Source organism: Nelusetta ayraudi, unplaced genomic scaffold, assembly GCF_046127955.1.
Source record: "Nelusetta ayraudi isolate G7.1 ecotype Tasmania unplaced genomic scaffold, CSIRO-AGI_Nayr_v1 ptg000017l, whole genome shotgun sequence".
In the NCBI taxonomy this organism is placed as follows: Eukaryota; Metazoa; Chordata; class Actinopteri; order Tetraodontiformes; family Monacanthidae; genus Nelusetta; species Nelusetta ayraudi.
Genome location: NW_027466067.1, coordinates 4,222,991 through 4,353,684, shown reverse-complemented (window position 1 = coordinate 4,353,684; position 130,694 = coordinate 4,222,991). Strand labels below are relative to the sequence as shown.

Genomic DNA, 130,694 nt, shown 5'->3' with positions numbered 1-130,694 from the left:
CAATCAAGGGAGGATGGGCGCATAAAATGACCTCCACAACCCCCAAACCACAATGCAACTGGGACCTCTCGCACGGTACGAACGGTGTTGGTTATTATTGTAATTATGCCGTTGCGCCGGGATCCTCCACAGATAGGACCCGAGCCGAGTGGAGCAGCCTGCTCGATGCAATCGTCCTCATGAAAATTAACATCACAACACGCAAAGCGGTCGAGAGCGGCGCGGCAAGGTTCATGCAAATGGAGCGGCTGGTGGAAGGAGACCGTCGGCCCAATCAAGCTGTCGCATAACACGGGATAATAACAAGCGAAGCCCATTAAAACCTCTCGCTCTGAACCATTCCACCTCGCCGTGCAAAGAATAGAAGTGAGAGGCCCCTCGTATGCTTCGTTTTGCCTAAACAGCCGCAAATAAACCACAATTTTTGGTTTTGTTTTTTTTTTCCTCTCCACCTCACACCCCTCATCTCCAACATCATAATGATACATTCATCAAAAGCAGGCTGGCACCCGAAAACAATTATCCACTCCCCACCCCCGCCCCCATTTGTTAGACTTTTCCTCGCTGCTGCTGCTGCTGTCCACTGAGCCTTTTTTATTCTTCCTAAAAGTTTAAGTTTAAAGCAGGTGCACTTTCTTTTCAGGTGAGACTGACAGCTGGCGAAGGCTTTGATAAGCTGCTCCCGTGCTTGTTTGAAATCGTGGAAGCCCGAGACAGTTTAATTTCCTGACGACAAGCATGACGGCAACGCCGTCGTGTGCCTCGTGATTGTATACCGGGTGACATTTTCCTTCATTATCGTAAACACCGCCACTTTATTTCCTTTGTGCATCCTGCTTCTTGCTGCTGGAAACATTCACCATGCACCACTTGTGTATTGTCCCTTAACTGGCAACAACATGTCTCCCAAAAGTATTGCATACTTTGTTTTAAAGGAAAATATAAATAAATGTTAATTACCTGTCTTTGGCTTGGTGTCAGAAGCCCTCAGCCGCCATAAAGCAAGAACAGAGATTGGATTGTTCCCATTTGTGTCGACATAATTCACAATTCACTATAAAGAAAATGTACTGATACAGGAGACCCTGGTGAAATTTTGCAATCAATGTAACCATTCTAGAGTTTCACAGACAGAATTTCACCCAACACCATTGTGTTTGGAACTCACATACTTGCCACCCGAGGCGAAGTCCACATTCAGACTACCAGCCAAAATTCTATTCTTAGCCCATCCAGATTGAAACCAGATGACTCTTGTGTGTCACAAATCACATGAAATCAGATTTTTGCAAAACGGATTGAAACCACCTTCGGGAGGTAGTTTCAAATCGCATTTGGACAGGTGCGTCTCAGTCTGAACAGCTCCAAACACACTGATGGGTTTTGACTGTCCGTGATGACGCTCCGACGTCACTGCTACAGCAACCTGTCAGATGGGTCAATAATGTGGCCCAGTCTGAACAGAGCCTGATCCCATTTGGACACTTGCTAAAAACAGTTTGGACAGTCAGCCCTAAAATTGGACTTGAGAAGGAATCTGATTTGAATCCAATTTGCCTGCAGTCTGAACGCAGCCTAACATACTTCTGTTCTGTTCACTTACCCATGTCCTCTGGACACTCGGGGGTCTTCTTTTTTTTGTTTTTCTTTTCACATTGGAGTATATGGCTACCATAAGCTTCCACACTATTGGCATGCGGTGGAATTTTTTTCTCGACAGACATCTCCACATTCTCTCCACGTATCCTCAACAGTTATGTCGAAATGTTCCTCTGCTGACCGTAGTGATGAGTAGAAACGGGTGACATCAGTTTTTGTTGGACTAACCCAGTGGTTCTCCAACTTTCTCTGTCACGCCCCACCTTGGAGGAAGAAAATTGTTCATGATTCTGGCTTTTTTGCTCGGCTCGCGCATTAGAAAGAAAATAGACCAGACGCCTCTGAAACGATGGCTGCGTGGCGCGAGCCGGCCGCGGAGGTGCACCCCGCTTCAAGTCTGGAGTGAATGACACCATCGTTCCGCAGCTACTCGCGGCACGATTCTACCATAGATATATATAAACACTAGATGACTTGAGGCGGAGTCAGCGACGTAGCTAAACGACGGCCATCTTACTTCAGACAACATTTCTGCTAGGCGCCATAGTAAACAGTGGAAGGTGAGTGATCTGCACCTACAAAACAATATTAACTCGCTGAAATGATGTCAGATTTATAAACGTTCTACACTATAACAGACGAACATTAACATCTTTTTGAAGTTTCATTTTTCTCCCAAATCGTTTACTTTGTTGTAGAAACGCTGCCACATGATTCATTTTTTGCACCAAAAAAGACTGCATGCTCAAGTGGATAATGCCTGAATTTTAATCGTAGATTAACAAGACTCACGCAGCTAGTGTTTGCTTAATTAGATATGGTTGTAAAAACCAGTCACAGCAGTTGCTCTGCCAATTTTGAGATAACAACAACTGAATGGGGAGCAAACAGGAAAAAGCGCAGTCGTCGTGGCATATGAATCGATTGCGACAATACTTATTGGTGTCAAATTATCAGCACGAGCAGTCATGTGGTGAACGTGTCACATGATCCTGCACTCTTAAAAGATTCCAGATCAGAGGAGCTGCTGTCTACAAACTTTGCTCAGAGGCACTATTAAAACTTGTGTCAAAGGTTTAATCACCATTGTTGCCCAATTAGTTTGGGATCTTTGAGTTTGATTAATTCAAATTTTTCATCACTCTCAAGGGCAGCGGCAACCAACGTTCCCGTTCACTGATACTAAACCAATTAATTTCCACGTTCAACAACGGCTTCTTGATTCGCCCGGATTAGAAATGAATTATTTCACTCACACAAATCAATCTAAAGTCACGCTTCCGAGTGTTGCAAGGCACCACATACATCAGCCAATGAACCAACACTGAAAGCTTTTCATGGCTGTGTGGGGATTGTTGACTTTCAGCAAGTTTGTTTTTATTATTTGGGTAACGCTTCAATGCGATTTCAATTTCCCAATTTTTTAAATAACATTTTGTTTCTGTGTTTACACAGAAATGTGAACTTTGAAATAAATTTATTCCCTTACATTTTGATTACAATTTTGAATGCTCGCTTTGTTGCATCAGTTATTGGTCCAAAACATGGCTTGATAGTCATGTACTGTTGCTACAATTATATTAGTGTATGGACGGGGGGAGTAATTGCCTAGGTTAAGAGTTTCAATAAGGCCATTAAATCCCTAATGCACAACCGTGATAGGTAACTCCCTCCTGTCATTATAAAGAGATTGTATTATCTGCAAATGTTCACATGGATATGCTTGATATAGGGATACTGTTTTCTAATTGATGTGTTCGCACTTAGCAAAATAAATGCAGGAAAAGATGGAGATCACAAATCTCAGTCCTGCATATGAAGATAAAAACTTAAGTGTGGTGGAAATTAACCTTTACTCCAAGCATCTAAAACAAGGTTGTGTCCTTTTTTGTGGCGTGTTGTGAGTGGGTCATTAGAGAAGCAATATAACCTTATGAATGTCTGCAGCCGATGGCGGCAATGTTTTGCAATTTTTCCAAAATTTTAATATAATTGTTTTTCCAAAAATCTGACGTTCTGCAATCAGCTGACTTCTCTGATCTCTCTATGTGGCATATTCCGCGAGTTTATTACTCTCAGTGCCAAGGAGTATTTGGCAAGATGCGGCATCCCGTAGCAGGAAGAGGAGGAGGCGCACAGCGTGAATCAGTTGTGTGTGAATGAGATATGCAAACCATCAGTCATGCATTTTTATCAGCTGACATTTGCTGACATTTGGTGCCTTCCTGTTTATTCAAGTGCTTATGGTGCAGCAAATCAATACTGTAAATATTGAGTGAAATGAAGCTGACACGGAATAACAGAGTAGTTTAGAAGTAATGGAGAATTGTTACTCATCAGAGATTTCACACCGCTATTACTGTGGCTAAGCAACACATAGGTTAATAAATTAAATATCTATCCATCTATCTATCCATCTATCCTTCTCGTTGCTTAAATTAAATTACCTTCAGGAGTTTGAGCAGGAAATCATTTTCCCTTTATTTAACAACTCATTTCATAGTGTTTGGAAATGTCTGCAGTGCGTATCAGATGGCTGCAGGGCATGCTTCAAAGCAATATATCACTATTTGACACAGCTGATTGCAGGAAGCTGCTGTGCCTCATCCTGTTGTCAATTATTGTTCGTATAATTGATCCACCTTTAAAGTTGTTTTGTCATTTTTTAAATCTGGTAGCCAGAAGAAAGTTTGCAGTTAATTAAGACTAGATTAACATTTTCATTAAATTGAACTGAACCTACAGTATATATTTATACTGTAAAATATTATAATTAATAATTCAATATAAAATTAATTTCAAAAGAGTCTTCCCTAGATTTCTCTATTGTATATATTCTGTATTGTTTGTGTTTTCCAGTGGTTTGCCTGCTGATTTTACATTTTGGGTTTAGGCTCAGTTTGTGAGTTCCTTGCCCTGAGCTCCCGCTGGCTGCAGCAGGAGCTTGGCCGTACCCCTGTTCCTGGGGGTCGCTCCCTTTGCGAACAGGTGGATTGTGAACAGCTTGCTCAGCATTTCCCCCTCCACCCCACAGAGAAGAAGCCTCACTCAGCGCCATATTGCCATGCTCACCTGCCGACTGCACATTACAGTCCAGCGCACGCATGCAAAAAAAAAGCTCTCCGAGTTGCAAGTTAGTTCACTGGATTCTTGTGTATTTAAGGTGAACATCAACTCTCCTGTATTTTAAGTCAAAAAGATAATCCCATCACTTCCAAGAGAACTTCTATATTTGATCCAACATCACTCCCTTTTATTTAGAGAAAAAAAAAAGTGGGGGGTGGGGTGTCGGGGGGGGGGGGGGGGAATTTAGATGTGCTTAACCTTCTTCAGTGGGATTCATTTTCATCTGGTTTATTGGATAAAAGCAATTTGCCACTCCACATAAATTGGAATTTTCCCGTCAGAGGAAAATACTCCACGAGTAAATATTCAGCAGGAATAGACAGCAGCATTCCCCGAGGTACCAAATTAATGTGGGGAGGAATCTGAAATTGAGTTTTTAACACATCCACTTCATGGAGAGAGTCGGAGTGGTGAAAAAAGGGAAGCGGAGGTGGTCCGCCGTGGAGCCGGACGATAACACAAAGAAAGCGGCGTTCAGTTCCAACCGCCGGCTCAACGCCGTTTCCGAGCTCAGCCTCTTCAGGGCCTCTCACGCTCCATCTCTTTAAACCTCGGCACAAACAACAGAGATTACGGTTTAATTTCCAGCGCTGAAACGCAGCCTGGAACCTTAAATGGCAGGAGGATTTTACAACGCCGTCTTGAAATGGCTCCTGATGAGCACAAGAACACGCACACACACACGCACACACACACGCACGCACACACACACGCACGCACACACGCACGCACACACGCACGCACGCACACACATCGGACACTGGCTCAGGAGAACAGCCGGCTCTGATTAGATCTCGGCAGGTTTCCTCTCACTTTCTGCCATGTTATTGGATTCTCTCATACGACAGGGCGGTGGATGTCCGCGCTCTCGATGGATAGAGCTTTGTGCGCATTATCCACCTTAGGGAAAGTACTATTTGCACAGTGGCTGATCAAATAAAAAAGGCAGCAACACAGATTTATTAGCAAATGTTAAATATCAAATATTAACATGATAAGAAATGAATAAAATACGATGGAGAATGGAGGAAGATAACAGTAGCTCAAAGGGTGCAGTTTTGACAGGTGTAGAATGTGTATTATTGGGAATGGCCTGGAAAGGAGAGAAATAAAGGTTGGCTGCTTCAAGACAGAAAACGTATGTGAATGAGAGAGTCTCAAGTGGAATGATAAATGTTGCATGGAGGAGAGACAAAGAAGGTGGAGGAATCTTGACGACCAGAGCAAGTGAAAGTGAGGAAACAAGGTGAAGAGCGTGGCGAGAGCAACAATGTTGTCTGGTTTATAGAGAAGATAAGAGGAAGAGTCAGAGGTTAGTGGAGATGAAAATGTTGAGCTTCTCTTTGGGAGTGAGCAGAATGAACAGGATCCGGATTGAGAGCATCAGAGGGACAGTGAATGTGAGGTCGCAGAGGCCAGAACGAGGTGGTTTGGACGTGTCCACAGGATGGGATGGCGAGGCAGAGCCTGCAGATCTTTCCACCGCTGAAGCACTGACAGAAAAGACCTGGCAGGCGGGAGGCCTGGGGGAAGCCCGAAGAAGAGATTTTGTGGATGGAGCGAAAGAGGACATGAGTGTGAGAAAAGAGGATGGGGTCAAAAAGAAGTGGGTGATTGGCTGTGCAGACGCCTGAAGGGAAGAGCTGGAGGAAGAAGAGGAGGGTGAATGGGGAATAACACAGGAAGGGACCTGGAAAAACATGGACTTGGACATAAAAGTTTCTCTTCACTTCCACAAAACTACAAACTAAAAACATGTTGTTGTTTTTTTATTTGTTGCACTTGATGTGCACCTTGAAAAATGCACCTGAATGCACTGGATGAACCTCGACAATAAAAACCCTTCTAATGAGGCCTGCATTGACCGTAACATCATCACTCCGTCACTCATAGACCACTTTTCTTGTGTGTGTGTGTGTGTGTGTATGTGTGATTTACTGCTCTCTTCACTGGAGTCAAACCAACAGAACACACACACACATGCCGGCGAGCGCGTGTCAATTTCAGCACCACGGACAGCTGCACTCAGTCATCTTCCTCCGCGCCGCGTTTTTGAAATTGCCGTCCGAAGCAATCACAGAAGTTCTGATGAGTATATATAAGCGTGTGTGTCTCTGTGTGTGTGTGTGTGTGTGTGTCTGTGTGTCTGTGTGTGTGTGTGTGTGTGTGTGTGTGTGTGTGTCTGAAAGTTCTGATATGACACACTCACCCGCAGAACGCTCGAGGAAACAAACACACCTGAGGCGGGAGCCTTATTTTCTCTCGGAATCAAATAATTACTGCTCTGACAGGCCCCGTCCGGTCCCCATTTCACCCAGCCGCCCCCGCGCTCTCTTATCAGGCCTGACACACAAATAAGGCGGCGCCGTGCGCACGTTTTCCTGTGCTGGCTTCTTTCCCGCCGTCACGGGCGGGGAGAGACGACGACACCCGTCCGCCACGCTCCAGCCGCGAGGCCCCTAATAAAACGTGGCTCTTGCACCTGCAACGGCCGAGGATGTGCAATATCGACCGGATCTGTGTCCCACGTCCCGGAATTGATGAATGAATCATTTCTTCTCATCTTCCTCCCTCCCAAACACACACGTCTTCCACCGATAAAAAAAAAAAAAAAAAAGGCGCGATGGTGGAGGACATCAAATGCAGACAGGGGCCGTGAAGGGAGGAGAGCAGAGACGCAGCCACTGTCATGAATATATGAGAAGCCTCTTCTGGGAGAAACACGGTGAGGGGAGGAGGAGAAGAGCGTATTTATGACGGAGCTCTTCAAAGACGCGTTTCCTTGTGACTGATGCAAGGCTGCTGGCGTCATCCGGAGAAATATGACAAGTCAAGTTTGCAGCAGCTCTTCGGCTGCTCTTCCCTTCTTCGGTTCCTCTTCTCGTGGTTTGTCATTTTATTGGAATTTAACAAAGCGCATGTAAATCAGCAACAGGTATCAGGCAGCTCGTCCTTTACCTCTTGAGGAGATCAAGTAGAAGTCCGATCGATGCATCACACCCTCATTTTTGTCCCACTCCCGCCTTGCCAGCTTTGCTTTCCTCATGAACCAGATTGTCTTCCCTTGGCAGTGAAACGGTCTCCTCAGATACTGTGGCTCCTCCACTGTTGCTGGGGGGTGGGAGGGAGGAGGGTAGTTTCTGCCTTGAAAGGCAGTCCTGCTTCCTTTGTGCTGTAAAGCATGTCTGTTTTTGTTTGTTTTTATCAGGGAAAATGGAAAATGTATTGATGTAAAACAAAAACTAAACCAAACTTTGCAAGGCAGCTGGATTTGTGGAGACTTCAGGTGTAAAATCTTGATGGCTGCGCGTAACAAGATCATTCATTTTCACCCAGCTAGAGTGGGAATGAACCTATCAGTGTCCTTTGAGGAGAAAGAGGTTAGGTTTTGGTCATGAGAAGGTTTTGCCAATTCATTCCATCTAGTGAGTCTGATCAGTACAAAGTAGCTCCAACTTCCCCCTCAAAATTCCTGCCTTAATCCTGCTTAAGTGATAAACTGATGAAATGCTGATGTGGCATCATACAGTTAGTTGTGTTTAAATGTCATCTGTTGAAATGAAGAAAAAATACCACCAGACTCACAGAATCCTGTCCTCGTTCTCCTTTTTGAAGATAAAGTCGCCTTTAAAACAAACGCTGTACAAAGCACAACCCCACTCCCCACTGAGCTTTGTGTTTTGCACATAAGTTAAAGTTTTCCTTTCTGTTTTACATGTAAGAGTTGGCATTTCAAACTATGCTTCAGCCTACACTTCTTTGGTCTACAAGTTAAGCTGCATTACAATGTATTTTAATGTATTCAGCATTTGGTTTGATCATGTTGTTGAATACATTGTAATATCTTCTACATGGATACAGCCCAAAATAAACAACTTAATGTATCTATCCACACTTCAAACAAAGACAATACGCCTGCTTCGACATGGCACACACGCTCCAGTCGGTGAATCTGCAATTAGCATAGGATTACAAGTCTTAATCGCAGGATTCCACATCCTGGCTGGCTGTATCTCCGGCGAATCCACATTCATATTCACCCACCTAAACGATGATCAACTTCTGCCGCTGTATTTTCTCCCACAATAGCCTCCACGAGGCGGATAATCCCAGGTTTTTCCCCCCCGCTAAGACGGTCCGACACATTATCAAAGGTTGAGCTGCCGCTCGGAGACAGAGGGGAGCCTGCGGAATTCAAATTCCAACCCAACTTGTGTGAACGGGGGCTAATGAGAACAAGGGGGATTATTAGTGTTATTGGCCATGCTCAGGTCAATTGGGAAGTAGTCGAGCTTCAGGAGGAGTTGAGCCGCGCCATGTCTGCGAAGGGTGTGAAGGGAGGAGGAAAGCACGGAGGCAGGAGCCATCCGGACTCTGTCGCCAACAAGCTGACAAACTCCGGGGTCATGCCGAGTGGTAATTCCTTCAAAGGTCACGCGAGATGACACCTAGCGGTGCTAAGCCTGGCCCCGCACCCGCTCCTTCCTCAGACCTTTAATCTGTCAGCTTCTTCTTCTTCTTCTTTTTTCTCCGAAGCGCCACTGGTGTCATCCCTTTGTGCCGCTCCCCACCCTCCTAATGCCACCGCTGACAAGCGGGAGGGCAAGAAAGGGCAACTTCTGTCACATTCCTCACACGTAATGTTTCTGCATCGACAGGCGAGCGAAAATGCGGCGGGTACGCCGGCGCTCCCGCCGCCGCCGGCAAAATCAATAAAAATGTATTTCACGGTGATCGTGTGTAACTTTCCATTATTTTTTTTATTACCTGAGGAGGGACAGTTTGTCAAGGATTTATTGGGGTGTTAGCATCACAATGCACAGGCAATTTGGTCAAGTCCAGCAGTAAATTGGCTTGTCACGAGAGATAGTATTAGCAAGATGAACGCTGGAGGGAGACGGAGGGGGGAATGCCACCGCGCACGTGAAATTATGAATGATGGGAATTTTATTAACATTTAAATGAGAGCCGTGCTCGAGTGCATCTCCAAGTTTCCCGGCTCGTGCTGCGCCCAAATGAATTCCAGTGTAAGAACATGTGCAGGGCTGTTTATCACACAACATTTAAAGGTCTCGTATTTTCTCTCAGACTCCAGCAGAGCAGACGCACATGATGAGTTATCTAAGACAGGGGAAAAAATTACAATTGGACCTCTGTTTTCAGCCTCCCCCAAAGATGCTTTAGTTGTTACAGCTTCCTGATAAAACGGCTGCCTTTGTTAAACCTCCACTGTTTAGCAAGGGGATGAAAAATAAGGCAGTCGTGAGGTGGCTTCAGCCCGTTTCACCCTGTTGTTACTAACCTGGGAGAGGTCTCGGTGCCTTTTGTGACATCACCGGGGGCTATTTTTTGAAGTGTTTATGCCCATTTTTTCTACAAAGTGGAGCGAGCAGCAACAAAGGAAGACATGCACTTTCCTCGTCGGTGGGTAGGATGCTGGCCAGCGGCAAGCAGCATTCGTTAAAACGTTACCGTTCAACAGCTTCCCAATGAAAATAATGCACTCACTCATTTTCTTATTTTTTTTTATTTTTTATTCATGAACAACTGACTGGAGTTTCAGCTGTAGGGGGCAAAATGAAGGGAAAGAGCCGAGCAGCATCAGAGTGACTCGGTAAGCTTGCATTCGTGTTCACTCCACCGGAATGAGCTAACGTTGTCAACCTGCGCGCGGTTCTCTGACGTTGCGCCTCCTGATCCCCACCTATTGTAGCTCCAGCAGGCTATAAGCAATCACAGCAAAACATGTCCGGGGTGGCGCGGAGGGTGGTGGTGGTGGTGGTGGTGGAGTGGAGGAAAATGAGAGCGGCGGGTATAGGCAATGACCTTTTGCAGACTCCAAGCATGATAAATGTCAAAGGTTTTCAGTTTTTAATTTGTCAGAGTTTCCAGAGAAGCCTGACCTATGCCTACCTTCAGCCACGGCGCTCCCATCACAGCGGTCGCTGAAGCGGCACCTCGAAACCCATTACTTCCCGCCTCTGCTGCGGCCGCCGCTGTCAGCGCTGCAAATTAGCCCATTTGCAACCTTTCATAATGCACTGTTGCAAGGAACAGCTTGTTTTTCTCGGGCAGGCCTGATGCCAAGCGATGTAAAGTGCTGCAAATGTGACATATTGCAGACAAAAACTGAGAGGGTGGGGGGACATACGTCTCAAATGGCAGGTGTCACTTTCCTGCCAGTTTGCAGTCCATTAATGGTTGGAAAGACTGCAGGGAGGCACAACGCAGCTTTGAAATTCCCGTCACGTTATTTATCGGCGTAAATTTGTGGCCACGTCTCACACGGCCCGCACATGCAAAATGTACGAGGGCGAATACACAATGCTGCTTGTTCTCTAAAATGTGTTTTATTTGTCTCTGCCCTCTTTATTCCATGGAGAAAAGATGATTCTAAAATGGTTTCTGTTTTAGCTCTCTTTTCTTAATTTTTTAAAGACAAAAACAAATTTGTAACAACGGCAGGTTAAACATAGGAAACACAACTCGAACTGAATTCATTTTACTTTTTACTTATTTTGTCATACAATTGGATAGTTTGCAGTACTGTATCTTTTGGGAGGGGGGAAGGGGGGTTAAATGATTGGTGGTTATGTGTATCTCAACTGGAGGTATGAAAAGTCATATTGTGTCATCGCTATATATTTGTTTTCAGCCTATTTTCACCTGTAATGTGTCATATTTTTTTCACAAGCCCAAATTTGACGTGCGTGCGTCTTTGGGGATCCTAATGAACCTGCAAGTGGTCCCATTTATGCAACTTGATCAAGTAGCACAAGTTGCAGAACTGAATGAACAGTGTGCCCACCTCATCCTCAGAGATCCAGTAAAGATTCCGCCGACATTTTCTAATCCACGTAACCATTCACAGAGGGAACCAATTCCACCCAATATCAATGCAGTGGCCCAGGGGATCCGTGTGCTGTCACAGCTGTCAACATGTCCCCATGTTGCCTCGTGTGCTGTCATCCACGCGAAGCAGCAGCACAGTGCGACTTGAGTCATCTCCATTCTGAGACAAATTGAACTGCCTTGACTACTGGACACTTGAATGACTTCACACTACCTCTCTGAGGACATGTGTTGTTGTTTTTATGCTAGAATACATGGCCACAGCGGGATTCTTCTGTGCTGACTGGAATTTGTTCCCTCTTTGAAAGTCCAGAACACTAACACGGTGAAATAGAGGAAACTGGTGGAATTTCAGTTTTGGGGTTTTGTCTCAAATCAGGACCTAAACGGACCACATGTGACTTCGACCCTCGACGTGCCCTCACCACTCATGACTCATCTACAAAAATCGCCTCGATTAGGCAGCTCCGAGAATTTCTCTTTACTGGATGCTGGTAAATTTCGTTAACGGCCTCTCAGCGTCAGACGTTTTCAGTTCAAACCAGTCTTGAAGAGTCGTAAGGCCCGATTGATCAGACTTTGACTTTTCTCTTTTTCTTTTTTCAAACAAAGAACAAACATCTGACTCCAAAAAGCTGGATTAGATTTGCGGAGACGGGGCGGGATGAGGGAGTTTGTCACCCTCAAAGCGCTCTTTGTTCCCGTCTCCGAGTGCTTGATCAATGAACAGCCAGCCGTCATTAAAGGAGCCCGTGGTCGATTTCCGCATTAGTCCATCTCCCTTATTAATGGGCTCCTCTTCTTCTCCTCCTCCTTCCCCACGCCCACTCTGTCATTCACGAGAGCACGTCTGCATCTTCAGACTCAAAGGGTCAGCGAGCGGCGGTCTTGATTTACAGTCTGGACGTGGGAGTGTCCCGGGAGAGAACAACTCAACGGGCTGCGCCACAACACTTCTGACCGCGTCCGATAAACATCATCCCTAACCTGAGGCCTGAACCCGTGGCTGACGGCGTGACGGCTGAATGTTTAACCGGTCACGGCAAGGGAGTTTATTTAGAGGTCACTTTTCCATTTTGAAACGAGGAGGTGAAAACATGCCTGTCACATCACGCTGTGAGCCTGCAGCACGCCAACCTTCATCCTTCGACCCAAACCTTTTCTCGCTCTACGGAGACCCGATGCGCTGCTGGCTTGGCTGTTTTTCCAAGGTCTGGTGGAGGGCTTCGGCCCTGTGGGGAGGAGGAGAGGTCAGACGGCTGGTGCCTTCTGCTGTTAGCAAGAACATCTTGAAGGAAAATGAAAGGTGTAGAGGCAGGATTCCAAGGTGGAAGGGTCTCGCACTATGTCCCTAAATGCCAACCTGGCACACCAGATCAAACGCCCAAGGTCCTTTGTAACCATCTCACGTATCCATGTGGTACCAAGCTCATAGAAAACCGAAGCAAGGACTGGGAAATGTTTCTTATTGGAATGTAAGAATGTCGTCCATTTCTGATTAAAAAAAAATAAAAAAAATTGTGCACACGACATAAACCTCAACTGCTTTGCAGGCAGTCACTTCTTTGAATTCTTTTTCGCCTTCCTCTGCGGTTTTTGTGGGGGGGCTTGCAGCAGTAACTTCCTGCTTTCATCATTCTGATTAGTTCCTCGAAACTAAGACCAACAGAAACTCTCGTCGTTGGAGTGTTGTCTTCTTTTGAAGCTAAAAGGTTATTTCTGTTTTTTATAAAAGCGCTGGATGAGCGACAACTCCGAATTGAAATCTCCGCTGTTGAGCAAGGTGACCCAAACGGACCTGATGTGTATCAATAAAGAGACGTTGCCACGGAAGGAGCTTTCTATTACAAAGGTGTCTGTCTTGACAGTCGCACATGAGTGGCCTAATTCAAATTTCATAAACGCATGTCACCGCTGTGTTTATCCGTTCCCGTTTTCTTGGTTAATCAGTTTCGGTGACGCCAGGCAGGCAGACTGCTGACACCTGCCGCGGCAGTCAGGCATCATTCGCGGGAGCTCTGCAGCGAGGTGCACCCTGTTTGCTCGCGGCTTCTATCCCCCCCCCCCCCCCCCCCCAAATGTGAGTTGTGCACACACCGATGGCAGAAGGAACCATGCGAAGGTTCCACCTGTTCATCGTGAGCAATAACCACTCAGACGAACACACACACATGGGTCACGGCTCAACGGCTCCCTCGTGCAGCCTGCCGGGGTGCGAGCCTCAGTGTTTCTTTTTCTCCGCCAGTCGAGAGTAGTTTTCACCTGTTTGCACTAAAAACATCCTGGACTTCCATGCACGTCGTAACTCATACCTACAAACCTCAGCTCGGAAACTTTATCTTTTACTGTTTTCAAAATAGAATAAAATAACATTAGCTTTCACAAGTCCATATATAATCCACCTAAAGGGCTATGTAACGCGGAAGCAGGTGGGTCTCTGCCTGGCGGATCTATAATGACTTGTCTGGCAGAGCTGCTGTGTCATTGATTGTCCGTCTTACTGTGGCACTCCTCCATACAAACGGCTCCATGTACTATTCAGCGTACTGACATTCACGTTAAACCTGAGAGAACCAACAGCCCCTGCTACCGACTGACAAAATGTCAAAATAAACATAAGGGCAGAGACTCACTTGTGTTCATTTTCTAATGGTCTTTTTCAATGCATGAAAGAATCGGTCAAATATCCTTGTGTGTTTGTTTTTTATAGCAATGTTTCAGTCAGGCCCGTCTCAGTTCAGGATGGTGAGGTTCTCTATGATGAGCAGAGGCTATAGACATAGTGCTTCTTTTCATGCTGCTTTATCAATATGCTGCCGCGTGGTTGTCTATGTCTAGAAGCGGAAATAGAAAATGGATGGATGGATGGATGGATGATGGATGGATGGATGGATGATGGATGGATGGATGGATGGATGGATGGATGGATGGGCGATTTGATTTGATTGCACTGGCCACATTTAAAATCCACATCCAAACAGAGGAAAAACAGCAAACACATCCCATACACCACCTCACACTCCTGGTGGCCGTTGCCCCAGTGTTGTAATACCACGGACAATCAACAGGTGGCACTCTCTCCTCCCCCATTTCCAAACGCCTGAAGACACAGCCTGTGTTTTTGTTTTTCTCCTCACCAAATTCATCCCTCTGCAGCAACTTTGACTCCATCGATGACCCCTGTTCACAGACAGCGTCTCAAGCAGCCAGCTGAACAGTGAGACCCTGCACAGCCTGCTGCTCAGAATTGTGATGGGTTGGAAAGGCGTGAGGTTAACGACCCCAGCAGACCTGAGGAATCTAAACCTCGGCCCTGAGGCCGGCATGATGCTGGTATGAAGGCAGATAAGGCTGCATCGTCAGTTGGAGTTCCAACTCTGGTGTCTTTTGTAATTACCCTGACGGCGGCGGCAGCGGCGGAGTGACACGGAGGATCCATCAGATCTATTATTCAGCTCTAAGTGGGTGGAGTGACACCACTTATTCTGAAAAAAAGCACAAGAAATTTTTTCAATTTTTTATTTATTTTTATTTTTTTTCATGGCGGCGCCTGCTCCTTATCTTCGCACGCCAACAACGTCCCACTCTGGGCTGTTTGTCAACTCATTCACATCCCATTAAAAAACGTGGGACTGAGCGGCATTTTGAGCTCGACGAGGCACAATGTTCCCGCGCCATCCTGCACTTCTCTCACCTGGGCTAAATGGCGGCCCGCGAAGAACGCAAAGCTGTTATGTCGGCACATGCCCCTCGTTGTATAACGCTGCGAGGTCTGTTGCTGTGAGGCACACAGATAACAATCAACCGCTGTTCGACAGAGCCGCTTGTTAAGCGTCTCTGGCTTCTGAAACGACCTGCTGCTTTAATTGGGTTGGAGTTTATTTGGGGTAGATTTTTTTTTTTTTTTCTTGATTTTGGTTGTCAAAAATGTTGCCAAAGCCTGGGACTGACTTCGTCCTGGAGGAAAACATCATGACGAAAATATCCTCTGGAGTTCATGAGCGGTACAACAGGGCATATTTAAAAAAAAAAAAAAAAAAAAAAACATAGTGCCTGCCGATGGCTGAGCTTTCTGCTCTTGCTCTGACGCTCGGCAGAGTCCTCACGGTGATGAACAGGCGACACTGGCGGCATCGGTTACCGCACGGCAGGGGCCAGGCTTTACAGTCACAGTTTAACAAAGGCCCCCAAAGGGAGATTTTTGAGGAGCTGGACATGTTGTGCACAAGCCGGGAACGTCAACACACCGTCAGTGCCGAGATACGGCGCTCTGCAGGCTTGCTCCATCTTGTCTGCATTCCTCAGCCTGCAACAGGGGGAAGTGACTTGTGGAAAATTCCACCTTTGCGCCATTCAGGATTGATGAAGGCAGAGATAAAGGGCGGGTACCAAGCAACAGTGTGGAATTGGCAATAAAAAAAAAAAAGGACTTTATGTTACTTTCGATTAAAGGTCATTGAGGTGACGTGATGAGTGAACAAAGGAGGAAAGCGCTTGGAAATATACAAGGGTGCCTGATTTTCATTCAATTTTATTCATCAATATGTCTGATCTATATTCAAAACAAGTGTTTCTGCAGAATCCTATAAATATTTTGGTGAAAACTCTTTTGACTTGCAAGTTGCAAAACAACCTCATTGTGTTGCTTTGGAAGTTAGTTTATTCTGAAGTGTGAATATGAAGACAGTTCCTCACCGTCGCGACTAAGCAGCTCTTCAAAATATCTGCCTTCCGTTCATTTGGAAAAGTTCTGTGTTAGAGGCAGGTTCTCCTTCTCACACAACTTTTGGTATGAAATCCAAAGTGTAAAATCACTTCATCATTTGGTTTAATATCTGTCGTTAACACAGCTACGGTTGATGTATCTTCCTATCCAGGAGCTGCTCTCTTCATCTTCAACACCAAGCTGAGGGTTAAACTCCTCAAGCATGCAATGCAGAAACAACTGGCATTGCAAAAATGCATGTAAAACGTGCAGACATTCCTCATTTGAGCTGTTTAGCGGAGACCTGATTCGATGCAACATTTATTCATATTTTATTCACAATTTAGAGAAGCAACCATGGTGCTATGCAGGACCTTAAATGTTGTCTTGGGAGTTGAGTTCAACTTTTAGACCTCAATCTCGAAGCCCGACATCTTTTAAACTGCACTCGTTTTATGAGATTAATATCTGGGCCCTGGGTTTATGCATTCAGACAGCAATACAGCATGAATCCCTCTTGGGAATACTGGATTGGCTCATCAAAGGCTAAATCTCTGCAAACTGACATTCCAGTGAAGCCCATTCCTCCCCGACACACGTTTATTTCTCTCTTGAAATCTCCCTCTCTCTCTCTCTCTCTCTCTCTCTCTCTCTCTCTCCACCCCCCCCTCCCTCTTTCAAGAAAATGAGACTACCTGAGTAAAGATCAAATAAAAAACAAGCTCTCCCTGGAGGAATAAATTATCAGTCACATATTTAGAGAAGACATTGCACATACTAATGTGCGGTTCACATCAGTGCAGTTTTGAGCCTTTACCTCGAACTACTATGACTCCCATCTCCCTGATGAATATCAATATTCAGTTGTTTCGCTCTTCTTTCAAATGGCATTTATGCTGCCTAGTTATGCAGATTCCCTTCTTTCTCTGTCGGCGCTCAATAAAAGCCCAACCTTTCCTCCCCTCCTCCACCACTTCCTCCTTTTCTTTAGCACTTTGCTGGCTGGGCACTTTGAATGTCTTTCAAGTCTCAGCACCTTACCTCAGAGCGCGGTTGTGGCAAGCAAGTTGCCCCCTGGGGCCAGGGAGTCTTTCAACCCCACCTCCACTCCACCTTCCTGGGTCCATGTCCTCACTAATGTACTTAAAATGGGTGTCGTCTGTTTCTTACAGCTGCCATCTCATCAGTGAGACACTTACTGTTTGAGCTCATTTTAACATAAAAAAAAAGGGGGGGGCGGGGGGGATCTCTCAAGTCTGTCGACGACGTGGGGGGGGGGGGGCTCCCCGAAATATACGGGACAGATACGGGACAACCCTATCTAGACCACAGATGGAAATTAAATGAGGTTTTGTCATTTTCCCTAAAAATTGGGACAAATTGTGTCTCGGGAGAGATTTTATTTTTCCTGGGACAGGTGGTGAAAAAAGAGAACAATTCTGGGGAAAACGGGACGGGTGGCAACCCTACTTGATACAAAGACAGGGAAACGGCTCGCTAACTCAGCCCTCTCATGCTAGCTGTAGTAGCATCAATCTCAACGAACCACATTTAGGGTTTCATCTCAGGGAGTCAAAATAGTTGTTAGTTTAATGAAAGAGCTGGCACGCGCTCAGGACATAATCTGCTTAAGTCTTATACGGGGAGGAAAAGCTAGAAGTTAATAGTAGAACACCTTAGTCTTCTAATGTGCATGCTTTACAGCAACATCCTTAATCAATATGAAATTAGTTTGCCCAGGCTGAGTCCGAACAGGGCGAACCTCGACCTAAACTCTGCCGCACCATCTCACTGCTGCTGGGCTGCATTCCAGGCAAGCTGAGACACGACGCGTCTGTTTGTTCTGTCTCAGGGAATCTGTTCAACTTGGTGGATGCACAGAAATGGGTCGCACGCTTACTGTAGAACTCCGTGACTCAAGGAGCAGCATGAATCACAGGCCAGTGTCACAAAGAGCATTGCTTTTATTTTTATTTATATTTTATTTTGCTCTCAAGAAAGCTCTGAAAACCACTTAAATGAAAGCTTTTGTGTAATTTGCTGGGGTTTTTTTCTCTTTACAGCAGAACTGCACTTGAAAGAATTATGAATTGAGTAGATCTTCTGATAAGTGCCATTCTTCTGAAGCATTCTACCACTTTGCTCACACAGGGAATAAACCCTCCAAACAACACACCTTGAAAAACATTGTTTGAAAGGAGAGCAGTGACGCGATCGTCAAGCACAATGAAAGGAGCCTTATTATATCTGTCATCTCTGTAAAGTTGTGGGTTTGGAAAAAATCTGCATGATATGTTTCATACAAGTGAAGCTCCAAAAGTCCTTAGATGGTCTGATCATTTAGACTGATTACAGATTTTGCCAAATTGTGCCTGTTTGGTTCACAAACACTAATCTTTCACCATTATCATGCTCACAGCCAGTGTTTGCCATGTTGCCCAAGCCGGATCAGTTTAGGCAGCAGAAGTGATTGCAGCGAGTTGTCAGGACTCGCGGCGCTTGTGTAATTAAAAAAAAAGAAAGAAAAAAAAAAAAAAGAAGCTTTTCAGGGTTAGGGTTAGGGGGGGTAGGAGAGGCCTTTAGCTTACCAAAGGGCAGATTAGGGTGTGGACTTGCTTCCATGTAGGAGGAAAGTGGGCGGAGTTTCCCCTTGCTGCCGCGACACCATTGGTGGACACGGGGGACAAAAATGCCTGTACCTGGTGCAGGTAAACACTCTGACATCTGGCTCTGCAGGAGCAGATAACCGGACGGTGTGTAGCGCTGACCTCCACCGCTTCACTTTAACCTCGCCGAGCTCTGGACCGGTTGACATTTTGCCCAGGTGTGTTTCCACGCAGGTTTGTGTTTTGTGTACGCTTTTGTGACTATGGGCAGCGAAAGAAAAGAAAGAACAGAGGAGTTTTCTTTGTGCTTGTTTTTCTTTAGTGAGCTCAGGTTGTGGCGCGTTGCTCTTTCGTCAGTTTCCTTTTAAATACCGTTCCTTTACTGCTCAGTTAAAAAAAAAAAAATCAGAGGGGGGTGGGGGTGCAATGAGTGAAGTTGTTTGACAGGTTTGTACAGCGGGTTTTGCAGTCACAGTGGGTGTCATTTGTGTGGGTTTGAACCGTTTGTGTTAAATGACGCTGGGCTTTGACTGGACTACATAGAATCCAGGAGGATGGAACACAGTCCAAACAGGTCCAGTCTTGTGCAGGGAGAGGCCTGGCACACCCTTCACACACACACACACACACACACACACACACACACACACACACACACACACACACGCACGCACGCACGCATGCATGCACACACCAAGAAAACCTGTTTTTTGCCGTGCGTTTGCTCCTTTTAACTTTTTGTCCACACTCTCAACCCAACAGAAAGAGAAAGAAGCGCCGAAGGGTGTCGCCGACGCGTCAGCCCGCTGATTCCTCACCGCCGGTGCCAGCGGCGCGTTCAGTGCTCTAATGAAACCGTCCGTGTGTTCTATCCTTCATTCCACCGGAGTCTGTTTAAAGTGCCAGTCAGATTTCAGTGGTTTGAAGAGTAAGACGCACGGAATTTCGTCGTCTGGCGGGAGCTTCTCCGGGAAAAAAAAAAAAAAAAAAAAACCTGGGCGGAGGGGGGCCACTTTCAACCGTTTTAACTCTTGCAATAAAAGGCAATGAACCCTACTGTGTGGCCTCTGGTGTCGACTGTTGTGCACAAGCACGGGGAGGCGGCTCTGTCCGTCCGTCCTGCCCGCTTCCCCCCACCCCCACACCACCCTCACCCATCCACCGACAGACCCTCTGATTGCGCTTCAGGCTTGTAGATCACAGGATGCTGGCAGCCTCACTTCATGTCTTTTGCACTGTCACTCACACACAGAGGTTGCTATGTCCTTGCGCTGCCTCTGCGCCGTTGCTCCTCCAAAGACATTACAATTACATAATTACTCCTACAGCCCCCACTTTCCCGCACCCACAGCAAACGTGTGTCAGCCTTTTCGTACAGGTGTAGCTGCACAGGACCGGTACACAATTGTTTGCTACCCCGCTATTGTATCAGGTGACTAATGAGCATCTTTGTAATCACTCCTTTTTCCCTCTGAAGAACACAGTTTCCCCCACAGGGTTCCAAAGCATATCTCTCTCTGGGACAATTAACCTGCCTCATTAAGACTGAACATTTCCCAGCTTCCATTCAAAGCCTTAATTATGGCTAAATGGACATTTGGAACTCATTTGACAGTTACTGAGTCACCCGGCTGTAATTTCCCCCATCCAATTAAGACGGGGATAATGTAACGACATAAACAAACTCCAACAGCACAGAATTGGACCAGCAGGGACTCAGCCAGACTTCTGTTTATTCACACATTCATGGTAACATTATTTTTTTTATTATTACTATTATTATTATTGTTATTCATACCATTGAGCATATTTTCAAATGTTTTTCTGAATCACAAATCCAAAACATTTAATACATATGGGGGGGGGGGGGGAATGGTGTTATTTAGCATTGAGATACTACAGATGCAGGAAGAGCTTGAGACATTATTACCTGATACCGACGAAGAGCCAATGACCCATTTGCGACCCGGTTGCTGCCCTACCAGAGATGAGCTCTCTTCGCTGGCCTCATGCTGTACACAGACTTGTTGCTTTCTCCTCAATAGGCTTCTCCTGGACGATGCACTTCAGGCGGCCATTCACCTTCCTGTTGGAGACGATGATGATCACGGGGCTCAGCGCCGCGTACAGCGAGGAGAAGAATATGCGCAGGTCAGAGATCAGCGGGGATCGCATGGTCTTTCTCACTGTGAGAGTGTAAACCCAGAGCCCATTGTCCACCCCGTAGAGGACCACGTACAAGGTCACGAGTGCGACCACGGCTTTGGCAGCGCGCTGCTTGCTTCTGTTTCCGCGGAGACCCTTCACTTGCCGACTGTGCTTGTAAAGGAAGACCAGGATGATCACGCTGCAGAGGGTCATGAGCGCCATTGGCACCACGTCTCTGCTAACCTGGGCTGCCCCGTTGGCTTCTTTGGAGAGCTTAGACGGGAAGTGGACGTAACAGAACTGCACGTTGATGCTGTGGGTCGTTTGGCTTGAGTCGTTTTTGGCGCCAAAGGAGAAGAGCACAGCGGCGGAGCTCATGCATGTGTTGATGAGCCAGAGGCAGAGGAACACGACACCAAAATAGTGGGCCACCACTGTGCGGAAGGAAGCCCAGCGCGAGCCGGGGGGAGCAATGCTCAGGCACTGGTAGGCGCTCAGGACGAAGGTGAGCCAGATGGACAGGGAGCGGGACGTCCGGTAGACGAAGATCACCGCCTTGCAGCCCACATCACTGAAGATGTTGGCCAGACGGAAGGAAGCCAGGGTCTCCAGCAGACTGCGGACGCCGACGACCAGCAGGTTGACAGAGGCCAGGTGCAGGACGATGGCGTCGGCCGGGAGGAGCTGCTTCTCCTGATAGAGGAGGAGGAGGAACGCCAGGATAATGGCAGTGTTACCTGGGACCCCCACCACAGTGAGGAACAGATAGAGCATCCCCCGGGCAAACAGGTCCGACTGCATCCCTGCAGGGACACAAATGAGTTCAAAGCAAAAGAGAACACTTAACATTTAAGTCTACATGTACATGTACATTTTCATGATTTACAACCTTTAGACTCACTGCATACTAGACAATGCTAAGTTCCATACAGAGCTCAAGGATTGGGCAACTAACTTCAAATGGTAAATATTCAAACAATATTGATATTAGGATTACATGTCAGTCTGCTATAGAATAGCCAATGAGAGGGAGCAGACAAGGAAACCATTGCACCCCCTAATCAACATCATTAGACACTGTGTGGCCAGCTGAGAATGATTTCCACAAACAGCCCATTTTGTTTCAGATTTGTCGCCAGACAGGACAAAGATGCCACAATGGAATGCTTAAAGTGTGTCTTATGATCAATCCAGACTTGTGTGTGTGTGTGCGTGCGTGCGTGCGTGCGTGTGTGTGTGCGTGCGTGCGAGTGTGTGTGTGTGTGTGTGCGTGCGTGCGTGCGTGTGTGTGTGCGTGCGTGCGAGTGTGCGAGTGTGCGTGTGTGTGCGTGCGCGCGCAGCCTTACCCGACATCAGTGGCTGGAAGTGGAGTGGACGTGGTCTATGATCGTCTCCACACATGTAGACAAGGTGTTTGTGTTCTTATACCTTCAGACAGGTGGCTGCTGTTGGATCTGATTTTCATGCTCCACTGGCTTCTCTTCCCTCTGACTCCAATTACTTGAGATCAATTCAGATGACTGCGCCTGTCCCCTCAAAGGCTTTCAAACAGACAGAATAACAGGAAGAAGAAGATGAGAAGCTGCATTTGGATACATTTGCTAGCTACAAAGTTCAAACCAATGGCCATGAAACGGTGCTAATGAGAGGCTCACAGCTCTGATGTCTAGTGTTTGCACTTAAAAACAGGAAAGACTTTATCAGTGCTGCTCTTTTAGAAAGTGTAGACTACTGGGCACTTTTTTTCTCTAATTACCGCTCCTATATTTAGATTTTCTTATATTACCTTTCACACCACTTTTGTATTTTTAATTTAAGCGATCAATTTTAAAAGCCAAGGCTCATTAAGGGGGCCTTCCTGTGTGGGCTGGTGTGAACCAACACCACAGTGTCCTCCAGTGGAGAACACCGAAACACAGAGATGTACTCCTGTCTGCGTGATTGAACAACCACACTGTGTGCTAATGTTTTCATCAGTGGTTTTGTAATTCACTCAAAATAATAAAAGTCTTCAAAATGGAAATAGTGTTTCTAGCTAATAACGTGCATGTCTGTCCTGTCGATACTTATTTAACTGTTGATGGGGGAACTACAGTGTTGTCGTGAGCCTAGTGTCTAACTACCAAGTCGGCATATATTGTGGGATATTTAATTTTTGGCCATTGTACACTTTTTAAAGCACAGCAATTTTTTTATTTTAATTTAATACAACCTTTTTTGGCCACATTCAGCTACCTTGAGTTTCATACATTTAATGTACATTTAATAAATGTAACCATTTATTCAGAGGTCTTTAGTCCAAATAATTTATAGATTCATATCCCGTTAATTACACTTTTTTTTTTAAGTCTCCCAGACATTTGTCTTGTTGCCAGGAGGTGTAGTCACACACCAACAAACTTGTGCACAACATGATTAATAGCAATTAAATGGAATAATTCCAGCAGATACATGCAATCTCAGACTGGTGCTGAGAAACTTGTTAATGTCCTCCAGATCCGGGGGTCACGGAGTTGTTGTGATTCTCCTATTGTGCCAGTAAAAGCGTCATACTCGCGTTAACGGGGGTGTAAATAAATACAGATGACACACAAGCTCATATTTGAGGTCGCTGAAGGTTGACTGCACTCTCGGCTTTTAAAATCCAGAAGGGTCCATCGATATGAGACAGGAGGCTGCTGAGCCAAAATCCTTTTAAAGCACATTTCAGCTGTGGGACAGATTAGCTGACACTGTGAGGGATGTGCTGCATATTCCAAACTCAACCAGCCAAATCTCATGGCCTCACTAGCATGCTTGAGGTACGAAAGGTAAAAAGGGAGGGAGGTTGGGGGGAGAAAGAGAAAAAGTGACATATCCCTGAACTGTCTTGGGTTGTGCGCAAGCAGCCAACTAAGATGGCTGGGACGTGACCTGATTTAAGAGCATATGGTGATGCAAGAAAGGCCGTCGGCAAATAAATTATGCATTGCAAGAGATTGTTTTCATTTGGACTGATATCATCGACAGCCTGAGAATGTTTAAGTGACCTTCCAGCATGGGTCTGAGTGACGTCTTTTACCGGACATGTGAGATCAATAGCAGTTAGCATTTTATCCATAATCACTTTACCCATTTAAAGTGGGTTTTCTAATGAGCTAACAGGAGGAGGGGGAAAAAATCCAATGTTAACCAAGGACAAAAATAAAAGCTTGAATTTTGAAACTGGCAGTTTAGACTGGATGATGCAGTCCCCTGAGAGAGACGTGCTTGAACTTGCCATTTTAATTAGCTCTCTGAACTTGCAAGCATGTAAAAACAACACAGACACACAATCACGCAGACACTAAAGGGAAATAACAAATCTGCTGGTGTTTCATCCCAAGACCCAATCCCAGGAGAAACAGCTTTTCAAACATCTCACTCGCAGCCCAGTTTGAAACTGAAGGAAACAACAGAGCAGCAGGTTGGACTGTGCGGAGTGTGAAACATATTAATAGCGGCCGACTACTTAAAAGGGAATAACAAACTCCTACTGTAGCACAAGGCAGCACGGTGGAGTAAATGAATAATGCCTGATTGTCCCTGCGCCCCCAATTAGTACAAACATGTGTTGTTACACAGCTAATTGTCTCGCTCCTATGTGTCTTTTAACATGCTCCCAGGACATGAGGGCGGGAAGGAGTGGAAGGAAAAAAGCAGCAGCTGTGCCCAAGAAATCCTCCTGACGGCTCATTGAGGGCATCATCAGGCGACGGCTGTACCAGCCGTAACCGCGCGCTGTGCTCTCACCTGCTGACTCTATTTTGTTTTTTAATCCAAAGGGAGATCTTTAACGAAGTGTCAGAAGACTTGCTTTCAGTGTTTTTTCAGTGTTTCAGTGCATATCAACCGTCATGGCAAAATTGACTGGCATTAAACCAGTCAATTTCCAGTATGAGCTCACATATCAAACATCCCAAAGTGGGATTTTATGATTTTCCCAACATTACAGGCCCCCTCCAGAATACTGTGAGGATGTTCAGCCTGGGGCATCTGCATTCATCTTGAACAGAAAAGGACGGATTTGTAACATTAGTGAAAAGATAAATATCATGTTTGTGCTTTCATGTCTTATTCCAACCCAGAAATGTTCTTTTTGGAGGTGGTTGGAAAGTCATATTGAAGCTCAAGGAACTTAATAACATATTCATATTTGCAAGTGTCTGAATCAATTTTACTTTGCACGATCGTGGCTTGAATGCATATTTTTTTTAAAGACATATAACAGATGTGATCTGGAGTTAACATATTTTTTCAGCAGCCAGTCTTAGCTGAGAATTTTCAATGCCCCCTTCGTATAAGATGGAGCAAAGTATTGACACACGTCCAGAGTAACAAAGCCTGAAGGAAAAGCAAGAAACTTTTTCATGTGGAGCCATGACAGTCAGTGTTCAGTTCCAGCTTGGGCCCTTTGGTGCCTGTCACTCCCTGCTCTCTATTCCTGTCGACTTCCTGTCACTCTTTTGCTGCCTCTGTCAACTGAAGGACAGCAGTGAAATGTAGCTTTTGTCCTTCTTTCACTTTCAAATTGAAACATGTCAGGAAGCTCAATACAGTTTGAGCAGAAAATCAGGCAAGCAATGCTCATTTTGTTACTTTATGTCTGAAAGAACATGGTACAGGTTAAAAAAAAAAAGAGAAAAGAAAAAAAAAGATTTAACCTTGTTGGTCTGCCCATTTCGAAATGTTAATTCAGTATTTCATGTTTTCTTCTTGAAAGCGCATACATTTGGTTAAGGAGAATTATCTTAAACCCACTCCGAGACAGCTAGGATAGACTCCCGCAACCCCCACAGCCTTGAGCACAGCAGAGGTAGTGACAGAAAACAGATGGATGGATGGATGGAACACATATTAGTATTGCCCATGTAAGGCATTGCACAGATAAGTGCTAATCAATATCCCAGTTGCCAGTTGGTCGGTTAGGTTGATTAATTAGTACATGGTCACATTATTCCACTCAGTCATAGTAAACAGATCCTTCATTGTGATAGTAATTTGTTAGTCTATTTAGTATAATAGTTAGGTCTGCTGTCTGGGTACGGTTAGCTAGCTGCTTTAAGCTAACCTGTGTATTTTCTCTTCTTCTACTGCTGTTGAAAGTGGTGAACTATCGCCATTCAAACACCAGTCTGCCAGGTAAGTAAAGGAATAGGCTGGCTCACTTATGTAAAGCGGACTCTTTGAATGTGGATGCAGTTCATACGACAAATGTAGTTCATACATCATTTCCTAACACATTATCTAACAAGTACCACACACTCTAATTCTCTTGTCCTGACTTTCTTTTACAAAAAGAAATACTTTGAAGCATTGCTAATCCTGTGTGGGGAGTGTGGTCCCTTTGCATCAGCAGCCCCATGAGACCATTTGATTCACACAGTTCACTGATTGTTTCCCTAAACTGTAGGCTGAACCCTGCCATTTTTGCATTGATCCCAGGGGCATTGGAGGATATAAATGATAATTACTACAGGTAATTAAACTGTTGAAGCATAACACACTTCGCTATCAGGTTAGTATCTGATCATCTCTTAGAACACCCAGTAGAAGCTGTTATTCATCATGCTTTGAATTTCTGATTCTGATTTTTCCCCTCTTCTGCATATTTTATAACAGAGTTCATTCTCTGTCTTGTTTTGCAACATGTGATGTGATGCAGGTCTTGGCGGTGGTGTTGGTGGGGGCATTCATGGATCTGTGTGTGACTATCAAAGGGGTCTCCTTCCTCTTGCAAACAGGCATGGGTATCCTGGGGAACACCGTGGTGCTCCTGGCTTACGGTCACATAATTTTCACCGAGACCAAGCTCCTTCCGGTGGACATGATCCTGTGCCACCTAGCTTTCACCAACCTGATGCTGCTACTGACTCGCTGCGTCCCCCAGACAATGACTGTGTTTGGGCTGAGGGATTTGTTGAACGATGCGGGCTGTAAGGTGGTCATCTACGCCTACCGCATCAGCAGGGCTCTGTCCGTCTGCATCACCTGCATGCTCAGCGCATTTCAGGCTGTGACCATCGCCCCGGCCGGGCCACGTTTGTCGAGGTTGAAGCCCGCACTGCCCTCCCTGGTCCTGCCCACCTTCGCCGGGCTCTGGCTTCTCAACATGGCCATATGCATCGCAGCCCCTTTCTTCTCCATGGCTCCACGGAATGGCACTGTACCTGCCTTCACTCTCAACCTGGGCTTCTGTCACGTGGACTTCAGGGACAGCCTGTCTTATGTGATCAATGGGGTGGCCGTCTCGGGCAGGGACTTTGCCTTTGTCGCTCTGATGGTGGGTTCGAGTGCTTACATTCTGCTGCTCCTACACCGCCACAGCCGCCAGGTGAGGGGAATACGGCGCTCCCAGGGTGGTGGTGCAGAGACGCGGGCAGCTAAAACAGTTATCACCCTGGTGGTTTTGTATGTGGTTTTCTTTGGCATTGATAATGTGATCTGGATCTACATGCTGACGGTGGCTAAGGTGTCACCGGTGGTGGCTGATATGAGGGTGTTCTTCTCATCCTGCTATGCATCTCTCAGCCCGTATTTTATCGTTTCTTCCAACAAAAAGGTCAAGGCGAAGATTATTTGTGCAGCCGAGCAAGACCAGCCGACAGTGGACAATTCAGAGTCGAGTGACAAATGACTCCTTTCCCCAGACATTCTGTCAAATAAGTTGCCCTCCTAGACCTTGTCATTGTAAGCTGTGCACTACAAATGACTGTAATTTAGCCGAGCAATGGGCCCAAGAGTAATAGTCCGCTACGCTGTTGACTTTCAGGTGTGTTTCTTATCAAAGCTGTAAATATTAGAGGGTGAACAGTGTAGGGTTGTGATGATTTTGTGTCAGTGTAAATAAATAGTACATCATATAGAATAATGTACCGTTTAGAGCTTAAACTAAGCTCAAATTCATCGATCTTGTCTCTTATTAATCAATTTTCATTTGTTCAAGTCATATTGCCAATTGTTCCAATGGGCTTGCCTCTCAGTGGTCACATGTTATAATTGTATCTGTCTTTTGTGATGATGTAATAATTATATTTGATGAGGGAGTTCAGAGTAACACTGAATATGAAAAGTAACTTTGTCATTTGTTGCCACGACAGTCACTTCCAGCTTGGCCCCCTTGGTGCCTGTCACTCTCTGCTCTCTAGTCCTGTCACTTTCCTGTCACTCTTTGAATGCCTCTGTCAAGTAAAAGGACAGAAGTGAAAGGTAGCTTTTGTCCTTTCCCCCCCCCCCCTTTCATTGAAACATGTCAAAAGGCTTGATACAGCCAATCTGAGCGGGACGCCAATTAAGCACAGCTTTATCGTTCTGATCCTCACTATTGTCTTAAATTGCACGTACCACTGAAGAAATTCAAAGTGTATGTCAAACCTGTTTGGGAAGTGTTCCTCTTGCATCGGCTACTCTTTAAGACCATTCAATGCATGCAGTTCACTGATTACAATCTTAAACTGTAGGAAGAACTCTGCCTATTTGGTACTGATCTCCATGGCCATTGCATTTACCAAACCCAATTAAACAGTGTAACAGTAAAAGGTTACACTGTTATAACCTTATCTGTGTCACTTTGGTCTGCTGCTATGTTTGAATGTTTCTTATGTGCAGTTTATTTACAAAGTGGTTCAATTTTCTCTCTTGTTTTGCAATCTGTGGTGATGCAGATTTTGTGACCCCTTCCACAACCAAAGCAGAGACCCGGGAAGCCAAAACAGTTCTGAAACTGGTGGTTTTCTGTGTTGTTTCCTTTGGATCGAAAATCTGATCTTGACCTATGCTAGGTAGCTCGGGTGTCATAGAGGTGTTCTTCTTCTCTTGCAACACATCTCTCAGCCCAACAAGAAGGTCAAGGTGCAGATTGTTTGTGTGGCCAAGCAAGACCAGCTGTCCGTAGACAATCCAGAGTCCAGTGACTAACGACTCCTTTTCCCAGACAGGCTGTCAATCAAGTTGTTCTCTCAGACCTTGTCATTTTAAACCCTGTACTGGAAATGACTGTTATTTAGCCGAGCAAGGGGCCCAAGAGTAATGGTCAACAATGTCAGTTAAAACAAATAGTACATCTTTTTTTTTTTTTTTTTTTTTTTCTTAAAGGGGGGATTGTTCTAAAAAAAAAAAAAAAAAGAAAGAAAGAAAGAAAGAAAAAAACTGTATAAAATTTAGATTTAGATTTAGATTTTACATTTAAAATGTGCGATGAACAATTAATGGATTATGAAAATATTAAATTACAAGTTTCCTGAATCCGACCTTTGTTTGCTTATGATGTTAATTTAGTTTATGTTGTTTATGCTTATGATGATTATTATTTGCATGAATACATATAACAACATCCAAAATGCTGTATTACGAGATTAAAGGTCGGTCTCACATTTGCTTGCTGTTCCATGGATTTTCTGTGTTGTTATTTCTCGATTTACTATAGTTTGCCTCATTGGCTAAATTTTTTTTCCAAACATGTTCAGGAAATGTGCCTTGGACATATTCACTTCCCGTGCTTTGTCTTGCAGGCAAAACTAAAAAGACCTCGAAGTCCATGACATTTCCCCCCGATAAAATATTTACATGATTTGATTTCCAGACTTTATTTTTAGACTGATAATGAAGATTAATATCACATTTTGCCGCAACATTGAGAAAGTTAGCTTCAGGAAAGTCCACGCGCAAGTGGAGCCTCGAAGGCAAAACACCGGGTTACTGACTAACAATGTGGATGCAAAAAAAAAAAAAAAAAAAAAAAAAGAATCCCGGAAATAAAAGTATAGCGGAAAGACTGAGTCAAATAATAAACAAGAAACGGTACAGACAAGTGTATCAAAATTGAAGGCTCTTGCTAAGACGTAAGGGAGCAAGTAGGAGGCAGCTTTTTTTTGGCATAACAAACATCTTAATGTTTTTATTCGCGTGTAATGTGTCAGTTGACGGACGCCGTATTGCTTAGCTCGTTAGCTTCAAGTTTGCTCTGGCACCAAAGGGTTGCGACGCCCCTGAAATGTAAGATAACCCAAAAGTAAACAATGTAATATTATGTCAATATATGCTGCAGTTTGTGCCAAATCGAACCTTGCGGTTTTAACTTGAGGTAAGTGATGAGTACACTCCCACATTTACTCAGAGCTAACGTTGGTTAGCTTTTACTTTGTTGCAGAATTTTTCCACACATCAACAACAACACACCCCTTGGCAAACGTTTGCATTGTTGATCGAACCTTTTGTGTGTAGTGGGACAATCTGGAATCCTCCCGAACTCTTGCTCTCTCATTCCCGAGCCGTTTGTGCAATGACCTGACTTCAACTCCACTGCTTACTGTAACTGAGGACAATGGCCAGAATTGCCTGGTATCAGGAGAAGGTAGGGGAGAAACATTCTTCTGAAAGAAGGCTTGTTTTCATTGCATTAATCAATTGTAGACAGCTACATTTAATGTAAACTTAAAAGTAACGAAAACTGTGTTTTGGCACATTTTCCTTTCTTCTTTTTTTTTTTTTTTGCAATGGCCAGGGGGCAACAAATCTTACACAATCGTACACAATTATTTTTATTCTTACAATTATTATTGGACCTGTTTGTTTCACTATTAAATGGTTCCACATTTGCAAGGATCGTGCCTTAGTGGGATGGCCTGCCCAGCAGATTTGATTGTGTGCCGACAGGGTAAACATCTTTAAGTGGAGGGACTGAGATGGTGTGGGGCGCTATCTCCCTCACTGGAAAAATGAGATTTTCCACGATTGAAGAAATGCAAGGCAGATATGCTGCAAGGAGATTCCTCAACCAGCAGTATTCCACACAGAGCAGTTTATTTTATGACACTACCTCGTGTGGAACGTGGAAATGGACAAGGTGTAATGGGCTTGTGGGATCAGCTTGGAGTGACCGTCAAAACCATGGTGGCTGTTTTTGGACAAATGATGTTTGAGGAATGAGAAGTTAGAACCTCAACAGTTTGTGAGCAACATCAGTAAGTGGTATCAGGCTATTTGGTTAGATTAATTACCAATATGTCTTCCTTCTTCAGACTTCAACCACTCAATCCACCACAACAAGAGTCAGTGATAGGATAAGTGGCTTGCATTGACTGAGAATAGTTGCTCGGCTCTAAAAATGCATTTTCCGTAATAACGTGGCATTATTTAAGCGTGAACTAAACAGGTTTTCCAACAGTATTAGATTTATTGTCAAGATTCTGTTTTATTAAACAACTCAAATTATAAGATTGCAACAAACAATAATAATGATTATTTAAGTGTATTTTCCCAAACGAGTGATTTATATTCTAACATAAGCTGCGTTTCCATGACAGTTTTTTGCAAAATACAATCAATATTTCAAAAATTTCGACAAAGTTCATTTGCAATTTGCAGGTGTTTCCATCGAATGGTGTGAAGCGCACAAGCCGTAATTCTTGTAAATTCTCACTGGGCGGGACCCCACTTTGGGGAGGTACAAAACATTTTGCGTTTTGGGGGCAGCTATTTCAGTTGTATTATTACTACTGTTGCCGCTGTTATCATCAGGAGACTAAAGTATTCCGTCTCCTCCTCCATCCCAACATAACACACCATTTTCACTTGAAGTGAGCTGGTTACGTGACCCCGTACCTCACGTCTGGTGAGGGGTAAATGTACAAAACAGTGTTTCCATGACACTTTTGCCATATACCTCTATATCGATGCGTCTGAAAAACCACCTCACGAAAGCGTCAAAACCTTTTAGCCATATTTGAGAGGTTTTTCAAAGTTTAGGTGTTTCCATGACCAACTTTTTATTGCGATATTTAGATTTTGCGCAATTCTAGGGGTAATGGAAACGCAGCTAGAGTCAGTTCTCTTTTTCTTCAGAAAAACTGATACTGATCAGCAGTTTTTTCTGGTTTGCATCAATTAGCCTTTGTTTTCTGTTTTTTGTGTTGACATGCCAGGAAAGCAGGGGATGATGAAGCCGATAAGCCACAATGATTACATGTTACTTCAAACTTCAAGTGAAACTGAAGAATGGCTTCATTTTGAACTAAATGGACATTGAAACATGTTTGTTCTGTTTTTAACTAATCTCTAAATTCATTGGTTGCATCTTGCCCAATTCAAACACATCATGACAAAAATCTGTATTACAGCGTGTCAGGTCTTAAATGCAGCCTGATACCCAACTAAGTAACTGTTTATTTTTTTATTTATTGTAACAAATGACAAAAAGTGCAAAATCTTTGAATTTATGATATTGCCTTTTCTTCCTCACAGATCGGAGCCTATGATCAACAAGTCTGGGAGAAATCCCTGGAGCCGGCAGACCTAAATGTAAGACACAAACAAATCATAGTCTTGGAATTTTGTTCAGTGTTCCCACTTCATTATCAATGTTTCATCCAGGGTTTGGACAGCAAGCCAAAGAAGACAGGTTATATCAAGCCAGACCTCATTGACGTTGACTTAGTGAGAGGTGAGGCTCAGTGAAACCAAAGCAGAAAAAATGGGGGAACAAGATAACAAAAAGCACAAACAAAGAGTATTAATAAGTACACTACACTCCTTCTGTCATCATAACGCTGTCATTTTGTGATTGCTCCACTCAGGATCAACATTCAGCAAAGCCAAACCAGAGAGTCCTTGGACAGCGTTGACCCGTAAAGGTCTGGTCCGCGTGCTGTTCTTCCCGTTCTTCTTTAGGTGGTGGATCCAGGTGACCTCCAGTTCTGTTTCGTCATGTATCCTCATCCTGTACTTCATGCAAGGTAAGTTCACCATTTTAATCTTTTTTCTAATCAGAAAGAGCAACCTTGTACAGATTTCGTAGTTGTCTGTAGTGGGTTTTTAAATCCCCCAGCCGTTCGTGTTATCTAATCTGAAAGGTATCCACAAATTCACCTGATTACACGTCAGGATGAACAAATTTTGCTATGTAGAGAACTTGTAGTGCCGCAATATCAGAAACGGGAAGTGACGACACTCACCCTGAGTATGTGCGTGTGTGAGTTGTTCTCTAGCTGTTTGTTTACTGGCAGGACTTTCATGCATGCAAATCTCCTTTTCCTCCCCGCCTTCAGGACTGCGTCCCCCACTTCCTCTCCAACACAATGTCAGTAAACAACCAAAAACAGAAAAGCAGAGACAGGACACTGCTCGACACTAATAATAACACAGCCTGCTGAAATGCTTTTAGTTTGCTGCGTTGGCCATGTATTTCACAACTACGCCATCTAGTGGTGATTTGCTTTCTTGCACGGCTCCTTTAAGTTTTGCTGATAATTGCGTTTCACTGCCGCACATCATCAAGAGTTGCATCAGTCTTGAGTCTTTAATGTGCTAACTTGCTCACGACTTGCTCTAAGTCACTGTTTTAAACATTCCCTCTATACCCTTTGCAGAAGTGAAACAGCAGAGAATTTCTTTCTTAATCCCTACATTAAGTATCTACCTCAGTCACGTCCTACATTCGGCCAGGTGCAGTCTTGAAAACATGTTTCCGAGCATACCTGCACGAAACGCAGGGCCCTCATTAGTAAGCGAGACGCCTGCTCTAATTGTTACCCAGAGGGACTGCTTTATTTGCTGTTTCCAAATGTCTCCTTGCTCCTCAGTGGCGGCAGTCCTGCTGTACTGCGAGGTCCCCGGGGCGAGTGCCAGCGAGGTGTTTGGGCCCATGTGTCTGATGCTGCTGCTGGGCACCGTGCACTGCCAGATTGTGTCGACCGAATCCAGCCGGTGGCCCTCGGGCAGTCCGGCTTCCAGCTGCACCACCAGCCCTGCGCGCAGGAGGAGGTGCTTCCCTCATTGTTAGGCACCGCACACTTATTAGCCCTCAGCAGAACACCGCTACAACTTGGCGCCAAGCCTCAAGCGCGTGTAAACACTGACACATTGCACATGCAAATGGACCTAAAGACCTCTAATCAACCTCAAATTATTCAACACGCTGATCCTGCCTGAGCGCCTCTCCTGAGGCTAAAACCCTGCTGCGTTTATTATTCTCGGGCGCTGAATTTCATTTTTGTGTCACGCAGGCCGAGGAAGGGCAGAGGACCTAAGAAACCAGAGGAGAATGACAGCGGAACCACGGAGCAGCAGGGTAGCTGGCAGTCCCAAGAACACCAGTGTTTATACAGCAACGAGGAGATGGTAAAGTCACTCATCTGAGCAGTCAGGGTCGGTGCTGTCATACCGATCAAACTCAGCGGATAGATGATATTTTTGATTTAAAAAGGAATTGCGATCAGTGATTGCATGTCTCTCCCCCTTTGCCTGCTTGCTGTCATGCACTATATCTGCATTGGCTACTGAGGCTGGTTATACAACCATGAAGTTAAAGTTCAGCCAACAAATTTAGTCTCCCGATCGAGAAAATGTCATGAAAAAGAATATAATTTTGAAATGAATTTTCCAAATGAAATGACTGTTTGTCTGATTGTCTCTAAGGAATGACTGTGTTGCGTTATCCTCTTTCAGAACATCAGAAAGTCGGGGTTTGGCGCATCCGACGAGCTTTCCAGTGAGGAAGAGGAGGGCTCACCGCCAGAGGAAATTCCCCATCTAGTGTCTCTTCAAGAGCGGCACCCTGTCGCAACATGGCCAGCGTCTTCACCGAGCTCTTCTGTCCGAAAGAGAAACCTCAAGCCGAACCACAAACCCTCGTTGCGACCCCAGGTCAGTTTTGTTCTTTCGGCAGCCGCAGGTCCATGCAATGACCGAATGGACGAATGAATGAATGAATTTTATTATTGTCATGTCCAAATAGGACCCATCTGTTTTGGGACTATAAGAAACAACAAAAACTGTGTTAAATTATTACGTTCATTACCTGTAAATGGTGCCACAATTCACCGTAGGTTAAGACATAAATAAAAGAGTAAATAAAATAAAAGACCAACTGACTTAATGTCTGGCCTAAATGTACTTTTTTTTCCTTAGCCCAGGCTTTCTCTAAATATTCGGCAAGGAGAAATACCTTGTAATCAAAAATCCATTTTAGTCCACATCAAATCAACAGTTTTACACCAAGCAAACAACTTCTGACGCAAGTCATGGTACAAAGTGCAATAAAACACAAAGTGGAACTCATTTTCAACATCGATGTCACAGTAGTCACAGATTCTTTCTTCTTCTGGGACTCCCATGCAACTGCAGGTCCAGGATGGACACGTACTGACTTTACAGGGTAAAAAGTCTGAAAGCACTCTCTGTACACAGGAAGTGAGCGCCACCTTCAGCAAAGCAAAGCCCCGAGAGGTGGAGCGCCTCATGCCGGGCGCCGGGTCCCGTCCGGCCTCTGACACCGATGACGCAATGTGGGAGGAGCTCCTCCAGGGGCCTGACTCCGCCTCCTCCGAGAGCAGCGACAGCGAATCCAACGGGCGCTACGCCGGTGGCATCACGCTCCCGCAAGCCACCAGTCTGAGCACCGATGACGAGAGTCTCCAGCAGGATTTCACGGGAGTAAGGCAGCTTACACATGTTCTAGATAAAGAACAATGACGTTGTTCATCAGTGGATGCGTTGTGGCATTCTGTAGAAATGGGAGCGATAAATGAACAGTGTCCTTTTATACACCTTGCAGTGTGTCCTATTCCAACCATCAGCTGATGTTTGTTGTTGCCTATAAAACCACTGCTTTTTCTCTGAAAATGACTTCAAATCATTATAGCTTTTATTGCAGAAATTTGCTTACCTAACTAGATATAACCAAGTAATGATTTTTTTTTTTCTTTCCAAATACCTGTAAACCAATGCTGTTATCATGTTCCGTCGTCCCATCAAAGTCACAGAAAGGTCTTTTTTTTCCAGAACCAGCTGTCATGGCTGCAGGCATGTCACCCATCCAAGGACCGCGTCAGTGCCATAATATGGGAACAGGGCGAATGCAAGAAGGCCGACATGTCAGTGCTGGAGATCAGTGGCATCATCCTCACACGGGTAAACATGCTGCTCTTTCCAAATGCTCGTGAAAACTCCATTACAAACAGCAGGTCCAGCGTAGAACGGCTGTTTAAAGATGCAACTGAGCCCTTGTTAAGATGTGCCATGTCCTTGTTTTAAACAATTCGCTAGGCCTATCACACTGCTTTTTATAAGTTGGTTGCCGTACTTCTAAGATGAGGTATCGACACTAATTAAAAAAAAAAAAGAAGAAAAAAAACGCCAGATAAAGATTATAATTAACTTTTGAAATGGGTACCGCGATGACAAAGTGTGATAGTTTCACTGTGTCGAACACTGAGCCGTCTGACAAACTTAATCCTTTGCCAGGCTGCGTGCGCGTCGTGTCATCTCAGGGGTCGTGTGATAAGATGAAAAGACGCCTCTCCTCTGTTTTTTGGTGTGCGCAGGTGAAGTTGGTGGAGCAGGGTTTGGGCTACCTGATGTTTGGCGGCCTGATGACCGCCACGCTGGCGGTACTGCCGTTCTGTTTCCGCTTGTCCCAGCGTCTGGACGCCTCCAACCTCACCTCTCTGTCCCCGTCTGAGGTGGTGGCCATGGCGGTGGGGCCTCCCAATGCCAAGGCCTACGCATTCTTCTTCATCACCGCCGTGCAGAGAGTCTGCCTCACGGGGCTGTTTTTCTTCATGATGTGCGTAGCCGAAAGGACATACAAACAGGTGATCTCCATTTATATATTGAAGTTGTTTCTTTTCCCTGTATTTAGTTATGCGCTTTTTTCCCTTTCTCATGTTCTAATTCAGTGGTTCTCAAACTTTCTCTGTCACGCCCCACCTTGGAGGAAGAAAATGTTTCACGCCCCCCCCCCCAGCCTCTCCGAGAGTCTGGCCCAGGGGCCTCTGTATTCCTAATCCAGCCCTGCCTGATGTGAGGCAACGTTGATGTTCAGGCAGCCCACAGTTTAGCCACCCTACAACACTTTCTCTCTAAGCTGGTCTGCCCTCCAGTGGCGGTTCTGGGGTACTATCAACAGACAACGCGGGGAAGCACTGCCACCTGCTGGCTGCCTTTTCAATGACGAACTGTGTCGCGTTGGCGCTTTCATCTCAGACTGCACGATCGTGTTTTCTCCCCCTCAGAGACTGGTATTCGCCAAGTTCTTCAGCCATCTGACTTCTGCGCGCAAAGCCAAGAAGTCCGAGATCCCACATTTCAGGCTGAAGAAAGTGCAGAATATAAAGATGTGGCTGTCGCTGCGCTCCTTCCTCAGGGTTTGTTTTTCTGACCCTCCAACACCAGAGATGTTATTTCCCCCCAGACCAGTGGTGGTCTGCAGTGCGTGACTCACCGATATGCTTGTTGTTCCCGCAGAGACGAGGGCCGCAGCGCTCCGTTGACGTCATTGTCTCCACCATCTTCCTGTTGGCGCTTTCCATTTCATTCATTATTTGTGCACAGGTCAGTCATATCCGCGAGAACAAAATCTGATCCGCTGCCAGAAAACAGACTTAATAACCCTATTTTAATATTGTCCTGTCTGGTAAAATTACCTGAAGGTTGTGAAAACCTCAGTACCTTCTGATCATATTACCTGAGTGGAGATAATCTTGCAGCCCTTAGATAAAAGATGTTGGAGAAATTGCTCTGTTTTGCCAGTACAGTGATTATAAATAAAGTTGTGTTTGCTTTCCCCCCCCCCCCCCTTCTGCTCAGCTCCTGCACAGCCACAAAACATTTCTGGAGTCTCTGACAAACTGGGAGCTGATGGTGTGGGCCTCGTCCCTCATCCTCTTCCTGTTGCGGCTGGCGACGCTCGGCTCGGAGACGAACTGCAAGTACAGCAACTCCTCAGTGCTGCTCACTGAGCAGGTAAAAGACGTTGGAGCATCAGCTAGCTCACAGTGTCTTCAGTTCAGGTATAAATGGGTTTTTCGCTGTAATATACAATAACGGCTCTCTGTCGCAGATCAATTTATACCTGAAGATGGAGAAGAAGCCAAATAAAAAAGACTCCCTCAGTATAGTCAACAATGTTTTGAAGTTGGCAACCAAACTGATGAAGGTGAGTCCTGTTGTGATGCCATGGAATCAGTTTTTATTTCACTTGCAGAAGCAGTCAATAAATGTACATTTGAAGGGTTCATTTCAGCCAAAGTATAAAATGAAAAGTTTATTTAAATTCTGCACACAACTTGAGCCAAGCTTGTGTTGTGTTATGTATTCCTGTATTATTCAAGGCTTATCCAGCAGTTTGTTCCAAGCTTTTGATTGGACACTGGAGTGTCTACCTGCCTCCCTGAATGCTGATTTAGGTTGCGATGGCACCGGGACTGCGTACCTTACACACCACTCTGCGTCACCAGTCTTCTAATCAGTTTCACAGCACCAAATCCCACGGCAGTGCACTGAAACCCGAGCGGCCTCTGCTGAGCCAGCCTCAGTCAGTTGATAATGTTCAGGTTGCATTACTGCCTGCCACACAGAACCAATCCAAACCAAACACTGCAGTCCGCCATACGTTATCCTGAAGAAGTAAATTAACCTCCCGTTGGCCGTGGAGAAAATGTTACTGTGAGTTTACATTATTGAATCATTAATATTTAAGACTGAAGCCCTTGGTGTGTTCCTGGAATCAGACACTCGCCAGAAACTCCAGTAAAGAGTCTTGTCTTCTGTAACGTCAGCCTTCTCTCTACTGGCTCCATCTAATGTTCAATAAGTGAATCATCCTCTTCACGTCATGTCACTGCAGATGTCTTCAAGACCTCGCTAAAGGTTTTGGCCTCTGAATTACGCAACAGATATCTTTGAATAGTGATTATTATGTGATCTTACTGCCCTTGGAGCTCAAAACAGTTGATTGGCTCAAGTAACACGTCCGCCCGCGCTCTTACCTGCTCCAGGAGCTGGATACTCCGTTTCGACTGCTGGGTCTGACTGTGAACCCTCTGATCTACAACATCACTCGGGTCGTCATCCTGTCCGCCGTGTCTGCTGTGGTCAGCGACCTGCTGGGCTTCAACATCAGGGTGAGACTCTTTAAACCACAATTTAAAATAAATAAATAAATAAACAACTGAGAGTGAACTGAGTGAATCCACTTACTGCAATTATAGTTCGAGAAGGCTAAAACAACAGAGATGGAATTGAAAGGTCAAGAGCATTGATTGTCTTCTGCTTGTCTGGAGGGGCTTTCTGCTCTTCAGATCTGTGATTTTATTTGAATTTTCTGCTGCTTGTGACTTTTGTAATCTTCGCCAACATTCTGCTGTTTCAGTGCAGTTGAAACCTGTGGTGGCCAGTTTCACTTGTTTGAGTTTGTATACTCGCTCTCAAGAGCTCAAATGAACATTGCTGTTTATGGTCAAATTGCACACAAGTATTGTGGAAACATGTATTTCTTTGGTTTTGTTTTTTCAACATGGTTACCATTGGCCTCTATTGTATTGGCATTAGGTGCTTTTTTGCTTGTATTTTAGATTTAGAAATTGTTACCGTAGCCTTCTTTGATTAAGTAGTGAGTCAATTTTGGGCTCTTCAACTTTAGCCTTTTGCCTCCGAAACTCTTCATAAACCCATAGTGTGGCCTCTCAAAGACATTTTTAAATTGAGATTTTCTCTCTCTCTCTCTCTCTCTCTCTCATTTTCTTCCAATCCCAGCTGTGGAAAATAAAACCTTAATGTGAAAACGACCAACCACTAACATACATTCAGACACTGGACACCTGAGACTTCCCTTCCCATCTTCGGCAGACGCCCTCTTCGTCTCTTCCGGAGGAGGGGAAATGTGCTAATCTACTGACAGTACGGTCATTGTCTGTGCCTTTTCCGAGTGAAGCATGTATCCCGCTGACTTTATATGTGACAATCGCTCGCACGGCAGTAGCGGCGCCTTGGCCGCGGCGAGGAGACTTTCCATCAGCTGTGCCACTGACCCAGTGTCTGTCCTCTCACCGCTGAATGTTGCTAAATGTGTGGTTAAACATAGCAGTGGTCTGAGGTCATCTCGGGCTTCTTTGGCATCCAACATTTCCGAACGTGTCTTGCACAGAGTTGCTAATGTACATAAGTGTGAAGGGTTAAAAATATATAGACATATATATATATATATATTCTGTATATATACAATATTTTGTCTTATTGATCAAATTCAACATGGGAACATAACTGGTTGCGTTGAACGAACTGCTCATGAACTTGACTTCAAACCTTTTGTACTATTTAAAGTGGAAACAGTGATTGTATGGGCGGGGCTTTATTTATTTGTGGTGGGGGTGGAGGCGCTTAAACTTCCCATGGTACGCAGGCCTTGACTCTGTGACTGTGACCGTGTTATAAGCATAAAAGCATACAAGAGGCATAGGGGGCTGTCATTGAATTTAAACAACAAAAATCTATGCACCATTTCTATTGTCATTCCTTTGAATAAAATGTTTGATACGGCTGGAAGTGTTTTTTTTGTTGTTGTTGTTATATATAATTATTTTTTTTGTACCCGAACTGAGCACTTCGACACGTATTATCAGCATTACGGTAAAGGGGCGTAAAATGACGTAGAAACACACCTCCGGCTTGGAAGGACACCAGCGCACCAGCGGGCCGGAGAGAGACAGCGCGGCACTGAGGACAGGCCGAGGGACCGTCTCCTTAAGCCGGCCGTGTCGTCTGGCGAAGCGGCGTCCTGCGCCTGCCGAGGGGGGTTTGCAGCCGCCGGAACACGCACGAATCATCGAGCAGGTAAATGTGAACCAATGGAGGCAGATAACTAGGCTCACCGCACGGACGTCTTTTCTGCGTTGTGTCAAAAAAAAAAAAAAAAAATCGGATAAGGCTGCTATTCATCGGGTGTCGCATAAACTCAGTCACCCCGGTCGGTCGGAGCGCGGCTTCGCTCAGCCTGGATGATGTGGCAGCGGTTCCCATCCTCACCCCCACTGTCCCGACATCCGCACTTTGATTGACGTTTAAATGAAATAAAATCACGGCTCGTCGTCGGCTCATTCTTTGCGTCCGTGTTGCAGAGCAGAGTCGTTTCGTCGGATCGCCAAGTCTGAAGGCAGCAAGCAGCGGGGGGAGAGAGAGAGAGAGAGAGAGAGAGAGGAGCACGCTCCCAACATGTCATGCAGTCAGATGGACAATGGCTCTGCAAACTCAGCAGAGGCAAAGAAAACGGATCTGAGAGTGAACGAGAAGAAATGCTGTAAGTAGAGAATTCTTCCTAGGCCGCCTCTTCTGCATGACTGCTCTGGCTGCATACAGGTGCATCATGCTGGTCACTGGCAGAGCGACTGAAGGCGTTAGCGTGTCTGCAAGTGACGGTAACAGGCGCTGAAACTACCCTTCTTTTTGGCCTGTTGTGTGGTTTTTAGTTGGTAATTATTTCCAATGTTGATGTAAATGTTGGGAAATGGTCAGGTGGGGGCAAAACTTGATGAAACTCTTGATTATTTTTTATTTTATTTATTTATTTTTAAAGCACTACATTTTAGTAGACTGAAAACATTGGCAAAGAATTACAGAAATGCCTTTTCTGTTTAGCTTGACTGAGTGAGATGTGTGCAAACCAGTTTAGCCAAGCTACCGATGCTTCTCCTTAAAGATAAAGGTTAGAATGGAGTACGGAAAGACTTGCCACACTGGCCTCCATTCCTGTTAAATTCAGCTTCATCTGTCTGTGAAGCAAATGGGCTGGTTCTATTATGCCATGCTCCTGCAGCTGACCTCTGCCTCTTCTTTTTTTTTAATGTTTATTTTTTATTTTTTTGTGTAATCCACACATAATCCAGTTAACAGGCTGCCTGAATGCTCCAAAAAATACTGGGGGAATGAGTTTTCAGTAGTCGGTTAGTCTTTTAATTCAGTAAGTTGTGATAAGAAGTTTAGCACGTCTTTCTAATTTATTCATCATCCTTTCATTTTACCACTCTGTCAATTTAGTAGTGATAGACACAATTCTGTCCCAGTGTTGTGTAGGATTTCTAACTGTTCCTGGCCTTTACCTTGTGCAGCATGGGCTTCCTATATGACCAACTCTCCTACCGTGATTGTAATGATTGGCCTGCCTGCCAGGGGGAAGACATACATGTCAAAGAAACTCACACGTTACCTCAACTGGATTGGAGTCCCAACCAAAGGTAACACAACTGGGATGGTGTCTTTAATGTGTTTACTGAAATATCATTCGGGATTCCTGTGAGAAAGTTAATTAAACATACAAAAAGGGGATCACGGGATGAACTTTCCGTCTGTTACTTTGAAAGTGTACACGCTTTTTTACTAGCTTTTTTAGCCAGCCATAATGGACTGCTTTCTATTGGCATGAGCAACTGACTTTAGCCACAAGTCACAGCCCTGCAGCTTGCTAACTAGTAATGCTATGCAATATGTGGCCTAACTTGTGCCACAGTCAGCCAAGAGTAAAGCCAAAATATATTTCCCACAAAAAGTCCTTCTGTGTTGTTCTGTATCATGCTTTTAATGTGAAACCACACCAAGTGTAGCATCCGTATCAATCCTATTAGCATTAGCCACAATTCATAAGCTTGCTGTCTCTTTGTATTCATATTCTTTTTATCATCATCGTGTGTGATTTCAAGAGGAGTTTGCAGCAACTAAACCAACTCAAGCTAACTAAAAGCATGGTTGATCAATATTAAGACTCTATGCTAATTGCACTTTTCTCACTTGAACCCCATTATTGTTAGTTCAACATACAACACTGCAAGATTATAGCATGTCCTAGTCTTGCCTCGCAACCCTTTTGCATCTTTTCCTCAAGTAGTCAACATATCGAAAGTTTTACCCAGATTTCTTTTAGCACTGTGAGGTTTTAAACAGGTAGTCAATTGTTTTAATTGCGGCTATTTCTGAGAAGAATAATTGAAAGAATTTCATACTTTAATGATCAATCAATAATGATTAAATGTGAACGAATCCAGTCCAAATTGACAAAGCTGTAACATTATCTCAGGTGTAACATCATCTGTTCATTTTGCAGTGTTTAACTTGGGTGTGTACCGCAGAGAGGCCGTCAGAGCCTACAAGTCCTATGATTTCTTCCGCCACGACAATGAGGAGGCCATGAAAATAAGGAAGTAAGCTGCATTTTCTGCATCATTTACTATCTATCTATCTATCTATCTATCTATCTATCTATGGGGGTCATTATTTTTTTTTTGCACAATGAAACATTTTTGTTCTTAATTACGGATTTTAATCCCTTGTGCCATTCATGTCTACTGTCAGTCCAGTCACTCAGTGGCTCACCAGCATTGACTCGACAGCTCAAGTTTCCCAGTGGAACATTAAAGGCAACAGTTCTTCTCACCTCCCGTGACACTGTACGCAACAATCATGTTTCACTTGCAGTTACTCTGCTCATACAGTTCAGGCCCTGAGTGACGAAGCAGTTTTTGCTCGAGAGTATAAATATCAGCACCCACCCTCACCGAGGAGCGCAACAAAGAATCAAGCTGTCTGTACCTCCACAGTCCCGTCCATCACTAATAACTGAAATGGGGTTTGCGGTTCATGGCTGTCTTGAGAATGTTGACAGAATCCCACTGCTGAATTGTGACCTAAATATTAAACAAGCTGCTGCTGTCACTCTGAAGCTGCTATCAGCGCCCCTGGGTGTTACATGGGTGGTAGACCTGGGTCAGACCGCTGCTGTAAATAATGCTGAGGCTACTTTTCGCTATCGTTGGTGTGAGTCTGAGGAAAATGTTCAGAATGTCATCACTGTAGTTAAAGCCGTCATCAAGTATTAAATCAATCATTTGGGCTGCCATTCTGCACTGATTACGTTTTTATAATCAGCCCGCTCAGTTTAGGAGAATTGTACTATTATTATTTTTATCAACAGATTATTGACAGATTTTATTGTAAATATTTAAAGTAATAGCAGTAACTTATTTCTATGGCGGTGGGGAGTACAGGATATTTACGGTTCTAAATGTACATTCTGTGTAAATGTCAGTGATTGTTGATTCTGTCATTTTGTCTCCATCTCCCGAAGACGGTGTGCTCTGGTGGCTCTGCAGGATGTGAAGGCTTATCTGACGGAGGAGGGAGGTCAGATTGCTGTGAGTCCTCGCTACCTCATATCCAGAAGATCTAAACCATCCAGTGCAGATGAAAACCATTCCCGTATTTTTCCCTCTTTTCACAGGTGTTTGATGCAACAAACACAACAAGAGAACGACGAGACCTTATTCTAGCTTTTGTGAAGGAGAATGCATTTAAGGTAAATGTAATATGTAATATATTTCCAAGTAAAAGTCTTTTCTTTTCTTTTTTTAAATCCTTTCAGCTAAGATAACATGGACAAACTACATAGCCCACGCATGCTATGTTGGCCACTGCAGCTTCAAGTATTTAAAAATCTCATGGCACATTAATTTAGACCTTTTATCTTGAGAGATTATTTTGAGTCGGTGGCTTTAATTACAGAAAGGATGTCGCGGAAGCACAGATATAGAAGCTCTTGCTCGAGCTTTAAAACAGGCCACTCTTAATCCTCTGCTTTGTATGTATTTGGCTTCTATGTTTTCATCATTTTCCAACCTCATAAGTGAGGTTGCATAACTGCAGAAAATGCTTTTTGTTGCTGTAAATCAATAGAAATGTTGTGCTGCATATCAGAAAAAGATAAAGATAAAACTAAACAAAGCAGGTTCCAGCTGAGAGTGCAGTGCCCCTCAACGAACAGACGCTGCTATGCTTTTAATTGGCTTTTTTTTGGAGGCATTTACACTGGCTGTCTGAGTCACTCTATTTCCAACAGGTGTTCTTTGTGGAGTCTGTCTGTGACGACCCAGAGGTCATTGCCGCTAATATTCTGGTATGTACCAATGTCCTTAACCAGGCTGAGTGCTTGAGTACGACCTCATTTGTGGGAGGTCGAACCCATAATCTATTAATATTTGTGTTATCTACATTGTTATGCAAGAGGCAGTGGCCAGCTAGCTCACCTTGTTTGAATGTGCTGAATGTCTTTGGCAGGAAGTGAAAGTGTCCAGTCCGGACTACCCGGAGAGACACAGGGAGAGGGTCATGGATGACTTTCTCAAACGAATCGAGTGCTACAAGGTGACATACCAACCTTTGGATCCTGACGATTACGACAAGTGAGAAGCCGTCGAGCTCTTTTCTCCGACCTTGTTGTTTTACCACTGTAAATTTAATGCCAAATTCAGTGAGTTTAGAACTTGTGTCTGTGTGGAATCACTATTGAAACACGTCACTCATCCACTGGCTCTCCTGCAGGAGCCTATCGTTCATCAAGGTGATGAACGTGGGCCGCCGCTTCCTGGTCAACAGGGTGCAGGACTACATCCAGAGCAAGATTGTGTACTATCTAATGAACATCCACGTGCACTCGCACTCCATCTACCTCTGCCGCCATGGAGAGAGCGACCACAACGTTGAGGGTCGCATCGGAGGAGACTCTGAACTTTCTCCCCAAGGGAAACGGGTACGATTGCCATGGCTCAGTTTCATTACCCTCACACTATTGAATGCAAACAGATTAGGGAAGTTCTTTGAAGGGTATTGTTATCTAATATTCAGAGCGCGAGGAATGACTCCAATTTAGCGATCTGCTGCTGATTGATTGTTCTTGGTGGCTGTACAGAAGGTTGAAAGGTGAAATACCAATGAATAAAAACAAAAATGTGTGTGTGTCTCTCATCCCAGTTTGCCCACGCCCTGAAAGACTTCATCAACGAGCACAATCTGTCCGATCTGAAGGTGTGGACGAGCCAACTGAGAAGGACGATCCAGACAGCGGAGGAACTTGGAGTCCCCTACGAGCAGTGGAAGATCCTCAACGAGATCGATGCTGTCAGTGTCCTGCCCTCTGAAATTGACCAGCATTCTGACAGGTTCACTGAGTTGGGGTCAGAAGGTCAGGCAGCAGAAATGGAGAGAAAGAAGGACCAAAAGTTCCAACTTGCAGAAAATGTTGACTAAAATTTATTTTGGGGCAGTCAATTTATATAGTTTTTGTGGTCTCTTTTGGTGTGAAACTAAATTGAACTGAATTTTTGCTTCAGCATTTCGCGCCATCACTGCCAGTTGAGTTCGATGCCCATCCGGGGCTTTTCTGTTTTTAGTTTGCAAGTTCTCCCTGCATCTGCATGGGTTCTCTCCAACTACTTTGGCTTCCCCCCAACATTCCAAAAACATGCACATTGGGCTGGTTGGCAACTCTAAATTGTCCTTAAGTGTTTGTCTACATGTGATGAACTGGGCACTTGTCCAGGTTAACTCCATCTTCACTCTAAAGACAACTGGGATAGACTCCGGCACTCCACGACCCTTAGTGCAAGAGAAGAATTGATAGAAGATGGATGGAGGGATTTTTACCAATTTTCTTCACTTCCTGTCACCTTACATCAAACCCTTTTGCTGTCTTCGCACAGGGCGTGTGTGAAGAAATGACTTATGAGATGATCCAGAAGACATCCCCAGAGGAGTTTGCAATGAGGGACCAGGACAAGTACCACTATCGCTACCCCGGAGGAGAGGTGACCTCAATAATGACAGAAGCCTCCTTTTTGGTCAAATCATTGATTCACCTCTTTTAACAGGAGTGTAGTCCTGACACGGAGCTACTCTTAGGCAAACTTGGTGGTCTTAGGGGTTTAATCATCCAAATAGTTATTGTTCATTATTGTATTTCATGATGAGCCCCTTTACATCATAACTTGAGGCAAAAAATAATTATATACTTTTATTTACCTAAGAATTACCTTGAGCACCAGATATCTTGATGGTAGCTGATCACGATGGGGTTTTTGACAGAAATTTGATGATGGAACCATGAGCCACAAGTTTCACTGCTTATAGGCCCCAATTTTCTCAGTGAGGGAGAAGAAAAGCGTGATTTAAGTGCCCCATTTCAGCGATCTGACAATTGTTTTTCTGCGCAGTCCTACCAAGACCTTGTCCAGCGTCTAGAGCCGGTCATCATGGAACTGGAGCGGCAGGGCAACGTGTTGGTCATCTGCCACCAGGCAGTAATGCGTTGTCTGCTGGCCTATTTCCTGGATAAGGGTGCAGGTCAGGGAAAAAAAAATGTGCGAGTGGAGAAATGATGGCACCAGCAGCACATTGGGAAGATGTTTATGAGTCGATCACATCTTGTCTTCATCCCACAGAAGATCTACCCTACATGAAATGTCCCCTCCACACGGTTCTCAAGCTCACTCCCGTTGCGTACGGTAACGTTTCACTCACGACAAATCTCTCTAGACCTCAAGAATTGAAAGTGTCACATGTTTGATTTTCTTTTTCCAATATCTTGTATGCCTTTTTTTTGGTTCTAGGTTGTAAAGTGGAAATGTTTTATCTCGATGTGGAGGCGGTAAACACGCATCGAGATCGGCCCCTTGTAAGTCAGCGAGTTCACGCTCTAAGACATTCAACACTGTTTGACACCAAAGCCTCAAATGTGGCGACTTGAGAAAGAATGAGAAATGAGAAAAATAAGATTTCGCGTTTTTTCACAAAGCAGCAGTATCAAACATTTTAGCAATTCACAGCTTCAATCCTCTCATGTTCGTTGCATCTGCCAGTTGAATGCGATCACTCACTCTCTTCTGTGCGAGACTTCCTGCTTCCCAGACTCCTTCCTTATATCCTTCCTTTTTTTTTTACGTCTCCTTATATCTTTAACCCTCAATTTAGCCCTGTGGCTTGAGCTTTGAGATAATGAATTTTATTCATTGAGTGTCATTCACTGATGGACCAATGGTACTGCATTGCTCGGCTGATCTCACACTTTTTCTGGTTGCACTTGTTGCTCTTGTTTTCCTTATCAAGGACTGCTGACTTTCTGCTGTTTGGCATACCTTTATCGAGGAAGCTGTTGCGTAGTTTTGCTTGTGCCTTAAAGGAGCTATATGCAAAATTATGTTTCTGTGAATATTGGTTTTGCTCAATTTAAAAAAAAAAATAGTGGGGTAAATCTTGTCAATAAACCTCCGGTTGCTAGATAAGACTAAATTGTAAAAAAAAAAAAAAAAAAATCTCTCACACTCTACTAAACAGTGATGTTAATGCGCCAGTTTGTTCTGGTGTCACAACGATGCCATCTACCGAAGAACTGATTTTTTTTGTGTAGCTCCTTTCAGGGATATAGTGTTGAAATCCATGTGTGCCACGGGTGGATTGAGGGCTAATCTTTCCCTGTTGCCATTGGCCCTCTCTTGAGGTGGGGCATCCATGTCCGCTTGGCAGGACCTGGTCCTATGGTAACACCTGCGGTGTCTCATCTCCTACCAGGGTAAAATCCCGAGGGACTCTGCTCTCATACACCGACGGAATAGTTACACTCCCCTGTGCAGTCACGACCAGGTCAAGCGTCCCCGACTCTACAGCGCAGGCAACCAGCCCTGGCTACCGCTCGCTCCCACCCCGTCAGCACTGATGCCGGAGGGACAGCAAAGCCAAGTTAGTGCAAGAGCTCGCAGGGTTCCCCCTCCAAATCGGCTGCAATCGATCACCTCCCACCACGATTGCAGCCCTGTGTTTGACATTCCGTCTCCGCGTTCGATTCCCCTCGCACAAATTGCCTTGTCTGTGGTGAAATAGCGTACACGCCGCCCGTGTCCCTGTCTGTCCGTCCGTCCATCTGTCTTTGTGAGGACATGTTTTGGATCCTGAATGAGTCGCTCTCCTCTCTTAGTGTAGTACCTTCCAAGCGCTGGTATTTGTCTTGCATGACCGCAACTGCACCTCTGTTCTGTCTGCTGCAGAAGTGCATGTTTGCATTTCATTAGCAACACATACATCACACTTACAGATCCATATAACTGGGTTACACATGAACCAATTTGTCAGAAAAGAGCGTTTGTTTTTTTTCAGATCATTTGAAAGCTTAGTTTCAAAAACGTAACAGTTGACGACTTAAGAAAAGAAAAAAAAACCCTGTACATATGTGTTTGTCCCTGCCGTCTGTATGTCGTCTTGCTTTGTGAGTACTGTGCAACAGCCCTTCTCCACATTTCTATCTCCCTCTCTTTCTTCACTGTCTCCAACTCTGTCCAACAGCCTCGGATAGGAAGCGGCTGTCTGTGAGTATTTTGGAGAGTCACTACATGAAACCAGCCATTCATTCCCATTATTCGACTCCTGCCATGTAACTCGCACCAGTATGTTTGCAACAGTGATTTAGTTTTTTTCCTCATGGGCTAGAAGCCCCAAATTTGACGTGGCTGTGTCTTGAGGGATCCCGATGAACCTGCGAGTGGCCCCGTGTCTCTAGGACAAAGTTGACTTTTGACCCCATAGACTTGCATGGCATTAGGGCAGTGATTCTCAAACTTTCTCTGTCACGCCCCACCTTGGAGGAAGAACGTTTTACATGCCCTGCCGCCCGGTGTTTAGCGCCCCCCCCAAAAAGAAAATGCTGCTGGATCATCATTTAGCATAAACTAAATGTGGAGTGAGAATATGAGAAGAAGAGAGTCCCCTAATGTAATTATTTTTTACCAGAAAAGACAGTGACCTAAATTTTAAATAGAAACTTCCCAGAGATTCCCAGGCCCTCAGGAAATCAATTTGTCTCTCTTGATTGGGATTTGCTGCTGCAAGGTATTCATTTGTCTCCTCTTTGTGTTGAAGGAATCCCTGTGCGAAGGAATCGACTTTGACTGCCCCGAAGAGTCTAGTGGCTGTGTTCGCTTTTGAGTGAGGACATCACAGACTGTCTGAATGGCACAGAAAGGGTCTGTAACAGTGCAGCCTCGATTCATTTCAAGTGGGGGTGAAGATAAGTAGCACAAAGTAACACCTTTGGCTGCTAACTTTGCCAACTTTTCAGCTTCTCTTATCTGTAGATGCAAAGGCTTTGAGCTGGAAGCCTCATCAGCGGCTTCAGAAATGTACTCCTCTGCTTGTGTATCATGATCAGTCAATCAAAGAGGCACACCGCATTGCAAAACTGGCAAGAACATTATTGTAAGCATTAGAATGCCTTCCCTATAAAAAAAAATAAAAAATACTTAGCCTGTCTGCTCAACTGAATGTGAGAAGAACAAGTTTTTGTTTCTTCTTAGAAACAAAAATAATCGCTAAATACACTCATGTCACCTTTCACCGTTCCACACTTCCAGTTAAAAGAAAACCATAAACAATGCAGTATGAATGATAGAGCGCCGCAGTCTTGTTTTGCCTTGATTCAGTTTGTTATTTTCAACATAGGTAATACATGCCATTTAGGAATGGACACAGTATGCACCAGCAGAAGACAGATAAACCCATTTTTGTCAATAGTTCTAAAATCTATCATTGAATGTTCTTCAGTCTGCGAAATTTTCTATACTGGTCAATACAAATGCCAAATTTAGCTGGTTGAATGCAAAAGTATTTTATTGACCATTGTGTTATGCTATTATACTGGTAAAACACTTCCCTCGCCAGTACATTGTGACAGGCTGATTTTCTTTCGAATCCAACGTTTTTATAGACATGACTTTGTTCTCATTATGTTTGAATGTTGTTGGGTTTTTGTTTGTTTTTTTAGCTCAAAAGTGGCAAATGTGTGCCTTTGTTGGGAAGAATAAAGTTCATTTTGAGGTTATATGCCTTTTGGTTTTTCATTAATCCTTAAGAATATTGTGAAAGAGGATTAGAACCAAATGTTTTTGTTTTCATTTTGATTAGAAAATAAATGAGTTTGTTCAAAGAACTCTCAAAAGAAAGTCAGAATATTGGCTTTAATCTCAGAATTCTAAATTAAATTGACACGTTCAGCCAAACTTTGTTCAGAGACTTAAGTCTGACTTTGGTTAAGTCTATGTTAATCCTAATTGTTGATGATGTGTATTTTTTTTAATTGAGCGTGTACCTTTTTTTTCCTCCCTCGATCTATTTAGTGTTTTTGTGTGTCAGAATTGTACCAAAGCGATTTTATTTTTTCAAAATGTGGCCCAGATTCTCTTCTGCAGGTAAAACAGGTGATAAAATATTAATAATGAGAAATTTGAATAACTATTTGCTGTATTTATTAAGTAGACCATGGGTTGTAGCCTGCATACAGGTAAGGTCTTATGGGAAATTTACTGCAACCAAAAATTCTGATGTAATTTGATCAATTTTCTGACATTGACATCTAAAATGCTGACCTTAACTTGGACACAGAATGTGCGTGAGCTTCATCCATGTCACTCATTTGCCAGATCGACGTTAACGTTCTTCACGCTGACCAATTTATGTATTCCAGACTTTACGGTAAAATATTGAATCGTGTAAGCGAATTGTTGCAGGACACGCCTCCTACAATGTGAATATATAGACATATGTTATTAAATGCATTTAATCGGGGAGTGCGCGGTAAATTTAAGTGTGCGAGTGCGTGTGAGTGCAACCAGCTTGTTCTCTTTCTGGAATGTCACAATTTGATCCCCCCCCCCCCCCCCCCCCCCAATCCCTCGAGACCCTGAATATAAAATACTCGCTGATAGAAAACAGAGGAACAGATGGATATAAGGGGCACAAGTGGAAGAGCGTCCTTTTTAATGTGCGTATCGCTGACGCCGTATTGCAGCGGTCAGACAGGAAGAAGAATTCAGAGCTGAAACAGTCTGCAATCAAATTTTGAGATTTATGAATTTGGCATTATTTGACACGCAGAGTCATGATTTAATGTGTGTCATGTTTGCGAACTAGGTTTTGTTCTTAAACAGAAATAATGTTTTTTATAACTTTAATAGTAAATTCATACAGAAATTGTATCTTCTTCTCATTATTATTACTATTATTATTGAAAGTAACATTGGTCGACGGAACTGATGTGCCTCAAAGTTATACATTAAAACACGTTGAGATTAAGAACATTGACAAAAACATATCACGGTAGTCCTATCATACTACTACTCTGCTGTTTTTAAAGAGCGGGTTAAATCCAACTCACAGTTATCATGTTCACTGGTGTTAAAATGGAGCCAGAAGGAAATAAATCAGATGACCCTAAAAAGTAAGGGTTTTTTTATATTTATATATTTATTATATTTATAACGCCGTATCATTGGCGGGACTTGGTCGATTCACTATGACGCATGCGCAGACGCATCCCCAGCGCACATCAGACCAACCAGCTCGCTGCCTACATTTCTATAGCTTTGGTAACCACCAGTCACTGGATGTTTATTTTTTGAAACAGGGCCGCAGTCAACAGCAGGTAAAAACAGCAAGCAAATCTCCTTGTCATACTCTGTGCCGTGCTCTGTTGCGCGCAGTCGCGGAAGTTTAGAAGTTTGGGACCTTGTTTTTGAGTTGTGTCGAACGGAAATCGGTAGTAAAGCCCGGCAAGCTAGCGCCAAGTCAGTGGGCAGATTACCGTGCTAAAGTTAGCTGACGGTGCAGCGCTAGCCGCCGTTGACATTTGTCGGGAGTCCGCGTCAAACTTGGCTTGTTTATCCCGCGTATCTTCGCCGTTCGAATGAAGCGAACTTGGGTGTTTGTTCAGGTATTTGACCGCCGAAGACTCGCCGTTCTGCATTCCATTTGCTCGGCACAGCACTTGCGCGCTAGCCAGTTGTGTAATTTTACTCTGGCTTTAACTCATCAACGGAAATTGACAGGACAAAGAAAACCAAAACAAAGCGAAGCCGCTGCCGTTTATTTGACTGCTGCCGCGGCCGCTGTTCGTCAGCACTTTGATTGTTACACGGCGTCATGTGGCCAGGCTTTGCTGCCGTGGGATCCTGTTCTTTTGCGATTTTGAAAACAAAAACGGGTCTTTATTTCGCGCGTGCCGAGCTCCGATACAACCAGACCCCGGTGCTAATTACCATCCCTGTAATGAGTTGTGACGAAACCCTGTTTGGGTTTCAAGACGTGCTTTAGCATTTAATGCAACTTAACAACTCTCCCACACGGCTTCAACAACACTTATCGCTTACATTTCCAAGGCTGCTTCTCGCTTACTAAACTTACGCTGTTCAGTAATTCTTGTCACTTGTTTCGTGAATCGTGGTGGCGGTGCACTGGTCCTGTGTGTCTAATGCTCCGCAGTTCTCTCACTGTTTATATATAAAAAAATATATATATATATGTTTTTTTTTGTTTTTGTTTTTGTTTTTTGTACAAGCTAAAGTTTTGTTTTGAATTATACAAAATGTCTTTTGACTGTTAGGACTTTATGGCACTGTTTATGCTGATAACTCAGGGGAAAATTAGTCAAAATTTGACTGTTTCATAACATTGTATTGACTTTATGAAACAGGCTTTCACATAGACATCAGTCTGATTTCTGTAATACCAGTCTTCAGGGTTCCCCCCCCAACACACACACACACACACACACACACACACACACACACACACACACACACACACACACACTCTCTCTGGATGATGGGGCGCAGGTGCCTGATCCAGCCATGTTGGGGCAAAAAGACAGGGAACGCTCTGGACGAGTCAATAGGTTGTCATAGAACCCGCACGGAAACAAATAAACCTCTACTCTCACACTTCCAACACTTGAGTTACCAGTTAGGCTATCCTGCGTTTTTCTTGGATGATGGCAGAATGTCAAAGTATTTATCATCTGTGCCAACGTGAAACGAACCCATGTTGGCATAAATAGAATCGCAGGCTCCAGGCAGAAAGGTCCAGTTTGGAATCAAACGTGTAACGTTAGCCGCAACGAGCCGACGGCACACAAAAAACACACATTGATCGCAGATGTAACTTGATAATTCGTTGTTGTTGTTTTTTTGCAGGCAAGATGTTGCAGCTTCGCTGTAAGACCAAAAATGGGAGCCACATAATGCAGGGCCTGACTCACCAGTCCTGCGTGCAGGAGCTGAAGAAGAAGGTGGAGGAGCTGACCGGAATCCCCTGCGATGTGCAGAAAATTATGGTCGGCTATCCGCCTTCCAGTCTGGACCTCCGGAATGGGGACGCACACCTCAAAGACTATCCCATCAAGTCCGGTATGTTGTCAGGCATCACGCATGGCGCAGTTACAATGTATTAGGCCGTATTAGGCGTCTTTCAGAATTACCAACCTCATATCCATGTTGATACATATTAATATGAAATATTGAATTATCGTAATGTATGCATATTCAGAAAAATAGAAAGTATATTTAGATAGTATATAAGCCAAACTGATATTGTTTAGATTGGAGATTGGCAGAAGCTGTTTTATAAGGTGTCACTACCCTCTTGTCCATTCATGAAACATTTAAATAAGGCGTTCAATTAAGATGTGTAAATGTTTCATGGAAAGTCCTTGTTTTTCCCTAGCTGTGCTTTGCAGGAGAGAGTCTCTCTCTGTCTAGCGCGCACTGGTTGGGTCACATCTTGTTGAGAAGAGAAGGGTCGGGTTGCTACATGTGTGTGTATGTATATAAGATCAGCGTAGTCAGCATAAGGGCTCAATCCTTGTTTTTATTATTCAAAATGCATGTTTGCACCTGAAGGTAAAACTTTTTTCTTTTTTAATTATGTAAAATGCTTTCAAAAGAAACAAATGACTCAACTGCTTACAGAGGTCATGGTGTGATGGATTGTGTGGGTAAACCAAGACGTGTTAGTTTTTCATTCATGAAGGCTCAGAAGGCTTTGGCAGACATTTCAAAAAAGACCCTAAACCTTTTTTCCCTGTCAAGTGAATTAGATTGCTGGCCAAATCAAATCATTTTGGTATCTAATATTCAACGCTAAAAGCTGCCTGCCTGTGTTGCCCTGTCGACAGGCGACACGCTCATCGTGGAGGAGGAGAAAAGCAAACCGAAGCCTCAGGACCCCCCGGCCGTGACCAAAGTGCCGCGCCTGGACGCCTCGCCCGTGCTGGCGCGCCGAGTCGTCCCGGCCGACAACTCCTGCCTCTTCACCAGCGTCTACTACGTGGTGGAGGGCGGCGTCTACGACCAGGCCTGCGCGCCCGACATGCGCAGCCTCATCGCGCAGATCGTGTCGGGCGACCCCGCCGCCTACTCGGAGGCCGTGCTGGGCAAGACCAACGGCGAGTACTGCTCGTGGATCAAGCGCAGCGACACCTGGGGGGGCGCCATCGAGCTGTCCATCCTCTCCAAGTTCTACCACTGCGAGATCTGCGTGGTGGACACGCAGACGGTGCGCGTGGACCGCTTCGGCGAGGACGCCGGCTACCACAACCGCGTGCTGCTCATCTACGACGGCATCCACTACGACCCGCTGCAGAAGGAGGCGCCCGGCGCCGACGCGCCGCCCCAGACTGTCTTCTCCACCTCGGACGACGTCATCCTGGCCCAGGCGCTGGAGCTGGCGGACGACGCCCGGCGCAAGCGGCAGTTCACGGACGTTAACCGCTTCTCGCTGCGCTGCATGGTGTGCCAGACCGGCCTGGTGGGACAGAAGGAGGCACGCAAGCACGCCAAGGAGACGGGCCACACCAACTTTGGCGAAGTGTGAGTGGGCGTTTTCTTTTGGTTTTGTTTGTTTTGTTTTTAGTTCTCGTCCTCCCCCCCCCCCCCCCCCCCCCCCACCGCCCACTCACCAGTGCAAACCACCACCCACCGACCCCTCATGTCTGGCACCGTTTGGTCCGTCTGTCACTCTGCTTCTGTGATCCTCTACCTCACGTTGTCTGGCGGCATTTCGGGGGGGGGGGACTCCCCAACACCAATTCAAGCATCGTTTTCAGTCGACCCGGCTCGGCGTCCGGCTCGCTTCGATAGGTCAAAATGATATATGCAAACACTTCTTAGACAAGTGGAGAGTTTTGCCTCGGCCCGGCTCGGATGGATAACTCGCCGCAGAGCTGGTGCGTCTGTCACTTCCTCCAAGCTGGCAACACTGAAGTGTGTGTGTGTGTGTGTGTGTGTGTGTGTGTGTGTGTGTGTGTGTGTGTGTGTGTGTGTGTGTGTGTGTGTGTGTGTGTGTGTGTGTGTGTGTGTGTGTGTGTGTGTGTGTGTGTAAGCACTCTGGTAAGAATTAAGAACGGCCACTAAGAATCCTTTGCTCTCTTTGAGGTCATACTTTTTCACTGTTGTCTTAAACGCAGCACACAAACGTTGACTGTTAATCATCATGTTGTTTATTTATGGAACACGTTTTTGTTTTTTTTTGGTCCTTTTTTTCTTTTGTTTTTTAAAGCTGAAAAAAGTGTCGTTTTCGTCTGACTGAGGGACCCTACCTAAGCTGAAAGTCTGGCGACATGAGTACTATATCGTTGCGCGAGCATTATTTTTTCTTTTTTAACTATCAGGGTTTTAGGTTGAGGTGGAGAATATTGAGATGTGACATGTTGCCAAGTTAAGGTCCAAAAGCAGCCGACTTTTCTTTTTTATTCGTTTGAGAGGTCGACACAAACAATCGATGGTGCTGAAAAAAAAAAAACATTTTTTCAACGCGTGTAGCTGTTTGCTTGATTATATTATATATATCACGAACGCGAGTTTGTCAGGAGTGTGGTTTTTAATTCTAGCATGTTTCTTTAAATTGTCGTCCTGCTGTAAGGATTTTCTTTCTCTCTTCTTCTTTTTTTTATCGGTGGCTTCAGGTTTTGCAGAAACACCTTGGGTATTTTCCTTGATCAGTGCTTTTCATGATTTTCAAACACACACACACACAAAAAAAAATCCCAGCTAGAAGAAGGTGGTGTGTTGACTTGAAATCTGCAATGATTGTAAGACTTGCTGTACAGTACGCAACTCCTGTCGAAGTCCACCTTACCTGCCGTTTCCTCAGCTGATCAATTCTGGACTTTGAACAATTTAGCATTTTCAGCTCACAACCACCGAGTCAGGGGGCCTGTGAACCACAGAGGACATCCCTGTTGCTCTAATGTTCGGTGCATGCCGACAGAAGCGGACAGGCCGCTGTGTGGTTCCGAGAAGAAATTGGGAATATTGTTGCATTTACTTCCTCCTGGAATATGTTCACCTTCTCGGAATCCCACATTATCTCGTCCGGTGTTCTGCTGAACTTTCTTCAACTGCGACTCCTTTGAGACCGCAGTCCCTGGACCGCCGCTGGCGACATCTGTATACGCAGTGTTGCTTCAGTCTTGAAGCATGCAACCTTTTACAATGGAGAGGATTGTAGAAACATTTTTGCCCCCAAACGTTGGAACTCAGTTTATTGATTTTCTCTCATGTAGAACACAGTGTTAGGAATTGAAAGGTCTGAACGGACATTCACACTTTGCTGTTGCCTCAAGTCTGAGAATGGAGAACGTTTTGGCCTCCAAGCTTCTTTTTTTTTTTCGGATTAAGGCAACATTTTTAACTGTTTTTGTTTGATTGTGAATATTTTTTGGTTTTGTTTTCCTTTTCTGTCACTTAAGCTAGTTTATTTTCATCATGCATTAATAGGCTCGCCTAACAGTGAAACTATGAAACAGCTTTATCGTATTTTGTGTTTACCAAGTTCTCATGACTAAAATGACATAAACCATGAATGTTGCACACGCCACGCTACAAAACAACTGGATTTACTTGATTTTTTTCTCAGTGTTGTCACAAATAAAGGTTAAAGCTGACTTTGTCTGTTACTTTTTTTTTTTCTTTTCTTTTTTTGGTTATGTTATTTACTGTTTTTTTCCCCCCCACAGTAGCACTGATAAAAATCTGTTTTGTTTTACTAAAAAGACAAAGAAGCCCCAATCGTATCTTCCAAGACCATCACGTCTGGTTTTAATTAGATAAGTGATGTATGTATTTAATTTAGTCAAATATTTGCCTCCATCTAGTGGCATATTGCCAGCATCGATGGAGCAAAATTCATCCAAACAAAAAACAGAGTAGCTACCCCATTAGGGTCTCCACCTGGTTACGCAGGCGGCTGGATCCCGACTGAAACTAAAGTTTATCCACAATGAGATCTGTATAATTTTCTCCTTGTTAACACTCTTATCAGTGACAAATTGCATTTTCATAAGTGTGTTGAATCTGTTCTTCACACCTGGTGGAGGCTTCAGAGAGTGATAGCAATTTGCAAATACAATAAAAAAAAAAAAGAAAATTTGCAAGAGCATTTTTTTTTTTTAAATTAGAAAACGTCATTTTTACTTTTGGATACTTCAGTACAAATAATGTATTGAATAATTTAAGTGACATATGTGTACACATACAAATCACAAGTCAAAACAGCGCTGAATTATCAAATAAAATGAAGAGTGGGAGTCGAACGAGCCGCCTCTTCTTGGTGAGCTGAGCCAAATGATGTTGGCTCACAAATAGGGAGCGCAGTTCTCACCACTGATCTCTGGGAAGGAAGAATCATGCTATGACCTCGATGGTGTCCAGCTGTGGAGAGTGCTCCTCCGCATTGTGCTGTGCTTTTCCAGGGCTGTAAACCTGCTGGTAGTCTTTCAGTAGTTTCACCACGTCGTCGTGCTCAAACTGCAAGGCATCATCCACCGGCAGGTTGCCCCATCTGCACAGGAGTGAGGAACACACAGAGCAAAATGACACACTGGTAGGGGGTGATTGTAGTCCTGGACAATACGGATCAAAACATGAAACGACGAGGAATGTGATTGGCGAGATGTGAAAGTGAAATGATTTTTAGCATCCAAATAATATTCCATTACTTTAAAGCAGTGGTTCTCAAACCCCAGACGTGACTCTGCAGGCCCCCCCCCCCAAGGGGGGGCACGCCACCCACTTTGAGAAACGCTGCTTTAAAGCAATGCAGCACATACTTGCAACACAATAACTCACATTACAGTCTGGTAGCCGGGTATATGTAAAATGTATTTACAATTAATTGCAGGTTATAAATGTACACATCTGATTGTATCTACAGTAATCCCGCTGCAATGTGGAACCCTTGTTAAAAAAAACAAAATAAAACAGGATTTTTACACATTTGAATAACAAATATAATCTCAGTCAAACACAAATCATCAAGTAATCGAGACTCAGCAAAAGAGGTTTGACAAACAGTAATATATCAGTGACACTAACAAATCTTACCTGTCTTTCACAAATGGATCAAGATTGCAGCTTTCTGTCAGGAATCTCACGACCTGAGCGTGACCTGAGAGCAGATAGAAAAAGACTGTCTGTACCCTCGTTCCTCATGCAAAAGCCTCATAAAAACAAGTGTTACATAGTTTCTCATTAAATACTGCAATGTTTTACATCATTTTACACCGTACTACTGGACCAGCTCATGATAGTCGCAAATGCTGCGACTACCGTGGAGGGCAATTCACGGGCCAGCTGGTGCTCTGTTGGAGAGTGCGGCCTGATTCATTAACCACAAGCATCTGTTTCATTTGAGCCAAAGGTAAAGTGCATCTCTTTAGTTAATCACAAAAGCAGGCAAAGTGAAAAAAATAATAATAATTTGCTTTAAATACTGCTGTGTGTCTGTTGAAACAAATCACTGCGCAAATCTTAATGACTTCATTTTGAATATAGTGCATAGGCATATAAGGAAAGTGGGAGTTTTGGGACTGAAATGGCCATGAATTACAGCATCCATGGAAAAGGAGGGTTTTTTTTTTTTCTTTCGCACACAGACAAAATGGTCATACGGCGCTCACCCTCTGCTGCAGCGATATGCAGTGCTGATCGAGAGTCATAATCCTTCAGGCCCATGTCCATGGATGAGAGAGCAAACCTGAACAGGCAGAAAAAAAAGTTAATCATCGAGGATTAAAAAAGAAAATGTCACGATTGGCCAGTACATTATCAGTCATATTGATAGATAGATAGATCTGCTAAAACACCTTCTCAGCGCAGACACGTCTCCACTGTAAGCAGCAAACATCAAGCTGAAAATGGATTTGTCCTGCAAAGGGGGGGGGGGATTTTGAAAAGGCATGTCTGTTATTTTGTCGCTCTTGCAGACAAGGTGGACAGACAGTGCAAAATGCAACAAACCCGCTCGTCTCTCTCCTGCCTGCGAGGGTCCTGCTTCTTCACAAAGTGCCTCAAATTGTCGTAATTGTGGAAATTGAAGAGCGACACAAGCTTCTGTAGAGGGTATTACACACAACATTGGTTGGTAAGAACGACACAAAAAATGTGTGACTTGTCATCATTTGGACTACAATATGAAAATCTAAAAGTTGTTTTTCTTAGTTTTGTTTTACAAATTTTGTAAAGTTGTCCGCTGAACTGGAGTATTTATCCTCCCCTTGTATGTTTTTCCCCACATAGCAACACGGCCGAGCAACTTTCATTTCACTGCAAGTTTCGCTACCCAACGTTTCTGCACACCAACAACCTTCAACCTTCCTTTGTTCACATTCACATTTAAAAGAGAATCCTCGCCTCGCAGAACTGTATCCCCCTGACGCTGTTCCCAACTTTGTCCAGCGGCGGCGACCAACACATCACTCCCATGACGTTAGGGACCACCAGCAGTATGGCACCGGACACCCCGGATTTGGCTGGCAGTCCTACCTAGTAGAGAGCAGCAGGGGGCGTGTGAGACTGTCGAAAAGCAAAACTTGTACTGATGAGTGGATGAGGAGTGGCGTGGCTGACGCCTCCTTCTTGTGTCTCGCTCACATGGAAAGCCATCTGGCCAGAGAAGTCGTACATTCCGCAGGAGTACATGAGACTCAGCGTGTTGCGCACCGCCTCCGAGCTCAGGATGCGCTCACCCGTGATTGGACAGATCCCCCCGTTGGCAAGGGTGGCAGCCATGATACTGCCCGACTCGCAGTTGACCTCTATGGAACAGAGCTGAAACCAGAGGAGTCACGGTTAGTCCCGTATTCTACTCGTTCTGTAAAAAAGTGGTATTGGTGCATCCCTCATGACGACAACGACTAACGGCTGAGCAGTTCACCTGGAAGTAGAAGTCCAGGGCGTCGATCATGTCGGCTTCAGGAGGGAAACACTGATGACAGAAAACAGGACAGTCACGATGAGGCCATTTAGCGCCAAGACGAACATCAGTTTGATACGTTCAACTCTCATAGACAAGCGACAGCCAAGACAAATGAGAATCCTTTCAAACAATAAACCTTAATGTCGGTGAATGGCCAAATGCTCCTTCAGTTTTAGAACTTTAAGGTGAAACATCTTCAGACACGGTCCACTTTGTTTTCTAAAAGTGTTTAAATACATGGCACTGTGACAGTTGTATACCCATCTTGTATGGTTATAGGATAAGTGGAAAACCAATTTTGAAATTATTCAGGGATTAAATTAACAATAATAATAATAATAATAATAATAATAATAATAATTAAAAAAAAAAGATACGGCCATTTAAACCTGAGTAAAAAAAAAAAAAGCCTCAAAAGTCTCACTTGAAAAGCTCAAGTCAGACTTATTTTCAGGACGTCTTGAGCAAATCATCAGCGTGACTTTAACATTTAGTGTTAAAACTTTAGTTTAGTGTTCAAACTTCAACTGAAACAGATCCAACAGAAAAAACGGTTCGCAAAAGCAGCTTCTCAGTGTGGTCACCGACCTTCTTTTCTTTCATGTAGTAGCCGATGGCAAAATTTCTGTCGCCAGTTTCTTTTTCTGACTGGAACCTACGACAGAGAGGCATTCAGGGCCATTACACACGCATTCGCATTGCAACAGTGCAACGAGCAAGGTGTTGGCTCTGTCTCCTTTGTCTCACACGGATGTTTTTGACAGCACACTCACGTGGCGTTGCTGAAGCCCACATACTCTTTGCCTGCCATGTTTTTCAGAAACTCCATTACCTTGAGGAACAGAAGCAATAAATGATTTACCAGACAGTTTTGCCACAGTCTTATATTCATGTTGAGGAAACAGACTGGAGTGAACTTACATAATCAAACTTCTCGGCCATTTTGGAACGAGGCTGAAAAAAAATATGGTGAGTCAAAATTCAGATCAGAAGTCACATTCAGGACATTTTTGCATTCATGAACACTTAGAGACGGTTCAACAGTTCGGCAAATTTGCCTCTAGTCATTAACTGTTTAGCCAAGTTCAGTGCCTCACTAACAGAAAGCAACAACGACATGAACCCCCAACTACATGAACCATGTGATCTGTGACAACTGGACTTTTAGGGAAGTTTGCTGGGGATGAAACAAACCTTAAACACATGCATCCTCTCACGCAAGCCTTAAATAGGGCTTTTGCCTCTGTTAGCAGGTGGCACTCCACACCTAATTAGGTCAGGCTGAGTGATATACATCATAACCGAGATCAAGTTAACCTAACGGACCAGGGCAGGTGCCAAATAGCCCAAAGAAGTTTGTATCTTTAGCCTGTCGACACTGTCTGGAGCGAAGTCAGACACAGTTCAACAGGTGTTCAACAGATTACACACACATATCTTCATTATATGTTCATTTCCAGGTTATAAAAGACGCCTGATGCTCAGCGACCGTTTGTTCCAGACACCTTTGTTCCTCTCGTGAGGTTAAATTAATTCAATTAAAATTGAATTAATTCTTCTTCTTTCATCAGCCAGAGTTCAGAGGCATCCTTTCACTCACACTGCAGAGACATAAAACCCTCCACTACAAAGGAAAGAACATTTCCTGTATCACTTAATTTCCATCTAGATATGGATTTGTGAATGCGTCTATTATCTTGTTATCAGTCAGCAGCCTATTGGTTTTACCTTGATAAGAGAGGTGACTACTATGGCTCCTGCATTCACCATGGGGTTGTGGGGCTTCTCTGTGAGCGAGGACAGTGAGAGACAGTGTTGTTGCATTCATGCTAAATAGTAAAGTTGTAAAAGTAAAGTCTTGAAATTTTGATTTTAAAATATGATAACTGAATAAAATCTGCATAAACACACTTTTATAATCAAGTCAGGCCTTAGCGGCGGAAATGGTTTGAGAAATATCCAACTTTTGCACCTTTGGTAGAAGCCCTGAAGACTGTTTGCTCATTTAGCAATGATGCTAGCACTCATGCAGATATAAAAGTAAAAGAGCAACTAGCCTTTAGCAACGGGTAACAGAGTTGAAATGATGTATTTCGGCCAAGATTGTCAGGAGGTGTTTGAAGCAAAACAAATCAGGGCTGTTTTGACATGATCTACAAGTAAACATAAGAAGACTTTCCACACCTTCGTCATCCAGTGACAGCATGTTGAACCTCAGTCCGCTGGGCTCCTTGCCGACGTAGCGGTGAACGTTCTCCGTCCCTGCCTCATGGACGGCGATGGCGTACTGCAGGGGCTTCACGCAGGACTGCAGGCAGAACGGCTGCTTGGTGTCACCCACCGAGTGCCTGGAGAAAGATGGCAAAAAAGGTCATCATCACCATCATCATCATCATCATCGTCGTCACCTTCATCACCATCATCATCATCGTCACCATCATCATCATCATCATCATTGTCGTCATCATCATCATCATCATCATCATCATCATCATCATCATCATCCAGAATTCAGCCGTAGCCCAGAGAAGTATGTCTGCTAAATGCTGCTGCATAAGAAAACGGAAAGCCACCGGAGGGCTAAAACTATTTTTGGCAAACGTGGATCAACTCATCTTACCGTTGGCCGTCCACCGTGCACAGAGACACACCCCAAAGTTCAGGATTGAATTTGGCCAGCTGAGGAATGTAGTCTGCAACCTGATGACAGTAATGGGAGGAACATGTTGTTACTGTTGTTGTTGTTGTTTTCCATTCATCATCAGAAATAGTATGCAAAGCAATCCAGCATATGGCACCCAGTTAACCACAATGCGATAAATGTGATGCAGTGTAAAATAATGCACCCTTTTAGCTCCCTGGGTTCTGCTTCACTCAAGGCATCAGGGACAAAAGAACAGACGCTCACCTTTCCATCGCTGCTTTTTTCCACTGCATCGTATATCTTGTTTATTTTCTTTACAAACACATCAAACTCAGGGATGATGAATTTCCTCCTGAAGGCCTGAATCAGCAGCACAATGTTCCCGCCGACACACCTGGAGAAAGACGATTTTTATAGAGGCGCTATCAGGATCGCTCGTCTGAAAGGAAATCAATTTCTTGTTGCACAGAATTTTTTTTATTATTTTATCTGAAAGATATGCAGGTTTACTTTGTAACTTTCTTCTCACTAGCAGAACAACACTAATTGCTGCCGACTAAACTGAACACACTTTGATGCAATGTGTATCTGTTTACAGTTAATCTATAGTATAGTATAATTTACAGTGCTTACAGTTAATTAGATGAAAGCATGACGGATCTTTATTGTCTTGCCTATTTAAGTCATTCTTCAGGCTAAAAGCATGAGGTAGTCTGGAATGGCAAACTGTAATTCTACCAAATCTAGACAGTTATTGGAAATAAAGAATTTATTTTTGCACATGTGGATTTTTTTTGTGGCTCTTTACCATGCACTTGGAATTATTAAATGACCAAAAGGTAACTAAGTGACCAAAGTTACTCCTGTACAGAGTTTTGGTTGTGTCGGTTACGTAACAAAGTATTAATAGCGTGTGCGTGCGTGTGCGTGTGTGCGTGCGTGTCTGTGTGTGTGTGTGCTTTCAGTCTGACCAACAGGACTTTGACAAGCAAAGTTCACAGGAGCTGACACAAGCAACACGACACTCCCTGGCACGCTGCCAGCTTTGGAAAGGACAGTTTTACTAAAGCTCCGCCAAACGCAGCATCACTTTTAACAGAAGACACGGCTATCAGGATTTTGCTGTGTCTCAATCTAGAGAGACTGTGATAAGCTCTGATGAGCACTCAGGGAGCAGAGTCCTCTTTCAGGTCTGATAATAACCAACTCACGGCGCTATGGTGTTTACTAGCAACTGAGCGGCATGTGTCACTTTAGTTTATGGTTGCACTTTTATGACATTTTTGTTTTTGCAGTAACAAATCTATTATCTTACTAATAGCTGAGGTTATAAAGTAAAATTTGCTCACTTGCCTCACAAACTTCTGATATATAATTAATGTGCTTGTCAGGTTAAAAAAAAAAATGTTATGCTAGGCAAATAAAATGATGATAACAAGTGACTTTTTAAAAGAAAATGATGCCCCTGTTTATAATAATAATAATAAAAACGGTTCACGAATTCAATCACAATTTTTTTTAGAGTCAACAAATGATTTCTTTCATTCACTGAGTTATCAGTGCAACTGCAATGCAACAACAACGTGTTTATATTATCTATGTCTCAACTAAAGCTCTAACAACAGAGAGTCAAATCACAGCCTGTCACTGCACTTATTTTACAAACGATATGAGTCCGTCACCTCCACCGTTGTACCTGTGGAAGAGCTCTCTGTCCATCATCATCTCTCCAACAGATTCTCTACTCGCCTGCCGAAATTTGTCCATACAGTGTTTCAGGCGAGGGTCAGACGGGTGAAGGCCAGTTTTCTTGAGGGCCTTGAGAACAAGAGGAGCAAATACATATCAAAGTCACGAACGCACTGAGAGATAAATGCGACAGTAAACACCGCATGGACATACATGGAACGGATACTTACTGATATAAAGTGTGAAAAAGGGACCTGCTCTTTCCCCTCTGTGATGGCGTAGAATAGCATGTCTTCCACTCCAGAGCTGAGGTTCCAGACCTTTGACTGGACATTCCTGTGGTGAAAAGACAGTCACAAAAACCTCAAATGGTTGTTTACAGTGACTAAAATAGCAACAAAAAAAAAAAAAGAATCCACAAATTAATGACAAAAAAAAGAGTACTAAATATTTGTTTAAAATCGTTTAACATGCCACATTGATGCATGAATTGATGTGAAAGTCAATGGCAGTTTAAACTTTTAATAAGAATTAAATTAATTTATTATTAATTAACACAGTTGGTATAATTATAGTTAGCTAAACATTCTTTCCAGGCAAATGCACACAACAGATGACAGCTTTGCGGAGATATACGTTGTGGTTTTGTGTGTGTGTGTGTGTGTGTGTGTGTGTGTGTGTGTGTGTGTGTGTGTGTGTGTGTGTTTAAATGCATACAAGGCTATAAATAACTGGATCGTACATTGTTGGTCGTTCCGGACAGGCTTTAAACCTACATTGGTTCTATCGTTTTCCACGTCATTGACAACTCACGTTTTCAGATGGGAATGTCTCGTCTCGGCCGACGAGGGTGATTTCGTGCTCAGACAGCATGCCGTTTGGATGATGGAGACTCTCCTTGCGGCGTCACAACTTTTAAAAACGACCTGTGCCGACTTGGAGACGCGCAGGACTCTCAGCAGACTGCAGTTCATGGCTGTGGGGTGAAGCAGCCGACGGACAGATCCCGGTCTCGTATTTCAGACACGTTTTCGTCCAAGGTTACTAACTTTTTTGGCGTATGCTGCCTTCGCGTGTCACGGCGAATGTCGTTGTTTTCGCCACTTTTACTCTCGTGGTCCGTTGTAAAAGCAAACAGATGGGTTGTGCTTAAGTAGCTTGCAAGCTAACTAGCACATTGCGGACGCCAGGTATCAAAAATAAAACTTCTTCGAAAATAATGCTTTGGTAAAGACTGGAAATATTTGAACTATGGAGGTACAGGACTAATATTAAGAAAATACGTGATGTCCTTGAATGCACCAGGTGATCCGACAGGTCCACCGCCTGTGTCACAGCTGTTCACCAACTGGACTAGACTGATAGAGACCACGACCAATCAGGAAATAGAAACCTGTTGATCCGCTAGGACTATGGTGCCTAAAAATAATCTGGACGAATAAATAATGTTGCCTTTTCTTCTTTGTTTTGTTTTGTTTTTTCTAAAGGTCAACAACAATTTTCAAAGTTTCAAAGAAAGAACTTTACATTTGTCACCGTGCCAGCTTGGAAAAGCCTTGGACCAATTGTGCAACTTGGTGGCCGACCAGGCCCCCAGTTGCTATGGTCACTCACCACCAACTTCGGTACATTCAGTCACTTGCAACACAGATCAATATGACAGCTGATAGGAAATGTACCTAAATGCATCTGCCAATAATTTGCACAGCTCTTGTAAAAGATGAGACATTTAAACAATGTGGCCTTATCAACAGCCTTGGTATGTAGAGTTAAGCTAAAGGGTTTTGAGTGCTAACATCGTCACTTTTTTTCCCCTTTTTTTTGTTTACATAGTCACAATCTGTGTGGTTAGTTATATAATTTGACTCATTCAAAACTATATTGACACAAACCACACTTATCGTTAATCATCTTTCGGGAGCTTCCAACTCTGGTGTAAAACATTTCAGTTGACCTTTAAGGACATAGAGTATTGGAAATCATGTGTTACAATGTGACAAGAGTGTTTATTTTAAGGCATTTGTTACTTTTGCGTCCGTTGGTCTTCAGGGTCTAACATGGTTATAAAAACGTATATGAAAGCCTTCATGTGAGCGAGTTCAAACTCATAGCTACAAAACTCAAAGGCACAACTTACAGGGGAAAAAAATGACAGTGAATCACAAAATACAATGAGATTGTTTTCTTTCGAGTTGACTGACAACTTAATCTGGGGCAAAATTCTTCACATGTAAATTATATCACAGCAAAAACAGATCTGTGCCTACGCTGTTTGGCATGGATGGGTGTTTTAAAAGGCAGGGAGAGAATTGCAGCATGTGCAGCATAAGACAGATACCGTGGCGCTGGTCAACATCAAGTGCATGTCAACAAGTCCCGAAGAGGCTACACACTCTTGGAGGGGCGGGGCAAAACCAGCCGGAGTCCGATATCAACCACGCAGGAGGGCATGTAGGAGAGCGGGATCCACAGGAGCTTGGCGTCCCACCCGGCACTGTACCTGGCGCGCGGGTAAGCCGCCGTCAGGGCGTGCTCCATGCAGTTGGTCACCTTGCTGAGGTCGGAGTCGCATATGGCGCTCATGATCAAACGCTGCACCTTGATGTCTGGAAGTTGAGAGGATTGTCAGGGATCAAATATACTTGGCCTTACATCGCCCTGAAATACTAGGTTCCTTGTTGATGAAATATGTATAGTTAGATTTCACCATGTGCTAAGTTTATGTATTTATCTCACTTTCTATGGAGAAAAAAAAAATCAGTATTTTTAGGAAAACAAAAGGAAAATCAAAGCAATTTAACCTGCATTTCTGTTGGCAGGGTAAAAGACTAAAAACTAATATTTGTACTTCACTTACACTTATCAAGATATTTGTCCCCATAGCTGGCTTGCACCTCGGGGCTGAGCTGGTTCCACAGGCGATGCAGCTCCCTCTCGAGGGGATCCAGGCTCGTCACCGCCGTCTTAAAAAAGCCCGGCTCAATGATGCACACGTTGATTCCAAAATAGTTGATGTCTCTCCTTTAAAAGTAAAAGTTGAATGGTGTCACACTCGCTCGTAAGACAATAGTTGCCCTTATTTTGCCATCCTTTTAATACTTGAACATTTTAGGTATTGATTGCATTATTCCTATTACTAAAAGTAAAGATGGAAAAAGTGGATTTTGCTTTGCCGTGATACTCCCATATCTGATTTGCAGGAGATGGAAAATCTTACCGGAGGCAGTCGGAGAAAGACTCCACGGCAAACTTGGAGATGCAGTAGCCGCCGCCATTGGCGGCCACCCTGCCCAGCACCGACGCCACATTGACAATGCGGCCCTGGGCCTTCTTAATGAGCGGCAGGAAGGTCACGGTCATGCCGATCACTCCGTTCATGTTGACCTTTAGCGTGCTGTGGAAATCCTCCACCTTCATCCACTCTGAGGGGCCCATGGGTAATGAGCGCCCGGCGTTGTTCACGATACCCCAGAGTCCTGCGCAAGTAGGAGGCTAAATCAGACGAAGCTTGGACCATAATGCTTCACATTGAATTATAAGACTTCAGTCACAGATCTGCGCCTATGCTGGTTGGAAATAAGGTATGAGGTGTGGCCGGAAATCGTAAAGTGCATGTCAACAAAGTCCTAGAGAAGTTACACTCTCCTATTTTTCCAGATAGATTCACTAAGGTATCTGCCACTTTGGAATTAACAATAGAAATAAATGCGACACCGCAAGACATCTCACCCTTTTCCCCAACCTCTTTCTTCGTCCACTCCATGGCTTTCTGAATGCTGTCCTGGTTGGTCACATCCAGCAGGACAGTCTTCAGATAAGGACCCGCTAACCTCTTCAGGTCATCGGCTCCCTTTTCCGTCAGGCAGCCGGCCAGCACGCGGAAACCTTTGCGATCGAGCTTCTTGCACAGCAGGTTCCCGAAACCCGAGTCGCAGCCCGTCACGAAGACGTACTTGTCGGTGATGTTCTCGATCTCCAGGCTGTCCCTGTACAGCCACACCACGAACCACAGCACAACGGCCGTGGCAGCGATGTACACCCAGGCGTTTTCACTGCAGGGGGAGACGGAGTGAAACGGCAGGTTTAAGATGCACACCTGTGAGGTAGCACTCCAAACCAAGCGTGTTTCATTTCCTTTGTGTTTCTTACCCCAGAAGGTCGTAGACAAACTGTCCATCCATGCTGCTTCCAGTGGTAGGACTGAGATTTTGGTAACCTGCTTGCCGAAAAAACATGTTGAGCAAACTTGACTCTGCGTTGACATGGAACACTGCCAAATCTGATTCATCAGGAATGTAAGAAACTTATTGCAGTAAATACACACGCACACGCACACGCACACACACACACACACACACACACAATGGCCAAATCCATGCACTCAATTTCACAATGTGTTAGGTCTTATTGAAGTATTGTCTTGATTATTGAACCTTTACACAAACTTGTGGAACACAATGGGAATGTTCACACAGGGTCTTAGCTGCGGCACTTGTAAAACAGAAGCGCTATGGGCACATAAGAAAAATGTGGATAATGCTCTTACGGAGGAAAAGAAAGGCATTTGTGAAGGAAAGAGCACGGCTGTGTTGTTTGGGAGCAGAATTTGAATGCGTGTGACCAAGCTGCTTAAGATGCTCAGTGCTAAGTACCATGTACGTTTCTGGGGTTTGATGAATACCAAAATAAGAAATCTTTGATAAAGTTTTTTCAGTCAATTTTATTTACATAACCTATGGATTAAAAAATAAAATCTTATAGACCACTGCTGTTACTCCTGCTGTAAAAATGTTCTTTAAAAAGGAAACTTGTAGGTTTTAAATAACAGGTTCAAAACTTTATCTTAGATTTAAAACGCTGGTATGACCAAGACATATATCAATACATCCTAATATCCATAATGTTACAATTGTCAGGGTAAAGTAATTCTTAATTTGCTATTTCTTAAAATATACAAAACCTTTTGTTTGTAGCATTTGCAACAGGTGCTTTATTATTAGTGTTGAAGAGGATAAGTAGTTACGGTATATGTCAAACAGTTAAGGAAAATTCTGAAATTATCAAAATAAATAAATAGATAAATAGATAGATATTACCCTTACCTTTTCCTCTTGGCTCTCCTGAGTCGTCTCCACTCACTTTCCCTTTCTGGCTGCTGGTCTGTCTTAACTCTCAAGGCTGCTCTGTGAGGGGCTTTATCCTTCTGGTTTATCCCTTTAGACAAGAAAGCGATATGTAATCCCCAATCCGCAGCCACTTGGTTTGTTGCAATTATAAAATACGCACAGAACCTCCCGTGGGGGCCTAAGGGAACAAATACCTTTAATTTGTGTTCAGGTGCAATGAGTGATTTCAAATAAATGACAATTTACTTTCAGGCATTTTCTACCTCTCTAACTCTAACTTTTTTTGGCTGCATGGGGTTTTCGAAGGGAAACGTGCACAAAGGGCTCCTTATGCAATAAGAGTGTTAAAACAAACCTATAATAATCCCACATGTTAAAGCCTAGTGCACCTCTCAAAATCACATGTATATAATCTCATTGGCTCGCAGGCTGATTACTGATCCATTGTATTTGTTTGTATATAACCATATATAAATGCTTGGGAGCTCAAACTGATGACATAGTAAGGAACATGGATAGTCCACTGTATTTGAGTTTAATCTATGTAGGTATTTTAAATGCGACTTACTTGGCAATTGTAATCTACATTAACAGCCTAAACTTTATAGACAGTTGTGCCACAACATAGATTCCAGGTGAAATCTATATTGCATATTAAACTGGAAATGCAGAAACCAAGACGTCTTTTTAATCAAAGTTCCATTCCTCCGGTACTTTAACAGAGAACTGATGGATTAGAGTCAACAAACAGTTCTTTGTTCTGGTTTTCTATTAATACACAGTCAATTGAAGGAGTAATCTGTTACCAAACACACCTGCAATGCGACTGCACTCAGCAGCCTTCGGAATTGTGACATAACTTATTTTCACGTCACACGTTCCACAAATTGTTTTGCACACTTGCTGGGTTAGCCTTCAAGGCTTTCATCAATGGAAGTCTGTACAACATTTTTCTTCTTTTTTAATTTAAAACATCATTTTTATAAAGGCGTGCATAGTTCGTGCAAACTCACTCACATGCAACCACTCCAACCCAAAGCACACCCACATTGCGGTTAATATGCATAATATGCAACATTTGTATCTATTAAAATGTTTAATATGAGTTAGTGATATATTTCCAGTTTGGATTAATGAAGTCAATGGACAAAAAGCAATCAATGACCAGGAATGTCTCTGAGATGGAAAACAAGCAATGTCCTGCTGCATAACAATTGCCGTACAACAATTTTAATCAGAGAAAAATAAATTCACAAACAGGACACTTTTTGTTTACATTTTTAATTTTTGTAAATTAAATAACAGTAATAATTTATACTGACAGATTTTTCTGGACATGTTCTCAAATAAAAAAAACTGATTTTTTTGTTCAAGTTTTCTCTTTCATCATTCCTCTTTAATAGTTGAAGTATCTCCTCCTTCACACTATTAGGAAATATCTACTATGAGAAGGCCCACACACCACAATAACGTGTTTTCTCAGTGCATTTCAAGCAGGTCAACTATCGTGCATATTTTGTCTTAACGTATAAACTATATAATGCACAACTGCAAGATATCCCACTTTCTTGAAACTCAATATAAAATATAAATGCATATCAAGTGAAGCTGAGAAATGATCCTTTAAGCAGTGGTGCCGATGGGCTGTCAGTATTTGTCCAAACAGCGTAACATCAACAAAAAAATGTTAGTCCAGTCGTCTTCTTTGCAGATGAGAGTGAATTTCCTCATCATTCCAATGTTTTAACAAGAAATCCAAGATCCATGATCGAGTTCATGTGGAAGAAGATTGAAGTGGACCCTTGTGCACATACTCCAGAGCTGTGGCAATAGTCCTCATGTCCATCTCAATACTGCGGGCCCAGTTCTCCACATCACCAATTTCCTGTTTTTTTCAAAGTGAGAATAGGAGTAAAAATTGCATCACCAAACACTACAATGTCCATCTAAACTTTCAGATACTCTGGCAAAAACTCATCTTTCCCTGAAACCAGAAGATAATAAAACTGGGTAACTGTTTGGAGAGGAACTCATTAATAAATTGCTTTCACTCCCACCATCCCCCAATCCACTCAGACTTGTAATCCCCAAAAAACTAATCTGCTTCCACGTCACTAATGTAATAGCCAGACAAAGGCAGCTTTTGATGTAAATGTGTGACCAAAAAGAAACAAAAGATCTACAAAGGCATCACAAAAAATACAGAAAAAAGGTTGCAAAAATACAAAAACCCTAACCCAACCTATAAATCATAAACTACAACATTCACTTTTTGTCTAACTTTAAGAGTGTAATAGTGTTTGTTACAGTATTTACAAAAACCTATAGAGCTTTTCAATTACATCCTGCACCAAGGAACTTAAAAGCATTCATGTAAATGCATTTATATTATAATACTGTATACAAGAAAAATCAATACTTTTTGCATACCTTGAGAGCCTGATTGAAACCCTCCACCATGCTGATCCACTGAGCAGTTTGTTTGGAGAACTGGCTCGCCTGAACTTGGAGAGTCTTCACCTCGTGGTCCAGTTTACGTTGATTTACATACGCTTGTGCAACACTTTAAGAAAAACAAATAAACAAACAAAATTTTTTTACCACCACAAATTATGAACAAATTTATTAACGCTCAATATAAGAACATGTTTTTGTTTTAATGCTGCTTGTCTTAATCAACGTTCACACACAATTTGTAACGAACGATGTTAAGAATCTCATACCCAACATTGAGGTGGTCCACCAGGGCTTCCGTCAGACAGGTGGCAGCAGAGATGGCGTCACGTCTCCGTCTTTCTGTACAGAGGAGAAAAAAAGGTGTGGGTCAAGACAAGACAGCTCTGGTGTCATGCCGAATTCCGCATGTCTGCCGAGATGCGCATGCACTTCGCGGGAGCGTGTACACGGCCGTGCTCCTCTGAAGCTTCGTAGGGCCTCGGCAACAAAGAGAAATCACAGACATCGTTGAACACAATATCGTTGCATTTCTCTGTCTATTACTTGACATTTATCACACTGTCACAACATTTAATATTTAGCAATACTTCGCTGAGCAACAGTGTCGTTTGCCCTACCGAGAAATTAATGCGCCATTTTCTACACCAACGGAGTGACAGTGACAAACTATGAGAATAAGTGACAAACTATGAGAATAATAATAAGTGGTGTATTAAAATCTCGGCAGGCATTCAGAACTGGGGAACGACACCCCGGAACAGAACGAGCGCATTAGCTTTGTTTTTAGCTTCTGTTAGCGCGACAGCTATCGTTTACGTTTACTTACCTTGCAGCTCCTTTCGTTCATTTTGTTTCACCTGGTGCTCTTTTAGCAAACGAGACAGCATCTTTACTTGCTTAATCAAGTTTTAAAAAAATGACCCACTTGATTTATATGTAGAGCATAGTTTATGCAGAACGAGAGATTGAAAGACGCTTACAGCGGACCAACGGAACTACTAGTGTCACGAGACATGCGCGTGACGTTTGCGCAAAAGGGCGTGGTCAGAATCGGACATTTATAAGCGCAGCATTTTTGATGTGGTTATTACACAAAATAATATTGAATGTATGCACGCTGTATTGCATGTAAACACAACTGCAGAGATCTCTACATGCATAAAATTTCCGTTTGGAGGATGTCATCTTAAACGTCACGCCCTGCTCTGTCTTCAAAATAAAACATAAACGCGTAAAGAAAACCAGGGCACCCTTTGAACTGTTTGAAAAGCCACGCGGTGCCTCCCTTTGAAATATAACACTTTAAACGCTTCCCTCTTCAATCTTAAGGGATATCTAACCGACCTGACTTTTTTCGAGCTCAATCTGCAAATGCTTAAGTTCCATCACGTATTCACTCCGTTTTCTGGCGCATAGGTACTATTTTATTGTGAAAATGCATAACGGAAATGAACGTCTTGTTCTAGCAGGACAGAAACACGGGTCCGTATTAATGGCAGGTGGCTATCTGTCAACAACCCAGACGTAGGTGACTCTGAGGTCCGTGTGGCCTTTATTTCTCTTTTCTATTCAGGTATGGGCATACGGTTTTTTTTGTTTTGTGTTTAGAACGACATATCACGAACAGGAGGCTCGGAGCTGCTCCGCTAGGCGGTGTTAGCCTATTACATGTTTACGCCTGGTTAGCTCCGGTTTTCAGTGTGCTGGACGGCGGCAAAGTTGCGACTGATGGTTTAACTTATCCGTTTTTCCACAAATAGTTCCAACAATACGAGACTAGAGTTTAGCCGGTAAAGGTGTCAGTAGACACACAGTTGAAACTGCTCGTCTTACAACGGCTGAGGTTGTCCTCGCAGCAGAGCCCCCTGTTTGCTAACCCTCCGCTAAGCTGTCAAACAGCGACGAAGCTACACCATAGCAGTCACTGGCTTCATGTTGTACGCCGCACAGCACATTGACTCTTACGACGTTAAATTTCTGCCTTACACATAATCTTCAACATTGCGTAACGTTACGTCACGCCCATTGATTAGCATTTCAACCGCCCATGCCCGGTCTAGTGATGTCAACGATTAGCGAAGTAGGTTTAGCCAGACTTAATTTGGAAAAGTTGAGGATGACACGCGGCTCTCGGGTTCTTGAAATAGCTTCGCTGAGGGCACACGGAGTCTCAACATAACGTGCGGTTTCATGGTCCACGCAATGAAAGTGTAACTAGAAATCACAAGGCTATTATTTACATGAATGGATCTAAAGTTAGTAACATACAATTGATATCTTTCTGCAATAGTAGGCTACAACACATTTGTCTTTACTTTTGTATGTCTGCCCCCGTCACACTCGTTGTTAGGATGCATGCCAGGGTGCACCTTGCAACGAGAGCAGCAACCTAGTAGCCTAATCACTTCTTACTGTGTTACCTAATTGCCGAGTTCCCCATGTTTACATCTGATGTGATTGGTTGCAGTTGCCCACCGCTGCTTTGCCACACTGTTATGGATGAACCATGAAGGCCCAATTGCAAGTCACAGGTAAGTCCAAGAATTGCAATTGGACACATAGAACATGTACAGTTTTATTAATTACTCACTTAGATTACACTGCATACATGCTGACTCTCATTAAATTTCAGCTTTTGAAAAAAAAGAGAGAGAAAAAAAAAGAATCCCATTGGCACTATTACTCTGTGTTTTGTGCCTGAAATAGGAGCGTAGATGTAGTTGTTCATTGAAAACAACAACAACAACAACACTGCAATTGACCCTATTAAGTTTGCATGTAATATCATTTGTATTTCTCTGTTCTTAGTCCTTTCAGCAAAACTTAAAGAAAACAAAAAAAACTGGTTCGGTCCCAGTCCGTACGTTGAAGTAACGGTGGATGGCCAGTCGAAGAGAACTGAGAAGTGCAACAACACGCACAGCCCAAAGTGGAAGCAGGCTCTCACTGTGTGAGTATGGCTGTTGTGTTTGCATTAAGGGAGAATGTGATTCAGTAACTTACTTGGTGCTAATTGTTCAGGCGAGCTACTGCAGCATCCATTGATCATGCTTCAGTCTTTTTACCTTGATTGGGGTTTTGCATCTTTTCATTGTACTGTGTTTGTTCATCAAGTCTATGAAAGGAATCCCTCTTGTGAAAAATAATCATCCAGTAAGTAGGGCAGTTAAAGAAGCAATGTACTGTCCTTTGGACTCTTTCAAAAACGTTCTCGCATCTAATAAATGAACATGAAAACCTGAAACAAAGCCTCACATTACTTTTCCTCATATCTTCATTTTTTTTTCTTCTTCACAGAATTGTGACTCCAGTCAGTAAGTTGATCTTCCGCGTTTGGAGCCACCAGACTCTGAAGGCAGACATCCTTTTGGGATTAGCCACTCTTGAGATCAGTGAGACACTTAAAGCTAATGATTTGAAATGTAAGTCCATGCAACTTCTCCTTGTAGTCTAATTTTTACGGCTGGAGCGTTTTAATTGTAAAACTTAAGACGAGACAATAGTCCTACCACTCTTGTCATTTTTTCCCCCTCTGGCCGTAGACACCACTTCCTGTTTTAGTACAAAGCTGTTTGCAAAGTTTGCTTATGCTATATGAAGGAACATGAACCTGATACCTCCAGCCTCTGCTTGTTTACTCTACCATCATTTAGTTCAAGGTACACATTGTACTTTAGACTTTCCTTTATTAATACTTGGTAAGGTTCTGGTACTTAACCTGGGGTTATTACGGTAATAATAAAGTTGTCGCAGAGTGATGCATTTACTGTAAGTTTTTCATAAGATTTTCCGTTGTCAGTCTTGCTAATGTCGAGTGCCTCATTTGTGCTTTTTTCTCTCTGAAGTATCTGAGGTGGTGCAGACACTGCAGCTGTCCTCGGACAGAGACCCTCGGGATGTGACCGGCGACCTGTCAGTGTGTCTGGATGGCATGCAGGTGGACCCAGAAATCTTTGCTTCAGCAGAGAGGGAACGTCGTAAGCAACCTTACTGAAGCCTAGTTTTGGTTCGCTGGTCATTTTTATGTGCAATTCAAAATATTGTCACATGTTCACTTGAATAATTTTTCTCCCGTTTGTTTTTTTTATGCTTTATTGCAGCCACTGTTCCAAATGGAAATGCAAGGCAGAATGGCCATGCTGGAAACAGGTTTTGTAAACTTTTATTCGCTTGTCAAGAATTCTATTTGTTGTGTCATACAATAACCATAAAGGCTTTTCTGATTCTGATATATTTCAGTACTTCTCAGATATTTTATCAGTTTGCGCTGCCTCTGATGCAAGTTTGTTTTGGCCACTTATGGAAATCTAGAGTTTGATCTGATGCTGGGTCTGATCTCCAGGTCAAGCAGAGACACATCCCCCTCCAGTGACTCAGAGGAGTGGGTCATTGTACCCAACGGTGACACCGTGAGCGGATCGGCCTCCCCTTCCCAATCTCCTGGAGGCTCCAACAGCTTCCGTCCTGCCAGACCAGCCAGACCTCCTCCACCGGAGCCCCTCAGACCAGCAGCCTCACCATGTAGGAAAAATCAAAAGATTCAACAGCATTACAGTAGCTCCAATTAATTATTGTTGCCTGTTGCGAAAATCGATAATTCAATTAATCGCTCGGTAAATAAAAACCAGGTCGGTAATTTTGCCGGCCTCGATAAATTGACACGTGCGTTTGTTTTTCTCCTCTCTCGCTACCAAACACGCTGGATGAGAGAAAAGGTCTCACTCTGTGCATTTGTCTCCACACCTATTCGCGTTGGCTCTATAGCGGAATGAACGGAGTGAGTGAACTCTCCTGTCAGTCATTAAGTCTCTTTGTCACGGGATGGGCGAGGCGGGCGCTGGCGCAGACACAGACACACACGGACACAGTGCTGCAAGTGAGCGAAGTGAAGGAAACGCGAGCAAACCCTATGAGTGATGAACAGTGCCAGTATGGGAACATTTCGGCTTCAAACGAAACGAACGAGGTGAGCCCATGAACACGGGCGAGCCGATATGTCGCATTTGTTCGAAAGTAGTGGTGGTGAAGAAGGGGAATACGACGAACATGCACGCGCACCTCAAGCACAATCATCCCCTCCAGTTTTCCCAACTGTGAAAAAAAAGTACCTCCAGTTTTCCCAACTGTGAAAAAAAAGTACCACCCGAGGTTCCGCGGAGCCATCGTCCCAACAGGCAACGCTGACTGAAGCATTTAGTAAGCAAAGATTAAATATTAAAAGAAAAAAAGAAAAAAAAAACAGCGCAAAATGGTGCGCGCTTACAGACAGCGTCATAGTCCTTCTTTCTTTTTTTCCCCCTTTTTTGTTGTTATCGTGGTTTTTAAGTGCTATTTTTGATAAAAACAGAATGTGAGTCCATTTTATTTTTATTGTTTTTTGTTGTCTTTTATGTTTACTATGTTCGTTCATCTTATTTGCAACCTCTTAATCTTGAGAAATGAAAGTTTATTGCTTTTGACATGGTGCACTTGCATTATGTCATATATTATCATTATATGATTTAAAAAAAATGGTGTCAATAATATCGTTTATCGACAATAATTTGTAGCACAATTATCGTCCAGCAAAGTTTGTTATCGTGACAGGCCTAATTATTGTCATTGAAATACCAGCTCCGTTGTCATGCCGCTTACTCTCAAAATAAAATGACACCTTTTTTTTTTTTTCTTCCTTTCTTCTCACCAGCCTCCTCCAGCAGCTCCTCTCCCAGTGAGCTGAGTGAGTGTCCAGCGTCTGAAGGCTCCTCTCAGGCATCAGCCAGCGGGTCCTCAAATCAACCAGACGAGCCGGGTGCTGCAGGAACAGCGGCAGGAACAGCAGCAGCTGCAGGTTCTCTGCAGGTATCAAGTGGTCCCAAACCCGCGACCTCTTCCTCAGCGGATCGGACCCCAACAACTCCCAGGGTGGCACCGATGAACGGCCCCTTACCACCAGGGTAAAAGAAGTGCACCACAGATGGCCATCCACTTCCACAGCGCTGTTGAAAATTAAAAACATAATTGCAGAATAACAGAAATATGACTCGATGTCTCCACCGATCCATTTGCTTTGCCTTTGGTCTTTTCATGCATTTTTTTTTTTTGGCCGATTTCTTTGTATTGTTACTGTAGGTGGGAGCAGAGGGTGGACCAGAATGGACGGATGTACTATGTTGATCACATTGAGAAAAGAACAACCTGGGACAGACCTGAGCCTCTGCCTACAGGGTACAAAGACAATTGCTTCATCCGTCACCCTATGAAATTTCAAATCTTCTTACACTCCATGTTCAAGCACAAACTGTTTGCCATAGTCATTTACAAGTTAGTGATCAGTCAGAACACTGGTTCAAATTATATATATATAAAAAAATAACAACAGCAAAAAAATAAATACATCTTGTGTGGTTGCAGTGCACCTGCAGAGGTCACATCTGACGCCACCAGACTGTCCTGTCAACAAAGCCTGCTTTGCTCCCTTGTCTGCAGGTGGGAGCGCAGGGTGGACCCTATGGGCAGGGTGTATTACGTGGACCACATAACACGTACGACAACCTGGCAGCGGCCCACACAGGAGTCCGTGCGCAACTATGAGGAATGGCAGCACCAGCGCAGCCAGCTGCAGGGAGCCATGCAGCAGTTTAACCAGAGGTTCATTTTCGGGGTGAGAGCATTTCACTTTGATTCGCTATTGAGTTACTGATGCATTCAACACAGAGCTTTTTTTTTACAGCACTGTTTTTTAGTGACTAAAGCAAAGTTGTTCTCCTGCGCTGCTGCCTAAAATGAGTAATTAATTTTGTGTTAACCTGTGTATTTCAGCTCCAAGACCAGCTGGCAGCCACGGCTAACAAAGAGTTTGACCCGCTGGGATCTCTACCGCACGGTTGGGGTAAATATCACGGTGCTACCTTTGTGTTAGAAGAGTATGGTCAAACATTTTTGGGAGAAAAGTTACCTTGTCTGACAAGGAATCAACATATTATTTTTGGCATAAAATAATATGCTAAAAATGTGTTTTTTTTTTAATTTGCAGAGAAAAGAACAGATACCAATGGGAGAGTTTATTTTGTTCATCATCCAACTCGGACGACACAGTGGGAGGATCCAAGGACACAAGGGTTAGTGCAATTTATTTGATTTTGTTTCGCTTTTAGTGCTGTCATACTGCTTCGCTGCTGAATGCACACACCACAATGCCCCAAAATCAAACACTTCATCACTTTCAGATCCTAAAATGTGTCCACATCTGCTCTCTCAGCAAAAATCACTTTGAAACATCACGGTAACAAGTGCTGTCATTTAACGTCAGATTTATGTGAGTCGTATGTTTATGTTTCATCCGTCTTACTGACAGTACCAGCGTGTGCTGCAAACTGCCACTAGGTGGCGATCTACATTTTCTTTTTCTCCGCTGCACTGAGGGAGCTCTACTGTAGCGTCATGCGCCTGTATGTGTGGCCTTTGTGAAGAAATGACTGTGAAGAATGGAATGACAGCGGATGGGTTCTTTTCATTGACTGTATTTACAAATATGGGCACAATTTCAAATCCACGGAGCGTAATGGTAACATTTGACTTCACCCATTTGCTCCGTTCAGCCTGCTGAACGACAAGCCCCTCCCCGAGGGATGGGAGATGAGGTTCACTGTGGACGGCATCCCGTACTTTGTTGACCACAACCGCAGAACCACAACCTACATCGACCCTCGCACGGGAAAATCCTCGCTGTGAGCACTTTTCTTTGTTCTTTAAATGATGGGTGTGAGTAAAGCATTGCATTGATGGTTTCATTTGAGTGGATGGAATCAAACTTGACACTATTGTACTGTTTTGTTTTCCTACAGGGAGAATGGACCACAAATTACGTACGTCAGGGACTTTAAAGCCAAAGTGCAATACTTCAGATTCTGGTGTCAGGTTTGTGCTGCGCAGGTCCTTCATGCCTCTGTCCTTCTTTTCCTTTGGGCTGTGCCCTTCAGGGGTCCCCACAGTGAATCACGTGCACTCACAATGACTTTTGATGTTGAAAAACAGAATCTAAAATTGACCTCTTGTGTCCCCCCCGCCCCTCCAGCAACTGTCAATGCCGCAGCACATAAAGATTACCGTGTCCCGGAAGACCTTGTTCGAAGACTCTTTCCAGCAGGTGATCATTGCAAGACGCTGTCTGCCTCTTGCTTTTGTCTCGTGATGTTTTTACATTAGCGCTTGGGGCGCGCAAAATGTAAAAAAAATGTATATGTCTGTGTTCAAAGATCATGAGCTTTCACCCTCAAGATCTGAGGAGAAGACTGTGGATCATTTTCCCCGGAGAGGAAGGTTTGGACTACGGCGGTGTGGCAAGGTAGACCAAAAAAAATGTCATGTTTTTGCACGACTGGGCTCGTGATGTCACACATGACACATTGATGAGACTGGCTCGGCCATTTGCACTCAAGTGTCTCCTGTCCTGTGGTTGTATTTTTCAGGGAATGGTTCTTCTTGCTCTCCCATGAGGTTCTGAACCCCATGTACTGTTTGTTTGAGTACGCCGGCAAGGACAACTACTGTCTGCAGATCAACCCGGCCTCCTACATCAACCCCGATCACCTCAAGTACTTCAAGTTCATCGGACGCTTCATCGCCATGGTACCTAATCCACCCAGTGCGGCAGCTTTATGATGCCTTTGAGCCATAAGCCGGCTCACCGTGATAACCCTCCCTCTCTCTCCGCTCCGCTCTCCCTTCAGGCCTTGTTCCACGGCAAATTCATCGACACGGGTTTCTCGCTGCCCTTCTACAAACGCATTTTGAACAAACCGCTGGCTCTCAAAGACCTGGAGTCCATCGACCCGGAATTTTACAACTCTCTCATCTGGATCAAGTAGGTCTGACGACACACAAAAAGCAGAGCGCGGGAAAGGCTCGGTGCATGACGTTGCCGTTTCTTGTCAGGTTTAATATATTTTTTGAAAGTCGCAATCAGTTTCGGCGTAAGTGTTAAGGCAGAAAGTAAAGTGCGGTCACAATTCCTGTTCCTGGTTACGGACTTGTTTGCTGCCTGTTCTCAGCTGTCCACTGCTGTTTCTCACCATGATGGCAATCACATTGACACTTTGGCCCCGCAGGGACAACAACATAGAAGAGTGCGGCCTGGAGATGTTCTTCTCCGTTGACAAGGAGATCCTGGGTGAGGTCACCACCCATGAGCTGAAGCCAGACGGAGGAAACATCCAAGTCACAGAGGAAAATAAGGAGGAGTACATCAGGTCAGCATCTCCAGGTTACGCTGGATACATGGACATATCACACTAGAGCCAATTTAAAAATATATACAGATGTGCGTGTACGTGTATACGTGCGTACATATACACATATACACGCATACACACAAAATAATGATATAATTTTCTATGTGTATTTATATATATATATGCACACAGTGTATATACGTGTGTGTTTGTATATGTACATATATATGTACAGTGTATATATATATATATATATATATATATATATATATATATATATATATATATGTATATATATACACACATATTAGGGCTGTCAAACAGTAAATGTTTTTAATCACGGTTTGAATTGCATGTGTAAAATTCTGTTATTTCGCCTTTCAAGGCAGTTTTAAGCCCACAATGTAAAGTATTCTTACCAGAAATTAGTCAGAAGGGCCGACTATGTTTGAAATGCGATTAAAACAAATGAACGCGTTATGGACACGAATTAATCGTGATGAATTCGTATCCTTTTTTATTTATTAAAACATTTTTTTGCGTTGGCTCTGTGTGTTGCAGGTTGGTGGCTGAGTGGAGGTTGTCCAGGGGGGTCGAGGAGCAGACCCAAGCGTTCTTCGAGGGCTTCAACGAAGTTTTACCCCAGCAGTACCTTCAGTACTTTGATGCCAAAGAATTAGAGGTACCAACTGAACCCCGCGCAACCAGAACAAAGGAGTTGCAATTGTTGGAACCATGCAAAGTTCTCATGGATTTCCTTCCCGCAGGTGATGCTGTGCGGGATGCAGGAGATAGACCTGGTAGACTGGCAGAGAAACACCATCTACAGGCACTACGCTCGCAGCAGCAAACAGATCGTGTGGTTCTGGCAGGTAAAAGGCCGGCGCTGCCCTGTGCGTCACCATGAGTCACCGAGGCTGCTATTAATAACCGATCGTACTGTTGAAACATAGTTGTGGTAAAATTGCAAGATTGTTTCAGGATAGTTTCACACTCTGTGATCTGCTGACAGTTTGTCAAGGAAATGGACAACGAGAAGAGAATGAGGTTGCTGCAGTTTGTCACAGGAACCTGTCGGCTGCCAGTGGGCGGCTTCGCGGATCTGATGGGTGTGTACAATAAATATATGCATCAGGGGTGCGCCGTGACCGTGAAGCGTCAATCTGTAAATGTGATATTGTTTGTCATTGATTCACAAAGGGAGCAACGGCCCCCAGAAGTTCTGCATCGAGAAAGTGGGCAAAGAGAACTGGCTTCCACGAAGTCATACATGGTAAGACGAGTTTGTTTCACTTGTTAACTGATGTTTCTGTCACTTCAGCAGAAGACTGGTCCACCCCGATGCAGGGATAAATCTCTACGCCAAAGCCCTTTCAGCCAGTTATGAATCAGCCATCAAACAGCATTCTTTTGTTCGTGATTGATTTTGGCTTTCAGGGTTACATAATGAAAAGTTACATAAGGATAGAACACATTGTTTTGCAAACATTGTTGGTAATTCAGCAGACCCGCTCCTGAAGCATCATGCGATATTAGCTGAGCAACGAGATGAAGTGCACGTGTGTCACCAGCCAGAAAACTCTGCATGACACTTGACATAAAGATGAAAAAAAGACGTTTTCTCATTTCAAAGATATAAAGTTAAATATGGTTATTTTGTTTTGCTTGGTTGACAAAAGAAACTTTGTTTTATTATTATTATTATTATTATTATTATCATTATTATTATTATTGTTATTATTATTATTATTATTATTGTTGTTTGAACTGCTTCCAAGTCTTTGTTTTTTTCGTCGCAGCTTTAATCGCCTGGACCTGCCTCCTTACAAGAGCTACGAGCAGCTGAAGGAAAAGCTCATGTTCGCCATCGAGGAGACGGAAGGCTTCGGGCAGGAGTAGTGCAAGGGTAGCAGAGCTGCACAATGGGATGGAGGGGTGCGTGCTTGGACGAGCCATATCCCATTTCAGACAAGAAGCACTTTGTGGACAGATTCCTCCCGCAGCCAGGAGCTGTCGATTAACTGGTAGATGGACGCACGCGTCTCGTCTGTTTTCTGTCACGTTAACGAATGCAGTAATGACCCCTTGTGCTCTGCAGTTTTGGCAAGTTCGTCCATCAAAGCCAAGCGCCGCCCTCCGCCACACCTCGTTTCACTTTGCACCTGTGTGTTCGGTCCCGCCCTGATCCCGATGAGCTCAGCCCACTTCCACTGCAGCAGAAATGCCTTTTTCCACCTCGTCATGTCTGCACATGCCCCTCAGTGCCCCAGAGCAGTTTCAGTACACACATCTGTAGACGTGCGCAGTAGCAGCCTAGTCAGGCCCATGAGTCAAATCTACTCAGTTCCTCCTGGAGGAAGCCCTACGTGTGCATCTTATCTCAGAATAAATAAAATAGATAATTAAAAAGAAAAGAAGCCCTCAACAGCCACAACATTAACCGAAAGTTCTTTGAACTGCGCCAAATGTTGTGATGTCTTGAAGCCACTCGACTCAAACCACCCATGATGGTTTTACATCAGCTTTGTGGATCTGCCAGAGTCTGCTTCCTCCCAGGATGAGTGGCCAAACCATTGAGTTACATTGTCACACAACTGATGGCATCATTAAAAAGCCCTTTTGGATGAAGGCTCCATTGGAAAAATAGCCAAAGCAGTGGAGAAACCCTGCAAGCTCCTTCAATAGCGACTCAATCTGTCACCTCCCCAGGTCTGATTGCATGTGTTTGATGCGGAAAGGTCAGAACATTAACAGGCTCTTTGGGCTCAGACCGCGAAGATGTCCACAGTCAGTCTTCATCATTTTTTTCACCTGTGGTTTAATGTTGTGGCTGATGAGTGCACATCATGCTTAGAGCATTTTCACACTTTGTCTTTTTATGAAGAGACTGGACAAATGGGAGAATGGACGGCTGTTCCTTGAACCCGGAAGACAGGGCAGAACTACTGTTGCACCTGCAGTTTCCACTCTGATCATTCGTGACTCTGATGCGTGTGATCGTGCGAACTGAAGTACTGACTCCCTCAATTGTGACAGACTGGTTTCCGAACTTTATTTGACACTTTGGACTAGTTTGCACATAGCTATGACTTCTGTGATTGTTTTTAAGCGAGGTTGTATTTTTATGTGCAATAGTTTTTGTAGAAATCATGTTTGCCGATGATGGAACCAGCGATTGGTTCGATCATTTTATAACACTTAGTAAATTTACGCATTTGCTTTTGATTTTAAATTAACAGTAAAAACTTTAGGAGCGCTTGCATATTCCCAAGTGATTTTGATTTGACAGACTTTGCCTTCCCTAAATGCTCTATTCTTTACCGATAGGTTTTTAAATGTAGATAGTCTTACTTGAGGGATCAGAGGGGTACTAAAGTGCTGATTAGTTGAAGCTGTTGCCAATGAAGTGAGAGCATCATAGTGTGTTGTGTAATAGAGAAAAATAATTTTATTATGATGTATTTTCACTGACTGGTAGCAGAAACATGTCCAGTGAAAGGCTCTCTCCTCTGTCACTAGTGAGTATAGTGCAATCTAACTGTTAATATATTAAGAGACTAATACACTTTATGCTAATATACTTACAAGGTAGAAAATCTCTCAACACACTACGTTTGCCCACACAGTGGATTCCTTCAAGTTGCAGCCCAGAGCTGATTCCTGGTTTTATGAAATAATAATTGACCCTAGTTTTATAGGGTGTCTGGTGTTCAAATCTGTACAGAATAATAATGTATGTGTTCCCCAGTTAAATCTTATCTGTTGTCAGTCCGAAATCCATTTCCATCTCCTGACCTTGACCTTTTCTCAAAAAATAAGACTGAATCGAATTGATCAAGAGGTCACATTCAATTGTTGTTCATACAATGTCATCCAACTCACACGCCACCACATTCAATCGTTTCTTTTAAGAACCATTCACACCGTTTAGCACACAAGAGTTGTGAATTGGTCATTGTGTTATAGCCATAAGGGTAATAGTAATAATAATAACAACAACAAGTGTAGATGTGTGAAGAAATAAGCCTTTATTTTTCTAGATCCGTTCATCCACACAATGACAAGTAAAAGTCCTACATCGAAAAATGCTTTGAGAGAGAAGTGAATTACGAGTCATCGACTTGACTGTACCAAAACTATACCAAAACACCAAAAAGTAATCCTCTCTAGTAAATGCGCGTCTGGCTAGAGAGAAACAATGACTCACCTCAATAGAGGCGATGACGACGGATTCATAATTAATGCTCCTGCTTGTGTCCTCACACTTCAGAACATTAATTGAAGGCTTCTTAAGGTCATATTTAAATGTTCTTCAAGAAGTTGATCTCATGGCAACAAATTGCTGCACCAGGGTAGGTAGAGCCGAGCGTTGTCAAAGGAGAGACAAATGCATTGTGTTCAGTTTAGCTGCCGGTATTAGAGTAAGAAAACATTGTGTTTACACAAAGGTTTGAGAGAGGAGTGTAAAATAAACACGAGTCTTAACGCAAGCTCACTGCTTTTCAGTCTTACTTAACTTGTTTTTGTTGTTTGCATAAGCTAAATTCCGTAACCTCTTCAGAATTTGTTGCATTGACGATCCCATTTGAGTCATCGATGGCATGCCAGCAATTATCGGATCACTTGAACGCGTACCTTAAAATATGAGAGTATGTCTCCATCCATTTGCGCACCATTGGCATATGTACAACTCATCAGCTCCTATTCTAAGCAGCAGCGTGTACTACATGTGTTCTATACAAATTGCATGACCCACTTTCAAGGCGTATATCTGCAGCGACTTATGCAGGTCAGCTCATTTCTCTTGGATTTCTTGCTAAAAATGTGAAAGGACAAATCAGAAATTCTTCTCATGGAATCCTTGATGTGCAAATGATGTGACTGTTTATTGTTCACACGTCATTTCTTTGCAAACACTGTATATTTGTGTGGGCTGGGTGTGTTGACCCTCAGTCAGTAGCCGTCACTGCTCAGTTCATCTTGCGCGAAGCAAAGGTGATCTCACATTTTATCCTGGCTAAAAAAAAAATGGATGGATGCGCACATGAAGAAATCATTGATTCTAACCTCTTTTTTTGTTGCAAGTGTTATTATTATTTTTTTTTTATGTATAGAACATCCCGGACGATCTATTTCCAACCTTATTTTCTCATCTCGTCTGTATTTAAGTTTGTGCAGCAGGAGAATGGCAGAGAGTTGTGTTTCATTTCTAACTGACAGCGTTGTAAATCATGGTGAAAGTGAGATCATTGTTTCTGGAGGCTCTAACTCTTTGCCGAAATCAATGATTGAGTATTGTTTACTCAAGGATGGGTTTCATGTTTCAACAATGAACTGGCTTGATTGAGGATAACAATAAAATAAATAAAATGAACACTGAACTCCCTCAGATCTCCAGTTTACATGTCTCCATTGTTCACATTTGTTAGAAACGTCTATCTCATGGGCTTGACAGCAGGCCAGGGGTGCCACAAATGATTAAATGGACTGGAATTGTTCTATGTGAATTAAAAATAATATAATTTAGTATATTGGATATTTTAAAAGACAAAAAAAAAAAAAAAAAAAAATCTAAATTAAAAAAAGAAAAGGGATGTTTTCAGCTGTGCATGTGTGTGAAACAAAGTACAGAGGATTAGTTTTCAGGTGGCTATGTTGTGTGGTTAAGCTATTTCTTAAATGTTATGTGGTTAAGTTATTTCTTGAACAAAAAAACAAATTCAATGTTGTAATTGAAACTAATTAAAATCAATAATTATTATAGGAAGGCAGATACAAAAAGCTAAATGTAACTGAAAAATATTTCATAAATATAAGCAATCTATCTAAATGTCATTTCCAGCCCTTATATTATTTGTCACAATGTGTGCTGTTCCCTGGAGTTGATCCCTGGGTGGGAAGCAAGAACCCAACGCTCCTCTCAGGCTTTGTGTCGTGGCTGCCCTGCCCTGCATGTCATAGATGTCTCTCTGCTGCATCACAACATGCTTCGAACTGTCACCTCATTACAAATCCCCTATCCTAAGGTGTTTTATTTCTTTTAACAATGCCCAGTCCTGTCAGGTGACAGACCACTACAAACTTGTTCTGCCCCATCCTTCTGTTTTTTTTCTTTCTTCTCTTCTCTGCATGACTGTCTTGGCTCATATTGCAACGGGTATGACTTTTGTATCTATAAAGGTCATCAGTCACTATGATATGATGCAATATTCCCAGTATATAGTTAACATTACACATACTGTGCTGAACGTGTTCTTTGGTTTATGTCAGCTGCCTTTAATAATAGGTTTGGACGTTACCAAAACAACTTTCTATATCACTGTAATATCACTTAAGGTGCAGAACTACTACTACTTCTTCTTCTTTAATAGTTAATTATGAACAATATTATTAATTATTAATTTTCAAATTGACATTATTTCCTGAGTAAGATGTGAAATTAGTCATTTATTTGTATTCTTGAAAAAAAGTCAAACGTTTGAATGTAATGCTTCACTTATATCTGACCACTCATAGAGTGAACACTCATAGCTCAAATTTTGGTTAAAAAGGGAATTTAGTGACTGTGTGCTTGCTTCGGCTTGAAATCATTTACAATATACTTTAAACAAACAAACAAACAAAAAAGAAATACATTTCATTTCAAAAACACGAACCAGCGCCAAACTTACATAGGAACCTGACTTCGACGTTAGCACGGCTCGTATTCAGTGTGACACAACACTTCGGTACGTGTGTGCAACACTCATTAGTGTTGTATCGGGGACTGCGGACCGGACCATGGCAGGTCCCGAGCTGGTGAACACCATCCTGTACACCGTCAATCACCTCCTGCAGCAAGAGAAATACAAAGCTGCCTTGGCGGTCGTCAAAGGATTCAGAAATGGCGCCGTGTAAGTAGCAGAGGACGAATCGAGACTTGCTCGGCTAATGTCGCGCAGCATTGAAAAGTAAGCGAGCGTAGAAGGCGCAGGTGTAGCGCAGGACTGCAGGGTGAAAGGTGACATCGGGTGGGCTTGTTGCAGATTCGAGCCAATGTCAAATCCCGCCGTTTCTTTCCCCGTCCACTATAGAGTAATGACAGTATTTGCATTTTCTTTCTCAGATATGGAGCCAAAATCCGAGCACCTCATGCCCTGGTGATGACTTTTCTATTCAGAAGTGGCAGGTAACCGGTCCGAGCTCATCTGTAAGCACTTTGCTGTTACTTTCCCAGCTCGTTGGCTGGTTCAGTGTGAACACTTCTCCCCCTCTCCGGCAGTTTGAAGGACAAGCTCAGGGCCATTTTCAAAGCCACGTACACCCACTCTCGCAACCTGGCGTACTTTGTGTTTACATACAAAGGACTGCAAGCGCTGCAGGAGAGGATGCAAGGAAAGAGTTCTCAGTCTCACGCCTTCCTGGCCGCCTGTGTTGGAGGATATTTAGTGTTTGGGGATAACAACAACATTAATAGTCAGGTATGACACCAAACTAGTAAATATATCACTCAGAGTTGGTTTTGCACACCCACATTTGCAGGTTTTGCATGCCAAGTCACACTGTGTTCTTGCTCTTCTAGATCAATATGTACCTGCTGTCCAGAATCTTGTTCGCACTGTCACGGCTCGCCGTGGAGAAAGGATTCATCGCCCAGCCCAAACACGACCCTTTCCCTCTGTTTGCCACCTTGGTGTGGGGCATCGTCCTGTGGCTGTTTGAATATTACCCACACACGCTGCAGCCGTCCCTGCAGTCGTCGATGAACTACCTCTACCACGACAGCAACGTGTGGCACGACATCTCGGACTTCCTCGTTTACAACAAGCCAAGGACTCAGAAATGAATCCCGAAGTGCCTTAAGATGATGATAATCAATTAGAAACAATTAATATTCCAATTTTAATAAAGTTTTTTTTGTTCGTTTTATTGCCGTTTGCACTGTAATTTTTTTTTTTTTTTTTAGGACTTATTGACCTTTATTATTCTGTTAAATTGGTGTTGCTGGTGCAGTTAGCAGCTGCTAATGCTAACTGCTGATTTTCTATGTACGGATTAAAATGTGTAATATGGTGATTATTGCCTACTTACAAACATTTTGTGTGATTGCAATTTCCTGGAGTTTATACATAATAATGTAATGTGCTGTGCAACACTATCTAAAATGTTGTACGGTGCTTTGAAAGGACTGTTAAAAACAGACACAACTATACTAAAAATCAAATTATAAATTGAAATACTTGCTGCTGGACTTCCTATCTTTAGTTCAATTAATAAAAAAAAACATTTACTTATACAAAATGTTGTTTTGCATTTGTTTGAGAGAGGAACTCTCAAACAAAACTCATTGTTTTTACATTTAATTTTAAACTTTCAAAGATTTTTCCTGTAAAATAAATGATTAAAATATGGAGTATATTGTGCCTTTATGAGGTTCTCTGCAGAATATGCAGCCGCAGTGGTTGTCAATCTTTGTCATGAAACTAGTGTTAGTGGTAGTACAAAAGATGGATTAAAAATGCTCAGGCAAACCTGTTTTCTTTCCTTTGTAGTCAAGTTAATCACAGCCTAATTTAGTATCTAAAAATAAATGATGTTGCAACTCACTACAACATGATTCTATTACAACTACTTGACAAGAGATTGGTTTCAATGTATAAAAAGAAAAAAGAAAAAGATGAGATTGTGATGAAAGAGATCAAAAGTAATTTCCCCAACAATCTCTTTGAAAGAGATCAAAAGTAATTTCCCCAACAGCCGAGCTGCCTCAGGATCAAAAACGGATTAAGATGAAATTAAAAAACACAACAACAACCCAACTTAGAAAGTGTGTGACTTTACTTTCTATTGTAGTTAAGGAAAATAAGACTAATTTTGCCAAGACAACTAAAAGTGGCCTTTAGCCTAAAAAAATCTCCCTGCTCTTTTCTTGGTAAACTTGGTGCAATGTGACTGGCTGACTAATTGTTCGTGCCAGCAAGCAATTTGAACAAACTCAGTGGATTTAGGCACGTAGACATGGTGAAGACGACTTTCTCAAGTTCAAAGCGTGGATCAGCCTGGCAGAGAAAGGGGATTAAAGTGACTTTGTGTCTGGTGAACATGGTTGAGGGTGCCAGACGGGGCTGGTCTGATTATTTCACAAACTGTCTACTGGGATTTTCACAACATCACAGCCATGTTTGGGGTTTACGGAGAATGTTTTTTAAAAGGTGGAGTAAAATACCTTGTTGATGTCAGAGGTCAGAATGGGCAGGCTGGTGGAGACCATGGGAAGAAGACAACCGGAACGTAAATAACCACTGGTTACAGTCAGAGTAACAGAATAGCATCTCTGAAGGCACAACACCTGCAACCTTGAAGCAGTGTATATACTTCAATATCAATATCAAGTACTCGGCACATTCAAAGCGTACCTAATAAAATGGCCTAAGAGTTTCCATACATCAATTTCAAATGCGTACAAAAACATTCACTCTGTAAAAAATGCATCCCAGCTCACCCAGTACTTAAAACAATCACACCAATGATTTTAAGTAAACGAGTGGCCTCCTGTTGGAGCAAGAATTACACAATCATACTATTTTACCCTCTTAGCGGCATGACAACACGATCAACAGAAACTCCGAGGAGGTCTTAACTGTTCTCCCACGCCTTTACCGGCCGGGCGAAGCGACTCTCTGCCGGAGCAGCAGTCAAGGCTGCGGGCAAGTGGGTCAAAGGGCACTTGCGACACGCTTGTGTTGTTTAGACAAGTTTGTTCAGTCAGCCGAATGTTTTGTGGTTTCATTCAAAGTACATGTTGATTTAGATGAAAAAGAACAGAGTTACTTTGCATGTAAACCTCATATAAACCCCAACTTATGGATGCAAACCCCATCAGTATTATTATTTTTATAATAATAATAATAGGCCGACACGGTGGCGCAGTGGTTAGCGCTGTAGCCTCACAGCAAGAAGGTCGTGGGTTCGCTTCCGGGGCCTGGACCTGGGACCTTTCTGTGTGGAGTTTGCATGTTCTGTGTGGAGTTTGCATGTTCTCCCTGTGTCTGCGTGGGTTCTCTCCGGGTTCTCCGGCTTCCTCCCACACTCCAAAAACATGCATGTGAGGTCAATTGAACACTCTAAATTGTCCGTAGGTGTGCATGTGAGTGTGAATGGTTGTCTGTCTCTATGTGGCCCTGCGATGAACTGGCGACTTGTCCAGGGTGTCCCCTGCCTTCGCCCTAAGACAGCTGGGATAGGCTCCAGCAGACCCCCGTGACCCTGAGCTCGGGACTAAGTGGGTATGGAAAATGAATGAATGAATAATAATAATAATAATAATAATAATAATAATAATAATAATAATAATGAGGATGATGATGAATTTGCTTGAAAGAGGCCCATACAACAGGTTAACAGTTTTATTTTCATACTTTTTATTACAATAAACTGCATGAAGGTTGAGATGTAACAGTGAATCAGTTGAAGTTGATGATATTTGGACCTGCTTGCTGGTCCGGCTGGACATATAAAACCAACATGCGTGGCCTCTTAACTATTTGAATTCCGGATTTCATCCGCAAAACCACAAAGAAGCAGAAGCAGGAATCACAACGTTTCAAACATCGGAACGTTTCATCCTCCTCTGACGCATAAATGTCACAGATGTCGTCGCCATTGCGTGTTTCTGTGACGATGTCGCAACCTCTCACGCCCTCACTGATGCGCCGCAAACCTGGGAGAGCCTGATTAGTCATGTGAAGATAGTTATTGCTACAACAAGGAAGGGTGTACCACTGAGCAGTTATTTATCAACTGCCTTTGTAGCTATTGAAAAGAAACCAGTTCACTTTCCTTGGAAAACGCCTTCGGGGCGGAGGAGCCAGCTTTAAAAGTGGAGAGCGGCGCCACAGTCGGGTCACAACGCGTTGCGCTGAAGGAGAAACACAGACAAATGACAGGTGAGGTCTGCCTTCACCGATCCGAGCTCTGACTCCCACGACAGCTCGCCTTGAGACGACGCCGAGGATTAATTTTCTCTCTCCCTCCTTTTTTTAAATTTTTTTTATTACATACAGTATTAATATATTTTTTTAGTTTTATCTTTGCTCAAGGAATCTGTTCTTTCTCTCTTTCCGTTCGCAGCCTTAAACATTCAATATGTCAACCTGGAGAAGTCGGAGAACCTGCACAGGCACAGGACGCAGGACTTCAGCTCCTCCAGAACCCTGGTGGTGCGAAGGGGAGACCCGTTCAGGGTCAGCCTGCAGCTGGCGGGCCGGCCCTTCAACCCCACCGCAGACAAGCTGAGGATCAAAGTCATGCTTGGTAATCCATTATTTTTTAAAACAATTTTGTTCGGCAATGTTTATCGATTTATTTTCCGGTTGATGACCTTTCCACCTCCCCGGCCCCAACAAAGTCTCATTGCCTCACCTGGTTGCGCCCTCCTCCCCACACAGGCAGGCTGTACGTATTGATGCCGGTCGCCTACTCCAAGAAGCCGGCCCCCTCCCCTCGCTGGAGAGCCTATTTCGACCCGGAGTCCTTGGACCTCCACAACCCGTCCATATTCATCCTGCCCCCGGCCTCGGCCTCGGTGGGCTTCTACAGGTTCCGCCTCAGCGTGCTGAACGGAGGTCGCTGGAAGACCAACGCTCAGGCCAGATTCGCGCTGCTCTGCAACCCCTGGTGCTCCGGTGAGTCCCTCACTCAACCGCTGCAGTGAACCTCCACCTTCACTCACTAGCTCATTAGCGCTTCAAACGCTGGTGAAAACAGCAGCTCTGTTTTTTTTTTTTTTTGACGTGAGGACTTGATGCTAACTGGTACTGCTCTAACCTTTGCAGAGGACACAGTGTTTATTCCGTTTGAGGACCAGAGAGAGGAGTTCGTCCTGAGCGACTCCGGCTTGCTGTTCATGGGGACGGCGATGAATCCGGTGGCGAGGCCGTGGTCCTTCGACCAGGTACGGAAACACTGCTGACGGTTTAAATGTGCTTCACAACAAGCCTCAAAGTGATAAGACGAGAGATTGTAACAACTGGAAGACCAGTTAAAGTCCTACGGTTGTTTTCAGTTCATCGTGTGGCCTAAACTGCCTGCGTACTCTGCACTCCATGACCTGGAGCAGGAGCCTTATAATTTGAGTCAGTCTTGGACAGTAGCAGAGCCAGAAATGTTTTCAGGCTGAACTTATCATTAATGTCATCGCTAATATTAATAACAAACCCATCAGCTTGTTCCTACAGTCACAGGATCAGGGTTAGTTGTAGTGTTTGCACTTCACCTGTCCACTTCCGAATTTTCGTGCGATGATTTAACTGAATCTGTCAGCAACAAAGATATGACTTGACTTAACGTTCCCTCTTCATTCCTCCTCCCGCCTTGTGGCGCAGTATGAACCTGGCGTCCTGGAGGCCTGCATGAACCTGCTCCAAGTCAGTCCTCAGCACCAGAAGAACAGCAGGAGGGACTACCTGAAGCGAAACAACCCCGTCTACGTGGGCCGGGTGGTGTCCGCCATGGTAGGACACGTCTTCACTCCCTAATACACAAGGAGAGAAAGTGCTTTTTGTCCAACTGGTTTACGCTGTCACTGTATCCTACATGCACGACATGCACATGCACGCCAACTGGTGCCTGAAGCGTCCTGACTTTGGTCTCTTCCTTCTCGTCCAGATCAACAGCGAAGACGACCGGGGCGTGCTGAAGGGGAACTGGTCCTCGGACTTCAAACAAGGGGTGCACCCCAGCGCGTGGACCGGCAGCGGGGACATCTTGAAGATGTGGGCCAACTCGGGCTACAGCCCGGTCAAGTACGGCCAGTGCTGGGTGTTTGCAGCGGTCATGTGCACAGGTGTGTTCACGCGAAAGAAGAAAATTCCAGAACAAAAAACAAGCCAAACAAAGACACAAACACTTTCGCTGCTTTATTTCCCTGTTCCTCCTCAAACCTCCATTGTTCAGCTTTGTCACATGTCTCATCACCAGACTAATTAATTTTTCCACAATGGCACTCATGCGTCTGTCCCTGTCATTTAATTACCTCCCGCAGTCATGCGTGTTCTTGGCATCCCTTGCCGCGTCATCACAAACTTCAACTCTGCGCACGACACCAATGCCAATCTGGTGATCGAGGAGTACTACAACGAAATGGGGCAGAAGCTGAAACTGAGCGCGGACAGCATATGGTACCTTCTGCTTTTTCACTAACTCTAGTCAACACATGCATTTCTTTTCCCCAACAGATAATTTAAAATTTTTTTTTTTTTCACTTTCTTTCTTTGCATGGCAGGAACTTCCATGTGTGGGTGGAGTGCTGGATGACACGGCGGGACCTGGGACAGGATATGGACGGTTGGCAGGTCCTGGACCCGACACCTCAAGAGAGGAGTGGAGGTGTGTGGATGTGGATGTGTGGATTTGTTTTGGTGGAAAAATTTCATTAGTTTTTATTTATTTTTATATTTTAAATATTGTCAATATACATTTTTAATACCTTAATATTAAAAAAAAAAAAAACTTTTACTGTTATTTTAAATAGTAAAGGAGGAACTCCAGTAAGAAGTATTTCAGTTTAAATTAAATTTAGATTTATTTACATAAATTTAGGAAATCCTAGAAAAAGATTTCAACTCGATTTTCCCTCCTCTTCCATGCAAGGTGTGTACTGCTGCGGTCCGGCCCCGGTCAAAGCGGTCAGGGACCGGCGCATCGACCTGATTTACGACATCCCCTTCGTCTACGCCGAGGTGAACGCCGACGTCCACATGATGATCGTGCGAGACGGGCGCGTTCTCAAGCGCGACAAAGACACGGAGAGGGTGGGAGCCCTCATCTGCACCAAAGCCATCGGTTTCCCCCAGCTGCAGAACATCACCAGAGACTACAGACACATCCAGAGTACGAAGTTCTGAACGTCTACAAAGGCAGCACCAAGTTCACTTGAAATGACCAAAAAAAAAATACTGAGAATTGTCTCCTGATCTTTCCAACACAGGCCCAACTTTAAGTATTAGATCAAGAAATTCTGCTGTTTCCAATGACTCAACGTTGCCAAGAGGTCATTTCTTTCTTTCAATAAATAACGTGATTTGCCCGTTTTCCTTCAACACACACGGCTAACACGCTGCGCTCGTTTGACAGGCTCCTCCGAAAGCTCCTCCGGAAGCTCCTCCGAAAGCTCCTCTGAAGGCGTCGTGCTCCTCCTGACGCTGGATAAAGCTCCTGTCGCCGGCGAGCCCATCAGATTCACGGTGCACGCCGTCAACAAGCAGAACGTCGCCAAGACCATGAAGGTGCACTTCAACGCCCAGGCCAAGGAGTACAACCACAGTCCCCTGGACACCTTCTGGGAGACGCACGGCGTCTTGCAGCTGGCTCCGCTGGAAGGTAGATTCCCTCTCGACCCGAGGCCGAGGTCATGACCTTTGACCGAGTGCTGCGGTTTCACTTTTTTCACACTTTTCCCTCCCCTCGCCTCCAGCCAAGGTCGTCAAGCAGCACATCCTTCCAGCCCAGTACGAGGACGTGGTGGGAGACAACATGATCAACCTGGCCGTCGTGCTGGAAGACACGGCCACTCAAGAACGCTTCCTGTGTTCCGAGGAGTTCAACATCGCCAGCCCGCAGCTCAAGATTGAGGTACCAACAGCACGCTGAATGTTAGCCGTGAAAAATATCTAGGGCCACAGAGGAGTTGATGAAATGAGAGAGACGGTGGTTTGATGCTAAAGGACGAATCAAATCAAACTTTATTTGTATAGCACATTTCAAAAAAAAAAAAAAAAAAAAAAGTAACACAAGGTGCTTGACAAAAACAAACAAGTAATTTACAATATGAAAAACATGCATCCACCCAGAAATAGAACTATAATCACAGCTGAATCTAAGCCTTTAGATTTAACTGCCTGGTGTTTGTGCCTTCAGATTGCTCAGGAGAAGTCAGTGGTGTTCAACGAGGAGCAGGTTGCAACAGTTTCCTTCACCAACCCCTACTCCCACCCGGTGAGCGGAGCCCTGACCGTGGCTGGCGCTGGTTTGATCCAGGGTAAAGTGCAGTTCAGGTGAGAATCATCGCAGCGTCACTCTGCAGCACATAGCTCTGCCTGTACGTGTAAGGGATGGAATGCACGTCCACGCCCTCCTTTGTGTTTGTGAACTAGACAAGCTCTTTTCCTTTTACTAAGAACGTTGAGCAAGGTTTTAAGCTCAGTCACTTGGAAAATGATGTAATTGTCTCGTTGATGGAAGACAATTGGTGGGATAAAGAGCTGTTTATTCCTTTAAGAAAAACAAAGAAAAACCTTTAAATGGTGACTTGGCGTGGATAAGAAACAAACAAAATGGCTCTAAATCAGAGAAGCCCAAAAGTCAAGGCTCACAAAACCATATCACATGGAAAACCATGGAGTACACCTGACACCAGGAAACAGAGGCTAGGTATACATGAAGGCAGGGGAACACAGGTGAGAACAATCAGTGGCGGTGCAGATAACGAGACACAGGTGACAGTCATATACAAGGAGGAAGTCAGGGTCTGAAACCAAAATAAAACAGGAAGCGATGACGAGACACAAAACACTAAACATAGACATGACATGAAACATGGCAGACTTTAACCAACGACGGCAAACTGAGGAACGGAAGGTGCACGACGAGTCCAGGCATGAGTGAAGAAAGTGAATGGAAACCAACAAAACAAACAGGACTGAACGACAAACAAACAAACAAACAAACAAACAAACAAACAAAACAAAACAAACAAAAACAACACAGGACGTTGATATAACAAATTGCAGTAATTCTGTGCGGCTAAAAAAACTAAAACAAACTTTTCTTCAAACTCTGTGTGTCTGCAGGATGGCCTCGCTGTCTCCGGGAGGAAGAGCGCAGCAGAACATCACCTTCACCCCCGGCATGCTGGGGACCAAGATGCTGCAGGCCAACCTGGAGCTGCAGAGCGTCAACTTCACCACCATCAGAGGCTTCAAGATGGTCTTTGTCCACAGAGCTTAGGAACTGTGTCTTTGTCTGTGTGTGTGTGTGTGTGTGTGTGTGTGTGCGCGCGCGCGTTTGAATGTGTGTGCGTTTGTGTGTATTTTCTTAGTCCCCGTTTGGCAGAGCCGATGTTGTTTGTGACTTTATGTGTTTTTCTGAAAGATGTCAGCTGGGCAGAATTTGAATTACTTGATGACATGACGTGATTCAACTCAGCTTTTGCACTTTTATGTTTGGTTTAGAGTAGAAATGCAAACCGTGTTTATTTATTTATTTTTATCCGGATTATATTTTGCTGCTGGAGCCATGGATCCTGAAAGACTTGAAGTGATTCGCTGAGTGTTGCGCTTTGATTAAATCTGTAACTTCTGCTATTTTGGCGTGTGTGAATGATTAAAATCCTGAACGTTATCTATGCCCATTTTGGTCTGGACTTGTGATTAGCGTGTTTGTCCACTAGAGGGCGACATTACCTGAAACATTTTTAACTCCTCGCCCAGTTTTGCCAAGAGTACCTGTGGCACAGACGATCGTTGTTTTCACTCCGCCCCGCCCCCTCCGTCTCTGTTTCTGCCAAGTTGATATCAACGCTGTCGAATAAAACAATCCGTGACAAAAAAAATTTCCCCCACAACGCAATTAATTTATCTTTATTAATCTATTTCAGCTGTCCGTCAAAACAAAACATTATATACAAATCGCGGCTAACCTGACAGGCAGCACAATCAGCACATGCACAACCATAGCAGTCCATCTATTTTACAAACGGGTTATTAAAGATTTAGACAGGAGACAGAAAAGACGCAGCAACATTGAAATTGTGGAGTTGAGCAAATGGCCTATTATACAGCTTCTTCAATTTCTTGGTAAAACATGTTGATGTTTGTTTATTTATTCTTAACAAACAGACTTTCGGATTTAAACGGGAACTTTTTTTTTTTTTTTTTTTTAGCATGTCAACAAAACTTTGTTCCTTATTTTTTCTGATTAGGGTAATAATAAATATCACACATTTTAATGGTAAATTACAAAAAGGTTATTTTTGAACACCCGCTAGCTATCAGGGGAGAATACTATCATACTGATGTTAAAATAATTCTAAATCTATTTCGGGAGGAAGGGTTGGAGCGTATCCCACACAACATCATTTGTCCATCTCTCCAGCTTCAAAACAGCTCCGGTCGCTTAGCAAAGAAAGAAAGAAAGAAAGAAAGAAAAAAAAAAGTTGTTAAAAAAAAAAAACAAAAAAACAAAGACAAATATCTGAAGTTTTCATCCATGCATTAATACCAGTTCTTTAGGAAGCATTTAAAAATTCGCTCTCAGTGCATCAAATGGTTGTCATCAACTGAATTGTTGAAAAAAAAAAAAGAAAGAAAAGAAAACCAAGAGGAAATAAATCTTTTTTTCTTTTTCAAAGCATACTTTTCTGGAATCATTAGAAGTTTGAGTCCTTTTCTTTGGTCCTTAAACTGCAGCCTCGCCGCAAAAAACCCCTCCAGGTCCTTTTGATTCAAATGTGAAGCCGTCGGCCCGGGAGCTCAGCGCCAGAGTCCTGGATCATACACAATACTGACTCCGGATCAGACTGTGGACCGTGTTCACTTCCACCCGCTAGCTGCTCTACATCCTGGAGCTCCTCGTCCATGTGAAGGAAGGGTGACTCAGCCGTCGCCACCTAGAGGTAGTCCAGCTCCAGTGCATGACTGAGGGCTTCCAGGTCTGCCCGACAGGATACCCTCCAGAACGGCATGTTCTTCTACGAGGAAAACACATTCAAATCAAACTTGATTACTATTTGAATTCACATTGGACGACTTGGATTCTTCCTGCAAAATCCAGACAACAGTGTGCGCGGGAAACGCGGCGTTTAACAAAGCACAAAATAGCATTAAAATCCAGCAAAGCTTGACGCAAACATGCACTTATAGACATTTATAGAAACGTCAAAACTGGGATGGAAAAAAATCGGTGACATTTCAATGCACCTCTGTCCCCCCCCCCCCCCCCTCCCCCTGTCGTTCTGTCCATAAGAGGGGAGCAAAGCGGTGGGAACCGTGAGATCAACGGGGTCAACTGATTAGTTCAGGCACATTTTTCAGCCGTCAGAGTCGTTAAAAAACAGATTGAGTTATACCTTCTTGGCCACGGCCTCTTCTTCGGCTCCGTCCCCAATCACCACGTACACAGCCCTCCTCCCGAACCTCTGCGAGACTCGCTCGAAGCAGCTCTCCTTGCCTTGAAGCAGACGGAAAGTTTGACATTTTGAGCGACTGCTTTGAAGAAGCAGCAAATCCAAAGTCACAAAAGGTCATCGTCTGCTTTTCCTCTCCGCCGTTCTTTAAAAAAAACACTTCTCCCTACCTGTCTTGGTCGCACTGTATATGTTCTCTATGGGGAAAGCTGAGCCCAGGCCGTACAGCAACACCTTAGACAGGGCCGGGATGAGCTGGGTGGTGGTGACCAACACGTTCACACAGTTGGGCCTGGAAGCACAGAGAACCGTTTTGACGGGTCGAAAAGTGACATTTTAAATCAGGAATTGAAAATAAAACAAATCCCAATAATGTGGCACAGCTGGTGGCGTTTTGACTCGCTGACCTGGAGTTGATGAGAGCCAGGGCTTTGAGGGCCTGAGTCAGCCACAGGTCAGTGAGGACCTCCATCTCTCTCCTCAGCTGCAACCACTCCTCCCTCTTGGGGCTGCCCAGCAAACCTGCACGAGGGAAACAAAAGAGAGTGAGGCTGACGGTGAGAATGTGCACCAGTGAAATCTCGAGTTCTGACACATAACAATGCATATATATGTGTTTTGATTTACGGTTTTATTCATTTCTTTATCTATATATAGATTTATGTATACCTTTATTGTCAGCGAGAAACCCTCAGCAGGTGCTTCTGCATTTATTTGACTTTCTCTTGCGGTTGAATTAATTTTAGTCTTGCTGAATTGATTGTGTCTTCTTGGATATTCGCCATGGCTGTAAAGTGTTGAGCCTTGAGAGTTTTTTTTCGCACGGTGCATCGAAAACAGTTTCAACAAAGTGTGCATGAGGTGGCCGGTGTTGTTGTACTGGAGATTGGTCTCGAGACGGCTTTTTAACCGCTAGTTGTTGTTTTTGTTTTTGTAATAGTTCGAAATAGCTGGCAAAGTAGCAAAACGTTAAAGAAAATGATGAAAAGGTACCTTGCTGAAAAGAGACGTTGCTGTTTGATTGAGAAACAAACTTGAATTTAAAAAAAGATGCTGTTTTTCTGTTTTGTTGTTATTTTTCTTTGACATATAAAGTCTTGGTCTTGTCGCAATCTCCATACTCTCTGATAATGTCTTGGTCTCGGCTGGTGCAGTCTTGACCACAACACTCGAGGCGGCCGATGACAGCTAAATGCTATATGCTATATGCTAGCTAAAACTAGTGCACATCTTCAACTGGACAACACTGATGAACTTAACGGCTTAATCTGCTCAATAACATTTTTTTTGTTTCCGTTTAATCTTTGAATCTCTTGTCATATCTCCACAGACTGAAGCCAACTTGACCTTTGACCCCTGGCTGCAAAAATCAAACCTATTCTAATCTAAACCCCGGAGTGCAGCCTGCCGTTTCTGCCAAAATTCAAGGACTTTCCATCCGTGCTCCGTGCTCCACCCCCGACAACCCGAGCTACGCGCGCGCGTCAACACCAATCCCTCACATCCATCACCACATTGCGAAACCTAATTTCCTGCAGTTGTTGCTTTGCATGATTCTTACACAAGCGAGGGCTCCGGCCGTCGGGCCAAAAGCCCTTCGCACACATGGTTTCCAGCAGAGCCGGAGCTGCGGCCAGCTGCAATCAGCAGCGAAACAAGGGTCCACAACCAAACAAAGGGCTCACGGCTCGTTATCCTCACTCCGCAAACAAAAAACCCCCACCGGGCTCCTCTGGCCGCCGCACCGCCGCTCAGCTGAGCAGGCCAGTCTGTCAGTGCCGAGGGCCTTGCGGCCGCGCGGCCGGTAAACGTGCGTCCGAAAGTGGAAAAACATTATCCTGCGAGAGACGCCCCGTTTGCCTAACCGTTGTTTTTCACCGTCGCCGGGGCGCACGCAGCAAAAACCCAGAGCTCACCGCCGACGTTGTTCTTGTACGTGCTGTAGATCTCCTTCACTCTGCGGTAGCGGAAAGCCAGTTTCCTCATCCAGTCCACTCCGCCGTGGACCCCTGAGCCCAGGCACAGGGAGCCGGCGCCCGCCGGGCTCTGGAAGCCGTCCGAACCAAAGTTGTACGTGCTGACCGATCACAAAAGTGCAGGGGCAGGGAGAAGAAGAAGAAAGAGAAGAAGGAGATTTTGATTTATTTTTGAAAAACAAACAACATTCAATTGCCGCTTTCATTAACGTTCATCATACATAAAATTGCACACAGCTCAACGCAACCAGTCACGACCAAAAGAGGAGGAGGAAGATGAAGAAGAAGAAGACAACAATCTAAAAAAGTGGCGGAAAAGAAACCAGAACTGTCAGCACTTTAAATTAAAGTTTTAATGCATCCACTTAGTGTTCTTTTGTTACATTGTCAGTGTCAGTTGCCAGTCTTTTTCATTTGTATTTGTCATTGTATTGTTATTTCTTCTGACCTGCCAGGGACTGCAGATGGAAAGCAGCCTTTGGTTAATTCTGGTATATAAATCTGTCCCTTTTAAATAAATAAATAAACAAATGAATAAATGAATGAATGAATAAATAAATAAAAGAAAACTAAAATAAAAATAAAACGAAGAAGAAGTAGAGGTAGAAGAAGAAGAAGAAGAAAACCAGTCTGGTTTGGTCTCAAAAGAAAGAAACTGCCTTTCCCTCCCTCCCATTAATGCATGGCTTATAATCTGCGTCCTCGTGTGCGGACGCTTTAGGAACGAGCGCTACCGCTCCGCATGCATGTTTTGCTTAAGAAATTGATTTAAACTCCTGCGGTTCTGAGCAGGAAGGCAAGAAGTAAACCACTCATCAAAGTGGGGCAGGCGTGCCAGAGCGCAGGAACAACAGATTACGGTGAATTAAATGCTTAGAAAGTGAACATTCAGACTGCGACCTCTTACCGCGAGTGGAACCTCGTCAGCGAGAAATAATTGAGTCAAAAATGAAAAAAAAAAAAAAAAAGATATTGGAAAATTAGAAAAAAAAAGAGGCAAAGTTCAATAAATAAATACTTGAATTAAAAAAAAAAAGAAAAAGAAAAGCAACGTGCTTTGGTGGAGACTGGCTCGGGTTACTGCAGAAAATGTCGGTAAGTGCTTCAGCAAGTTTATGCAATAAAAGGTCTGGACTGGCGGGAGACAGAGGATGATAAAGAGGTGCAGTGATGAGGAATGAAAAAGTTGGATAATCCCGCCACATATTATATGGCTGTGGAAGTCGAGAAAATAAAAGACATGCGCATGCTTGCATGCGTGCACACACAGACACAGACACAGACACAGACACACATACGCACGCACGCTACATCCACCCCCGCAGCCCCCTTCACTCCCCACCCCCCCCGCACTAAAACCCTGAGGGCATGTCTGGTTCACAAGCCGCAGCACAACTCGGCTCGCTAAGAGAAAACAGCAACACGGCGGAAGCGTCTACCTCAGGTCCTGGCCGTTGTCGTCCGACGCCACGTCATCAATATGAACCTGGTCACATTCCTGTGTGTGTGTGAGGGGGGGGGGGTTTCAGAGGAGGGAGAGAGAGCGGATGTGTCAAGAGATCCATTTCAAAACGGCGCCCTGCTCGGGCAGGCCTGAGCCGCCGGCAGGGCCGCAGAGAGAGAGCGAGCGTGAAATCACTGAAATCACGGCAGCGACGGCCAATAAATGACGAGTCGGCGCGGAAAAACACGGCAGGGAGGGAGAGGATAAGGTGTCGCAGCCGTGGGATGGTCGTGACAGCATCTAATAATAATAAATACGATAATAATAGATGTGGCTGATGATGATTCCATAAAGAAGTTGGTGGTTAATCATGTAAGAGTTTGAAAATAATGAATACTTGCACGGTGTCCTCTCGTTTTGTGTGCTCCAGTTATTAATGCAAAAGAGTGCAAGAGTCGTCGTCAGCATCATCATCATCATCATCATCATCACTACATCTACTAGATCAGGGGTGGGCAAACCTTTTGACTGGTGGGCCACAGTGGGGTCTAAAATGTGACAGAGGGGGTCGGAGCAGCAGCAGATGGATGGGACTTGTAGAAAACTAAATGTTGCTTTCATGTCAATTGAAAATGAACAAAGTTGCAACCAAATCAGTGTCTTTGAAGCCCCGGGATATTCAGTTCTTTATTGAAATGACTCTGAAAACACTGGGAATTTTGATGAAATTCAGCTATTTCGTGGCCCCCGGGCCGTAGTTTGCCCATGCCTGTACCAGAGGGTAAAAAAACATTTGTGAACATAACATGAAATCAGTGCAAAAACAAATTGTCCTGTTCTGTTTCTGCTTGATTTGAAGTCAAACAGACATAAAAAAAAAGAAAAAAAAAGCCATTAAACTGAATAAACGACACTCCAGTCTCTCCTCCTCCTGTCTTCCGGCCTCCTCCAGCTGTCTGGCCTTCCACAGCTCACACACACGGCCGTCCTGGTGCGGTGCGGCGCGGCGACCCGAGACCATCCCGGCCTGGCCCGGCCCGTCGTCCTATCACCTTACAGCCGTCCCCGCGGCAGATGGAGCGTCTCTCTTTCCCATCTCCACATTATTCAACTCCCAGCGGGCCGCAACCCATCTCCCACTCAGGTGACCCCTCTCCCCTCTCCCCTCACTCCCCCGCCTCCTCGCTCATGTAAAAGCACTTTATGCATGTCGGAGCAGCCAGACTGGTTCTGGATCAGGGGAGGGGGCTGCGCTCATGAACCTCCTACTGCAAAGAAGCGAAACTTCGAGCATCGTTGCGCGCCCTAGCTGCTGCTGCTGCTGCTGCTGCTGCTGCTTCTTCAGGGAGGTAGGAGATAACTGCGCCTGGAGACTCGAGAGCAGTGGTCAGCGCGCTGCTGCTCTGCAGATTTACAGAGCCTCCCGCATCAAAAGAGGGGGCAGGCATCGGCTTTGCAAATGGCTTTGTTGGCTGCCTTCCCTCCCTCTTAAACGTTCCTCCTCCTATTGGGCTAATTTTCCTCTTGGATACGTCGGGGCACACCTATAATTACAGCACAAAGTGCACTTGTTCTTTCTCTCTGTGCTCCCCCCCCGCCCCCCCATCACCCTCCCAACGCCTAATCTTTTTTTCTCTTTGTCAGAGCCAAGCAGAGGAATGTATGATGGGGATAAAAAGGACAAGGCCACTCCAATAGGCAGTGGAAGTTATCCATTTTGCTCGCTTGCATCAGTGCCCATTTGAACTCAGCCTGGGATCCAGACACCAGTGCAGATGGAAGTATTAAAAAAAAAAGCGCTGATGTCAACAGTTCACAACCTCGCTTTTTTTATTCATCTCACTCCACTGAGGAAAAACATTGCGGCGGTACTGAGGGATACTGGATATATGTTGTGTGTGTGTGTGTGTGTGTGTGTGTGTGTGTGTGTGTGTGTGTGTGTGTGTGTGTGTGTGTGTGTGTGTGTGTTTGGGGGGGGTGGGGGGGTGGAGGGGGGTGTTTCTACAATGACAGCCACTGTGTTGTGCGCCAGGTAAGAAAACAGCGACTAAATGTCAAACCTCCAGCTGTGCTGCTGAGGAGAAGGCAGTCTGGACAGCACCAGGCCATCTCACAGCGCTGGATATGTTTCACTGCCAGTGCCAGTGCAGCAACCGCACGGTCATTTTCTGGGATGTCTGTCCTTCTTCAATATTACAGCCGTCGCTGGACGTGGCGTTTGGTTTATTGCGCTCCGGTGGCTTGAAATTGGAAAAGTCATCAGCACTCGTCTCGTTTTTTTTTTTTTTTGCCCTTGCTGTGCACAGATTCCAGCGGCTGCTATTTTATATAGTCCAGCGTTCATTTCAGATATGGAACCTACAGTCGGCGCACATAATTAAGGTTGCAAATACACAAAAACATCACCTCTAAGTAACCGAAGGAGAGCTGTGCGGGCAGTTCTCAGCAGGAACTACTTTTATGCTGCAGCACAGTGCAAAGAGGTACTTCAGAGAAGCATGTATTTGGAAAGTTTAAACTGGTGTCTGGAATATAGAAAAAAAAAAAGACTCAAAGACTCAAAGACTCTTTTTTCAAGAGCCATGTCTCAAGTGTACAAAAATTGACACCTGAGTCGTTTAATAAGACTTTTAAGTCTGCGGTTCCAAGTAGGGACTATTTTCTTTCACACACTGAAGAGTCAACAGGTCAGCAGGTCCTAAGGAGTGCAAAAGTCGTGTTTTCGGCCTACTAATAGTAGGTGAAGCAGGTAACTTATGTTTGTAAAGAGTACATTCATGCATGCGATGTACACGCACGCAGAAATTACCTCCAGGTCATTGAAGAAGAGTCTGGAGTCGGCCAAGTTGAAGATCATCTCCTCCATCCACAGGCCGAGGGACACTGCTTTCGAAGAGTCCTGCAGGGCCGAGGACAAGGTTGCTTTGAGAAACACTCAACAATGCAAAAGAAGGCCGAGCAAACACGCAGGGTGCTGCATTCTGGCTTTTGCCGTCAGTGACGGAGGAAGGATTTGGTTCCTTTGGCGTCAGCGACCCGAATCCACAGCCTCTTCGAAAGCACAACATCAATCAAACTGCCGTCTCGGTGCGGATGCTCTGCGCGTCAGTGCCACTGACGGATCTGGCATTTAAAAAGCAATCATTCCCACTGGATTTTTCAACATGGTGAGGCCCTCGCGGTCATTATTCTTGCCCTGTCAGTGCAGCAGCTGCCTGTCTGTCTCATTAAGCAGCAGCTTTCCCCCTCCTCTCCTCTCCTCTGCTGAAACTTTTCATTTGGACTGTCACAGTCAGCTTTCTGGGAGGGGCAAGATATCTGTCAATCAAACTCTTATCTTCCGCTAGCTAATCTCTCTGGCAGACTGACGTCGGCACGCCGCAGCTTTTATATCGCAAGGCTCCGCTGCAGCGTTTCCTTTACTCCCACGGATGAAGAGCAGTTGATTGTGCGGCACAATGTTTGTGTTTAAGCAAATTTTCCTGCAGCAAATTATTTTGTACCAACATAGAACTTTTTTTTCCTTTTCTTTTTAGCTTTCTTCGGTTCTTATGCTAGGTGCTACTCCTGGTCACACACTCTTAATGATGACTGCTTGAGAAGGTTAATAGGTAATTTTGTATTGCAATGTGCTTTTCCCCAAACAATGACATTTTCTGGATGCCCTGAGCTAAAAAAACAAACAAAACAACAACAACCCAAAAACAAAAACTAGAATGTTAAAACAAACAAAAAAAAACAACGGTGGTTTTAGAGCATTTCAATTTTTTTTTTTTTTTTTTTTTTAACTTGAATTCACCTGGTCAACACTGACCTCTTTGTTTACTGTTGGCATCTCAACCGACTTTGGTGCCTTTCTCAGGGCTCCGCTCACACCTAAACAACGCGGCTGCGCTGCTTCCTTCATAGTCGCTCGGTTAAATTTAATAAGCGGGACATAAATCATCACCCAAAGAGCCCAAGCAGACATTTTAATACGCCTGCAGTCAGACTGACTAACAAGATGGGTGTGTCAGAGTAACAACAGCAGGTGTGTGTGTGTGTGTTTTGCTGTGGCATATAATTTAATGGCTGTGTTATTTTGTTTTTGGCAGCACAACAATAGAAACGCGGGTGTCAGCCAAAGGTGAATCTTGGCTTAGTCGGATGTGGAGCGGCTGGCGCAGCTGTCCACTCATGCAAATGTGCAGAGAAGGGTTTGATGAGCAAAGCGCACTAAAATGCGACAATAATTATATATCCTCCTGCAGACAAGGATGAAGGTAATTGAGGACAAAAGGGTGAAAACAGTTCAGCTGAGGGGTAGTGGGAGGAGTCGGAGGAGGAGGAGGAGGAGGAGGAGGAGGGATGGGGTGACAAGGAGATGAGTGACGAGGGCGAGGATTGAGAAACTTTGGCTAGGGGAGGAAGAGATGAATGAAAAGCACGAACGGGGCGGAGTTACAGGCTTAAGAGAAGATTGTGCTTGTCTGGTAATTGAAATAATTATCTGTAATCACCGTCCTCCTTCCAAGAGCAAAGGATGTTCTACACAAGGGGGCGGGGGGAATAATCCCCGGACGGAGGGAACAAAACAAAACAAAACAAAATAAGGAAGCTTTACAAAAAAAAAAAAAAAAGTGCCCCAAACTTTCAGTCCCAAGCGTGTATCAGGATAAATGGGAACAGAGCCTCCCTCCACAGGTAGATTAGCACAGTTCAGTCAAGCTGCACTTCCAGTTGATCGGGCTACTGCCACTGGCTGATGATTGGACGTTTAACTCTGTTGCATTAGCTTGGGAGGTGTGTGGTTTTTTTTTTAGAATCAATAAAAAAAAAATCAAGTGAGGAGCCTGCAGAGTGCCACACAATGAGCCGCATCTCCTCGTCCACCCAGATGTAAGGAGCACGAAGCCACGAAGCCACGTAGCGTCTTTAGCCTTGATGTGCTGCTGGCTACCACTCCTTCTATTACAGCTCTAATCTGTTTTGCTTTCATTTAACTGCACGTGTGGAAATGGTTCAACTTCCTGCCGCTTTGTCTGGGGTTGGTGTCGGTTGGCTCTGAGACACTGCGGTTAGTACAGTGGGAGCACCATTCAATGTAAACACCTGCAAATCGCAATTGTACTTTGTCGGAATTTTAGAAATACTGCTTTTATTTTGAAAAAGACCTGTAATGGAAACGCAGCTACAGTCAGGTCTTTACTGTTGAGAACATTTACTCAAAATTTAGAAAAGTATTCAAGATGTAATCAAATGTAATCTACTTTGATAAAGTAACTGAAATAGTTACATTACAATTACGTTTTCAATAGGGTAACGTCATTGGAACCACCGACATCTGCAAGGTGATCTTCCCACCACCGTGTGTTGGAAGGTGCAGTTCGAGCCACGGCCCATATTTGGATCCTGATTCACCTCGGTCTCACCGAGCCCGAGGGAACAACTCTCGCACGTGGGACCCGATGTACTTTGGCTCGAAGGGTCAAAACATTTGCCGGTGAGAAAGATTTTAAAAGGCATCCGTGACTCTGGCGCGGAGCAGAGGCTGCGGGAAAAAGAAATAAACAGACGAGCCGCGCGGGAAGACGGGAGGAGATAAGATGAAGCAAGTCCTTCTACCAGGAAAGACGAGTTCGCCGCAAACAATCGCGAGCTGCTTTGACGCTTTGGGGCCGCTAATCTGTTTTTCCACTGTCGCTCATCTAATTCCTCCGACTGCGTGCTTGAGTTTTGATGTCAGCGTGTGTCCGACCGAGCTTCCACGGAGCCACCAGCGGGGTGTTTTGCATGGTGGGAGGAAACAGGAATTTTTGGCCCGTGAGTCACATTTTCGCACATCACATTCTCTCTCTGTTGCCTGTTCCTTTTGTCTCTCGCCGCTCACCCCTTGCACTCGGCGCGCACGGAGCGGGAAAGAAAAAGAAACAGGCGCGGGCCCTCGCCAGCGGCCCGGGCCGAGCGGGAGCGCTCCTCCTCTCCCCGACTCCCAGCAGCCTCGCGCAGCCTTGTGTCAACCCGCAGGGGGACCATGAGAATTCATAACAGCCGTCCGCAGCCAAAACCAAGAAACGCACCACTGTCCGCCCCCCTCCGTCCCCCCTCGCCCCCCCCGAGTCAGCCGCCTGTCTGTTATGTAAAGGTCCCCGCTGGCTGTCAATCACGCTTGCAGCATGCCGGGAAGGCGAAGCGACCCCGGCGCGCTACGAAAAGAAACAAGAGGGCAGCGAGGCTAAGCAGCCGGCGTGTGAAAATGCTAAAGGATGGGACCCGTGGACCCGCGGACCCGCAGCCCCGCGGACCCGCAGCCTCGCAGGTAGCGCAACATTTCGCAGCCTTGAACAAACAAGCAACCCGGCCGCGGGACACAAGGAGCGCTCTCACTCGTTGCTGGCCTGTTGGCGAGCGGCGAGTTTCCTCCAATTAGCCGCTAGCCAGAGCGCAATTAGCTTGCAGCGCGTACCTTTCCGAAGCGTGAGGAGAAGGTTCCCGTGAGGAGCGAGTGGAAAATGATGATGGTTTCATCCAGATCCCAGATAAACACCCGCTGCAGTGGAATAACAGATATGTAATGTTAACCCCACGAAGACAAATACCACGGTTAAATATTGATATTTCCCGACGCAGTGTGAGCCGCGTGTTTACCTCGATGTCGGAGTCCAGAGGTGGAGCGGGGTCGCTGACCCTTTTCCTCCCTCGGAGCTTCCCATCTGACCCCCGCCGCGGCGGGACGCTCTCCTCTTTGCCTGGGGTGGGCGGGCTGGGCGGCGGGTGGTACTCGCCTGGTTCACACACACGCACGCTAGCTTGGTAATGGGCCGCGTTTGTTCATATTGTCTTTTCAATTCATTTGATAAATGTCAAGGATTTTGAAACACAACATAGATGAAGTGAATTCTGGGAAGTGTAATATGAGACTCTGGTTTCTGTGCATGCAGCCACTAACACATATATAAATAAATAAGAACTTTTCCCGTCCTTACCTGTGTGGGACTCTGGGCTGTGACTGGGCAGCATGACCGGGTGTTCTGGGTGCTGATAGGCTAACGGAGCGGTGATGGCGGCAGGGCTGATGTTGCTACCGGTCAGGTAGGGGCTGTTGTAGTGATGCGAGTTGTAATAGGAAGGGTACTGGCTCTGGCTGTAGCTGGAGTACGCTGAGAACTCCTGTCGAGCACAGAATTGAGTTCAGCTCAGTGGGTCCCATCAAAAACAATGAGGTTCAGTATTTGAAGCCCGTATCGGACCCACGTCAGTGCATCATCAACTGCACTCTGTCTTCAGAGCAACGATTTCAAACAAGTGCTCCTCGCAGAACTTCGTCCTTTCTTTCTTTTGCCTGCTTTATTTTGAGGAAAAAAAACACACAGTTTTGGAAATCTTGGGTGTCCCGTCCTGCTTTATTCCAAACTTTCCAAACACGAGGAGTCAACAAAGCGTCAGTTTTAACAGGAGGCTGTAAACAGAGGACTAAACATGCTTGTTTCTGGAAGCCTATATAGGCTTTTTTTTTTTTTGGAACAACTTCTCCTAAATCCTAAAAACGCCTTTAATATGGGGACCTTTAAAATGTTCTCCCCTTCCACAGCTCACCTGCTGGGCGGGGTTGAACGGGGTCGAACTGGAGATGGCGTGGGTGCCTTGAAAAATCCCCGAAGAAATTCCGCCACCTGAGGAGCGACGCAAAGACAGAGAGAAAACTTTTAGCCCACAGGCGGAGGCGCAACATCTCGCGCCGACGAATTTAACAACCATCGGATCCGACGGCCGAGGCTTCGGCCCAGGACGGAGAAGTGGCCCAATGAGCGGCGCCGCTTTTATGTTCCGCTCCTTCCCACTGACAGCTCGCTGCTCCGGGGGAGGCCCGGAGTGGGTCGGGGGGGGGTGGGGTTATGTTTGACGGAACGATACAGGTGGGAATGCGTGCAGCTCCCGCCGGGCCTGGCAAACGCTTCCAGTCCTGTCGGAGAAAGTCAGGAAGTCTTTCTTGGAACGCGGTTCCCTCCCGCTGTTGCTCTTCTTCTTGTCGTCGTCGTCGTCGTCGTCGTCGTTGTTGTTGTTGTTCCCCCGACCTCGTATCTCTGCGTCAGGTCTCCTACCAACTTTGTTTGTCTGACAAACGGTCGGTCTGGCAGAATGTCGTGCGCGCTGCGTGACAGGCCCAGCAATCATGACTCAGTGCACGAACCGCAGTGAAGCCTCCCCCGGACAACAAAACAGCCTTCAAAGCGACTGGAGGAAAAATAAAGGAGGCCGTTCAAGTAAACACAAGGCGGGCTTCCATAGTACCATTTAGTTTTATTTGTACACACAGTGTACAGTATGCATTCTGATGGCTTTTGCCCGTTCGTGCGTGTGTGTGTGTGTGTGTGTGTGTGTGTGTGTGTGTGTGTGTGTGTGTACGGCGCGCACCGTAAATAGACGACATGGAAACATTCTGCAAAAGCCTGCAAACGTCTGATTGTTGTGGCAGCCCATTACCGTTTGAAGTTCGCAGCTAATGATTTACGCATCAAAATATTCAAACAAATGCATCTTGTTTGGAAACCGTGCCCCGCAAACTCAAACTTTAACCGCGTTAAAAAAAAAAATGGGCCGCTCCGGCCCGGCGGAACGCGATCGGCGCGCGGCCCTTTTTGCACGACTTTCCATCAAACGCGTGTTTACACGGGTATTTACATTCCTGCGGAACGTCACAATATGCCCTTAATGAGGGATGTGGAAACCTGGACGCTCGCGGTCGACATCACGGGCAGCGCGAGAACACGGAGGACGAGGTAAGCCAGGCAGGAAATCTCTTGGATTGCAGGTATTTGAAACACGACTGTTGGCGTGACGTCGAGAAGACGTCTTTCATGCAGTAATTCTGAACTTTCTTCACCAGTCTCTCATTCAAGGTAGGCAGGCGGGCCTTTTCTGCTTCTGTTTTTTTCCGACCAGACTAAAAACGTTCATTCGGTCTTCGTCGATAGATTTACTCCCGATTTCCTTTGTTCAGACAAATGAAACACGTCGAGATGTTCCCGGCTTTGACAGCTTCGACTGTGACTCCAGTCTTCCTCTCCAGGAGCGCAGGTGACATCTTTATGCATTTTGTTTGTCTGAACAAAAGCAATCGAGAGTAAAGTTTTCACCGCTCTTCTGTCAAGAGGCCTCGCTGAATGACGAAAAATTCACTCTTACAAATGACGACGAGCGCTAAGTGGTCGAAAAGAGGCTTTCTATTAACCACCGACTGCATCGCGGAAAACTAGAGGGCGCAATTGCTTTCCAGCTGCTGACTTTCAATCTCTCCAATACATTTGTTTCACGTCAAATGACATTTGACTATTTTATGAGCTGGGGGGAAAAAAAAAAAAAAAAAAAGGCCTTACAAGTTGTTTAAAGTCAAACTTTTTTGTAACATGCGCACGACTCGAGTCTTAACACAACTGAAGAAACTTGGAGCCAAAGCTCCTTCAAAGCTTTGACACAAGTTTATTTGAAAGTGTGCTGCTGCTGCGTGTGTTCCAGAGACACGATGGGAAGCCTGCGTCTCACGGCAGATCCGTGTTGCTTTTCTTGCCACCAAGACACTTTGCCTAATCAATACCTGCGTGTTCATATCGTTTTCTGTTGTTTTTTTTTATGAAAGTTGGACTTTATATTATTACATTTTGACAACTCACCTCTACTGGCCACTCAGCACAGTGTGCGCGGCCAAAATTGGATTTGTTAGCCTGCACTGTGGTAGAACAAAAGTGTTTGGACACTCCAATCACTTGCGATATTCTTGATATATTGAATCAAGAACCTCGCTTAACTTCCCAAGAAGGCGATTTCGTACCAACACGCATCCTTCTGCACTGCGCTCTGCTGCGTCCAGGTCAAAACTGGAAGTTGCAGCAACACGATGTCGCTCACCGCGCAGCCAGGGCAAGAACAAGCATTTAGCTTGGTTTAGTTTTTCTCGTGAACAATAAACAAAACAAACAAAAAAAAGACGCATTTTTGTGTCATTCTGATGCGGCCACAGATTTTTGACAAAAACCAACAACAACAAAAACAGTTTTTTCCGTAAATGGTTCCCAATAACATTTGAGGTTGTGTTGAATTTGAAGGGCGTGCGAACAAAAAACTTTTTGGAAAACTGCCTTGCGTCTCCTTTGTCCCGTCCTCGGAGCGGGACGTCCCCTCCTTTGCAACCTTAAACCTGCTCACCCCGCCGTACGACCTCTCCCCTCTCTCCCACTCAAGGTCAATTTCACGCTGCTCTCTAAAGCCATAAAAGTCGCAGCAGAGAGGCGAGCCGTGCGGCGGGGGCGCCGCCGCCGCCGCCGCCGCCGACTGTGGAATGTGAGCGGCAGCAGATACGAGGTCGCAAACATTTCACCTCCCTCTCTTCCTCCTCCATCCCCCTCTTCCACCTCTTCTCTTTTCTCTCTGCGTTTTCTCTTCGCTCTTCCATTCATCATCAGACGCGAGCGCTTTTTTTTCCCGCGCACCTCGTCGCCCGGCCCGAGCGGAGAAGGGGGCTCTGACCCCGAGGGAGAGGGAGAGAGAGGGGGAGAAAAAAAAAAAAAGAAAACAGGGGCGGGAGGGCGAAGGGGGGGCGGGGGGGGAGACGATTGACGCCAGGAGTCCAGACCGCAGCTAATGGAGAACAGGTGTGGCGCAGGGGGAGAGGGGAGCAAAGGAGAGAAAGATGAGGAGAGAGAGGAGGAGCAGGAGGAAGAGGAGGAGGAAGAGGAGGAGAGGAAAAGATGGTCGGAGCTGAGGAGACGCCGACTGACCGTGCGTGTGCGAGTAGCTGTAGAGGCTCTGGCTGGGAGGCGTGCCGCTGAAGTTGGAGTAGCCGAGGAGCCCCGTCTGGCCCGGGGAGTGGCTCAGGCCGTCCTCCGTCTTGATGTCTGAGTGTGGAGAGACGACACCGGAGGCGAAGCTCGTCAGCTCCAGAGGAACCCGGAGACGACAATTTATCACAGTTTCCCTCTTCTGCGTCTTCCTACTCTTCCTCGGCGTCTCCGCACGATCCGCATCTGGCAAATCGCATCTGCGGGAGGTTTTTAATTGGGCCTATGAATAAGTGCTAGTCTTGATTATTTTTGTTTGGGCCCCTCCGCCCAACCGGCTTGATTACACGCTTGCGAGCGGCGGCGCACGTGCGCGCACTAGCATCAGAACAGAGGGCTTCACTCAACAAATGACATATCTGGAGTGAGAAATGAAGGGCTCCAACACTCACTCTGTCTCTCTCTTTACGTCCCGCGACCACCACGACTCGCTTTGTGCCACGTTCACTGATTTTTGAAACACTTTTATAAAATGCGTCGGAACGTTCAGCGGAAGTGACAGCTTGTTGGGACTCACTGTACGATGGCATGCTGTAGCCCTGCGTGTGGTGGGGGTAAGGTGTGTACGGGCCGGGAGGCTGCAGGGCAGGACTGTACTGGGTCTGTCCGTACGCGGCCATGACACTCGCCACCGCGCGCCACTGACGTCAGATGATCTGGGAGAAAAGAGAAGGAAGTCAGTTTTCATTTTGGAAGGCTGGAAGATTGAAACTCGACTTTTTTTTTTAGTTTGTTTTTTTACACAGGTCCAAATTGAACTTTTTTTTATACTTCTACTGTAAAACAGTTGAAAACTTGGCTGGAATAAACTCTTGGTCACTACACTTAAAATACTGACAACAGCACAGTTCAAGGCAAAAAGTCACGAAGCCAACAGGATTGAGCCGTTTGCTCATATTTCTAGGATTTTAACTGATAACTAATCACGATGGCGAGGAGGATGAGAGGACTCTGGCTTTACCTGCTGCAGCTTTGAAGAGTCTCCGACACAAAACAAGACGCCCTGTGAGAGACACACCGACACCGTGTTGGAATTTCTGACTCAGGTCGTTAAGATGCATGTTTTTCAAATAATGTTATTGTGTTGTGTCAATTCCCGATTGTTAATATTTCCCTATTTATGGACATGCGCGCGCGCACACGCACACGCACACACACACACACACACACACACACACACACAGATGTTACTTTTCATCTTTCATTCATTCACTTATTTATTTATTTATTTTTTAACTTTGAAAGCAGTTTGTTCCCAGGACTTAGAGGCCAAACTCCTTCAAAATAAAAGCTCCAATCTTCAAAACAAAACAAACAAATAATAAAACAGCGCTAAAGTTCTAAAAATGCATATTTCATTAAAATTCATGTTTAGCACTTTATAATAATTTTGACTTAATTGAGTTGGTTAAGTCAGGCTCCATTCTGAACCAGTTTCGTCTACGACACTTTCTTGCCGTCTGGAGGCTTTTTGCCCTCTCACCTGGCTCAACGAGAGCTTCAAGCTTTTAGTCCGGGTGTCGCGGCGCTGATCGTCGGGTTCCTCCGCAGCCGTCAACTGTCCTGCGAGAACAAAGAAGCACAGGCTCACCGCTTGAACACCGATATTCAGGTGAGTAACGCGCTGTGGCACCTCAGACCGCTGAGGGAGCTCCCTCTGCTGCCAGAGGTGAAGGAGGTTTGGGGGATAGAGACGCAAAGAGGTGGAATGAGATAAATGAGGTGCTGATGTCAGCGGTGAGGTCGTTAAAGGCCGGCAGCCGGCGCTGCATCCAGGAGAGAGTGTGACAGAATGTTCCACTTTGCCCATTCCCGACACTTACGGGTGAACAGATGACAAAGAGAAAAAAGGGGAAGAGGCAGTGTTCTAAATTTAAACATACAAATGTTCAAATATGAGAGTAGTTGCCGAGCTCATGTTGGCTGCAACAAAACTCTAAAACAAGTGAATGGTTTTGGCTGAGTAGACCTTATGCTCGACTTGATCTCTGGACTTGTTTTTGAGTTGCTGCACGAAACCGAGCACGGCTGCTATTTTGTCGTCTCATCAGCAAGTTTTTGCAAATAACGAAATAAATAGGAAAAAAAACAGAAAAAAAAACAGAAAAAAACGGAAAACACAAGAATTTGTTCGCTGGCCGAAAAGCAACTCATTTTAAGAACATAAACTGCGGCGGGAGATTGTAGGTGACGGCTATAAAAACCGTCTGACTGGAGGTTTGGGCTCAGAGAGGCCAGCGAGGACTGAGCAGGACACTGATCTCTCAAGCCAAGCAGGGAGAAGCACGGTAGAGAAGACGGCAAGGAAACACAACTGTTTTTACATGACAAACAAAAAAGTAAATATTTAGCTATTATAACAACAACGTTAGAGCTGCACTTCAACCTACAAGCTGAGCTCTTCTATTGATTTCAGTTCCTTCCCTCTCTCTCTCCCTCCCTCGCTCCCTCCCTCCATCGCTCTTCGCCTCTGGGCCATTCCAATCTGGCAGAGCCGCAGCTAACGGGCTGACCCCACGACCCCGGCGAGAACACAGCGACAGAGACTGATGACGGCCGCGACTCGCAGGGTGAGACGGGCTCCACGGCAGCAGAAGGATGGACGGCGCTCACCAACAAAAGTGAGAGCCGTCCTGGAAAATGAAAAGTTCGCAGCAAAACAACAGTTTGGAAGAGCTGTGCTTGCACTTAAAACTTCCATTTTTATTATATCATTGCATTATTATTCTTTAATTATAATGAGAAAAACAGGCTACTACTCTAAATTTCCCCCCTTAATTCCCTCTGTCATTTTTCCATTATTCCTTTATAAATCGCTGCTTTGAAACTTCCCTTAGACTTTGAGGCCGTCAGAGACCCTGATCTGACCCCTGCTTCTCAGTGAGAGTGACACCGACTCCACTGCAGGGTGGAAAATCACAAGGGTCGATGTGCTTTGCATTTCCGAGCATTTGGATGAAAAGGGGAAAAAAAAAAAAACCCTCACACACACACACAAAAACGATTCCTGCTCAGCGTCCTCTTGACTTCAGCTACATCCCTTCGACCGCAGACTCACACACGCACGTGCATGGGCCGTGTGCGTGACAGCGAAGGCACTTCCTGGTTCGGGGTGAGGCCTGGGATGAGGGCGCACAAGGCCATGGGAACGGCAGGACACCGGAGGGAAGATGTGCGGCGCTCGGCAGAGATGCCGAGAGCCGAGGGTTGAAACCGAAGCTTAAACAAACCCAGCAGGGCCACAAGGCCAGCCCCACCAGCTTCACCTGGGTCCCTGAGTTCTGCTGGACCGCCGCTTCTTTCACGGATATCAAGTTCGAGCCTTTGAGCCGCCGGATTACATCACGGGACGGCGTATTGTGCCTGAAGTTCAGGCGTCACCCGATACAGTAAAAAAAAAAGGATTGGAGTGAGATTTTGCAGATGTACCTGTTGTTCAACTCGAGGAAAAGATGGCAGAAGTAGATACCAACCCAGATGTGCAGACGCCTTGCATCCCCCCCCCCAGAGGTTGTTGGCCGTGGCGCTAAGCTAAAAACATGCCACTAAAGAAAAAGACAAAACATGGAAAAACCTGCTCAAAAACCACATGGCCTCATGCGAATAAAGCTTGAACGATTCAATAATTATTTACCAAAAACCCTATTGTTTACGCGGAATAGAATCGTACAAGTTGTGGAAGAAGTGAGAAGATCCTGGAACCATTTGAGAGGCTGACAACGCCAAAAATTCAGATCCCTCTCCCCCCCGACAAATTCCATCTTTCTGAAAGTGTTGACATTATTTGAAAATTGGAACCGTGCACCCACCCTTGACACAAGGGATTGAAACTCGGATTATTAGCAGCCAATCCAAACTACGGCAATGAGAAGAGATCTGATGCGTCAAGTCGTGTCACACAACTATGAAAGACGGGCACAGTTTTCACGGATGTCAATGCACGTTGGTGCGTCACTGTTCTTTGATAATGCACATTTGAAACGATCCTCATGGTAACCGCTTTACAAACAAAAATTTAATGCACACAAAGAAACTTCAATTTCATCGGGTCCATCCTTGAAACTGGATCAGACCGCCGTTATTCAGCAAGGACCAACAACATCGGCATTTATTCTCTCACGATGTTTATCGCAGCGTTGTGGGATGGCGGTGCTGTCCTTGCAGAGGGTGTTGGCCGCTCACCCTGCCGACATCAGGTAAAAATCATTTGTGTGTGTTTGTGCGTGCCCTTGCAAGTGTTTACAGTGGAAACATGTATGTGCTGTATCAGAGACTTTCCGGGTCTTGATAGGAAATATAAGGGCGCGACTCCGCTGATGGTTCCACTTCATACGGACACAAACTCAACCGGCCGCTCACAAAGGTGACTTGTGGCCCTTGCGTGGCAGCATATGGGAGCCCACCTGGAGCAGCCACACTTAGGACACACGGTCAATCAGCCAGAGAGCCTGGAGCCACGTTGGGGGTTGATTCGTTGCTGCTGCTGCTGCTGCTGCTGCTGCTCAAAAACACTCTCACTCAGTCGCCGATAAAAGAAACCAGAACAAGGAACCAGTTATTGCCTCGCGGGGGGGGGGGGGGGGGGGCAAACTTGATTGGTGGAAACTGGTGCCATCTGTCAGCAGCTCCGCTCAACCATCTTTGATGCATAAGTGACTTTTCAACAGCAGGGGCGGCAGCAAATTTTCACTATTTGGAATGCAAGTCCTGCCATGGACAATAAGTGGTTCAGAGGCAAAGTAGTTCAGACAACCTCGACTGATTAGTCCCCTCAAACCCTGAACCTCAGTCCACCAAGCCCCTACCTAACCAAAGACCACTAAAGACATAAATACATAAAGGACAGTTTTCAAACCATTTTTTGGATCTTCCGATATGCAGACGATTCTGTCAGTTTTTAGGTGATCTATTCAAACGAAAAATGAAATGATGCTTCTAAAATACTCCAACAATGGTGAAAGAGACTTTGAGCCACGGTGCAGTTTATACAAACCAAATGTGATGTAAATGCACTCAAATCATCAACTATCAGCAGATTTCACTCGGTATACTCATTCAAGCTTCAGCGAGGACCTCTGACAGTGGGAGAGGCAGATTCAAACTAACCATTTCCATATCCTATAGGGTCACGGAACCGGGCCTTCAATAAAGAGAGGATATTACAGAAAAATGTATCAGAGTTTTCTTTGGCGTATCGTAACTGGAACCATGCAGCGACGGAGGCTCAGGCGCGCCGGTGGTCCGCTGACAGATGTTCGGGATTGATAATCTCAGTCCGCCGTGACCTCGGCAACCCGAGAATTCATGAGGCGGCGAATAAAGTTGAGGTTCACATATTTTAGCTTCATTTAGCATCACACGGGAGCAGGAGTCTGCGCGCTTCCACTTCACCAGTGAACGGCGCCTTCCCCCTTCCGCCGTGCCCCAAATTTACCGACTGTTCCTAAATCCACTTTGGCGGCCTCTGGTTTCCTGCGAGGAGATAGAATTCCAGTCACTGCCAGTCATTCATCCTCCAATCGATGTTCCAGCTAAAAATGTTTGTAACCAGCACACAAAAATTTAGTGCGGTCGGCGCTGTAGCCTCGCCTCAACTAATTAAGTGCATGCCTCTGTTTTCTTTCACGCGCGCGCGAGCACGCACACACACACACACACACACACACACCCAGAAAGACACAGGTGTTGCCTTTGGCCGCTGGGAAAAAAAAAAATGCTAATCTAACCTGTAACCCGTCCCGTTTTTTTGATGACTCCGCATTCCAACTTCTGACACTCACTGAGAAAGTGAAAAGCCAACAGACTGGAGCAGGATGCTTCCGGGTTTCACACCTTCACGTTCTCACACAGCTTCCAAGCAAATCTGTCCGTTCAGCCAGCACGTTTTTCCGTCCTCAGCCAAAAAGAAACTCGAACAACCAGTCTGAAATCTGCTGCTTTTTACCCCCTCGCTCACACTGTAGGCCCGACTGTTGTCAGCCTTTCCTTTTAAACAGCGTCACAGCGACGACAGGACCTGTTGAGCGGCAAACATTTCCCAGCAAAACTTTTTGGAAAGAGGGCAAAGTCACTCGCGTTCACGACGGTGCGATGATTGCGGCAGCGCTGAACCTGCGCAGTGTAACTTTACCTCTCAGGCTCGGTGGCCCTTTCTTTCCACTTGACTAACTCGGCCGCTTTAATGTCAGTGACCCCCTTCCCCCATTCAGCCCCTCCACCAAACCCTCGGCAATCAAAACCTCTCTACTCAATAACCTCAGTCTTTTTCCTTCTCCCCAGCAAGAGGGAAAAAAAATAATCCCCAAATAATTCCTTGAAGAGATTTTTCATTCTCTTTGTTGCGTTCGAACTGTGTGTGCTCATTCCTTTCATAATCTTCCCAGGAAAAGCAACAAATCAAAAAAGAAAAAAAAAAGAAAGGACCACCTACCATACGGGCCCAGTGTGTCTCAGAACCAGTGCCTGGGGATGAGGGTCAGAGTCAGGGACAGCTGGCAGACCTCCCAGCAGCCTGAGAGAGGGTGTGGGGTGGAGGACTGGGCTGACCCCATCAGATGGCGGTGGGCTGGCTCCCAGGTAAAAAACAAAAAACAAAAAAACATCTGGTGTGGTGATGGGAGCGCGGGTCGCACGTGCTCTCACACACACTCACAAAGCCGACGCACGCCTGACTGCACGAGCGCTCCTGCCTTCTCTAATGAACTGCACACACATGTTTCTTTATTAGTCATTAGGACCAAAGAGGCTAGTTGACTCTGCTTCATTGTGTCCTCTGCAGACAGCGGCCCGTTGCTCCTAGTTGATAACAGCTGGCAGCTACGGGCAGAACATCAGCGGTGCTGCGGATGGACGGAGGTCCAATTACTTTTTAATGCAGAAAAGGTACCGAGGTTGGAGAGCACGTGCGTGTGTCAGCCGTACGTCGAGAAGTGAAAGTGAGCGATTCTGTCCATACTAGCGTCCCTCTATAGACGAGGCTAAAACTGAGTCAGATAATGTAAGTAATTCAAAACTCAAAATGTTTATCGAACAAACAAAACTGTACATTTAGGAAACAAAACAACGCTCCACAAAACTGACAAATTGGTAAATATTTTCTCGGAAAGAACCACAGAAATTGAAAAAAAGATCATAATAATTTTAACACACACACACACACACACACACACACACACACACACAAGGCAGAAATATGTGTTATGGCGACTCAAGGCTATACACTGCACTGTGTGTGGCTTCAGCACTCGCAGGGCGAGATAAGGAGACTGCGGAGAGCTGCAGGAGAGACAGCTGTTGTCTGCTGACAGCCCGACACACACACACACACACACACACACACACACACACACACACACACACACACACACACACACACACACACACACAAAGGAATCAACAAGGGAGCGCGAGGCTGGTATGGACTTTCGAAAGTCATGACTCTCTTCCAGCCACACGCACAACACGCACAACTGCACATGAAAAAGTGACAAGGAACATTGGATAAGGCAGAACTCTGGAGAAAGTTTAGAAAATGACCATGACCCAAAATATTTCGGATATACATTTGTTGGGTTGAAGGTTGTTTTTTTTTTTTTTTATAAGAAGATTACAAAAAGTTTCTGATCTCTTGTACAGATGGAAACTAGCACAGGCTTCACTCCTCACTGAAGACCTGAAGATATGTTATGTGATAAGTCTTCGCACTCCGCCCCTAAAAACAAAAAACAACTAGCAAAAATCTAAACTCCTCATAGTAAATCTAATTGGTCTGTATCAGTTAGAGTTAAACTTGAAAAAAAAACAACAAATAAACAAAGACAAAATATGAAGCTCAGCAGCCAAAGGAGATAACTGCAAGTAAGTTTGCTGCAAGTAACACAGTTGTCTGAGTGTGGTGGGGCCCTACGAAGACAATTCTCTTTCCGTTTCTGGCTCTAATAAAACATTTCATTTGGTGTTTTTTCTTTTTGAACCAGTTGCAGCTTTGTCACTGCTGCCACTGTTTTAAACTTAATAGTTGCTGCTCAAAAAGGCATTAATAATGCAATTATAGCCTGGGTCTGCTACTAGCAAAAACAAAAAGAACAAAAGTTTTAAATGTGTGATAATTCGCACAGGGACGGTGCTCATTGCAAGGCTCCGTTCATGATGGCAAAACAACTTTTCTATGCTTTGTGTCAGGGGAAAACATTAATAATCACACACAAATGACTACAAGCGTAAAAGAAAAGCTCGTCTGAAGCCCTTCAATAAACCAGCACAGATCTGTTTCCCTTAATACACGCCCCAGCACTCTCAAACAAGTTAGTTTTAATATATCACGTGGTCCCTTTGCGCAATCTTGCCTCTCGTAACAAGATCATTAGACAAACTAACGTGTTATGATAGTTCAATCACCTGTCAAACAAGGCGAACGGCGCGCCGTTTTTAAGGGACTGGCTCGTATTCAGATATGCTCTCTGCTCGAAAAACAAGACCCAACCAAACAGAAAAGACGACAAGTGTGACAAGGGGAGAACAAGAAACGCAGCGAGGCCTGCGTGTTCCTCCGCCGGCAGAAACGCGTCGCTTCACACTGCCTGTGCCTCGATTCTAACACAGTCGGCGAGTCCTCGCGACTCCCGGACAGCGAGGGAGAGAAGCGTCGAAAGAGTGTGAAGGTGCACAGAAGCTGGAGGACACCAGGAACCGTGCAGCTGTGAAGAAATGGAATGGAGCGGCTGGAGATAAAGTCAGGAAGAGCGGGGCTTCCTATGAAAATATTTATCATTCCACAAACGTTTGGCTACAGAGGGGCTTGGAATTAATATGTGTTTTCTTAGGAAGGGTGGGTGATTGGGTGTGTGTGTGTGTGTGTGGGGGTGTGGGGGTGGGGTGCCTCGTGCGACAGGATGGGGAATACTCGGCAGCCCAGGACTTTTCTGCTCTACGCTGCTTATTCACAATTTATTAGAGGCAGTAATAGGAAGCATGAAGGCTGAGGAAATATAGGGGAGAGGGTCCCGGCACGGCCGGCCATGGTGGAGAGGCCCGAAATGTTATTAATAGATAAACGGCGGGGACTTAAATCAAACACACACTTTGGCTGCAACGGTCACACACTGCCGGAGGCTGAAATACAGGTATATAAAGGAGATTTACAGGGATTTACAAAGTGTCAGGAACGTTAATCTGATACAGCCAACACCTCGAAATAAAACATCCTGCTCTGACTGGCCATTTCCACTTTGGGACTTTTTCCAAACAGAAAACTGTGCAGAACTGATGTGCAGCAAAAACAAAATCACCAATTCTATTTGAATAAATAAATAACTAGATGTCTACAACAACACTGTGTCATCACAAAAACTTGCTTTGATGAATGACTCCTCAGCCCTTTAAATCATATGAACACAGCAATAACGAGATCACATTTAAATCTGGGATCTGTTTTTGGTAATTGTATTTTTTGAAAAACGTATTTACTTGAGTTATTCACACATTAAAAAAAAAAGAAAGAAATGAAAACAAGAGTGTGTCCCATTAATCATTTCCCTGCTGTGCAGCTAATAGAAATGACTGAAGCTGTTTTCAACGCTGGCAAAACACAGTCCAGTCCAGTCTGGAGCCATGAAGAGCTCCTTGAAAAATATGAATACTGGCCTTTGAAATATGCTTAGAGAGGCGCCCCCACCCCCCTAATTGACTAAATGAGGGTCCCGGCATGGCAGCCTGGGGGTGTCAGCAGCGGTTTTGGCCTGATCTTCTTGTACTGAAGCCAGTTTTGGTGGTGTGGTGGTCGTGGTGGTGGTGGTGGTGGTGGGGGTCTGCGCCCCTTTAAGCAGCACCAACAAAAACAAAGGCCCTCAATCTGGGAGCTTCACACACACACACACACACACACACACACACACACACACACACACACACACACACACACACACACACACACACACACGAAAACTCTTAGATGTATTTTGCAGGATCCAGAGAATAAATAAATAAAATAAAACAAAATAAAATAACATAATTGATTGGAGGATTCGAAAGTTTTTTTGTTTTTTGTTTTTGGGTGTGTGTTATCGGTAATTAACGTTGACTGAACAGGAATAACAAAGTCCCGCTGGCTGCTCAGGGCGAAAGTATCGACAAGAAAATCTAGAAAACATAAACTGAAAAGTAAAATATTATTGCCTCTTGCTGTTTCAGGTGACGGTTGTTTGCGTAATTTCTCAACGCGCTAAACTGCTGGGTGGCTGGAAGCTGAGCGGATGAGTCCCCCCATGTCAGTGCAGTGATATTCAAATACTCCTATTAAACTTTTGCTGATGTCGAAAAATTCAAAGATATTTCAAATTTCACGCAAATTTCAAAATAGAAATGAATAGATTTACTTAAACAAATGTAACGTGCAAAAATAAGAATTGAAGGCACGACCTGCAATTTAAAAGAAAATTCAAATTTCGGATGAAATGAAAATTTGTAAAATAAAATTAAAAAGAGAGTCTGGTTCTCATTTGACACCCTGTGCGAGATCTCGTTACTCTCATTTGGAAATGGAATTGAAAACAAAAGTTTGAAAGAGTTATAGAAGAGACGGGCGGGCGGACGGACGGAAGAGTCGCACAGCCAGTTAGGTCTCGTGTAGACGCAATAAGAATAAATAAAATAAAATAAATAAATAAATAAATAAAGGGGGGGGGGGGGCAAAAAATTAAAATTGAGGGGGAAAACCCGCACGCAGTCCAAGGAATCCGTCACTCACCATTATCCGGGGAGAGGAAGACACGGGGCGGGTCGCTGCAGTGGCTCAGACCGCTGCTGCTCTCTCCATGCCCGGAGCGGTCCGAGGACTGGAGTCCCGGCGGGTCGGCGACAGGGCTGAGGAGCTCCGGTATGAAGAAGAGGAGGAAGGAGTGGGGTGGAGAGGATGAAGCGGTGGGGCTCTCCGGCTGACAGCAGCTCTTCTCATCGATCTCACCTTCTCCGCGCGGCTCAGCCAGCGTGTGTTTGCCTTCCCGGCGGTGAGGAAGCGGCGTTAAGTAAATGAGCCAAGATTTCTGCTCGACTCCGCCCCCTCACTTCTTCCCTCCTCCCCTCCCCCAACTCTGCACACAGCCTGGATGTTGCGTGTGTGCTTGCGTGCGTGCGTGCGTGCGCGCTCCTTATCTCCAGCGCCCCACCTCTCCTCGCGGAGAGCCTCTTCACTCCTCTAGCCGGTATCTCGGCACAGGATCTCTGCTTGGTCAAGAGCTCCCACTCCGTTTGTTTACACAGCCACTGGCACAGACAGCGCTGAGGGCCCACTCGTCTGTGAAGCATCTTCCCTCCTCTGTATGCACTCCAGATAGCCGGGGCCAAAACAACTGCGGGGCTATTGACAGTTTTATTGAGAGCGGTTGTTATCTTTCTGCGGCGCGGTACTGAGGAGGAACTAGATTGAAGGGGAGGGGCAGCCATGACTTCCATTCCTCCGCATGACAGGTGCCTTTGTTCGAGCAATTAATGCTTGAAAATCCCTAAACACGAACGCATTGTGACTTTAACATGTCACCTGAACAGTCTCACCTACATATAGCTTAAGGAAATGTTGAGACATCCTGGTTTCATTTTTAAATTAGCCCATGAATAAATACATAAATGAAAGGAAGGAATAAACAAACAAACAGGAACAGCACTAATTTCACTGCTCACACATATTTGTAAATTTTCGAAGTGATGCAAGAAGTTTTATCAAGTCACTAAGAGGAAGGAAACCTGACATGACCTGATCATAATGATAGCACGCACACACACACACACACACACACACACACACACACACACACACACACACACACACGCTAGCTCACAGCTACGATTGTGTAGCTATGATTACATTGTGAAAAATTTAAACGTCGGTCCTTTTCAAGGAACAATGCAGACCCCCCCCCATGATGTACGATAACAGCAATAGTAGGATTCAGTCTTTACCCCTCTTTGATTAGATTCTCTTCTTTTATTACTACACTAATAACTACCCTTCCGGCAGTTCACAAGCCAAGCCAACAAGACAATAGAGTGATTTGAATGGTGATAAAGCCAAAAGAAAATTATTCGGACATATTTGTGGTATGGTTTCATATTCATTACCACTCAACAAGGAAAGGCCAAACAGAAATAGCAATTCAGTCATAAGCTTCCCTGTCTTTTCAAATAGACTTGATGTGGTTCCTAATGTTAAATCAACCAGTCATGTGAAAATTGTAATGACAATCCGTAATGATACTGATGATGTTGTATACAGAATGACTTGAATGTTTCTTGTAATTACTGTATAGTTTATTTAATTTATTTATTTTGTGCTGCAACAGTGTAGTTTCCCAATTTGGGATCAATAAAGTACATCTATTCTATTCTATTTCATAATGACTGTTCTCTGGTGCGATGAGGGCCTCCTTAAAGAATATACTGCAATGTCACAGAATTCATCTTTGCCAGAGTCACTTTGTTACTTCTGATGCCTTGGCCCCCAAAATGAATCAAAAACAGTTAACTCTGTCTAAGTGGATGTCCCTCTTCAACCACCTGCTCCCAGCTGTTTATAGGAAGACGTCAGATATCCTTTCGGGTTAACAAAACAGGTCATGCGGATGTGTCGTCTTTATAAACACCTGCTGAACTCAGGGGAAGTGCAACATCTGACGGTCTCCTCTGCATGACCGCACTAGTTCCTCTGTGGGGGAGGAGCCTCCATGCAGGTGTTTCATCCTCAGTCTGTTTGTCCAATATGACCAGAATACGTTGCATGCCTGTTTGCGCCGGGCCCGATGTGCGAGCGACGTGTCCTCCATTGTGTTTTTTGTGTACTCTGTAACACGAGGAAGAGTCTGTCTGAGCTGGGAGCCACAACTCGGGAGGAAAGGGGGTCTCACCAGTGCGGGCAACAGGATGCAGTGCCCTCGCTGATGTCATCCGAACGTTCTGGACGCGGAGGCCCAGGGAGGGAGCTGCAAGGAAATGATTGCGACTTTGTATGAGCAATATTAGCATTGCAAAGAACTTTCCAAATTCAGAGGAAACGAGGAAAATGCTTTAAACGTTTAAGTGGAAAGAGAAGTGTAACTATTACAAAATAAAAGCGGGTACATTAAATTTAAGGATCCAAGTTTTGCAAAGAAAACAAACAAACAAACAAAAATGCACTCAGGCAAATGGAAGAGCTACACCTTGCAAAAATTGTAACTGCTGTTTTCTGCAGGAATGTTGTCATTTATATGTCAGTTGATAATTCCCCTCTTTGCAAAAAAATAACTTGAGCAATCCCCCGAAGAATGCGCCTCAACCTGCTGCTTGTGGCACATGGCAGCCGTCCAACACCAATAAGGAAGAAATGATTATGAGCCTTCGCTCAAGTGAACAGCGATGCATTGTGGCTCTTTGAAACTGATGTCAGCGGAGGCGCTTGTGCGATGAGGCTTGAGGATTAGGAGTCTAGAGTGAGGGCTAATGTTGACACGTTCTGTCCCATCATCACCGTGCATGTCGGTACCTTTGTGTGAAGTAGCTTTGCAACAGTAGACTGAGGTGTGAAGACACTGTGCCTCCTCCTCGCCCTCCCCCGTCTTGCCGATGGGTCAGGATTGTACGCGTCGTGATCTCACAAATGTCTGCTTCCTTCCCAACAGCCGTGAGCCAAAACAAGGTTCATGTTCAGTGTTTCCATGGACTTGCCCTTCTCACCTTGTTCTTCTCCTTTGTTGAGCGTACAGAACAGTCTGCGGAAGTATTGGATTGAAGAGTCAGTTGCACCCGAGGCGAGCGTTTCAACTTTTGTGCGCCGTAGACACCTGCCCGATCCTGAAAGCCGATTTGGGGCTGATCAACATGACAACTTTAATGTTGAAACTTCCCCCCGTAGTTTTGTATTGATGTTGCTGAATGACGTGGGTACTTTTTTTTTTTTCGGTTTCTCCAGTTGCTTAAGTTGAATTGAAAGAAAAGAAGAAAACATAAAAAAGTAAGAACAAAGAAAAAACAACACTTTTCAACCCTTTTATTTGGAAGGAATCATAATATATCATTAAATCATTATAATAGTCAGTCAAATAATAGTCAGTCAGTAGTAGTAGTTCCAACACAGGAATGAATAAATCAAGTGTGTAGCTGAAAATTAACAATTTATCCCAAAATGTTTGAGATATTTTTGGTTTAGTTTGTTTTCTTGAAATGACAAGAAAATCGTCATTAATAGTTATATTGCTGTTGTTGCTGTTGCTGTTGACACATTTTTACCTACATACCGACTGACAATAATGAGGTTAAGCACCACAAACAGTCATATACCTGTTTTGGAACATGACTATGAAAAAAGTCATTATTTAATCAAAAGGAAACCTTTGATTTCCCATCGTTCACTTCTTGGCTCCCGCTGGCTACGTTTGTGAAACAACCATGCAGACGGCTAAAAACACTTGAATGCATCACCAGAGGCATCATAAGCAATGGTTTGCTAACGTCAAAATTCACTTGGAACACACTTTCCTGCTTCCATACCTCCCATCAGCTGTTTGCCAACGAAAGCAAGAACCAAATATTCACCCTCGGTCAATAAGCACTGCAGAACTTGTAGCGTGTAGTGAGACTGAGCCTCCTCCACCAATCATTTGTCACGCGATAGCTCAAAATACGGCATAGAAGCTCAAACTACGTTCACTGCTATGCAATGCTAACGATAAAGTGAAGAGGGGGATTTGATTTGAATATAAACGGTGCTTTGTTGTTTAAACACAGAGGGGGGAAAAACAACTGAGACACGCTGGAAAAATACTAAACCGTGCCATGACACCTCCAAGGTGTGCAGTGACAATGACTGTGGGAAGTCCCGTGACCCAGACGCTGACAGTCTGCACAGTATGCCTCAGGTTCAGACAGCAGGCTGGCAGCCTTTCTCCTTTCTTTCCACTGGAATGCTTGCTGGGAAAAACAAACTGCCATTGTCTCCCTCTGTCTTCTGATGGAATCACTTGGCAGCCTGTCTATTTTCTACACAGAAACGTGTCTTTGGCCGTCAGGAGGGCGTTGGGAGACAGCTAACCGAACATGACGAGAGAAGCGTCAAGCAGTCTTCGGGTTAGTGTGAAAAAAAATCTAAGTGGGCAGTGAATAAAAAAAGTACAGTTTCTTTGAGTTCACCTTGGCCATGCCTCATTCATTCACTCCAATATGTAAAGAAACTAAAAACTAGAATGACTTTCTCACAAAGCATTTTCTAACACATTTGTTTTAATATCGTCAGCGCCTTTGCCTCATATTCTTTCAGATTCCTGTCGGGGGTTCATCAGGAGGAATTAAGGGCAGATTGGTGAACTGGGTTAACAGAAATTCAGGTGTGTGTGCAGGAGACAGGCGACGCAAGGCCTTGCAACTTTTAGACATTTGACAAAGGAGTGAATATCATTCCTCAGATTCTGTCAAACAGGTTGGTTGAGGCTCTCCCAGACGAGTACGTCTTGGCTGAATTGTGGTAGCATACCCAACACTGTCCAAATTAGTGAACAACACAGTTCCTCAGAAGTGTCATTTATAAGCTCCGCCAAAAGGTTGGACAAACAGAACCCTTCTCTGAACAAAAGAAAGACACAAACCTTCAAGGCTACAAGGCAACTTGAATCTTGACGTGTCAGATGGAACTTTTCCAAAACTACTGCCTTTTTGTCACCTTTGAAAAGCACATAAGAATCTCCTGGCAAATGATTGTCATGAGGAAATGTTCTATTTGTTTGGTTGACTAATCAGGCTTTTATTTAATTGTCAGTTTAACCAGGTGGAAAGAGCTTAGGGCTTGACTTTGGTGCCAGTTCAATGTGCCTCAGAGCTAAACTGAACTAAAGCCAGTCAGGAGTTAATATAAACCATCCCTCCAACCAGCAAAAGCCTTCCTATTCCTGATTTAACGTGAAAATGGCATACGATTCTGATAAAACCGCTGCCCCTGCATCATCTTGGCTCGCAGTCGCTTCCTCTTCTTCTTCTGAGGCTTTGAAGGGCAGCTTACAGCAGCTGCCTCCTGCTTTCATCGCAGCTAAAAAAAAAAAAAGTAGAGTGGATTGGTCGAAGAAGCTAAAATCAACACAATTTCTGTTGAAGCTTGGCAAGGCGGATGAGTCGGATTTCGTCTGCTCGCAGTCTTGCTGCCTTGCGAGGCTTGTTGAAATTTTTTTTTTTTTTTTAAATAAACTTCATAGAAGAGCTTTAATACCTAAAGCAGTGGATTTAGGGTAGGAAGACCTCTTCACTCCTCTCAAAGTGTTTTCCTCCCTCTGTCTCCAATAAACACACCCAGCGCCGCTCCATTCTTCCCCAGAGGGAGCAGTGATGGAGCAGCCCTCCCTCCCAGTGAGACTGCTCTTGCTCCAGCCGGTTAAATGGTCTGCACTTTATTTAAGTGACCCTGGCCTCTAACCGTACAGCCAGGGGGCCCATCGCGAACACACA

The 130,694-nt window shown here is 44.6% G+C and overlaps 12 protein-coding genes across 31 annotated transcripts; 7 read left to right on the top strand and 5 right to left on the bottom strand.

The window, feature by feature from the left end:
* Nucleotides 1–18,905: 18,905 nt before the first annotated feature.
* Nucleotides 18,906–29,123, top strand: ora1 (olfactory receptor class A related 1). Its single transcript, XM_076024848.1, has 2 exons — nt 18,906–19,106; nt 20,934–29,123. The coding sequence occupies exon 2, from the start codon at nt 26,714–26,716 to the stop codon at nt 27,689–27,691; it is 978 nt and encodes a 325-aa protein (XP_075880963.1). The 5' UTR covers nt 18,906–19,106; nt 20,934–26,713; the 3' UTR covers nt 27,692–29,123.
* ora2 (olfactory receptor class A related 2) lies at nt 20,762–21,837 on the bottom strand. Its single transcript, XM_076024850.1, has one exon. The coding sequence runs from the start codon at nt 21,835–21,837 to the stop codon at nt 20,896–20,898; it is 942 nt and encodes a 313-aa protein (XP_075880965.1). The 3' UTR covers nt 20,762–20,895.
* A 654-nt stretch (nt 29,124–29,777) lies between the features above and the next one.
* Nucleotides 29,778–40,374, top strand: phtf1 (putative homeodomain transcription factor 1). 5 transcript variants are annotated; one of them, XM_076024859.1, is made up of 17 exons: nt 29,790–30,048; nt 30,277–30,406; nt 32,296–32,352; nt 32,425–32,494; nt 32,628–32,786; nt 33,633–33,813; nt 34,056–34,170; nt 34,498–34,695; nt 35,239–35,484; nt 35,833–35,961; nt 36,375–36,644; nt 37,065–37,196; nt 37,297–37,383; nt 37,639–37,794; nt 37,892–37,987; nt 38,829–38,954; nt 39,586–40,374. In XM_076024859.1, exons 2-17 carry the CDS (start codon nt 30,377–30,379, stop codon nt 39,604–39,606), a joined length of 2,073 nt encoding a protein of 690 aa, XP_075880974.1. In that variant the 5' UTR covers nt 29,790–30,048; nt 30,277–30,376; the 3' UTR covers nt 39,607–40,374. The 5 variants fall into 5 exon arrangements, with proteins under 5 accessions (XP_075880972.1, XP_075880974.1, XP_075880970.1 ...); XM_076024857.1 differs by having other exon boundaries at nt 29,778–29,894; nt 32,296–32,494; XM_076024855.1 differs by having other exon boundaries at nt 32,296–32,494.
* Nucleotides 40,375–40,500: 126 nt separating this feature from the next.
* pfkfb2b (6-phosphofructo-2-kinase/fructose-2,6-biphosphatase 2b) lies at nt 40,501–50,512 on the top strand. 9 transcript variants are annotated; one of them, XM_076024862.1, is made up of 17 exons: nt 40,501–40,662; nt 40,947–41,125; nt 41,934–42,059; nt 42,923–43,019; nt 43,943–44,009; nt 44,096–44,170; nt 44,711–44,767; nt 44,929–45,053; nt 45,193–45,400; nt 45,622–45,768; nt 46,350–46,454; nt 46,860–46,989; nt 47,088–47,150; nt 47,256–47,320; nt 48,214–48,381; nt 48,982–49,004; nt 49,555–50,512. In XM_076024862.1, exons 2-17 carry the CDS (start codon nt 41,041–41,043, stop codon nt 49,622–49,624), a joined length of 1,611 nt encoding a protein of 536 aa, XP_075880977.1. In that variant the 5' UTR covers nt 40,501–40,662; nt 40,947–41,040; the 3' UTR covers nt 49,625–50,512. The 9 variants fall into 9 exon arrangements, 8 of the variants coding, with proteins under 8 accessions (XP_075880977.1, XP_075880980.1, XP_075880981.1 ...); XM_076024865.1 differs by having other exon boundaries at nt 48,143–48,381; XR_012926519.1 differs by having other exon boundaries at nt 48,214–49,004.
* Nucleotides 50,513–50,724: 212 nt separating this feature from the next.
* Nucleotides 50,725–56,490, top strand: yod1 (YOD1 deubiquitinase). Of its 4 annotated transcripts, none has more exons than XM_076024874.1 (4): nt 50,725–50,879; nt 53,658–53,870; nt 54,638–55,772; nt 55,844–56,490. In XM_076024874.1, the coding sequence occupies exons 1-3, from the start codon at nt 50,855–50,857 to the stop codon at nt 55,333–55,335; spliced, it is 936 nt and encodes a 311-aa protein (XP_075880989.1). In that variant the 5' UTR covers nt 50,725–50,854; the 3' UTR covers nt 55,336–55,772; nt 55,844–56,490. The 4 variants fall into 4 exon arrangements, with proteins under 4 accessions (XP_075880989.1, XP_075880988.1, XP_075880987.1 ...); XM_076024873.1 differs by having other exon boundaries at nt 54,638–55,786; XM_076024872.1 differs by having other exon boundaries at nt 54,638–55,790.
* A 1,410-nt stretch (nt 56,491–57,900) lies between these two features.
* Nucleotides 57,901–66,054, bottom strand: gls2b (glutaminase 2b (liver, mitochondrial)). The gene is made up of 18 exons (XM_076024877.1): nt 65,864–66,054; nt 65,281–65,386; nt 65,058–65,179; nt 63,626–63,755; nt 63,338–63,417; nt 62,902–63,065; nt 62,446–62,504; nt 61,639–61,671; nt 61,491–61,549; nt 61,306–61,372; nt 60,676–60,726; nt 60,393–60,569; nt 60,153–60,284; nt 59,760–59,852; nt 59,606–59,667; nt 59,420–59,496; nt 58,845–58,908; nt 57,901–58,302 (listed from the first exon to the last, which is right to left on the bottom strand). The coding sequence occupies exons 1-18, from the start codon at nt 66,022–66,024 to the stop codon at nt 58,146–58,148; spliced, it is 1,794 nt and encodes a 597-aa protein (XP_075880992.1). The 5' UTR covers nt 66,025–66,054; the 3' UTR covers nt 57,901–58,145.
* A 1,362-nt stretch (nt 66,055–67,416) lies between these two features.
* On the bottom strand, nt 67,417–70,288 carry rdh5 (retinol dehydrogenase 5 (11-cis/9-cis)). Of its 2 annotated transcripts, XM_076024870.1 has the most exons (6): nt 70,153–70,288; nt 69,200–69,266; nt 68,780–69,102; nt 68,268–68,526; nt 67,908–68,071; nt 67,417–67,656 (listed from the first exon to the last, which is right to left on the bottom strand). In XM_076024870.1, exons 2-6 carry the CDS (start codon nt 69,229–69,231, stop codon nt 67,436–67,438), a joined length of 999 nt encoding a protein of 332 aa, XP_075880985.1. In that variant the 5' UTR covers nt 69,232–69,266; nt 70,153–70,288; the 3' UTR covers nt 67,417–67,435. The 2 variants fall into 2 exon arrangements, with proteins under 2 accessions (XP_075880985.1, XP_075880984.1); XM_076024869.1 differs by lacking the exon at nt 70,153–70,288 and having other exon boundaries at nt 69,200–69,793.
* A 1,150-nt stretch (nt 70,289–71,438) lies between these two features.
* On the bottom strand, nt 71,439–73,750 carry bloc1s1 (biogenesis of lysosomal organelles complex-1, subunit 1). Its single transcript, XM_076024876.1, has 4 exons — nt 73,460–73,750; nt 72,900–72,972; nt 72,607–72,739; nt 71,439–72,061 (listed from the first exon to the last, which is right to left on the bottom strand). The coding sequence occupies exons 1-4, from the start codon at nt 73,518–73,520 to the stop codon at nt 71,951–71,953; spliced, it is 378 nt and encodes a 125-aa protein (XP_075880991.1). The 5' UTR covers nt 73,521–73,750; the 3' UTR covers nt 71,439–71,950.
* Nucleotides 73,751–74,054: 304 nt separating this feature from the next.
* itcha (itchy E3 ubiquitin protein ligase a) lies at nt 74,055–87,215 on the top strand. 3 transcript variants are annotated; one of them, XM_076024853.1, is made up of 24 exons: nt 74,055–74,157; nt 75,101–75,164; nt 75,442–75,583; nt 75,931–76,055; nt 76,479–76,610; nt 76,734–76,782; nt 76,976–77,154; nt 78,320–78,569; nt 78,745–78,840; nt 79,102–79,276; nt 79,435–79,504; nt 79,649–79,733; nt 80,214–80,342; nt 80,460–80,532; nt 80,690–80,761; nt 80,871–80,959; nt 81,084–81,243; nt 81,345–81,478; nt 81,723–81,863; nt 82,407–82,527; nt 82,613–82,717; nt 82,858–82,954; nt 83,046–83,118; nt 83,645–87,215. In XM_076024853.1, the coding sequence occupies exons 2-24, from the start codon at nt 75,140–75,142 to the stop codon at nt 83,742–83,744; spliced, it is 2,622 nt and encodes an 873-aa protein (XP_075880968.1). In that variant the 5' UTR covers nt 74,055–74,157; nt 75,101–75,139; the 3' UTR covers nt 83,745–87,215. The 3 variants fall into 3 exon arrangements, with proteins under 3 accessions (XP_075880968.1, XP_075880969.1, XP_075880967.1); XM_076024854.1 differs by having other exon boundaries at nt 74,065–74,172; XM_076024852.1 differs by having other exon boundaries at nt 74,067–74,206.
* A 1,329-nt stretch (nt 87,216–88,544) lies between these two features.
* Nucleotides 88,545–90,083, top strand: pxmp4 (peroxisomal membrane protein 4). The gene is made up of 4 exons (XM_076024847.1): nt 88,545–88,738; nt 88,951–89,013; nt 89,107–89,305; nt 89,407–90,083. Exons 1-4 carry the CDS (start codon nt 88,626–88,628, stop codon nt 89,668–89,670), a joined length of 639 nt encoding a protein of 212 aa, XP_075880962.1. The 5' UTR covers nt 88,545–88,625; the 3' UTR covers nt 89,671–90,083.
* A 2,492-nt stretch (nt 90,084–92,575) lies between these two features.
* On the top strand, nt 92,576–99,230 carry tgm5l (transglutaminase 5, like). 2 transcript variants are annotated; one of them, XR_012926518.1, is made up of 15 exons: nt 92,576–92,770; nt 92,955–93,137; nt 93,272–93,508; nt 93,659–93,777; nt 94,208–94,336; nt 94,491–94,668; nt 94,867–95,002; nt 95,107–95,210; nt 95,475–95,714; nt 95,812–95,874; nt 95,958–96,203; nt 96,298–96,455; nt 96,741–96,877; nt 97,673–99,035; nt 99,067–99,230. XR_012926518.1 is itself a non-coding variant. In XM_076024841.1 (14 exons), exons 1-14 carry the CDS (start codon nt 92,764–92,766, stop codon nt 97,827–97,829), a joined length of 2,094 nt encoding a protein of 697 aa, XP_075880956.1. In that variant the 5' UTR covers nt 92,576–92,763; the 3' UTR covers nt 97,830–99,065. The 2 variants fall into 2 exon arrangements, 1 of the variants encoding a protein (XP_075880956.1); XM_076024841.1 differs by lacking the exon at nt 99,067–99,230 and having other exon boundaries at nt 97,673–99,065.
* eya2 (EYA transcriptional coactivator and phosphatase 2) lies at nt 98,434–125,263 on the bottom strand. The gene is made up of 16 exons (XM_076024842.1): nt 124,984–125,263; nt 115,723–115,802; nt 115,201–115,242; nt 114,757–114,895; nt 114,180–114,296; nt 111,001–111,077; nt 110,391–110,574; nt 110,053–110,189; nt 109,871–109,954; nt 106,235–106,324; nt 103,421–103,479; nt 101,922–102,082; nt 100,413–100,527; nt 100,176–100,297; nt 99,949–100,049; nt 98,434–99,570 (listed from the first exon to the last, which is right to left on the bottom strand). The coding sequence occupies exons 4-16, from the start codon at nt 114,857–114,859 to the stop codon at nt 99,490–99,492; spliced, it is 1,431 nt and encodes a 476-aa protein (XP_075880957.1). The 5' UTR covers nt 114,860–114,895; nt 115,201–115,242; nt 115,723–115,802; nt 124,984–125,263; the 3' UTR covers nt 98,434–99,489.
* Nucleotides 125,264–130,694: the final 5,431 nt, after the last annotated feature.

Bases quoted from the DNA above. Each gene is read 5' to 3' on its own strand.
- ora2 (XM_076024850.1), bottom strand. From the start codon at position 21,837: ATGCAGTCGGACCTGTTTGCCCGGGGGATGCTCTATCTGTTCCTCACT.
- ora1 (XM_076024848.1), top strand. From the start codon at position 26,714: ATGCAGGTCTTGGCGGTGGTGTTGGTGGGGGCATTCATGGATCTGTGT.
- phtf1 (XM_076024857.1), top strand. From the start codon at position 30,377: ATGGCCAGAATTGCCTGGTATCAGGAGAAG. The intron at 34,171-34,497 runs GTAAAGTCACTC...ATCCTCTTTCAG, and splicing joins TATACAGCAACGAGGAGATG to AACATCAGAAAGTCGGGGTT. The intron at 37,795-37,891 runs GTAAAAGACGTT...TCTCTGTCGCAG, and splicing joins CAGTGCTGCTCACTGAGCAG to ATCAATTTATACCTGAAGAT.
- pfkfb2b (XM_076024861.1), top strand. From the start codon at position 41,041: ATGTCATGCAGTCAGATGGACAATGGCTCTGCAAACTCAGCAGAGGCA. The intron at 44,171-44,710 runs GTAAATGTAATA...TATTTCCAACAG, and splicing joins TGAAGGAGAATGCATTTAAG to GTGTTCTTTGTGGAGTCTGT. The intron at 44,768-44,928 runs GTATGTACCAAT...TGTCTTTGGCAG, and splicing joins TCATTGCCGCTAATATTCTG to GAAGTGAAAGTGTCCAGTCC.
- yod1 (XM_076024874.1), top strand. From the start codon at position 50,855: ATGTGGCCCAGATTCTCTTCTGCAG. The intron at 50,880-53,657 runs GTAAAACAGGTG...GTTTTTTTGCAG, and splicing joins GCCCAGATTCTCTTCTGCAG to GCAAGATGTTGCAGCTTCGC. The intron at 53,871-54,637 runs GTATGTTGTCAG...CCCTGTCGACAG, and splicing joins AGACTATCCCATCAAGTCCG to GCGACACGCTCATCGTGGAG.
- gls2b (XM_076024877.1), bottom strand. From the start codon at position 66,024: ATGAACTGCAGTCTGCTGAGAGTCCTGCGCGTCTCCAAGTCGGCACAG. The intron at 65,387-65,863 runs GTGAGTTGTCAA...TTTTCACCACAG, and splicing joins AGACATTCCCATCTGAAAAC to GAATGTCCAGTCAAAGGTCT. The intron at 63,756-65,057 runs GTACAACGGTGG...GTCTTTCTCCAG, and splicing joins GACAGAGAGCTCTTCCACAG to GTGTGTCGGCGGGAACATTG.
- rdh5 (XM_076024869.1), bottom strand. From the start codon at position 69,285: ATGTTTTTTCGGCAAGCAGGTTACCAAAATCTCAGTCCTACCACTGGA. The intron at 68,527-68,779 runs GTGAGATGTCTT...CTACTTGCGCAG, and splicing joins GAAAGAGGTTGGGGAAAAGG to GACTCTGGGGTATCGTGAAC. The intron at 68,072-68,267 runs GTAAGATTTTCC...TTACTTTTAAAG, and splicing joins TCTTTCTCCGACTGCCTCCG to GAGAGACATCAACTATTTTG.
- bloc1s1 (XM_076024876.1), bottom strand. From the start codon at position 73,520: ATGCTGTCTCGTTTGCTAAAAGAGCACCAGGTGAAACAAAATGAACGA. The intron at 72,740-72,899 runs GTATGAGATTCT...TTTTTCTTAAAG, and splicing joins GTGGACCACCTCAATGTTGG to TGTTGCACAAGCGTATGTAA. The intron at 72,062-72,606 runs GTATGCAAAAAG...TGAAAAAAACAG, and splicing joins GTTTCAATCAGGCTCTCAAG to GAAATTGGTGATGTGGAGAA.
- itcha (XM_076024853.1), top strand. From the start codon at position 75,140: ATGAAGGCCCAATTGCAAGTCACAG. The intron at 80,762-80,870 runs GTGATCATTGCA...CTGTGTTCAAAG, and splicing joins TCGAAGACTCTTTCCAGCAG to ATCATGAGCTTTCACCCTCA. The intron at 81,244-81,344 runs GTACCTAATCCA...CTCTCCCTTCAG, and splicing joins TCGGACGCTTCATCGCCATG to GCCTTGTTCCACGGCAAATT.
- pxmp4 (XM_076024847.1), top strand. From the start codon at position 88,626: ATGGCAGGTCCCGAGCTGGTGAACACCATCCTGTACACCGTCAATCAC. The intron at 89,014-89,106 runs GTAACCGGTCCG...CCTCTCCGGCAG, and splicing joins TTTCTATTCAGAAGTGGCAG to TTTGAAGGACAAGCTCAGGG. The intron at 89,306-89,406 runs GTATGACACCAA...TTGCTCTTCTAG, and splicing joins ACAACAACATTAATAGTCAG to ATCAATATGTACCTGCTGTC.
- tgm5l (XM_076024841.1), top strand. The intron at 93,778-94,207 runs GTACGGAAACAC...CTTGTGGCGCAG, and splicing joins GGCCGTGGTCCTTCGACCAG to TATGAACCTGGCGTCCTGGA. The intron at 95,211-95,474 runs GTGTGTGGATGT...CTTCCATGCAAG, and splicing joins ACCTCAAGAGAGGAGTGGAG to GTGTGTACTGCTGCGGTCCG.
- eya2 (XM_076024842.1), bottom strand. From the start codon at position 114,859: ATGGCCGCGTACGGACAGACCCAGTACAGTCCTGCCCTGCAGCCTCCC. The intron at 111,078-114,179 runs GTCAGTCGGCGT...GTCGCTCCTCAG, and splicing joins CAGCTACTCGCACACGCACG to GTGGCGGAATTTCTTCGGGG. The intron at 103,480-106,234 runs GTAATTTCTGCG...ACACACACACAG, and splicing joins TCTTCTTCAATGACCTGGAG to GAATGTGACCAGGTTCATAT.